The 121896-nt window shown below is 43.3% G+C and overlaps 4 protein-coding genes across 17 annotated transcripts in view; 2 read left to right on the top strand and 2 right to left on the bottom strand.

The window, feature by feature from the left end:
* Positions 1–336: 336 nt before the first annotated feature.
* Positions 337–33447, bottom strand: STX12 (syntaxin 12). The gene is made up of 9 exons (XM_088790724.1): positions 33127–33447; positions 20299–20368; positions 18120–18219; positions 13777–13914; positions 9043–9086; positions 7497–7602; positions 4447–4519; positions 3076–3158; positions 337–1861 (listed from the first exon to the last, which is right to left on the bottom strand). The coding sequence occupies exons 1-9, from the start codon at positions 33242–33244 to the stop codon at positions 1766–1768; spliced, it is 828 nt and encodes a 275-aa protein (XP_088646850.1). The 5' UTR covers positions 33245–33447; the 3' UTR covers positions 337–1765.
* Positions 33448–41538: 8091 nt separating this feature from the next.
* FAM76A (family with sequence similarity 76 member A) lies at positions 41539–64955 on the bottom strand. 2 transcript variants are annotated; one of them, XM_088790719.1, is made up of 10 exons: positions 64708–64955; positions 63602–63666; positions 61329–61383; positions 60455–60607; positions 56050–56207; positions 51510–51596; positions 50860–50991; positions 46783–46918; positions 44403–44504; positions 41539–43879 (listed from the first exon to the last, which is right to left on the bottom strand). In XM_088790719.1, exons 1-10 carry the CDS (start codon positions 64786–64788, stop codon positions 43793–43795), a joined length of 1056 nt encoding a protein of 351 aa, XP_088646845.1. In that variant the 5' UTR covers positions 64789–64955; the 3' UTR covers positions 41539–43792. The 2 variants fall into 2 exon arrangements, with proteins under 2 accessions (XP_088646845.1, XP_088646844.1); XM_088790718.1 differs by lacking the exon at positions 50860–50991 and having other exon boundaries at positions 64708–64945.
* A 15641-nt stretch (positions 64956–80596) lies between these two features.
* On the top strand, positions 80597–84365 carry IFI6 (interferon alpha inducible protein 6). Its single transcript, XM_088790717.1, has 5 exons — positions 80597–80753; positions 82102–82203; positions 82551–82646; positions 82728–82877; positions 84115–84365. The coding sequence occupies exons 1-5, from the start codon at positions 80621–80623 to the stop codon at positions 84222–84224; spliced, it is 591 nt and encodes a 196-aa protein (XP_088646843.1). The 5' UTR covers positions 80597–80620; the 3' UTR covers positions 84225–84365.
* Positions 84366–109225: 24860 nt separating this feature from the next.
* Positions 109226–121896, top strand: part of FGR (FGR proto-oncogene, Src family tyrosine kinase) — a 19054-nt gene continuing 6383 nt past the window's right edge. The window contains exons 1-6 of one of the 13 annotated variants that reach the window (XM_088790714.1): positions 109226–109412; positions 114980–115083; positions 116347–116394; positions 117423–117655; positions 118136–118238; positions 119250–119348. In XM_088790714.1, coding sequence (XP_088646840.1) covers positions 117436–117655; positions 118136–118238; positions 119250–119348 — 422 coding nt within the window. In that variant the 5' untranslated portion in view covers positions 109226–109412; positions 114980–115083; positions 116347–116394; positions 117423–117435. Of the gene's footprint in view, positions 109499–114979; positions 115084–115158; positions 115393–116346; positions 116410–117422; positions 117656–118135; positions 118239–119249; positions 119349–121896 lie in introns of those variants that run through there. The other 12 variants (XM_088790715.1, XM_088790704.1, XM_088790711.1 and 9 more) reach the window with 12 other exon arrangements.

The raw sequence follows: 121896 nt of genomic DNA, 5'->3' as shown, positions 1-121896 counted from the left end.
GGTGGCTTCATTTTACCTAAACTGAAATAGTTTTTCACAAGACTTTCTTGCCTGGAATGTTACAAATGATGTATCCAAGTCCAGCTGTAATTTGGAGCAGAAAGGACAGAGATCACAGAGCCAAGGAATAAGCTCTAAAGCTGCTGCTGGGGCCACTGTGACACCCCAATAGCTCCATCGTGGTTTTCAAGGAAGGGGCTGCAGCAGCACCTGTTCCACCCCCAATCCAATCCTCACCTGATCTCTAGTCTTCTTGCAGGTCTCAGTTTTTCTCAGAACAGCACATTACCTGATATCTACCACATTAGGATGTTAACTGATAAAAACAGACTACAAAAGCTTCTAAAATGTTTTTTATTAAGTGGGTAGAATGGTGCGAGAGTGCAAAGAAACTTACACATTTGGGCCCTTGTTTCCCTACTGTTCACATTAGTATAGTAAAAGATCAAGTAACATTAAAGGATTAAAGGGAGAAGAAATTAATATAAATATATCCAGGGTAGCCAAATCTAATTCACTAAAGGATGAACTGAAATTGTTGGCCCAATTCACATCTATGTGAGAGCCTAAAAAAATTACACTCCCTTTAACTGCTCTAGACCTGTGAAAAAGGGAGGTGGACAACATTTATATTACAAGACAACAATCTTTTATTGAAACATTTCTTATCTAAAACTATGCATGGAGAGATTAATTTCTTGTTCATAAATTAAGATGTCTAACATCACTATTCCAAACCAGTATTATTTACAAAAATGAACCTTTGCTTTGCTTTATTGCTAGGTTCACAGAACTAAATTTTAAACCAACTTCAGTCTAGCTTTTAAAATCTTCCTGCCATTAAATGCCCAGCAACACTTACAAGGGGAGAAGCAGCCTTTTGACAGCAACATTCATCATTCACCAGGAATGTTGAGCCATAACTTAGCAACAACAACAAAAGGATTGAATCATTCCAAACAATCCTTGTTTGCTTTCCAAAAGCATGCTTTGTTTAATTATCCCTTTCTATTCAGACAGGTAGGAGAGGGACCCCTTGGAGTGTAGCAATGTTAATTAAATGAAGCTCTTCAAAAAGTGAACAGAATGGTTTAGTGTGTGTGTGAACTGCTGTGGGTGATACTAGCAGATAATAAAGTAAACTTTAAACCCAGATTAACATGTACCCCAACAACTGGCCAACTCAAATAGATACTTCTCATTTACTCTGGATCGCACGTGCAGTTTTTTACTTTCTAGTTAAATACACTGCTAAAATCTTTCAAAGCAGATAGACAATAGGTTTCTTACAAAGTAAATAAAATGTTAAATAATAAAAATTGCTGGCTTATTATACAGTTTTTGACAGACTCCAGTATACTGGGTACCAGAGAGTAATTCTATCTCACTTGCTAGCAAAAAAGTAAATCTTGTATACACATAAAAAGACAATTTACAAGACTGTAGTGTCACCTGTCAAAACGAAGAATATCCAGAATGGAATTTTCAGTAAACACTTGGGATGAAGGGTAATCAGAATAGAAGAGAAAGCAAAATCTACATAAATTAATTCCTAATTTGGAAAATCAATAAAATGTGTACATAAATTGATAAATACTGTCTCCATAGGTCACTAATTCCAAAGACTAGTTAGTAGTTAGTCTCTAACTAAATGATTACAGGACATTCTGGTGTATGCTCTCTTCTTGTGATCAGTTTGTTCTGGTAAAACTCCAGCAAGCACTTGCCCTTGAAAACAGTTCAGTGGGAGAAGGCTCTGAGGCAATCACTTTCCATAAACGAGCCACATAATAAGTCCGAAGATAGCAGCAATCACTGACAGGACAAGCACCAGGATACAGATCTTCTTGCGAGATTTTCTCTGAGGAGGGAAATACGTACAGAAGACACTCATGAAACAAATAAAATTTTTTATATCTAAGACTCCAAGAGTGCTTCGTAAATCTGCCTCCTGGTAATTCAAAATTAACTCTGTCCATGCATGAATACACAGAGACCTTCCCTAAATCTCAGTAGTTACCAGCATTAGGCAGTAGTGTAAGTTCTAATTCCAGGCTCCCAAATAGAGTTTAGCAAAGGAACCGTTTATGTCAATGCTGCTAGGCATTATTTGCAATAAAGTAAGTTATTTGTGCATGTGTACTTTAATAAAGGTTTTATACCTATTGTAAAATTTTATGTTCATTGTCAAAAATACAGAAAAACAGAAAAAATAATCACGCACAACATAAAACTATTGACATTTTGATTATATTTCCTTCTGATCTTTTAGGTATACAAATTGTTCTTTGATATAATTAGGATCATACTTATGATGTTTGATGTTTTTGTCACTTAACGTTTCAGCATAAAAACTATAACCTCTTCATAAACATCTTTTAATTCCCATAAAAATATAACACTGAGTGGATGTAGATAATTTACTTAATATTTCCTTTACTTTAGGAACATTTCCAGCTAAAATACAGCTATTCTAGGAACATGAGAAATGACTGAAATACTATTTATTTCTAAAAGCCATGCGACACCCAGTGGAGGAATGAGGACGACCTCGTTCACAATATTAACAGACTGAGACAAAGACCCAGGTAGGTCATAAAACCAGTTTCAACTAATATGTAAAAGGAGGATCACCTTACAGAAAGAATGATTAACCCCTATGTATTCATAGATAAACAGCAGTTGGAGTTGATTCTATGCCCACCCTCTGTGGCAACAGTCAGCATAAAGTATCTGCAAAGTCCTACTTTGTACCAGTCATTATCCTAATTGAAACACATTTCAGCTATTTAGGATATAAAATTAGCCTTAAACCAGATTTATGTATCATGCTAGCTTACGGGGTTAGCTTTGCAGCTAAGAGGCTTTTTATGTAAGTTTATTCCAGGTCTGAGGCATTCTTGTAGATCTCTCTACAAAGGAAAATACTAAAAATGGAACTGGGACTCAATTCTGACTACTTGCCTCCAGCTTAAGCCTACGTAAAAGACTGCAGCTGTTGTGAATGTGTCAGGGTGCTCTGATGGCCCATGGAGTCTGCAGTACAGAGCGACTTTCTCTGGTCCCTGCTTTTACCTGATAGTAGGCAGCTCGCTGTAACTGATCAGTGGCTCTTTCTACATGCACCTCGGAGCTTTCCACGTTGGCTTCTATGCTGTCTGCAGAAAAGAAGAACAGTGGTGTTTTACCAAACTCCGATGTTTCAAGACTGCACATTGAACAGACTTATGAGGTTATGGGTCCTTGTTTCACCACCATTATTCCAACTATCCAGCCATACAATCAAAAGTTACTAACTCCATAAGAGAACAGCCCTATTCTTTGGAAATAAACACTGAAGTATTTAAGGGGAAAGGGTTGTGAAGTATGCAACTCACCCACAACTGGTTCAGAAAAAATTATGGATATACATATGACAAGAAAAAAAATTCTGAGATGTTCTAAATTACAATTACAGAGGCCAGGAAAGTGAGAGAAAAGACAGAACAGTTAGCCTGTTAAGACCTGTGGACCAACTCTGATAAGACAGCTCACATTCATGTATACCTGTTGGAATTTAAGATGAATTTCCAGGTGGCTATTTCCACAATTACCCAAAAGAGAGAATAGCCAGGGGCCATCGAAGCCCAGGAGGCCCCATTTCTTATTTACACATGAACTTCCCAATCTCGGCCCACAGCTAATCCACAGGAGCGGACACTTCTTCCTTGGGATGTGGCTGTGCCTGTCCCAGAACTGGCCCTGCTTTACCTCCTGTACCTGGCCGGTCGATAGCTAATGTAAATCCTTTCAGAATGGTTTGCACCTCTCTTCCTCTTACTTGATGTATGTATAAAAACGCGTACAAAACTCGGGGACAGCGGACATGTCTTTCCTGCCTAGCCATGTGCTGGTGGTCGACTCCATGCCCTGAGATCATTCTTTTTCTGTTAGCAATGGCCTAATAAACCCTTTCTTTTAAAAAGACTTGCAGCTCTGGAAGTCAACATTTTTTGCTTAACATTAAGAGAGAAAGAGTGGGATCAAGTAAAAAGCAAATGAAAGTGAACACGAGGTGAGTCTGAGTAAAGGTTATTAAGAAGTTCCTTGTAGTATTTCTATTTTTGCAACTTTTTACAAACTTGAAATTGTTTCCAAATAAAAAGCTTAAAAAAGGAGTTACTAATCCCAAAATTGTGCAAGTTTCTGGAATAAAGCTGGGAAGCTGGCAGCTATTTCCCTAAACAGCCAAACACTTACCAAGAGGCTATGGCAAGTGAATGGAGCTGAATATTCATGGAGGCCTTGCTTTAACTTCTATATTTTACCACATAAGAAAATTGCTAAGAAAATGAAGTTAATGATTTTTAAATGGCATTTCTAAATTCCTAAGACACATTTTACTGACTTCTTTGCACACAAATACTAGCAACTCACCTTTATGTTAAAGGTATCAATAATACATACCAATGAGATCACCCTGGTCATGGATCATCATGGCCAAGTCTTTAAATATCTGATTGACATCCAAAATGTCGGCCTAAGGAACACAAAACACAGTGAACTTTGAGCAACATGTTAGAAGAGTCATTTCCTCTACTCTCTTAAAGTTAGTAATTTACCTAAAGCTATTAATGTAACACGTGTTTTTAAGGCTTATAAATCATACATAAAGTTCTTAGAACTGTGCAATAAACTTCACAGTGTTAGCTATTATTAACTATTACTTAATTAGTCTTCATGAGAACCCAAATGGGAGACATGTATTCTCCCCACTCTACAGAAGGAAAATCAGGGCTCAGAGAGATTTAATGACATGTCCCAAGGTCTCCACAGCTAGCAAGTAGCAGAACTGAGAACTAAAAGTCATGATGTTTTCATTATGCTATTATGCCTCCTTCATATTTGAATTAACCATTCAGTAACTCTATAAAGTTAAGTATCTTTGATTAGTAGTACGTATCTTTGATCTTTGAGGATAATGAGGCACAGAGAGGTCATGTAACTTGTTCAACCACATAGCCCGTCAGTGATAAAACCAAGCATTGCAGCCAGGATTTTATTTCTAAAGTCCATGGTCTTTCAATTGCAATATACTGTCTCTCAGAACGCTACAATAAAAACCTTGAAAGCAATGACTTTCTAATCATAACTTGGCAAGAATATTTCTTGCCAGAACCTCAATTACTCTCTAAGAGTCTGTTATAGTTGGGACAGTCTCCTAGTTGCTGTGGATACAAAGGGTTTAATAGCTAACTGGGGTTTGAGGGGATCAGTACACAAGATAAATATGGGCTTATATGGGAAATGACTAATAAATGGTATACAACACTGCAGAGGAGAAAGACTGCAGAAGAGGTAGGACATGAGTTGTGCCTTAAAGCAAACGAGAAGCCATATAAACAGAAAGATAACTTGAGTTAAAGAACAAACAGCTCAGCTTGGCCAGGACACAAGTGTGATACTGTGATTTATAATAAACATTTGGTCTTCCTCCAATTCCCAGCGCAGAGCTCCTAAAACCCTGCTATTTCCTAAATGATAAAAGATAAAGGAGTCTTTTGTTATTCATGAACACGGCCCTTTTAATCACACCAGAGTTTATGTTAACGACTTGACTTTGGGAAAGGCCCTGAGAATGGGGGATGTTTGCCAGGGGATCCTACCCTGGGATTAGAGGGTTGGTACTTTCAATCCCACTCTGGAGAGGGGAGAAGCACTAGAGGTTGAATCAATCCCCAGTGGCGAATGACTTAATCAATTAAGTCCACACAATGAAGCCTCCATAAAAATCCTAAACAACGGGGTTCTGAAAGTTCTGGGTTGGTGACCATGTGAAGGTCCTGGGAGAATGGTACACCTGGAGAGGGCATTAAGCTCCCACCCCTTCCCACATACCTTGTGCTACACACCTCTTCCTTCTGGCTATCCCTGGGTTACATTCCTTTATAACACACCAGTAATCTAGTAAGTAAATTGTTTTCCTGAGTTCTGTGAGCCACTTTAGCAAATTAATCAAACCCAAGGAGGGGGTCGTGGGAACCTCCAACTTATAGCCGGTCAGTGAGAAGCACAGGTGACAAACTAGATTTGTGACTGGCATCTCAAGTGTGGGACTGAACCCTTAACTTGTGGGAGCTGATGGCTAACTCCAGGCAGATAGTGTCAGAACTGAGTTAAATTATAGGACACCCATCTGGCGTGGCAGAATTACTTGATGTGGAAAACACCCACACATTTGGTGGCCAGAAGTGTCAGAAGTGTAGTGTGACAGTAGAGGCGACACATAGGAGTGTTGTTTTTCCATTAGAATAGGGTTTGTTGTTCGATGTAGGAAATGACTGGATATGAAAATCGAGCCTGTAAGGAATTTGGACTTAATTCTGTTTAATGTGAAGTGCCCATGATTTCCTGACGTCGACTAAGTTTATTCCTTTCCTTAGCGCAATATGTCTCACTCTACTTCCTGCTATAACAGTATTTCTAATGTTAAAGAACCAAGTCGATGATTAGTGGTAGTCGGTGAAAAAAAAAAATACAATATCTTTGAAGGCAATATAATAGTCAAACTTGATGAACTGTCCTCTCTAAAACCAGACACTGATGGGACCCAGGGCAGTGGGTCTCAACCCTGACTGCGTATCGTAATCATCCGGGAAATTTGCACACACAAAAATGTCTGTGCCCAGGGCCTCTTATGGATATTTGCCCATTTTTAACCCACAACAAACTGAAGTTTCACATTGTCCAAATTAATCATTGGTGTGTGTGGAGGGGAGAGCTGGGACATTTAAAAAAAATGTCCAAGAGATTCTAATGTGCAGCCAGGGTTCAGAACCACTGCCACAGATGAAGGTCAAGGAGGAGCTCCAAGTTTCTCATCTCTATAACCCTCTGCTCCCCACTGCCTGCCCCCCCAGGGATGGCAGTCTTCTACTTCCATGGAGAAAACTACTCAGGTTTAACACTATTTTATTGGTCACTGTGCAAAGTAAAAGCTGGAAACTTAGGTAAGAAAGACCTTCAGACCTCTCCCTCAACCCGCATTTCAAGAACTGTTCCTGTTTCTCTGACCCACTGAAGTGATAGCCACAACTTGGGATTAGATTTGAGGAGGCATAAAAATGGAGCAAACCTTTGGCCTGCCTTTATTCTGGGCTATTCAGACTCAGCAAAGGGGCTCCCCATAGAGCCCTACCTAACCTAGAGGTTGGCACTGGGGTTTGGGGGTAAAGTCTTAGTGAGCAATAAAACATTTGTTTGCTCTGTTCTCCATGCATCTTCTCATGAAAACCACAGAAGTGACCGTGAGTGAGGAAAGGATTTGGGTATTCTTGGGCACTGTGGTCAATACCATCTTAACAGCAGTTCAAGTTCACCATGATTACACTGAGACATAATATCCAAATCACACAACGACTCATTTCATGGTTTTTCATAATCACTAAGAGAAAATCCAAGTGGATTAAAGAGTCCAAATACACTGAGTCAAGCAAAGACCATAACCTGGCTCTCACCTCCAGCTGCCGAACTGCCGTTTCCCTCTCTTTAATAAGTTCCAGATCCTGCTCAGTGATAGCCACCTCATCCTCCTGGCTCTGCATCTGGTTCCACTCCTCATGGCTGCAGGGAGACAAGCACACTAGATGATTCCTCCTCGCAAAGGTGTGCATTAGGCGTATCTACAACATTCCCACTGCCAGCAGAGCCTAACGGATTCCTCTGATATCAACACATCCCCAAGGGCCACATTCTTCATATACCCAGAGGCAAAGTGCTAATAACACCAAGAAAACAACATCCCCGCTTTCATGAGCAAGACTGAGATGAAACAGAATTTTGAGGGATGGGACTCCTTGTTGTTTCCACTTAGGGTACACGCTGCAGTCTTGCTAGGACTTGCTAGATAAGGAAAGCAGGCAGAGATCTTAAGTCAATGAAGTATGCCGGCCCGCTCTGTTCCAGGGCACTGTGGAAGTGCAAGCTGTGTTGCTATCGTGGGTACTAAGTGGGCAGAGAAAAGCATGCTAAGTGACCTGTCAGTGCTTTGCCAAGTAGTCCAACAGAATCACATCTCCTGGTTTTCAGAAGTCTCCTTAAGATTATGCTTTGGGTTAAATGCCTCTTAACAGAAAACTAAAGTAAAAAAGCTAGTGAGATGCTATAACTCTTCTTTTCAGGTTCCATATTTAGAAGAAAGGCATGTGACACATTATACTAGACATGAAACACTGAAAATTCCAGTATTAAGCATTTTTCCAACAGTATGCATAAATCATACGTCATCTTTACAATTGTTAAAGAATTTGCTCCACATGCTAGAGATACAAAACTAAGTAAGGTAGCACCGGGTCTTTGAGGTCCTCATAATATAGTGGGTGACATATCTATGACAAAACATTTTAAGTTCAGAACTAATAGCATAAATACATTTCTATGGAATTACATTAAGTCCTCAGTGTTGCTATATTCTGCAACTTTAAGCTAAACAACATATAACAAAACCAGTTTTACCACAGGCTAATCAATATAAACAAGAGTTAAGTTCCCAGGGCATCTCGTCAACGTTATAAGAAAATGACATTGAACAAAACGGCGTTATTTGAGGATCTCCTGTAGTTGATTCAGTTTGAAGAAGAAAGGAGGCATCATTCAGATAAAAATTGTTTGCTTTTTCTTTTACTACCCCCATCTCAGAGAAGAGTAAACAAAGACCCAATAACCTTAAATCTGAATTAGCAATAAAATGATTTAGACCTCCTAGTCTGTAGATTTGTGGCTTCATACTTACTTATTCATAGTGAGCCAGGGTCTTTCCCCAACACATAGACATCAGGGGATTCCTGGAATTTTTTATTCACCTTGAAATTATTCCTTCCATAATTCAAAGACCTTAAAAAAGCCCATGGTTTGACTTTTTTTATTTTGTGGGAGTAAACATTACCCACCCTAGGTCTCTCTTGATTTTTCCTCCTCCTTTTCTCACTGATTTTTAAAATTAAAAGTACGAAGTATAGAATCCCATCTCCACTAGCCAGGAGGTTGTCTGAATAATTCCTTTACCTGTCAAATGAGACGAGCTGCTCCTCTCTTTGCCTCTCTTCCGCCTAGAAAGCAGAGGGTAATATTGCTGCTGTTAATCAAAAACATGTCACAGACAGAAAACAATGGCTTCCTTTACCTAGAGTGTAAAGAAGCAACATGCCTTGGCTCCAACAGAATCTATAAGATGGCACAGGGCTCTGGCAATCTGTCTAGACTAGGAAATGGTGTGAAGTAGTTGAAAGCAAATCTGCACTCCAGTTTGGGTTCAGAAGAGAAACCATATTGAACAGGATGGAGAGAACGTGGGTAGGAGAGAGGATTAAAAAATAATAATGATAATCTATTTGAAAATTTGGAGGGAAGTAGATTAAAGGAAAGGGTTGAAAACTTGAAAGAAAACAAATTTTCAGAACAGGTACAGATTTTTTTAAATGGACATTTATAGCATCGTAGGTACTAAAGCGGCAAACTCACTCCAAAAATCAGTCTAATGCATGTAATTTTGTAATTTAAAACAAACTAAGAAAAAAATATTAAAAGAGCAAGCCATTCCCATTTTTAAAAAGCTTTCCTTTTTTTTACACTAGCAAAAATTAAAAGGACAAGCAAAAGGAAAGAAATTCAAAATTCTACCCATGCGATGTTTATTTTTTTTAATTTTTACTTTCTCCCCAGATCAAGAAACAAAATGCTGCTAGTGTCTTAAAGCCTAAGTATATGCCCTTCTCCAGTTACGACCCACTCCCTCTCCTTTAAAGTCACCATTATCCTGACTTTGTGATCATCATTTTCTTGTCGTTTACACACCTAGTGATATGAATCCTTATTTCATTTCATTTTACCTGATTTTGAACTTTACATGAATGGAATTATACTGTTTGCATTCTTTTGTGTTTTGACGGGATCACACCAGATCATGCAGATCCATCCTTGATGCTGACTGTAACTGTGATTCATTCATTTTGTTTGCTGTATGATATTATATGACTATATCACAATGTATTTATTCTACTGTTGATGGACATTTGCACGTTTCCAATTTTTGCCACTACAAATAATACTGCGATGAACATTCTTGTACATCCATCCTGGTACAACATGCACAATTTTCTCTAGGGTAGAACTGTTGGCTCATAAGGTATGCATGTGTTCTGAAGTGACAGCCAAAATGTTTTCCAGTGGTTGTTCCAATACATACTACCACCGGCCATATAGCAAAGTTCCTGTTGCATCTTATCCATAACAACAGGCCTCGGTGTTCACAGAATTTACAGTTTTTGCCCTTCTCTTGGACATGAAATAGTACCTCATTGGGGTTTTAATCTGCAATTCCATGACTACTAAAGAAGATGAGTATTTTTCTACTTGTCTGACCATCATTCAAAATAATACTAAATGTTATCTGCCTTTTCCACTGTGTTGACATTTGCACTCATGGAACAAAAACAAAGGTGGATAAAACTGCTGGCACTTGAACAGGAATCAAGACAGTGGCATCAAAGTGTACTAGGATTATTGTATTCTTCATCACCACATACTGGGGGTGGGGGGGCGAAAGCCAGTTTGTCCTTAATGAAGCAATTGAAATTATTAATTAATTAAATCGCAACACCTCAATAGGTGTCTTTTTAATATTCCGTACATCAAAATGGGAAATATACATGAAGCATTTCTGCTGCATTCAGAAATACGATCTTGGTCTCCAGGAAAAGCATTTGTGTTATTGAGCTGCTGGGTGAACTAGCTACGTTTTTTTAGGGAACGTCATTTTTACTTATTCAACATGGTTTATATTTACATATAAAACTTTTACAAATGTTTAAAAATATATAAACTTTTAAATAAAATATGTTTATATATACACAAACTTTTATATATATGAACACATAAAAGAATGACTGATAATCTATGGTTATTCAGATGGGTATTTGGCACACAAGTTCTTGAAAATAAACAATGTGAGCCTTTCACTTCAAGGAAAACAATGGGCAGTGTTTGTTGCCAGTGATAAAGTCTAGTTTTCAAATAAAAATAGAATTCTTCTATCTACCACTTGTAAACTTCCAATACTTAAAGTCTTTTCTGATAAAACTGAATATATGATTTTTTTATATTTTATAATGAAATGTATCAACATTTGGAAGACCAGCATACCTCAGGGAACCAATATTTTCCCAAATGATGTTATAAAAATCATGCATGGATAAAAGACCTAATCAAAGTATAAGACAGACCAACAGATTTTAATGTAGCAGAGTATGAAAAAGTCATCAATATGGTTTTAGATTCCACAATGAAACAAACTTCTGTCGAGTTTTAATGTAGTATCAAAGAAAAACAACAATGATTTGAAGAGGTTAACTAAAATACTCCTTTTTTTCTAATTACATATCTCTGTAAGGCTAGATTTTCTTCAAATGCCTCAATGAAAACAACATATAACAACAAACTGAATACTGAGACAGATATGAAAATCTAGCTTCCTTCTATTAAGCCAGATATTAAAAAGATTTGCAAAAATGAAAACAGTGCCCACTAAATTTTTTATTGTTTTAGAAAAAGTTTTTAACTAAAATCTCATTTATATTTATGTTAATATGTAATGGGCTTATTATTATTTATAAATGAATGAGTAAACATTTTTAAAACTTCTCAGTTTTAATTTCTAATACTATATATCAATAGACATCACTCATACAAACAAAAACTCTCTGAGGTCCTTAATAATTTTTAAGTGTGTCATGAGGTCCTGAGATAAAAAAGTTTGAGAAACTGTTGTTCTATTGGGTTGTGTCTTTTTCACACAGATTCATGGGAATTCTTTATATGTTCTGTATACTAGTCCTTTGTCAGTTATACATATGGCAATATCTTCTCCCTGCTTATGGTTTGTCTTTTCACATATGTACCACTTTCTTTGCTCTTCATTTCTTTCTGCTTTTCAGACTTAATCATCTGGGATCAACTTCCTGAAGTACAAAAGTACAATTCTTTAGACTGTTCATAAGTAAGGTATGCTGTTAGCAAACTCTTCTGACTGAAAATGTCTTATTCGTTACTCTGAATATCTATTTTCATTGTGTTTAGAATCCTACGTAGGCAGTAACTTTCCTTCAAAATATTAAAGATAGCACTCTGCTGGCTTCCACTGTTGAGAAGTCAACTGTCAATCTAACTATTGCATCTTTGAAGTATTCTATTGTTTTCCCTGGCTATTTTTATGATTTTCTCTTTGTCTTTGATGTTCTGAAGTTTCTCCTTGATATAGCTAGAGGAGATACATCTTTGATTTCTATCTCCTGGGATTGGTTGGGCTTCTTGAGACTATAGATCAGTGTCTTTCAACTGTTCTGAAATATTATCAGCCACTATCTCTTCAAATATCATCTCTGTTCTGTTTGCTCTACTCTTGTTCCTTAACTCCAATTAATTAAAACTCTTGTTAGATCTTTCACTTCATTCTTCATTTCTTTCTTCCCTATTTAACTTCTTAACCCCCTGTCCTACATGTTGGATATTATCTTCTAGCCTATTTTCTAGTGAAATCACCCATCCATTAAGTTTTTAATTTCTGTATTAATTTTCAATTCTAGAAAAATCTGTTGACAATTTTCCAAAGTGTAGTTTCCTCCTTCCTGCAGGTTTTTCAAAATGTTCTTTTATTTCTTTAAACACAGCAAGTATAGTTGTCTTATAATTCTAATATATGAAGTCTTGGTAAGTCTAGTTCACCTCATTGTTGTTTCTACTAGTTCTCATTCAGGGTTATCTGTTTCTTTGTGTTACTTGGTTATTTTTAACACTATGCTACTCACACTTCAGAAATTGTTTGAAGGTATTCTTTCAGGGCTAGAATAAAGGTGTCTACCCAGGGAGGGTGTGTATTTGCTTCCGCCTGGCACCTAGGTACTCCACAGTCCTGGACTACTTGAAGCTTGAGGCTTTTGGACCATTCAGGTAGTATGAATTTGGGAAGCCAATCTGCCTAAAGGTGACTTATTGGTACAATTTATCGTCTGGATTTCTCCTCCCTCCTGCCATCCTCCACCGTCTCAGCTCAGGACCAATGCAATCTTTTTGCTATCTGAAGGGGGAAAGAAGGGCTTACTTTTGTTTTACTTATATCCTAAGAATATACTTTTAGGGCCCAGTTGAATTTGAGGAGCATCTTCCTTTAGATTCTCCACCTTGCATGAACCTTGGGCTTTGACTTTTGTTCCCCTTCGTGCCACGAGAATATCAAAACTGAAGTTCAAGTTCAAGATTGGCCTCAGTACATGTACTCAGTGCAAAGCAGTTTTAGTGCTCTGTTTACCTCTATGGTTCTTACCTTCTCTTAGATTTTGACTTTAATATTTTCATGGCTCTTTGGTACTTGTGAGAAGTTGGGTTTTAAAATCTAGTATTTCTTAACTCTTTCCAAATAACCTAGCCTGCTATATTCTAAAAAACAGATTCATTCTTTTTTAAAGTGTTAACCTAAGACCAATATAACAATAAAAAATTATACATAATTCTACCTGTAACTTTTTTTTAACCTTTGTACATATTCCTTTCGAGTCTTTGACCATATGCACACCTTTTTTTTTTTTAACATAGGTTATACCAATCTGGCATTTTCACAGCAGCTAATGTCTATGCTTATTATTTGTGGGGATAGTAAACAAAGACTAATGGTCAAAGAGAAAAAAATAAAATTTAGGAAAGAACATCCTGAAATTTGCAAAGGTCTTCGTTTGGGAATAAACTTACAGAAAGACGAGATCCAGCTCTTGCTCTGGCAATACTCTCCTTTTCCTTTTCAGATACCCTTCTCTGAACAGCCTGGAAATTGTTTAAAGCTGTAGAGAAGTCATTCATGAGGCGTTCCTTCTGAAGTCTCTGCTGGCGCTAAAGAAATTAAACAAGAACTTGAAATTTCATGTTAACCTCAAATCATTTGGTTTTAATACCTATTAAAAAGCAAAATCATACCCCCTAAAAAATCCCAACTAGGAAAATTTTCCTTCTTTCATTCTGAGAAACCTGGGAATTAGGTGATATGCACCTTGTAAAGTAATCTCAGAGGGAATTGCAATTCAGAATTTTGGTTCCCTGGAGAATCAAAAGCAGAATAAATACCTTTGGACTCAGACTGGACCCAAACAGATTGTTTTTTTTGCTATTTTGTATAGTTACAGACTACCTTAATGAAGCTGACTGATTCTATCTCAAAAACACATACTGACAGCACTTGCTGTGTGCTGAGAACACAGAAGGAAAAATTCATCTCTGACCTCAAACAGCTTACCATGTATTTGTAAATAAAGGATACAGACATACAAGCAACAAATCATTATAAATAACTGCTATATCCAATCAGTACTATAGGAGTTTAGAGGGAGGCATAATCAGTAAGAATTCAAGTGGTCAAAAAGACCATAAGAGGAAATGGACACTGAAGGAAGAGTAAGGTGTCAATCAGCGGAGAGAAGGGGTTAGGCAAATCCAGGCAAAACAGTGTGTGCAAAGGCATGGTGGCAGATTTGAAAAGGGTCTAGAAGGAGATAGTTTGGCTGGAACCAAAGGTTTTTTCATGAGAATAGCTAAAAGATGAAACTGAAGGGGTTGACCACAGCAGGTTTTAAACATCAATCTAATGATTTTGGGATTTAACCTCTAAAGAACAAGGAACAATGAAGATTTCTGAGCAGGGAACATGATGGGTACAAAATAGTAACTTAGAAAAATTAGTCTGTGATGGTGTACAACATGGAATGGAAAAAAGAAGTCAAAAGGATGACTGCAATAGTCTAGGTTTAAAGTTAGGAGGATATGGTATCAGTAATGAGAACACAAAGAAATGAATTCAAGAAACATTATAACTTAGTGAGTGGCTGTGGGGGGAGGGAATAATAGCAAGAACTACTCAAATTTCACACCTGGGAGAATGATGGTAATAATGAAAGAAAAGTTTAGATGAGGAATTTTTTTTTCCCTTTTCTGGGATTTTTATTTTTTCATAAACATTGTAACTTAAATAAAGGGGGGAAACATCATTCTCCAAAATCTCACTATCCAAAATATTCTCTTTTAAGTACATCATAAACATTTTCCGTGTTACCATACTCCTCAAAATTGTGGTCTTTGCTACATAATATTCCATAAGAGCAAATTTTATGTAAACATTCCTTCTAGATTGCTCCCACTTTTTAACTATTATAAAGCTTCTAACCACTATGCTGTATACCTGAAACTAATATAAAATAATATTGAATGTCAACTGAAACTGAAAAAGAAAGGAAGGGAGGGAGGGCGGGAGGGAGAGGGAAGAAGAAAGAGAGAAAGAGAGAGAGAGAGAGAGAGAGAAAGAAAGCCGAAGTGAGCCGCATTGTAACAGCTAACATATATTATACAGTGCTTACCACATGCCAGTACTGTTTAAATATTTCATATAACTCAATTAATACAACAATCTGTGTTAAATACGTACTGTTATAGGCCCTATTTTACAGATCAGAAAACAAGGTATAGAGATGTTAAGTTATTTGCCCAGAGTCACACAGTAAGTGGCACAGGTAGAATTTAAATCCAGGAAATTTGGCTCCGGATAGTTTTTTTTCTTTTCCTCTCAGAACTTTTTTTTAATCAGGACAAATTTGTGTGAGTGGGATTAGGTCAAAAGGCTCAAATTTTTCTATGACAGGAAGTATTGCCAATCAGCTTAGTTCAGCGGTTTGGGTGAAATGGGAGGAATTCAGTATTAAAAAACACATCAAATTTTAGATAAAGGCAGTATATTCAAGAGGAGATGTCAGAACAGGAATTAGCAATATGTACCAAGTACTTAGAGGCTTAGGGGTTGGGGCTGGAAAAGATCTGGGGGTCTTATTCATAAAGGTCACAGGGAGATCATAAAAGTAGATGGGACTCCTGAGGGGAAAGCGTAAAGTGAGAAAATGAGAGGCTCAGTGGCAGAGCTTTGGGGCACGCCCACTTCTAGGAAGCTCTAGAGTCAGAGAAGGAGGCTGAGACTCAACCTGGGATAAGAGAAAATAGTCCAGAATCACCAGAGTTGGGGGACAGAAGGAAATGGAATCATGAAAAGAAGAAAGTGTTAGTGGAGATAGGATGGGCAAGAGGATTAAATGAATCAGAAGAAAAGTAAGAACCCAAAAAAAGGCCACTGGGTTTGGCAACAAGGAAGATCACTGATCAAAGTACATTAAAAACAAACAAACCAACAAAAACCTGAAAGTAGAATGTATGGCTTGATGTATAGAATAGTAGCAGCAAAAAGATGAGTAATGGGGCTAAGATTAATTAGATGCAGAAAGAACTGACAGGGAAGAGTATTCAGCACAGTAGGAAGAAGGGAATCAAGGAATTATATTTCACCAGAGGGAATATGTTTGTAGATCTATTTCAAGTTCTTAATGATCCAAGATAATGGAAGGGAACAATAGCATGCATAATCTAAAAATAAATTCTATTTGATTTTGGAATACATTAGACCCATTTTTTTTTTGCGGGGGGAGTAGCAGATTTCACTTTCTATTTGTATTTCGCTTAGGCTACTATTTAACTCTTAAGTACTTTCAACAACCTGTTTGCACCTGATTTTTTTTTTTTTTTTAAGTTTATTGGGGTGACAATTGTTAGGAAAGTTACATAGATTTCAGGTGTACAATTCTGTATTACATCATCTATATGCACCTGATTCTTAAGACTACTTTTTTATTACTACTGTTATCTATAGGTGTGTATTCCCTAAGTGCACAGCAGGCAGGAGGAAAAGGGTAATCTGGGAACAATTTGGAGATATGGGAACCGGTCCATAATTGAAATATCAGCATGAGTAACAACTAAAACAAACAGCACACATATGGCTAACCAAAGGGTGATTACATGAAGATTCCTTTTTATTATAACTACTTTGTAGCAGGAACACAAAGCATCTAGCTTTGGATCCTCTTTCTGCAAAGCGGCATCAAACCTCCAAAGACTGAACATATACTTTATTAAACAGCTTGCCAGGTATGGGGTAAACTAGCGATTTCTAAACTTTGATGGTGACACCAGGAAGAATGTGACTTCTTGACCTAGAACCATATACACACATATATATGAAACAAAAGTTTCACGTTAACAATATTTACCCTTCTTATATGGTACACACTCTAGTTCTACTCTATGTCATTTTTTTCAAAATGATGTCCACAACATATTAAAATTATTCTACGTTCCAACAGCCACAACTCACACACAACCCAGGATAGGGAAGGTGTAGGTTTCCTCTTTAGAGCGATGAGAGATAGGACATCATCATTTAAAAAGTGCAATAATAAAAAGCAATATAAGTGCCCCCGGGAACAGTGTAGAAGCCAAAAGCAAAAAGCACTCACAACAGGCTTAGGTAGATGGAGAAGGCTTTTTTCCCCTGAAAGGGAGAGGATTTGAGGTAGACCATGAATAATAGGTAAAAGAGTCAAGCCACAATGGAGGGAGCACGACTGACTTCTGGAATGTGTGAGCAAAAGGCATGGCATATCAAGGGAACAATGAGTCCCTGTAAAAAGTGTGTGTTTTTAAAGGGTTTAAATGACCACTGAATAAATGACTTGAAAAGAGAAAACTTTTCCTCTGAGCATTTCCTCAACCTGAAACCTACAAATGACTCATGATGGAACATGAAAATGCAAAATATAAGAGACATGATTGCACTGTACAGGAACTGGATACAAAGCCAATAAGCATCAAGCCTAAAAACACAGAGCTACCAGCCAACCTCCCAAGAAATGCAAGCACTGAGATTCTTCTTCAGTTATACCCATTTTATTAATACATTATCATTACCAATAACAGGGGCAGCCAACACACACTGAGTACCTATTAAGTGCCAGGCACTTTGCAAGATCTGGTGCCTACATTCTTTCCCTTGTCACAACAGCCGTACACCCCCATTTTATTGATAGGAAAAACTGAGGTTTAGAGAAGGTCCAGCTAGCACCAAAGATCAAGTTATTTTTGTTTCACACACTACCTTTCCATTAAAAAACAGTCTTTTCCTATTAAAAAACAAAACAAAACAAGCAAAAAACCCAGAAAATACCAACCTGTTCTGAAGTAGATAAGGGAAGGGGCAAGGACCCTAATTCCTTCAGTAATTCATTTGTTTCCTTGGCGAGCTGATTTGTAGAGTGTTGTAACTGTTGCCTAAGAGAAAAAAGACATGTTTCAGGATAGAATCCCTTTTTGAGAGCTATTATAGTTAGTACCGGTTTATTCTCAGAGTGTCTCACAACACAGGGAATGAAAGGGCACTTGTAGAAATGGGTTCCTAGATGCCCAGGTTCACAACAAAATTCCAGAAATACTAACCAATCAACCCTACTTCAAGCCTTCTTCATATTACTGAGCAGAAAGAACCTGCCTCAATGAAACCTGCTGATCAGGTATTTTAACTCTTTGGGGAGAAAAGAAAGGCATATCAGCAGTTCTGACAGAAATGTAAGAAGAGCAATTGCCCCCACACCTAAATCTGATAGTTTTAACACATTGATCTCTCTCATAAAACTCTCACACTGAATTGCCCAGGAGTTCTGCATGGGTATTGTCTGTCACAGTCTACCGCCTAGAGACAGAATCCAGGCACTAGCAATTGGATGAAATGTGCATTCAAAGCACAGCTCCTGCCTGGGCCAGCCTGGTGGCTCAGGTGGTTGGAGTACTATGCTCCTAATGCCTAGGCTGCCAGTTGGATTCCCACATGGGCCAGTGAGCTGCGCCCTCTACAGCTAAGATTGTGAACAACGGCTCTCCCTGGAGCTGGGCCACCGTGAAGTCCCCGTTGGCTGCTGCCGTGTGCTGCCAGGAACGACCAATGGCCAGAGTGAGTGGCCAGCGGCCAGAGTGAGTGGCTGGCAGCCAGCGTGAGTGGCCAGCAGCCGGAGCTGCTATGAGCGGCTGACCGGCGTCTGACTGCCTCAGCCAGGGGAGCCTTGCAAGGCTAATAATACCAGCATGGGCCAGGGAGCTGGGTCCTACACAACTAGACGGAGAAACAACAGCTTGAACCAGAGTGGGTGGGAGGTGGAAGAAAGGGAAGAAAAAAAAGCACAGATCCTCCCCTAGGGAACAACCTCCAAAGATCTACTCCCAAATTCTTGCTTAAAAAGCTGGTGCTTTTTCAGCTTCAGCCTTGATTCTCCTACTGGTCCTTTATGCTTGACTTTCTGGTTCTTCCCTCTTAAACAAAGAAGCCCTATACAGTGTAAAACATATTTAAGGAATAGAGGGGGAAAGACATTAGAGAGGGAAGAATACATAATATATTAAGTGGAATTGAAAAGTATGGAAATACAAAAAGAGCTCCTGTCAGTCATGGTTTCCTCTGCTATCTGGCCATTTCTACAAAGATTTGAAGGAAAGACAGAGAAAACACACTACCATTTTTCAGTTTTTTTTCACTGCAAAGGGGCCTCCAAGGTAAAACACAAGAGGGAGTCAAAAACAGTCAGGAGCCTGACCATCCCAGAGTGCACTAACACATCCAGAGCTACTTCACATCTCCCTGGGAAAAGCTCAAAGTAGTAAGTCATTCTCACTTCATACTGTCTAGGACAGGAAACAAAGAACATTGTTCAGTACACTCGAAAGATGAAGAACAGAACTTCTAAAAGCAGCAATGGACTCAAGAAGAATGCGATAAAAAGAATCACAAGTCCCTACTACCAGTCCATTATTCTCTCACTCAGACTCCCCTTGGGTCATTCTGAACAAATTTTTCCAATATCACCGTGTCTTCCCGAAAATAAGACCTAACCGGAAAATAAGCCCTGGCATGATTTTTCAGGATTGACGTCCCCTGAACATAAGCCCTTATGCGTCTTTTGGAACAAAAATTAATATAAGACCCGGTGTTATTTTCAGGGAAACACGGTATCTATAGGTGGCACTCCTACTAGATTAGATGATCTCTGCAGATCAGGACTCCTCTGCTAACCGGGAGGATCAAATACCGTTTAAGAGGAGGGCTCCCCTCTCTACTTCCCTAAACTGTTCTGCTCAACTGCCCAAGGGAAGAAAGCACTGGAGTTCAAGGGCTTTAAGAGGCAGTGGAGAGCACAACCCATTAATATATTGTGTTGCCCCCTCTTCTAGATCCAGCTATTACCTCATGTCGCAGTGCCTCTCCTTCTGCCTTCACAGGCCTGGCAGCTAAGCTGCCATGCAGCAAGGACATTAAGTGTGTCCTCACAGGGCCCTCGTAAAACTTCTTAGGAAGCTACTCACAGGTTTTCCTGTAGCTTGGTTGAGTCCTGCTTAGTTCCTAGTTGGCTCATCAAATTCTTTATCTGAGCAGCTGGGGAGAGGGAGGGAAAAAGATTTGTTTAAGAGAAAAATACATTCATCATGAGCACCCTAGTTCTCAGATCACCCATGTCTCCACATCCTAATAGGTACATGCAACTAACAGAAAACTTGCTATGATCAAAACCTTGGCACATACATTCCCTTTAATTCAAACTAATTCCGAGGTTTGCCTTTCTCCTATAGAGTAACTACGTCATTAAGTGGAGGGTGGTGGTTTTCTTCATCACCCCCAAAGAACTTATGAATTTTTCCAGATTTCTCACGGCACTGGATAAAAATGTCTTCACCCTTAGAAGGGCCTTAATACCAAATATCAATTCACAACAAAAATTTAAACCCAGTAGTACACAATTTTTCTATAGCAAACATTTTTGGAAAACCAATGTGTATTTATTACTAATACAAATTACCACTGACTGAGCTCCTCTATGTGTCTGGCACTATATTAGGAGCTTTGTCTACATTATCTCACTAATTTTCAGAGCAACAATCTGAAGTAGCTATATTGTCATTTTGGAGGTGAGAAAATATACAGAGGGTGCCAAAAAAATGATACACATTTGAAGAAAGGAAAAAAATGTATTAAAATTACGCTGATGGTAACCACTCTGAGCACCTCTTGTCATTGCAGAAGTCAAACGTGACTTGTATTCATCTTTTGTTATTGGTATATATTGAGTATTACAATTTTAAGTTTTTTCCTTTCTTAAAAATGTGTATACATTTTTTTGGCACCCTCCGTATTTAAAGAAGTATCTTATATAAGGGTATGTAATAGTGAAATGCTCACTCCCTCTGACTTTAATTGAAGCTTGCATTTTTCCCATGGCTAATAGCTCCTGTTATAAATATGCTAATTATTAGAGGAAATTCTGCTTGAGGCTTGAGTTTTTGGAGGAACAGTCCCTTGCCAGAAAGTGCCTCTCCCAAAGAAGTAGGAAAACATGTACAAAATAATGACTGTTTATCAAAGATCTGCAGGAGCGTCAAGACTGAACTCAGATCAGCAGGTCAATGGACCAGGAACAAAGAGATTTAGACATCTTGCTTCTTCCTTGGAACCCTGTTGGCGCCTGGATGTTTAGAGTTGTCAATCACCTCTTGCTCCTCATTCTCCCTTCCCTCGACATAAAAGAAGCCTGAATTCTGGACTCTCTTAAAATGGATTTGAGGAACCTCTAAGGCCCCCATCTTCTCGATTGGGCACCGTCTCAATCAATAAATCTTGCCTTACTCCAAACTCTGACGTGTTGAATATTAGCCTTTTGAAGCATCAGGCACATGAACTTTTGGACCAGCAACAGGTACACAATAAGTAGCGGGACACAATATTCAACCTCATGTACATACCTGTGTTCTTTCAACTGTGTTGTCTACAGTTGTACACAGTTTTGTTCGGATAACTCTACCTTTTCCTGGATATTTTGCTAAGACTAGGAATGATCATGTTTGAATCCTGGGTGTTTAAGTCCCTAGCCCTGGATTAGGAAAGCAAAGATCCAGAGGAATTGATCATGTATCAATAAGGAGGAACACTCTCACAGCAGCCTGCCCAGGAATCTAACACCCCACCCTGTCCCTCACTGATTTCTGCAACAGAAATGGAACCCTTGATTTCTTACGTGTCCTGCTTTCTATTTTCTTTTTCTGGTTGGCCAGGAAGGTGAGGGAGAGATATTCATTCATTCATTCATTCTTTCTTTCTTTCATTCACTCATCACTCATTTTTAGAGGTTGGAATTTTGTTGCAGTAGGATTCATTCATTCATTCATCCATCCATCCATCCATGCATCCATCCATCCATAGCTCTGTCTCTCCTTCCCTCCCTCCCCCGCTTCCTTTGCGTGCTTTTTTGAGAGCATTCACTGTCTTCTACTACAAGCAGCTGGAGAATTGAACATAATAGAGTACTCTTTGCCCAGAGGAAACACAACTATCTTCAAGTTTCACTAGAACTTCAAGAGATAATATAACACAATACAGGTATATGGTAACTGCAGCCAAAAGACAGTCTCCCTTGTGAGGGCATTTCCTATCCTCTCAGGATGAATGCCAAAGTTTTACTTATGAAAGACCAGACAGACCCCTGAATACCTAGCTTAGTGAGGAAGCCAATGTATATCATTTGTATATATTATAGGGATAATACATATACAATGTTTCCATGGCCAATGAGAAAGAACCCTCGCTTATTAGAATTTGACATCTAAAAATTAATTGTTCCTTATGATAGAATGTTCCTTAACATAAAATTTTGGAGTTACAGTTATAATTTGGTCTCCCAGAGTAGTAAAAAGGCAAGCTAAGGTTTATTAAGTACCATTTACCTTATAAAAAGGTAACACTAATGTGCTAATAGCCTCTAAGTCTGATAACAATTATTAGGCAAAATTTTTTAATTGATTGCTGGGCTACTCTACTCCTAAGTAGAAACTGAACAACATAGTCTTTAGCAGTAGGTACAAGTTATTTCTCCCTAGCCAAAAAAAAATCATATCATGGATGTCATAAAGCAAAATTTCCAAAGTCAAGAATATATAGGTTTGTAGCTCTTCAAATTATGATTTTATCTTATTTTGAGACAATATTTTTCTAGCAAAAATGTTACTCCAATTTTATAATGGAAATACAGAATTTACTTGATTAAAATTTTGCCTTTTGTAAATGCCTGACCACTGCACTGTACACCTGAAGCTGAAGCTGAATAATAATGAATGTCAACTATAATTTCATATATATATATAGTCACAGGCTGTGGAGTACAGCACAGGGATTAGAGTCCATGGAATTGTAACAGCTGTGTATATATGATGTCAGAGGGGTAGTAGATTGGGGGAGGGGGGTTATCACTTTGTGAGGGGTGTAAATGTCTAACTATTACATTGTTTTGTACACCTGAAGCTAATAAAAAAAAAAATTGCCTTTTGACAAACTTCCCTATAGTGTAACCACTATAATTACTGCATTCTGCTAAGATAGCATTATATAAGATATAAATAACCATTTTTAATCACTAACGTGAGGTTTTCTTTTTATCTAAGTCAAATAGGAATCAGGATATCACCAAAGCTATCAACTGGCTAGCCATACAAATAATTTCTGAAAGAGGGCAGACACTAGCATTTACTATGTGCCACTGTGCTATGTACTTTATGTGGGATGGGATGATAAAAAATATGTTTGTTCTTAGTCCCGGGTTTCTGACACCAAGTTCCTAAAACCCTTGGGATTTCCTGAATGATAAGTGTCTTGTTATTCATAAAAGAGCCCCCTTTGAGCACAAGGAGTTTATGCTAACGAGGTGACTTAGGGTGGGGTTCCTAGATAGCCTTAGATTGGGGTGGGGCTGATCACCAGAGTGACCAAGCGATTAGAAGGCTGAAAGTCTCAGCCCCACCCACTGACCTAGAGGAAGAGGAATGGTGGGGTGGCGGGCTGCAGCTTAAGCTCTATAAAATAGAAGCTCTATAGATTTCACGAGCTTCTGGTTGGTGGAAATGCAGGGAGGGTGTCTTGAGCCCAGAGGTGGCAAAGTAGCCCCTTATTGCATACCTTGCCGTAGGCATCTCTTCCATCTGGCTGTTCCTGAATTATATCCTTTTATATAAACCTTGTAAGTTAATGTTTTCCTGAGTTCTGTAAGCAGCTCTAGCAAATTAATCAAACCTGAGGAGGAGGTTATGGAAACAGCGGATTCTGACAACTGGTATGGGGCATGGAGAGGGCAGGGGGGCGGGGGGAGGGCAGCGGTCTTGTGGGAGTGAGCCCCTGTGGCATCTGATGCTAACTCCGGTAGGCAGTGTCGGAATTGAGTTAACTGTAGGACATCAGAGAATCTGATTATTGCGTGGTATGTGGAAAATCCTCACAACTAGTGTCAGAAATACTGAGACTACAGGAAACACGGGAGGAGTGTTTTTCCTTTATAGTAAATAAGCATGATCTCCTTTGATCCCAATAAGCCTCTAAATAAGCATTACTATCCCAATGTTACAGATGGGCTCATGAGAGTGTTGCCCAAAATTAATTTTAGACTGTAATAAGAAATAAAAGCATTTATTTGAGCAAAAAGCTGCATTCCAGGAGACACAAATTCAGGTAGCAAGCTAAATTGTTCGCCCACAAGACAAAGGAGAGGTCACCTTTTACAGAGAATTTGCCTGCCCACAGTTCCCATGTTGGCCCCTTTCATGTTAACGAGGTTTGCAAAATTGTACAGTCCTGATTGGTCTAAATCACGCAGTTCTGACTGGTCAGTATAGATGCAAATGAGGATATTATTTTCCTACTTCTGATTAGACCCGGCAGGTCTCAGTCCATTGGTAGAAAGACGAAACCACGGCTTCCCTGCAGTGGTTGACCCAAGTCAGCGTAAACAAGGGGAAACAGTGCAGGAAGCCCAGAGTTCGGTCTGAGGTTCTTTCCAGTACGCCGAGGCCTGAGAAGCCCGTTAGCAAATGGCCACTAGACTATTATTCATAAAATTGGGCCCTCAGTTGACCATGGGGTGTTTATTTCAGCAGAAAAATTCCTTCTCAGGGTTCATATCAAATGACTCTTTCTTCTTGGGGTCCACAAGAGTTACAGAACTCCATTCATTCATTCATTCATTCATTCATTCATAGTACCTATACTACTATGTTCTATGTTCTAGGAGACATTTGCTCTCAAGAAGCTTACATTTTAAGGAAGAGATGGATAATAGCATATGTCAGGTAGTGATAAGTACTATAAAGAAAAATAAATTCAGGTAAGGGCTGGAAGGACAGGGAGTGGGGAGAGGGTACTAGTTTATACAGGGTGGTCAGAGAAGACTTTTCACAAGGTGACACTGAGCAAAGATCTTAGAGGAAGTGACAGATCCAGCCATGCAAATATCTGGGGGAGAAGCTTTCTAGCAGAGAGAGTATTAAGTACAAAGTCCCCAAGGCAAGAGTACTTGGTGTGACAGAGGAAGAAACAGGAAGCCAGGGCAAGTAGAGTAGTGAGCTGAGAAGAGGCCAAAGAGCTAGAGGGGAGCTAAATGGTATGTGGCCTTGTAAACTAGTGCAAGGACTTTGGATTTTAATGAAATGGGAAGCCACTGATGGGTTTTGAGCAGAGTGTCATCATAACCAGAACTCAAACCCAGGGCTAATTTCAATGACTATATTCTTTGTGACACATTATGTTGTCTCAAAAGGCTGACGCTTAAAGGAAATAGAATATAGTGACACAGGGCAGGCCTTAATTTCAGTGTTCTACTTAGCCCCACCCTGCCTATCTGATACCTCCCTAACTTAATAGCTCTCTGCTGTAGATAGGCTGATGTCTTTGCTCTAACTTGCTCCCTTCCCCAACCCCCCTCCACCTTTGAGAATATTCCTATGTCGTCACCAGAGTCCAGCAGAGTACCAGGCACTTGTGGGTATATAAGTGATTACTGACTGAGTTAGCCTCCCTTTTATATCATGACACTTTCTTTAAGACAGAAGATATGGATGAACATGAGCTGGGAATACTAAGCGCTGAACTCTAAACCAGACCTGACCACTAACTAGATGTGTGGCACCACACAAGTCATTTCATGTTGCTGGGTCTCTTTTCAACAATTGTACATGATATTCAGGTTTAACCACCATATATTGAGTACTATTTGTCACAGTACTTACTATGTGTGAGGATGGGTTTGTTTTTCTCATTAAATCTTTAAAACTCTGTGAGGACTAAATGATCTCTAAGTACGCCGCCCACCGCTACTCAATGCTGAAATTCAATAATAACAAAGAAGCTGTAGTCCCAGAATGATACTATGTAACCAAGGAATGTTTTCCCAAGCCAGAGATGGGCTTAGAGAGACTCCACCTATGTACAAATGGAACTGGACTAACTATAGGCCTCTGGGGAGCAGGGACCACATTCTACTCATTTTTGTATTTGCATAACCAAGCACACACACACACACACACACACACACACACACCTCTCTAGAAAACAGCTGGTTGAAGATACAATGACACATACAGGTAGATCTTACAAATGTTCAAGGAAACAGATCTCATTTTATTGACAGTCTTTATAAAGTACAGTACTCACCTTAGAAACTATAGATATATATATGTCAAAGTATCAAGTTATTAATCATCTATTAAAACTTATTAAATACTCTAGAGAGCAATGGGGATTTTATAGGATATAGGGGAAAATCAATTAAAAATCAGCTGTTCTTTGTGTATTCTCAGCTGAGAACTTTTTTCATATAGACTTTTTTTTTTTTCTTTTGTTGAGATTACTTGAATTTGCATGTTTGTTGGAGGAGTTGGGGAAGTGTGGGGACTTCATAGGATCATTTGCCAACTAAGCGCCAGAACTAATCTAAGCCTCCATCAACTCTTTCTAAATTCCTGAATATTAAGATATTTTCCTAAAAGTTTCCAGCAAGAATCTGATACTCAGGTATCAGACACCCCAAATTTCAAATTATAAGGACAGTAGTGTCTTAGCTGACCGGAAGGTAAAGAAGCAGAATTCTTTGCAGACTGCCCTCCAGAACCACCAATATCAGGGATTTATTCAAAAATAGTGTCACACTGACCCATTTATTTTACGTCTAAGTGTATCCCTTAATAAACCTAAAGCACAAAAAATAAATAGAATGTTTACATATACACTTATTTTCACTTGAGAGGACTTAAAATGTCAAAAAGAAAAGTGATACTCTTTGGAAAGACTTTCATCAAAATGGATTGAATCTAAAAGGGTTTTTCTGGTCAACTCGGTTAATAAGAAAACTCTTTTCTAATCATTCTAATAAATAAAAAAATTTTATTTTAGGTTAATTTGTTACAACATTTTAGACGAAAATAATCGGGTATTTTCTGTGAAATGTTACATAATCCTGGAAATCAGATGACGAGGTCAAATGTAAAGACAGTCCTTCAGCTCCATCAGCAATTTTGTGATTTTTAAAGGTCGGCCTCAATTTCTCCTATCACTGATCTTTCATTTTTAAAAGCATGTCCTGGCTAAAACTTTTAAAGACTACAAAGGAAATCAATTTATTGTACATTACAGCTAACATCCACACTAGAGACTACTCCAAGTTGAACACACTCTTTATGTGCTTTCAGCTGATTTCACCTTAAAGCAGAATGTGAATCTCCAAATGAACCTCAATCCAAATCAAAGTCTAGTCAAGTCGAAAGCAACTGCCATCACGTGGGAAAAAATTTCTCTTCATTTGAAAGACTAATGCTCTAATTCAGTATTTAAAATATAAACTCAACGAAAAAAACATTATTTACACCAAATGAGAAAATGATAACCTATGTGGTGATTATGACGAGTCATTTCGTGTCTTACTCTGAAAATTAGGTTTACATTGTTTTTATATAGCTACAACGAAAAAGACCTGACTTTTTAAAAGTAGCCACTATATTACAATAGTAAAGCTCCAAACTAAACTGAACTTGTGAGTACTAAATATGAAAGGTATAATAACCCTCCATTTACCATACCAGTGCCAGAATATGTAATGGTTAAGAACATAGACTCTGAATTACAACTGCCTATGTGTTATTCCTGGTTCCACCACTTCCCAGCGTTGTTATCTTGAGCAAAAGGCTCCACTCCTCTGTGCCTCAGTTTCCTCACCTAAAAAATGAGAATAACAAGCAAACCTTCATGTGGTTGTTGTGAGGATGAAATGAGATAATATGAAGCTAAATTTAGAACAGTGTCTGGCAGGTAAAAGGACTCCATTAAGGAGAGCTATTAGTATCAAACTCAAGACTAAGAAAAATGTACTTAGCAATGATAAAATCAATTAAGTACATATTGAATGCCACCTACATATCCATTGCTGTGCCAGGCACCTGTGGCTAACTAAAGAGAAACGTACATGCATGGTCTCTCTATCCCCACAAAATGAATAGTGATCTCTCTAATTGCAATGACAAGGTCAAAAAGCATGCATGAATTAAAGAATACAGAATATAAGTAAGTGCTAAACTGTGAAAGGAAATTGCTTGCAAATTCAAAGGAAAAAGAACCAAAATGACAGCTAACATTTCCTAAACACTACGGCACTGTTTCAGCAAGTTACATAAATTACCTCATTTAATCTTCACAACCCTATGAAGTAGGTATTATTAGTAACTCCATTTTATAGACGAGAAAATTGAGACAGAGTGGTAAAGCGATCTGTTACACAGCTAGTCAGAAGCAGATCTAGGATTCAAACCCAGGCAGTCGTACTCCTGGGCCTGCTCACCTAACTACTAAACTACAGGGGGGCAGGGGACCCAACCAATAATATCACCATTTACTGAATGTCTACTGTGCACCAGACACTATACGAGGCACGTCCAAACATCCCATGTTAACAATACTACTCCCTTTACAGATGGGGTAACAGGCAGACAGGGAAGTAACCTGCCCAACGTTAACAGTACATAGAGGAGCAGGGACTCAGTCCCAGATCTACTGATCCTAAAGCCCACGCCCCTTCGGGCTTCCTCGGTCAAAAGCAAAGGCAGGCTTAGTTACAAGTGGCAGGATTTAAGGACAGCTCAAAGGGTTTGTATAATTTGGATAGCTAGGGAGGTAGGGAAAGATAAGAAAGAAAGGAGGAACAGAATGAGCCAAAACGTGGGGCAAAAATCAGTGTTTAGGGATGTTAAGAAAGAGGGCCTGCCTACTGCAAAGGGTGAAGTCGAAAATTCGGTTAATTTGCATTAAGATGACAGAGAGGATAAAAGCAAGGTGGAATGTGAAGATTTGATGCAGCAGACGCCACAGAGCCCCTGGAGGCTCTTGAGGAGGTGACTGGTATGATAAAAACAGGGTTGTAGACGTACTGCTGAGAGCTGAACTACAATGGGAACAGAGACACTTGAGAGGATGCTGTTGGAATACGTGTTGAGATCATGAAGACTTGAAGAGGGTGGCAACGAAATAAAAAGCAAGGGGCAAATTTGAAAATAACTTTGAAAGCACAACCCACAGTATTTCAGGATAATCAGTTTTAAAAGTTCCACTGCTTTTTCATTTTTTGGTAATCAAAATAACATCAATAAATTAGCAACATGAAAGAACAGAAATGCTGTTCTTTAATCTTTTCAGAGATAACTTGGAGCCTATTCGGTTTTTTCCTATATTTGCCTCGGGAATACCTGCCCAGACCCTTCGTTCCACAACAGGCCGAGTCAAGTACTTTTCCTCTGTACCTCACACCTACTGATAACAACCCTTTATACCCGGCAGTCACCCTTAGCTGTACCTGTCACCCCACACAACGACCTGCTGTATTTCAGCCAGATATGCTCAGCAATTCCAAACCCACGTACGTGGCTGAACAGTTAAGAAAAAAGAATAGCTATTCTCTAAATTCTCAGTGGGTACAGGTCCTTGCCGGGCTGGAAGGATGTGGCTATACGTCTGCGCTCACATTCCGACTGTATACTTTATGCCAGTCACGTCTTGGAGAGGTTTGGGGAACAGGCAGTCGCCTCATAGTGCTAACTGGGGAGAAGCAGTGTCACCCTACCAATTTCAAATCCCCAGTTCCTCACCAAACAATCCCAAGGGAAGAATTCCAACACTGCCTAGGGTCAATAAGATGTGGTAGGTGTCACACCGTTCAAGGACAATGAGGCAGGAAGTGTTCCAAGGTGGTAGAAAAACCTCATTCCTTCAAATCTACTCAATACAATTTATTAAGCATCAAGACCCTATATGATATGATCCCTGACTACCTCCCAGACCTCTTTTCTTTCTCTGCATCGTTTCTCTAACTGCACTCCAGCCACACTAGCCTTCCTGCCATTCTTAGAACACACCACGGTCTTTGCTCCTGCCAGTCCCTCTGCCTAGAACGCCTTCCCCCAGCTACTCACCCGGCTCTCTCCCTCCCATCATACAGTGTCTCCTCAAATGTCACCTCCTCAGAGAGGCCTTTCTTGGCCAACTTATCTAAAAGAGCACACCCACCCTCTCTCGTCTCACTCTATCTCTTTACCCTATTTTATTTCTTCATAGTACTGATTTACTAGATAGTATTTGCATGTGTGCCTATACACATACACACACAGACACACACTATCAGGGAAGGGATTTTGTCTGTCTTGTTCATCGCTCCTCCACCCGTGCATAGCAGGTGCTCAAAGAATATTTGCTGAACAGTGAATGAATAAATCTATCATATGCTTGGGACTGACATAAGTACTAGGAATATAAGGCTGAGTTAAGTCAGGTCCCAGGCTTCAGATGCACTAACAATCAAACAGGGGAGGCAGATAACACCACAAGACGACAAAGTTTGACAGCCTCAGGTGTTCCTCACAGTTTCCTATGGAGAGGAAAAAAAACAACTCACTTGGTAACTGCTACAAATGTGTAATATTAATTAAAAATTATAAAAAGGTTAATTGCTGATCATAAGAGATGTGGTTTCAAATTCAGGTATTGCCATTTGTTAGCCAGGTAATTACTGAACCTTGCTCAGTCTGTTTCCTAACCTACACAATGGAAATAATATTGGTAATTATTTTGCAAGGTTGTTAGAAAATTAAGTCAGGTAATGCATGCAAATAACTTTTCATGCTGCCTGGCACACAGTATGGACCCACATTAATGTTCTTAACATTATGTAACAACACCCGATGCAAACTGGCCAAAGAGGAGAGAGAAGGGGGTGGGGAGGGAGGCAGATGACAGGAAATACTCCTCCGACCACTGCACCAAGTCAACTCACTTGACTCCAATGATCCCTTGGGTCCAATGCCCACTTAACAGTTACATTTTATCAATTCTATCAACAAAGAAACCTCTCCAATCCTTTCCCTCCTTTTTATTTTCACAGTCCCTCACTGGTGTCTCCGATTATAGTGTCTCTCTCCCAATTCAATTTACACATTCCTGAAGAATTAAATCCAAACCCCTTTAGTTTAGCACTTAAAGCCCATCCTGTTTGGGCCCCAACTTACCTTTCTAACCCTACCTTCTTCATTATTCTCTAAAGTCCACCACTGTAGCCAAATTAAATCACTCTTTTTTATATACACCCGATGCTTTCCCACTACCAGGCCTTGTTCGTTTTATTCCTTCCTGGAATGCTCTTCTGTTCTTTACCCTCAAAAATTCAAATCCTTCCCACCATCTTTCCAGCCCTAGCTCAAATGCCATAATGCTTTCCTTGACCCTTCCCAACTGAAAATGATCGCTATCTCCCCTGAATACCTACATGTTGTTTATACCTCTTCTATAGCATTGCTCCCTTTTAACTTTATATTTCAGTTATTATGTACTCCACAGAAACACTTTTGAAACAATCCATGCAGTTCCAATACTACTTACTACATAGCCTGATATTCAAATATATGTAGAATGATTTCACAAATAGACATTAAAATAAGATTTAGCCTCAATAGAACTTCTAGCCTTGAACCACAATTTTCTGATCTAACATGTATTATAGCTCCCTCACATACACGAAAATAACTGGAACACAAAGTATTGTATTTTCTAACCAGAAGTCGTATTATTTTTTTTAATTTCTGGATTTAAGAGGCCACATATTCTTCTTTCCACTTTCTAATCACCCAGTCTCAATCCCCTCCCATTAGAAACTTAAGGCCGCTTACATTCTACATCATGTAAGAGTATTTAAATTTAAAAGCAAAGTGATAAGATTGTTTTTTAAAATATAGAACGTAATTGTAATTCAAGACCAACTAGGTCTACCTATTAACAAAGTACAGCCAAGTACACAAAAACACAATAATAAACAACATGAACGATGGTGACCATTTTTCCAAGTAAAGCGGCTGCTGACCTCCTGCTGATAAGGCTCCGAGCTGATTTCCAGGCACAAGAAACAGCCTGTATTTGACTCACACTCGGCCAGTCTCACTCAGACCCTACTGGTGGGGACAGAATTTTAAGACAAGCAATGACATTCTGAAATCCACCACCAGCTCTACCACGTCTTACTTGCTATGTGATTGTGGCCAAATCCCTGAGCTTCTCTGTATCACATGTGTTCAAGAGCAGCTAAATAGGGAAGGAAAACAAAAGCTCCATCAGCTTGAAAACCAAAAATATATGCAAATATTTTGTTACAAAAGACAAAATAATGTAAATTGAAATGTTTTCTGTGAATTCTCTTTATTAAAATAGAAGTCATCTTTCTCCTCAAATACAAGTCACTGTATCTGATTTCAAAATTCATTAAAGGGAAGAACTGTGTATTAAGTCATCCAAACACATCCATGCTCCACTTCCCTTAATTGAAAGCTGCTGATTTCCAAGGAGCCAGGAACTGAGCAGAATGTAAACCTAAAGTCTCAATCAGTAAACAACTCCCGATGCAAACTGGCCAAAGAGGAAAGAGAGGTGGGGCCGGGGGTGGGAGGAGGCAGATGACAGGAAATACTCGGCTGACCACTGCGCCAACTTACTGACTGCTCTCGGGGTGACACACATACCCCCTCCCACCTGGGGCCGTCAGGACTGCTATGATGCCCCAACACCGTGAGGGCGTAACTCCTAAGCAGAGACTCGAGCTTCCAGCCGGGGCTCGGAACCCTCGGGGGAGCCCAGCCCTGACAGACTCCGGGATGGCAGCTCGCCGCCTCCAGAGTGGAAAGGCTGAGAAGGCCTCAGGTGTGGCCTTGGCCGCAGCCCCAGCCGGGCTCCGCGTCCCGGCAGCCTCCCCCAGGCCTGTCCCCAGGACGGCCCCCGCCCCCCAGCTCTGTCCCCAGGCTCACTGGCTTGGCTGATCCGCTGGATGTTGCCGCTGCAAGTCTGGATGATGCTGCTGAAGTCCCGGAGCTGGGGGCCCGAGGGCCCCGGGTTCCGGTACATGTCTAAGGGACCGTAGGACATGACGAAGAGCTGAGATCGACTCGCCCTGCACCGGGGTCCTACCGGAAGCAGCCACCAAACCGGACTGCAGAGTGACGGAGAAACCGGGAAGAAAAAGGGCAGGGAAGAGGCCGAGGCTGCGTGCGCACTAGCACCGCCCCCACGCAGTGCGCACGCGTCCTCCCCGCCCTGCCCCACAGTGCGCCTGCGCCGCTGCCGCTAGGACCACGGACGGTAGCTTAGAGACTGGACGCCCTGGACCTTGGGAGTGCGGGGCGGGGCGATTACGTCACACCGTTGAAGCTGGGATTGGTGGAGATGGGTTGGCTGTGTTGTTTCTCGCCAGGACTCGGTGACAGGAGGCAAGAATTTTCGATTAGCATAAAATTGTACCGGATGATCTCAGCCTTAACATCCTATTCTGTTCTATTCTGAGAATTCAGGCCCAAATATGGGAGTATACGACAACGTTGAAACTCAGATCCGTAACCAAATTTCTGAAGTTCCTCACTGTACTTCCTTTACATACCGCTTTGTTAGTAGCGGAGCACTTTTATGATTTACAAACCACTTTCATTTCTCCCTCCACCCCTCTTCTAATCAAACAATAAAATAATAATAAGAAGAATTATCACGTACTATGTGTGAATCCTCACTGCAATTCAATTGTTCATAAGCTCTTTCACAGCAAGGGACGATGTCCTAACTATATTTTTGCCTTCAGAATAGATAATGAACAATCGATTTTTTAAATGTTGAAATAAAGTAACTGACCAAAGTAAGCGTTATTATTTTTCCTTTTACAATTGAAAAAATTAAGCCCACAGAGGTTAGTTTGCTTTTCTGACTGCAAAACCCAAATACTAAGCTAATTCCATCATCATCTCACTACTTTCCTAAAACGCATTCTCATATTCCGAAATTCATTCTCCATCTAAATCCCTCCCAAATAACCTCTTCATTTATATCCCAAACCAGGATTTCTTGGAGAACTAGTCCCTCGAATTTTTAAAATAATTTCCTTAAGTAATTTGGAGCATATGACCTCAGTGTTCCCACAAAAGACTGCATTTTGTGAGCTTATGGTAAATGGAAAGACATGAGTTTGGGAGACCAAGATAGGGAGAAGTGAAGGGGAACTGGCAAGGTTTGTTTCTTGTGTTCTCCACCCCACCCCAGCCTGCTTTGTAATCTCTGGGGACCGGTAAAGAGAGGAAGCTGCTTGCCTGTGTGGGAGGGGACCCCAAATGGTTGAATGAGCCTGCTTTCAGCTTTAGAGCTTTTATAAGCCAGTCGATCTTGATTTTTCGTTGGAGCATTTATAAGAGCTTTTTTTTTTTCTCTGTAAAAAGAGGCAGATGACATTTGGAGGCTCTCATTCTGGTTAAAACCCTACCATTTCTCAGAATCCATAGTTTTATGTCAAATCTTACAACAAATTATGTAAATTGTATTTTTTTTTACCTATAAAATAGTCTTGAGAATGTTTTCATTTACATTTCACTCTATGTAAAGTGAAGTTCAGTAAAGGTATTTTTCTCCTAGCAACTGAAGACAGTGGTTATTGTTGTTTTCTTTCTCCACCTAAAATTGAAAGTGGTTTTCCATCTGTGCCTTGTGCTAGCTCTCATAGCAATACATTTGTACCTTGCAAATACTAGATGTCAAATGAACCTTTACCAGATTTATAGATGAATAATGAAAAATAACTACCATTTCTTAAATGCCTATCCAGGCAATGTGAACAAATTGTGCAAACATTTATCAGTAATCCCCGATATAAAGCCCATGTGATAAAGACCACCTGTGGTCTGACAAAGTTAGGTTTATTAACTTAATGCTGCAAGGCAGACTGCATACCAGAGGAATCATGGGGCATCCCGCCAAGCACAGAAAGAGATAGTTATTCTAGGATTTGGGGAAAAGATGTGATGTTTTGATATAGCCTCAAAGCACATCAGGCTATGTGTAAAGGGATTCTCATCAGGCCTGAGCTGATAAGAGGACTCAAAATCCTGTTTCCTTGGAAACTACAACATGAAGATTAATGCGGAATGTTGTACCTGGAAAGCCCTTATCTGAAGGTTTGCACCTGGGTTGGAAAATTGAGGCTGCTTCTCCGTGTCAAAGTAACTCAGATCCTCCAGTCAAGAGTGGAATATTCCATTCTTATTGATATTTCAATTAGCACATTTTCTGAAAACCTGTGATTTTAGAGAATAAGGTTTCTCAGCATTATGTCCTTTTGTTAATTGACAAAAACAGTTTTCATGGTTTGCACCATCAAGGTGAGATTAATTCCTTGGTAACAGATAAGGAAACTTGTGTTCTGTAGAGGTTCTGGATACTTGCTCAATGTGCTACAGATATGAAGCTACAGAGCTGTGATTCACACGTATTCTTTGACTCAACAATTCTACTCCTATCTATATAATCAACAGATATGCACCCATATGTGTTCCGAAAACCAAATATACGAATGTTCATAATAGCATTTTTTAGGACTAAATGGCATTTTTCTGTATTTATTTTTATTGAGTTATAATTGACATACAATAGAATGTATAGATAGTAAGTGTTCAAGTCAATGATTTTTTTTTTTTACTTTTTATTGGGGAATATTGGGGAACAGTGTGTTTTTCCAGGGCCCATCAGTTCCAAGTCTTTGTCTTCAATCTAGTTGTGGAGGGCACAGCTCACTGGCCCATGTGGGAATTGAACCCACAACCCTGTTAAGAGCCTAACCAACTGAGCCATCCGGCCGCCCCTCAAGTCAATGAATTTTGTTTGACACTTGTACAGACCCATGTTACTACCACCCAAACCAGGATATAGAACATTTTCATCATCACCCCAGCAAGTTTCCTCGAACTATGCTCTTTCTAATTCCACTTATCCCCAGAAATCACTTTCTGATTTTCATCACTACAGATTAGTTTTGACTATTCTTGGACTTCATAGTGATGAAATCATATTTTATGTATCCTTTAGTGTTTGGCTTGTTTCAATTAAGGATGTTTTTTGAGATTTATCCATGATGCTGCATATATCAGTGGTTTGGTCCTTTTTATTGCTAAATAGTATTTTATCAATTTGATTATCCACTTTCTTATTGATGGACATTCAAATAGTTTCCAGTCTGAGGCTATTACGAAGAAGGCCAGAGCAGGATTTCTTTTTTTACTAGTTCCAAACTGGAAACAACTGTCCATCGGCAGTAGAATGGATAAATTGTAGTACTATAGAGCATAAAATTAAATGGCCTGCTGCTATGTGAATGATGTGGGTGATCTCATCCAAATATAACGTACAGCAAAGGAAGCCAGACAAAAATGAGTATATCCTGTATGATCCCTTTTCTTATTAGGTCCAAACCCAGCCAAATTAATCTAGATTATTAAAAGTCAGAACAGTATGCAGTGAGTTCCAGGGTGGAAAGGGAATGACTAGGAATGGGCCCATGAGGTAGACTTGTAGGAAGCTCGTAGCAGCCTTACTTGATCTGGGTGGTGATCATCTAGGTGTGTTTACTTTGTGAAAATTCATCCAGTCAGATACCTGTGATGAGTGCCCACTTCTGTATGTGTGCTATACTTCAGTAAATAAGTTTTACCTTTTAAGTACAAAGTATCATTATAACCAATATGGCAAGCTATCTGCAGAAAGGTAGGGAAGGGTCAATGGAGAAATTCACTTAGGTTGCAAAGAAGACTGCATTAAAATTAGAGCTCATGTCAACTACAATTAAAAATAAATTTAGGTGGAGCTGAGCTGCGCCCTCCACAACTAAGACTCAAAGAACAACAACTTGAAGCTGAACAGAACCCTCCACAACTAAGACTGAAAGGACAACAATTTGACCATTGCTCCCCAATAAAGTCTTGTTCCCCTTCCCCCAATAAAATCTTTAAAATAAATAAATAAATAAATAAATAAATAAATAAATAAATAAATAAATAAATTTAGGGCCGGCCCGGTGGCTCAGGCGGTTAGAGCTCTGTGCTCCTAACTCCGAGGGCTGTCAGTTCAATTCCCACTTGGTCCAGTGGGCTCTCAACCACAAGGTTGCCAGTTCAATTCCTCGACTCCCGCAAGGGATGGTGAACTAGAAAACAGCAACTAGACCTGGAGTTGAGCTGCGCCCTCCACAACTAAGACTGAAAGGACAACAACTTGAAGCTAAAACGGCACCCTCCACAACTAAGATTGAAAGGACAACAACCTGACTTGGAAAAAAAAGTCCTGGAAGTACACACTGTTCCCCAATAAAGTCCTGTTCCCCTTACCCCAATAAAATCTTTAAAATGAATAAATAAATAAATAAATAAATAAATAAATTTAAAAAATAAAATAAAATCCAGGTCTAAAACAATTAGCACTTACTGTACATTGCTAGTGTGAATGAAAAATTGTACAACCACTTTGGAAAACATTTTGGCAGTTCCTTAGAGAATTAAACATAAATTTACCATACAATCCAGCAATCCAACAATCCCACTCCTAGGTATTTACCCAAGAGAAATGAAAACACACGTTCATATAAAGACCTATATGCAACTGTGTAGGGTAGCTTTATTCATAGTAACCCCAAACTGGAAATAATTTAAATATGTCTAGCAGCTGCTGAATAGATAAACTGTGATACATCCATACAATGGAAAATTATTCGGTTATAAAAAAGAACAAACTACTGAAATACAGACTAAATTACTGGGACATGCAACAGCATGGATGAATCTCAAAAGCATATGCTAAATGAAAGATGCCAGACACAGACAGCTACCTACTGAACGACTCCATTTATAGGACATTCTGAAACAGGCAAAACTATAGGGATAGAAGTCAGATTAATGCTTACCAAGGGCTGGAGTTTGGGGGAGGGGGATTGACTGCCAAGGAGCACAAGGGAAGTTTTTGGGTTAATGGAAATGTTCTATATCTTGATTGTTGTGATTACACAAATGCATACATCCATCAAGACTCTTTGATCTATAACTAAGAATAGTAAATTTTACTGTATTCAAATTATATCTTATTAAACCTTTAAAAAGATGTCACTCTAAAGATCAATGCGATGAAGTGGCATGCAAGAGGTAGGCAATACGGAGTTGGAAAAAAAGATATAAAGTTGTGGGTTGCATGAGTGTTCTTCTGTTGGCTTGGGATAGAATAACACTGAGAGCAAAAAACAAGTGAACATACAAGGCATACAATTAAGTTAGTGAACTCATCCTAGAAAAAGTGCTACGTACCTCATTGCTGAATATCATTATGGTCACCTTCGAAGTGCTCCCCTTGGGAAGCTATGCACCAACGCCAGCAGCTAGTCCACTCTTCAAAGCAATTTTGGAACTCTTTTTGGAATGGAGAGCTGTCATCGTGTTACCCTTGATGTCCTGAATGTCATCAAATGTCTTCCTTTCAATATTTCCTTTATCTTCAGGTAAAGAAAGAAGTCATTGGGGCCAGATCAGGTGAGTAGGGAGGGTGTTCCAACACAGTTGTTTGTTTACTGGCTAAAAACTCCCTCACAGACAGTGCCGTGTGAGCTGGTACATTGTCGTGATGCAAGAGCCATGAATTGTTGGCGAAAAGTTCAGGTCATCTAACTTTTTCACATAGCCTTTTCAGCACTTCCAAATAGTCAACTTGGTTAACTGTTTGTCCAGTTGGTACAAATTCATAATGAATAATGCCTCCGATATAAAAAAAGTTTAGCAACATCGATGCAACAAGTTCTCAAACTTAATTGTCAGACCTCCTATGTGTTCATTCTAATTTGTCACTCTATTACTTCCCTCCTCAGGAAACAGGAAACGTAGATTCTATAGAAGTCATGTACAATAATAGCTTACAAAATAGCACTGTTTTGAAGACTATTAGGTATATATATTATTTATCACAGCAACCCAAAGGTAAGAGACGGAACACACCTAGCTCTGAAGTCATTCAGAGCTAACCATAGCATGACACAATCTCATTTTTCAAGTAGAGTTCATAATTGGCTACAGTGGCAGACAGCCTGGCAAGCACTGGTAGGCAAAGTAGTCATTGATGCCAGTAATAGCTAAGAAATATACTTTCCCAAAAATGGCAGCTTTCTGTCTTCAAAATCTAGAAATTCACATAGTTATTACTCACTCCTATAGGCCAGAGGTCAATGTGTTTGTTAACCAGCCTCCAGAATGGACCCCAATGATTTTTGCCATTTGATATGAACATGCCTGGGTAGCCCCATTACACATTGAATAGTGCTAGTAATTTGACTTCTGTTACCAAAAGGGTATTGCAGAAATGATGGACTGTGAGGTTGAAGGTGAGCCAAGGCAAACCATTGCTGTTTCTGCCTTGCTCCCTTGAATTTAGTTTGGTTCCAAAACTCATTCCCTATGTGGCAGATTATATTTTTAAAGATGGCTACCACAACTGCTTCCATCCCACGTGCTCTTCTACGTCATCACCTTCTCATTAAGAGAAGGGATCTGTCCCCTCCCCTTGAGTCGACGGACTTTTGACTGCTTCCACCAATAGAGTACTTCCTAAGTGAGGTAATATGACCTCTGAGGACAGGTCAGAAGACGTAATACAGCTTCAGTTTTGTTCACTGGATCTCTGTGCTTGGAGTTCTAAGCCATCCTAGACATCTGATTACATGGAGGTCACCATGCTGGGGAGGGCCAAGCTACATACGGAGGGGCCTCAGGTAAGTGCTCAAGTCAGCATTCCTAGACTTTCAGTCATCCCAGCCCAGGCACTAGATATACAAGAGCATTCCAGCCCCATTAAGTGTAGCTATTGAATCTTCCCAGCTGAGGACCCAAACATTGTAGAACAAAGACCAGTCATTCCCACAGTGCCCTGTCCAAATTCTTTATCGATAGGGTCTTATAGGCATATTTAAATGGTTGTTTTAAGCCACTAAACATTGGGGTGGTTTGTTATGCAGGAATAATGATCAGAACACCCTGTTATCTCCTGACAGTTTTGGCCTTCCCCAAAATAGCCCCTCCTCCAAGATCTTGCTGGCCATCAGTTGAGGATAGCTATACTACAGGTACCATAGGGTCTGAAATTGCGAAGGATGGAACCCAGGTCTGCTAAATTACTGAGTGTTATTTAGAATGGTTGAACCTCCCTGAAGAACTTAGATGTCTTTCACTATACTCTACTATATTCTTCCCGTACAGTGGTTTTCAAGCCTGAATAAATGTAATTTGATAGTTCACACAATAAAAGTGGTCACAAACATAGCTTCCAGTCTTAGTCTGTTTGAACTGCTATAACAAAATATCACAGGCTGGGTGGCTTATAAACAAGATAAACTTCTCCCAGTTCTGGAGGCTGCAAAGTCCAAGATCAAGAAGCCAGCAGGTTTGCATTACAGTGAGGGCCCTTTTTCTAGTTCATAGCCAACACCTCTGGCTGTGTCCTCACGTGGTAGAAGGTGCAAGGGAGCCTCTCTGGAGCCTCCTTTAAAAAGGCACTAATTCCATTCACGAGGGCAGAGCCTAAGCACCTCTGGAAGGCCCACCTCCCAACACTACCATGTTTCCCCGAAAATAAGACCTCACCGGAAAACAAGCCCTCACATGATTTTTCAGGATGACCTCCCCTGAACATAAGCCCTAATGCATCTTTTGGAGCAAAAAAATAATATAAGACCAGGTCTTATTTTCAGGGAAACACGGTATCATGTTTGGGAGTTAGGATTTCAACAAACGAATTTTGGGGAAAACACAAACATTCAGACCACAGCACCTACAAAATAAAACTTATCTTCCATTTGTTTAGAAAATATAAGTTGTCACTGAAGAATGACTAGGATGTGACAATGACAATATCTGTGAGGTACCTGTAACTAATTTAAAAACTTACTAGCACCAAGCTTTCAAACTAATACATTCCTCTCAAGATGACATCTCAAAAACCTTTCACTCATACCTTATTAAGATTCATCCTTTATTATATTTTGAATAATGATAACTATAAAATCAAGAAACAATGGTGTTGTCCAATACCCCACTAAGTGGAAGCCCCATGAGGACAGTAACTGTTGGTTTTCTTCACTGCTGTATCCTCATCGCCTAGCATCGTGCTTATAACAAAACAAGCACTTAAACTGCATAAATAAAATCACAGAAAGAAACAGTTTATTCTCTGATGGACATAAAACTCCCTCTTAGCACAGTTAATAAGCTTTTAATTTCTTAAGTCGACAAGCAAGACAAATTGACTGTTTTCTAGGCTTAAGGGGATATATGTTTTATTGGTGAACTAGCAAGAAATAAATGAAAAAAACACACCAACAATTATACTTGAGTCAATATGAATTTTATTAACACACATTTGTCAAAGTCTGTACAAACCAACACATTCCTGTGTTTTAAAATGTCCATTATTACAAACATACAAATAAACAAAAGGTGTTACCAAAAGTTAGCTACTCAATTTCATGGTAAAACAGTGTCATGATTTTTAAAAACCAAAATTTCAAGACTGAGGTTTCTTTCTTCCCTTTTTAGAACTTGTGGAAAGTTAGAAAATGCGTGGATTTGCTTTATATTAAATGCCAAGACTTTAAAAAAAGATTTAGTATAAAACTAAGTATGTGTTTTTATAGTCATTCCAAATAACAGAATTTCTCAAGTCTTTAAAATTAAAAACAAAAACAAAAACCATGACTAACTTTTTTCACAATCTTTTCCCCAGTCAACATATATGCATCTGAAAAATATTATCTGACAGTTTGTCTTTACCTAAAAGCTTCTCATTCAAAAAGTTATAAAACTATTTAGCACTGCCCTTTCCCTTGCTTAGAAGGGAAAATTACATCCCCTACTAGAGTGATATAGAAGCAACATGGTCCATTGTTTCTGTTATCAGAAGGAAGCCACCCATTTCCACATCTCTGTCCCATTATGTGCATGGTTTCACTTGTGAGAATGCTATCACAACTTAGAAGCATCTGCTTCTAGGAAATGCCTACCAAGTTAAACTCACTGCTACAGTTTTGGTAGACTGAGGTACAAATGTCATCTGCCCTCATGATTACCTCGAGTCCCCCCTGATAAATGATTCCCAGGTAGGTTTTACTGTTTCATGGCACACTACACAGCTCTAATTTCTTTCACAAACATCACCCAGAGGACCTGAGAGTATGGCTAGAAATGTCAATTTATCCTCTGTCCTAGAAAACTAAATCCATGTGCCTATGGGTCAAGAAGGGAAAACAGGACCTGAACAATTCTGGCAAAGGCCAAGCTGCTTCTGAGACACACCTGTTTTCAACACATGTCTATGAAAAGCAGGGAGTGTCCAGGCCGGGGTGGGTGAGGAGGAGTGGGAACAAGGGACAGTGATATCATTTCTTCCCATCAGACTCAGAGTCCATACTTGAGCAGCTTGTACTGACCCCTAAAATGATCTGCAGTTCAAATATTAGCCCATTTTGAATCTGCTCATGTAAAAAATAAAAAAAGTTCTCTGACAATGGCCCAGTATGACAACTGATATAAGCAAGTAAAGGGTTTTTGTTTTGTTTTTTAAAAAAAGTGGCAGTGTGAGAATTTAAAATTAGTCACATAAAACCATCAGGAAAGGGGAGGGGAGGAAAGCGTCCAGTACAACCTGGACAACCTTTTTTTCTGCCCTTACTTATAAAGACAGACTGCTCAAGTCTTTGCTACCTCCCTTAAGTATCTTCTTAAATGCTCTTCCAAGAAACCCTCCAAAAGGCACTTTACTCCATACTTATGCATTGAATTGTTTCACCTTAACAATCAGTTTTTAAGACTCCAAGGTAACATGAGAGAAAATTGATTCTTTTACCTTGTTACCAAGGTAACGAGAAAGAAAATTGATTCTTTTACTAAAAGTGAGAATAGGACTTTTTTTTTTTTTTAAAGAGGCATCACTTTTACAAGAACAAGCTAGGCTACCATTATTCCTTTATCAAGAAAGTTTCTTTTTTTAAAAAATAAATAAAACTCTGGCTATACATAGTACAAAGTTCATACATAATATACCTGGAAAAAAACCCAAGAGTATACCCTGAAGCAAAAGGTTTATTGGAGAGAGAAAGCCTCATCCATTGTACCAAGTCTTAAGGTGGCAGTTTTCAAAGTTCAAAGGGTGGCAGTGATATGGAATTAATGCCGAACTATTTGCTCATGGGTACGGCAGGATGCAATGATGGACAAAAAAAAAAAATCATTCTGCACATAACACTGAGCAGTGACCACCACGGAAAAAAAAAAGAGAGAGAAAAGAAGAAAATAGAGTAGTACCGAGAGAGACAAAGCTAGTAGCACTAAGTAAAGGTAGGGGGAAGGGGAAAGAGAGGATTGGGAGTGCGAGAGAGCGAGAGAGCTTAAAACCCCTAACATTCAAGCATGCAGTCATAACACAGCACGAACCAGGTGTTTCCATTCAGCCCACTGCAATCACTCAAGGATAACTGTAATAAAATAGAAATTTCTTAAGAAAGCTTGCAATTCCCAGGGACCAGCCAAGTCGCCAACCCTAACCCAGGAATCCATTAGTTGTTGCACGGGGCCTCTGTGTGGTCTCTCACGGAGAGGTTATAGCTCCTGTCTTCTCGGACTTCTTGCTCTTAGACAAGGCAGCTGCTTGCTTCAGGAGCTCTCTGTTTTTGGCCTTAAAATAAAAAAATAAATCAGTGCAAGAGGGATATTTTAATAGGATAGGATATATTTTTCATGCAGATGCTAAGGCAGACAATATAGAGGGTCAGGAAGAGATGAACAAATTCCAGAGGTGGAAAACAATAGAAGATTCTAGGGCTAGGTTCAGGGGAAAGAAAACATTTGCTGGAGGTGAATCAGTGTACTTCCGTCTTTTGGGATCCACTGTTACAAAAGGATGCTTTACCAACACAAACAAACCATGGAGTGCCTTAATCTACTGGATGAACAGAATTTATGATTCAGACATCTGGGATCACATTTGGTTTATCCAAAATCAAAAACTACATTTAATAATTCGACTGTTTTTGAGGGAAAAATTTCAAAACACATCCAAGAGTAAAACAATAAAATACACCTATAATGTAGATTATTGTGATCTGTCAATACTTTGAGAAAAAAGATATATAAGAGATGATCACTTAAAATACAATCAGCTAAATACACATGCGTTACCACACAAAATAAGCAGTCACCTGCAATTGTTCTGTGACTTCTTTGTGGGTTTTTTCCATTTGGTTCATTTTGGCTCTCATCTGAGATTCCTGGTACTGAAAATCAGCCTTCAACTCTGTGATCTGAGGGAAAAAAGGCAGAGTGACCAGAAGAAATTTCTGAGCAAATGAAAAATATTTTGATACCAGAGAGCTAAATGGTCCCCCAAATTAATGAAATCCAGGGCTCTCCTGAAGATCTATACCTAAACCAAAGCCAGGGAATTCCAAATCCTATTTTTTCCAAAGATTTCCTGAAAATTACACAAAATCTGAAGTAGTATTTCTGATAATTAACCATTAGCAGGTTTTAAACATTTCATGTAAACCTCCTAATACCCACATCGAAATAAATCAATGATTATAATGACATTTGACTGATGTTTTGAGAGAAGCCATGAGAATAATAGTTGCTGCCATTTACTGAATTTTTACCCTGTTCCAGGCAAACATTTATTACTCCATTCAATACTATGATAACTCTGTGGGGGGTAATATTTTTCTTCACATTTTATAAATGGGAAAAACAGGGCTTAGAAAGGGTTAAGTAACGTGGCCAACATCATATATATATATTAGTAAATGGCAGAGCTAGACTTCAAACCTCAGGCCTTCTACTACTGACTATGCTATTCAAGGAGCACAGAGAAGAAATACTTAAATCAGAAAAATGAAGTGTGAGCTGAGTTTTAAGGTACAAGCAGCAACTGAAACATGAGGGAAAGAGAAGGGCACCCAAGCAAAGAGAACGGCCTGGGTCCAGGCGGAGACCGCGAGATAACACAGAGCCTGTTCACATGACTGAGGAGCATGGAGAGTGGCAGATGAGGCCAGACAGGTAGGCAGGACACGAAGGAGCCTGCATTCCAAGCCAAGGACTATGACTCTGATCCTGCAACTTATAGGAACAATCTACCATTTGGCTCTGCTCCTTTTAAAATCCTAACTTTACAAAGCAGGAGAAACAAGTGTTCATTTTGTCTCTATTTTGCAAAAATCCTTTCATGTGCCATTCTGCTCTAGTGCATGAAGAAAATATACTTGAGTCCACTTTCATCTGCTAATCATGTAGTAAAGTGGCAAGACTACTGGTCTCTTCCCATGAATCTCCACCTTACTGGAAGAAGGACGCATAGCACAGTAGAAAGAACAGTACGGTCAGAAAGACGTGTTATTCCTTTGTTCTGCCATTTACTAGTTGTGTGAATTGGGCATGTCATTTAATTTTCTTGGGTCCATTTTCTCTTCTGTAAAATGAGGTAGAAATTAGACTAAAAGAAAGCATGTGACAGTTTTAATGTTATAAATGTCTTTGTTAGCCATCGGAATGAATCACAGCATTCCAAACTTGGAACAAGAAAATATACAGCCTCATGGAGAAAACAGCTAGTTGAAGAAGTTGAAAAACCCTCAGAGGAAAAATATTGGAGGCACTCTTCATTTATGAAATGATGAGGATAATAATTCCTACCTCAAAGGGTGGTTATAAGAATAAATGAGTTAATACATTTAAAGCACTTTATTAGAATAGAATCAGGCATTATTATCAGCATTATTAATACACTAAGGCAAAAATGAGACAGTCTCTAAGAACCTGAAAATAAGAAATAACTAGACATGACTCAGAACAAGGATGTAAGAAGTTCCCTTAAAGAGGGAGGATGACTCCGACCAGAATAAGACTTTACTGAAGATATTAACGAGTTTAAAGAGTGGGTCACTCAGGAAGGGAGCTGTCAGCCATGGAAGCAAAGTGACACGAGTCATGAAGGAAGGCCTACCTGAACATGGTCCAGGGAGGAGGGAGACCTGGCCCACATATTTTGAGTATTACTGTCCCACAGACATGGCCATCCCAATAATAGAGATGCAGTCATCAGGTTCTCTTAGCCTGAGAGCATTAAAAATTCCAATTATGTAACTACCTTCTCTTGTCCCAACTCCATGCTCATTCAGCACTTTCTGATTACAACCTTCCAAGACAGCTCAGACTAAGAATAGTACTCAGCTATGTGCCCCACTGTGATTAAGAGGGAGCATTGTAGTTTTACACATCATCCCTGGAAGCTTGGTTATCATGAGTTCTCCCCGAGAAGTGGAAGTTCCCTCCAAAAACTGAGAAAAATCAACTTTCTAAACCCACTCGACTGAGGTGGATTCTTTATGGTAATACCATGCCATGAATTATCCTGGCAGACAGCAAGCCTCTCCCTAGGATATCCCAACTTTGCCACTGCATCTCTCTCGAAGCATCCGTGGTGAGTACTCAACAAATATCAGTTAAATAGAGTTCGCATCATGCCCTGTCCCACATATCTTACCCTCGCATCTTCTGGCCTGCGAGGCATTAACTAAACCGTACCTTCTTCTCTTTCTCTAAAATCATTTGATCCTTTTGATGCAGCATCTTCTTCAGAGTGGCTACTTCTTCCTTCAGTTGGGCAATGATGACAAAGTGGTCAGTGCCTGGTGAGTCCAGAGCTAGATCTGGGGAAAAGCTGAATGGAAAAAGGGAGAGGGGAAAAAAAAATTGTAACTTGGATGGAAAAGTTTTTTTCTATCTGAGGACACATCATAGGCCACTCGACTATAAGCTCAAGGGCAGGAGTAACTATTTGAATTCCCAGCATTAAACTTAACAGGCAAGGTGGTCATCAGGTAACTATACCAACCAAAGCCACAACCTGCAGCATCTTCTCTCACATTCAGGACTAATTTCATAAGAGCCAAGGATATTCTCTTTCAGGTTCACTGAAGATCCCCAATTATTTATGTGTGACACAGTCATAATTTTTTTTTATGATTAGATATTTTCTCTAAAATCTGGATTAATGATCAATTGTAAGCACATGTGTTTTTCTTTAATGTTCGTCATAGAACTTGTCTTTTGGTTCTTTTGTTTTCTGCCCCCAAGCACGGTATGTGGTACAGCTGCTGAGAAGCTGCTACACTCCACCCCAGGAGTAGTCAGTCCTTTTTTAAAATGATAAAAAGAAGATGAAATTCATAGGAAGCAAGTCAACTTCCCTCATACTCCAACTGGCCTACTGATTGCCACTTCTAGTATCAAGAATTCTGTGACAGTCAGGAAAGGAGCAAAGAAGAGGCAAACTGCCGAGTCACATCATGACCTGGGTTTTCAACAGATTCCTCCCAGTAACAGCACCTTATTTTGTTAGACTGCCAGGTGAACTTTGTCCTTTTAGTGGAGTCTCCTAACCAGGACCAGTTTGGGGGAATCTGTAACCCCCTGAAATTATACATACAATTCTATGTACAATTGTATGTGCACAATGGGTTGTTTCTAGGGTGAGGAACCACAGCTTCAACTGGTTGGTCAGAGGTGTCTTAGATCTAAAAGAAGTTAAGGACTCACTGCCAAGAGGGTCAAATCCTGCCTTTCTTTGGAGACTTCCCAAAGGAAACACTTTACTTTTCCCAGGGCAACCTTTGAAGTAAAACCCAAACCTGTTTTTCCTAAGCAGACACTGGCATACTGACTCCCAACTCCCTGTATCAATATAGCAATAATTCTAGTTCGCCCTTGCTGTTGTTTCTTTCCTACATTTTAAATCACATCTAATAACCAGCATTTCTCTACACAGGTGGCAGCTCCAAATAACAAGCTGAACCATTGGACATACTTCCTCATAGTTACCAAGTCAAACATTTCTATGGCTAGAATGGGGAGACATAATCCATTGATAAGAATATTGCCCCTCAGTCTACATGAAGCATATGAGAAGAATGTCAGAAGAATGGATCAATGCTTTCATAACTGATGAACATGCAGAATTACTGGGTAACAAAGACTAAATGCAAAATAATAAAATAAGGCATGCAGGAGGAAATATTGACAGGCCCCATCACAGTCTCCACTAGTTTTAATACCTGCCAAAGGACTTTCTTTCCTCAACCCAAAAGAATCTGTTTAAACCCATTAATAGAGTGACAAATGAAATAGAGTAATGGGCTAGTATAAACAACTTGTTGTCCCGAAAGCTCCTAAAACTCTGCTCTACCTATTTCTTGAAAGACGGAGGAGTCTTCCCATACCAATGAACTGTTGATGAAACAGGTTGTGTCTATCCTGTGTTAGGGCCTGGACCTCCTAACTCTCTAATTTCTGAGTAATAAGAACTGATGGGAATCAAAATGAAAGATGGTAGGTTAGCAAGGCAGAAAATCAGATCCAGTCTCTTTCCACATACCTCCAATGACAGGGAACTCGCTACTTCTCCAGGAAGTTTCTTGCCTTTTTCAAAAGCTTTTAATATAAGAACAATCTTCCCTGGGTTGAGCCCAAAACTGCCTCCCTGTCATTCCTACCCATTGGTCCTGGGTCTGTCCTCAAAGGCCACACAGAGTACATCTAATCTTTCAGGTATATTTCAGATGGAGAATAAAATAAAACTACAAGAAAAAGAATGTCCTTTAGAAACAAGAAACCACAAAGTGTAGCTGGGTGTCACCCATCATTGAGAGTGCTTTTTAATTGCCAAGAGAAAATAAACAAATATAATCAAAAAGCAGCTGGTGTATTTTCTCAGGGAAAAAAAGCTACAAATGAACTCAGATTTTCCTCAAATTGAAGTTTTTTTTACAATTTCAACAAACTAGAAAATATAAGGAGACTGAATTCTACAGGATCTTAAGAAAATGAAAGGAAGAAGAGGTGTTTTTTAAGTATAAAACCATTAGAGAAATGGTTTTATAAAACAAACAAAACCCTAAAGTAATTAATGTATAATGTATTGTCTCTGTACAATATGAAAAGGCTAATGATTAAAGAAAAAGAGGAGAAAAAATACTCAAATATGCCTCAATATTTTAAAAAAAGGAGAATGTGATAGCATAGACAGGTCAGTGGAAACTGTCAGAGAGCAACCTGCAGAAGACACGACGTTGAAAAAGGTAAAAGGTAAAAAAATGAAAGAATAGGAACATAAATTTAAAACTATATGGATTATTTCAAAAGGGGGGCCAGGAAAGTGGGTTGTGATTAATTAAAAACTGGGAGGCAACTACAATAGACTGGTAATATTTGATACAGAATTAAATTCAAGATAGATATTCGTAAAAAAGTTTTGGTTTGTGTAATATTAAAAAAGGACTGTCAAAAAAATAAAGCCTTGTTAGAATGTTTTCAAAATGAAAAGCAAGAAAAAAAACATAAAGGGGGCAGCCAGTTAGCTCAGTTGGTTAGAGCACAATGCTCATAACACCTGGGTTGCTGGTTCGATCCCCACATGGGCCACTGTGAGCTGTGCCCTTCACAACTAGATTGAAACAACTACTTGACTTGGAGCTGATGGGTCCTGGAAAAACACACTTAAGATAAATAAAAGTTTAAAAAAGAAAAAAAAACCATAAAAAGTAAAAAAGAAAAAGGTCAATGTAATTTACCTTGTGCTATGAACTTTTAAAGAAAGAAATGCAAACAAGAGGAACAGATTGTTAGATTACTAACGCAGGAACTTTCAAATGGAACTTGTAGGATGTATGAAAATAATTTTTGTGGCAGCAGAAAATTTTTTAAAATTTTCCAAAGTTATTAGGGTAAACTATTTTTAAAAATAAGTATGCACATTTCAAGAAGAAAAATGATCTTTTAAGATCTTTTCCAGAGGCTATTATGAAAGACCATGTACCTAAGTCTTAAGGATCAGTATCCTACCTGAGGAAAACAATCACTGCTGGTGACCAGATGCAAGAAAACACTCTGAACAGAAAGCTTTAAGTTTTTCACTTGGTGCATCCATAGCAATGGACAGCAAGAATAGTAGCAGTATCTCAAGAACAAAATAAGCTAAAAGAAGGCAAACTTTAAGGACTGGTTGTTTAAACTAAAGCATATGAATGAATTTTTTCCAGGTCATTCAAATGCAGCCTGGGTCATAAGTGAACACAAAACAGAAATGATGAACCTAAAGGCTGTGGGTCTTGGCTTAGGCCTTTACAAAGGCAGAGCATTCAGAAAGGTTCACTCCTTGAAGTTGTTTTGCAGGATCATGAACCTGGCAGAGGTGATGGGACAATCTGTGCCACATCTACTTTCTTCGGAATGGCCAGACTAGTTGCTCAGAGAATGGTAAACCTGACGGGAAAGCTTTATGGTTCCTTTCCCTATGTAATCTGAATATCTAAGTTAAGCATTTCCAGGAGGTTCAATTAATGAAGTTTAAAATCAGTGATACTAATAGTTAAAAATACACCCTGCAGGGTCTGAAATCAAGTTGATGAAGAAGGTAACAGGAAAGTTCAACTTCACAGATGCTTTGTACTCCCCTAAATAAACAAAATTTAGCCCTGTTAAGCTTATATGCTGGTCTGCTCCCAAATGCACCACTAGCTAGGAGGGAGAACTGAGATTGGGGGTAGTTTTCAGAATGGAAATGATTGCAAGGATTTTAGGGAAGAGTGTATCAGGTGGTCTCACTTCAGGATGCTGGTCCCTGGAGGAACAAAAAAATGGTTGGCCCCAAGACTCTGTTGGGAAGCAATCCACTGCACCAACATGGACGGGACACTCCGGGTATTAGGACAAAGCAGCTCGTAAGAGGAAGCATTGCTGAGAAGGAGAGATGAAAGGAATAAAAATATGCATTTAGACAGGCTTAAAATGAAACAAAAATATTTAAATGCACTCATTCTCTCCTGATCCAGTGTCTGCACTGGGCTATCTTTCTGCAGACTAAGAAAGCATGGATCATCCCTCAGACTGAGCAATACTGCCTTAACTCCAACTTGCCTCTGTTCTGCCTGTCAAGACTGACTCCTACAACGCCTGGAGGAGGCTTTAAGCACAGATCACAATGAAAACCATCCAGCTGCTGACTTCTTAGAATTAGTGTGGTGAGTTATTTGTGGACTAAAGAATTTGATTGCTATTAAATCCAATTATATGTTCTTGTCTTTTAATGACAAGATTTAATTTATAAAAAAAATATCAGTACTGCTTATTTAAGAGATACCAGTAGCTAGTGTAGTGCCCTTAAGAGGTTCACTGACAACCATAGACTAGCTCCAAGGCACACCCTAAAATATATTCCTGTTTCAGGAACTGTGTATGCATTTCAAATGGCTCACCTGTCTCCGTTGGTTGTGACTGACTCAAACTTGGATTTTTTCTTTGGAATTTCATTTTGAATCGAAGACGTAGAAAGTGTTTTCTGGCTTTTAACGGCAAAAGTAGAAAGACACACATTAGAAATCAAAGATTAACAAAACATCACAATGAAAATGTCAAATGAGACCAATGCAATATCATAGCTCTTCTATGCAAGAGCTATTTATTCTTGATTATTAAAATCCAAGGTGGGGCCGGCCCGGTGGCTCAGGCGGTTGGAGCTCTATGCTCCTAACGCCGAAGGCTGCCAGTTCAATTCCCACATGGGCCAGTGCGCTCTCAACCACAAGGTGGCTGGTTTGATTCCTCAACTCCCACAAGGGATGGTGGGCTGCGCCCCCTGCAACTAACAACGGCAACTGGACATGGAGCTGACATGCGCCCTCCACAACTAAGATTGAAAGAGCAACTTGACTTGGAAAAAGACCTGGAAGTACACACTGTTCCCCAATAAAGTCCTGTTCCCCTTCCCCAATAAAATCTTTAAAAAAACAAAAACAAAAATCCACCAAGGTGTTGATTTCATAGGTCCTGGATACATCAAAGGCTCATTTCCATAGGGGCCCAAAATGCTCAGCCTTAATTAAATATTATCTGCCTTATTAATAAGTATGAGTACAGAGTTAATAAAACTTCAATAAGAAGCATAACCTATCTTACAGTTTAAAAAGTACTTTTACAATGTTTCACATGCATCTTATAAATGTATGAGGTATACACAAGGTATTGTTTCTACTTTGCAGAAATTGAGGCTTCTTCAACGTTAACTGACCTACCCAAGGATATACAGCTAGTTAATAGTAAAGCTGGAACTAGATACCAGCTGACATATTTGAGCTCCTAGTCCCGTCCTTCTTCACTATATCTCTGTGAATCTACTGGGGTCAGAATCCTACAACAACACTAAAAATCACTTTCAGCCCTAATAAGTTGATCCTGTGAAACTGGTATGCAACCCTTTCAGTTTAATGAATGCCCAATTGAGGAGCCAAAGGATGCTTCAGACCCTTTCTTACTTGACCTCTTTTCAACATTCAATACCACTGACCATGCCATCCTTCCTCCTCCCAGCTTTACTGAGGAATAATTAACAAATAAAATTGTATATATGTAAAGGATATGATACGATGTTTTGATACACACACACACACACACTCACACCCCATGGAATGATCACCAAGATCAAGATAATTAACACATCCATAACCTCACAGTTAACTCTTTTTTTTTTAATGGTGAGAATGCTTAAGATCTACTCTTAGCAGTTTTCAAGTATATAATATCATACTAATTAAAATTACGCTGTTGTACATTAGATACTCAGAACTAATTCTTCTTATAATTGAAAGTTTGTACCCTTTGGCCTATATCTCCTCATTTCCCCCTCCCACAGCTCCTGGAAACCACCATTCTATTTTATGAAATCAGCTTTTTGAAAAATATCCCACTTAGGGGAGCATTTTCTCAATCCGTTGAGATTTTGCTTCTCGGCAATTGTCATCAGTTTGGCTCAAATAAACTCTTATAAGCTTAAATTAATAAATAAATAAAAATTAAAAACATCCCACATAAAAGTGATACCATCTAGTATTTGTCTTTCTCTGACTCATTTCACTTAGCATGATATTCTCCAGGTTCATCCATGTTGTCACAAATGGCAGTATTTCCTTCCTTTTTATGGCTGAATAATATTCCATTGTGTATATATACCACAATCTCTTTATCCATTCATCTATCAGAGAATATTTAGTTATGTTAGCTACTGTGAATGCTGCTGCAGTGAATGTTGGGGTGCAGGTATCTTTTGAGATACTGATTTCATTTCCTTTGGATATATACCCAAAAGTGACTGCTGGTTCATAGGGTAGTTTTATTTTTAATTTTTTGAGGAACCACCATACTGTCTTTCACAATGGCTGTACCAATTTACATTCCCACTAACAGTATATAAGGGTGTCCTTTTCTCTACAACCTGGCCAACATTTCGTTCTCTCGTCTTTTTGATATAGCCATGCTAACAGATGTGAGGTGACAGCTCATTGTGGTTTTGATTTGCATTTCCCTGATGGTTAGGGATGTTTAGCACCTTTTCATGTATCTATTGGCCATTTGTATGTCTTCTTTGGAAAAATTTCTATTCAGGTCCCTTTATGCATTTTTAATTGGATTATTTACCCTTTTCCATTTTGCTATTGAATTGAATGAGTTCTTTATGTATTTTTGATATTAACATTTTGTCAGATATATGCTTTGCAAACACTCATTCCATCCTTCTTGAGCGCTTCTTGAATTCTGTTCTCAGCCATCAGCCTGACTTACATCATCTAAGAGCACAGCTTTAACAACTACCTGTCATAGTGGTTGGAAAAAGTGTTCACCAGGTCACTACATCTACACCAAAATCACCTGGGATGTTTATAAAACAATGCAGATTCCTGCACTCTATCCTAGGTCTCACTAAATTAAACTCTGGAGTAGGGCTACAGGGATCTGCATTTTTAATTAATCTTCATTCCCACTGACTCTTATGTGCTACCAATGGCCCATGTTCAATACTCTCCTGAGTTCTAGGCTAGGTGCCCATTAAATAACAATTCTTGATGCTTCAAACTCAACTTTTCAAAACTGAAAATTAATTTGGGGAACGTACAGAGGGATAGTGGATGGGGGGAGGGGGGTCACACAGTGTGAGGGATATAAATGATAAACGTCTAAGTTTTGCTTTGTCTTGTGCACCTGAAACTAATAAAAAAAAATATTTAAAAAAAAAAAAAAAAAAAAACAAAAAACTGAACTTCTCTTTTCTCCTTCCTATATTCTAAGTTAAGGATCTAGCTATTCATCCAAGTAAGAAACCTGAGAATTACCCTTTTCTCACCCAGCTTCTGCCCACCTATCTGTTCATCAAATTATTTAATTCTCCCTCTAAAGTATCTTCCTGAATCTCTTTGATCTTTGGTGTCACTGCCTCAGGTTGGTTCTCATAGTAACATCTCTTACCTGGACTCTTATTTAAAAAAAGCTTCCTAACTAGCCCCCGTCTCTTTTTCCTCCAATGCATTTTCCACAATAATCAGGACTAATTTTTTTTACGGACCCCAGGATCAAGTTCATGCTCCTTACCAGGTCTGCAGGATACCTTTTCCTCCCATTCCCTAGCTCCCAACCGTAAGCTCCAGCAACATAAAAGGACTCGCAATTCCCCAGAGTTCCGCATGGTCTCATGTCCTCCGTGTCTTTGTAAATGCTATTCCCAGCCTAGGATGCCTCTGCCCATTCCTTATCTGATGACTCCGATTCATCCTAAGATCCAGCTGCAACACCAGCGCTTCTCCAAGACTTCCTTTCCTGACTTCCTAAGGCAGTTAATTATTACTGCCTCTCATGCCTGTATCTTGATGTTTTCACTACGGAATCAACATTTCCACATTTCCATCGAATGAGACTGCAATGATTTGATTACAGGTCTGCCTCCCTACCAGACTGCATACTCTTGGTGAGCAGCATGATGCTTTTATTTATGTCTGCATTCCTGGCAGAGTCCGTGGCCCATGAGAGCACTTAATAATGTTTGCTAGATGTACAAAGTCATAATGGTAATAATAACAAAGAGTAACCAGAATGTATTGAATGCTTCTGTATGTCAGTTATAAAACTAATCACTATGCATGTACTACGGAGGGTGCCAAAAAAATGTATACACATTTTATGAACGGAAAACTATTAAAATGGTAATACTCAATATATACCGATAACAAAAGATGAATACAAGTCACGTTTGACTTCTACAATTACAAGAGGTGCTCAAAGTGGTTACCATCAGTGTCCAGACACTTCTGATGACGGCGAACTACCGCTTGAGCATTGCTGACCAAAGTGTCCACTTGTATACATTTTTTTGGCGCCCTCGGTATATAATTTATCTTCACAACTCCATGAGGTCATACTATTATTTCCCTCATTTTACAGATAAAAAAACTTACCCATGATCCCATACAGAGAACCTGGCAAAGGCAGGATTCAATCCAGAGCCAGAACTCTTAACAACACTATAGATACTCTGAAAGGAAGCTTAAGACAACAATGAAAGGACTTTTTTTTTACTAGATCCCACCAGGACTAACCTAGAAAATCTATCAACCTCCTTGCCAAATATGCATAAAAAAGCTACATCCCTCAGAAAGTAAAATGTCCAATCTTTCAGGGAGACAAACCACTCAAAGGATGAGGAGAACATTACATGTGAAAGTGGAGTTAAGTTCCACAAACTTTTCAGACACAATACAAACCAAGTCAGGATATTCTGACCCCTTGTGGGAGTGTCTCTCTGGCCCCTGGAAAATACATGAATTATAAAATATGACAAAGGAGACTCTTGCTATAGGCTAGTAACTAAAGAGAATAGAAAAATTCATACAAAATAGCATCTATGGCTAATTGCGTGAGCATGGCATCTAACCTACCAGCACCTCTATCCTCTCTTATTCATTTGGGGGTTACCTGTTATAATGGCTGCCACCACTCAGTCGACTGTACTGCTCCTTCTCCTGGTGGCTCGTACGGGAAGAGCTGCTCAGGTGCTTCCTATGCTCTTTGGTCTTCTGAAGGACCCGTTTATATGAAAGTGTGCACAGCCAGCACAGCAATTTCCCATCTACCTGAAAGACAGGAGACAAAGATAAAGAAGAGGGAATCTAGTACACGGGTACCACAGAACATCGGTACTAGACGCTAGAACCTCTGGGCTAAGTCCAGCTCTGTCACTTACAAGCTGTGTGATCTTATACAAGTCGCTGGAGCTCTCTCAGGCTCAATTTCTTTGTCTGTGAAATGCGGGATAACAGTACCTATTTCAGAGCGCTGTTGCAAGGATTTAGTGACATAATGCAGGTAAAGCGTGGTGCCAGACACAGAAAAGTTACTAATTTTATGCATCCTTTTGTTTGGTTTTTCTTCACCTTAACAAACACAGACCAGAGTAAAGTTCCCACAAGAGTTTCAAGACATAAATATCTCCATGGTGCTTGTTAAGGAAAATTCAGCACGGAGAAAACAGAAGACGAAATATAAAATTTATACTTCAATTTTAATACCTTATAAATGGCTCACAATATGATATGCTGGATATCTTTTCTCAGACAGAATGTCCCCAGAAAAAGACCAATGGGCGAGTAGTTTCCAGGGCCCCAGTACATGGAGGTGGCCTACCATGGCACTTTCAATTAGAAAAAAATTGATCCCTTTGGGCAGAAGTAGCTGTGCACCAGGAGCAGAGCACAGGGCTAGGAAAGCAGAAGTGGGCTTCCAAACCCTCCGTGAAGCTGGGGTGCCTCTGTGCAGCACCCAGGCTGCGAAACTGTTTGTGAAGCAGCCGAGTGCAGGTGATGGAGCAGCAGAACTGGCTGGAATTACTCAGGGTGGGGAGGAATGTGCTGGTATTCTATGGAACTTCCATTTTCATGTCTTATTCCTGAAATTAGATCTTGTGCCCCATCTTGAACACGAGTAGGCCATATCATCATGTATGTAAAGTATTTTTACCTTGTTAACAAAATCCTCTTTGCACCCTCCCTCTCCAACCCATTAGCAAGTCCATTAGTCTGAATTTATGCACTGCTTTCCAACTCCACTGCTCCCATCGAAGGAAAGCTATTCTTTTATCTCACAACTTCAAGAGCCACCCAAGTGAGCTCCCTAATTCTGCTCTTGACTCTTATAAACCATTTCCACCTACCTGCCAAAGAGAGCTTCTTAAATGTAAGTCTGATTATATCTCGCCTAGCCTTAAAACACAATAGTTTCAAAAAAAAAAAAACACAATAGTTTCTCATCCTATTAAGTATAACATCCAAACTTTTTACCATGGCCTGCGTTGACCTAAATGTAACCCCTACCTGCCTCTATAACCTTATTACCTTTCTCTTCCCCTTGTTCACTCCACCTCCTGTTCTTCTCATGTGCCAAGCTCACCCCTGCCTCGGGGTGTTTTCATAGCTGGTCCCTATCCATGGAATCCTTGTCCGCCCATGATGCCCTGGCTGCTATCTTCTCATTCTAGTTTCAACTCGAAAGTAAATTAGCCTCCCCAGCCACTCACTACCATACACTCTATTTCTTTACAGCACTTACATCTAAAATTTGTGTTTATTTATCTCCTTGTTTGTTCTCACCCATCTCTGTCTCATACACATGAATACAAGCTCTGTGAGCGTAAAGTCTTTTCTATTTAGTCCATTAGTCTATTTAGTCCAATACCTCGAACTGTGTCTGATACATGATAAGCATTTAATTATTTGTTAATAAATATATAAACGAATTTTGAAACCAAACTTCAATCTGGTTCATTTCATAGTTATGGGATATGGCCTGAAGGCCTGATTTTAAAACACTTCGGAAGAACTTGCTCAGGAAAGAACTTTCCCTGAAGACGGGTTTGAACAATGCAACTTCACTGAAAGACAGCCAGCACTGAACATAAAAATAGCACACCAAACCACAGGACACTTTATTTCAGATCTCTCCTTTAAAAATGAACTTTAAAAAATAAAATTACCCTCTGAAAATTAAAGTATCATAAAGAAATCTATCATGTACCAGATTCCTTTCCAAGGGCTTTACACCTAACAACTCAATCGTCATAACAATGAGGTCTGATCAGCCTTATTTACAGATAAGGAAACTAAAGCAATGATAGGTTAACTTGCCCAGAGTCACAGAACCAAGATTTCAACCCAGGCATTCTGAGTCCAGATCACCCACCTTCAATTCCTAAGCTGAGCCCTCCTGAAGTTTATGAACACGTGACTGAGGATGTCTAAAAATATCCAAACTCTTAAAGTAGGACTGTAACTAAGAAAGTAGAAACTTAATGAATTCTAGTGTAATCCAATTAATAATAAATAGGTACCATTAATTGAGTTATATTATGTGCTAGGCTCAAAATTAAGGGTTTTATATACCTATTTCAATTAAATCTCCCTACGTCCTTGTGAACTAGCTACAGTTAGTCCCACTGGAAAGATGATGAAATTGATGCATTAGGGGAGTAACTTGCCCAGGACCATTCAGCTAGCACAGGTCTGGGGGACTGCTTGTGCTCCAACTATTATTATATGCTACTTCCTGATTACTAATTCAACTTCTACAGTATCTTAATTCAGGGAAGAGGTACCTGGTTGGCAGGCAGGAGTATTCTAGTCACTGGAAAGTTATATCCTCCCATTGTAAATTAATGAATTTGGTTAGCAAGAGTCAGCTCTTGAGAGCCTAAGCATCTCGGAAAAGCACCTCTGCACACTGAAAAAGAGTATCCATACTAAATTCTTTCATTCAAAAAATATTATTAAAGAAAACAGATTGTTGGTTGCCAGAGGTGGGAGGTAGGCAAAATGGGTAAAGAAAAAAAACTTTCAGCTACGAAATAAATAAGTCATGGACATGTACTATACAGCATAGTGACTATGGTTAATAATATTGTATTGCATATTTGAAAATTGCTGAGAGAGTAGATCTTAGAAGTTCTCATCACAAGAAGAAAAACTCTGTAACTATGTATGGTGATGACTGTTACCCAGACTTACTGTGATCATTTTGCAGTATATACAAGTATCAAATCATTACATAATAACCTGAAACTAACATAAAGTTGTATGTCAATTATACCTCAATAAAAAAAATATATAAAACAATCAGTTCAGTCACTTTTAAAAAACTAGAAAATGAGAACGATAATTTTTCTCAATAAAATAACAATAAACTGGAAGATAATTTTAGATTAATATTTTGGCAATGTCAGATAAGACAATTAAAAGGGAGAGGAGATAATTTTCAACAAAGTATGACTCTTATTAATTACATATATATATTTTTATATAGATAGAGAGAGGGAGAGAGGGAAAAGGAAGGGAGAGGGAGAGGGGGAGGGACACAGGAGGGAGGGAGGGAGGGAGAGGGAGGGAGACGGAGAGGGAGAGAGGGAGAGACAGAGAGACAGAGAGACAGAGAGAGAACAAACCTAATGTGTGCCAGACTGCTGGAAATATAGCAGAGAACAAATGGACAAAGAGCTCACATTCTAGTGGAGGTAGACAAACATGTAAGCAAATAAACAAGACAATTTCTCATAACGTTACATGCTACGAAGACAATAAAATAGTAATATGAGAAAGAGTGACTGAGGGAGTTAGTAAAAGGTCTCTGTGAGGAGATGGCATCTGAGCTGAGACGTGACATGAGAAACCAGTTAAGACACTCTAGAAAAGGGTGTATGGGGAAAAGGACAGCCAGTGCAAGGATGGGAATGAGACTGGTAGTTCCACAGGACTGGAAGGTGGCTAGTGTGGCTGGAACAAGGTAAGAGGTGGGGAGTATGATGGCAAATGAGACTGAGTCAGATATTGGCCTTGTGGGCCATGGAAGGAGTTTGGGTTTTATTCTAAGTGCAACTGGAACCCACTGGAGGGCTTTAAAAAGAACAAATCTAAACTATTTTGATTCCACCAAGGTACCATCATTTCACCCTTTATGTCATCTTCATGTGATCTTTAACTTCAATCAGACAGAAATATTTAAAGAGTCAGACAGTAAAACTAATAATACTATTCTATCTTGCTTAAGTCACAATCTCTCTTTTACAGAGTTCTACACAATCATGCCAATCACCACTTCATTTATGTGGGCTATTGATCACTACAATTCAGATTCTCATGAAATACTAACTCATGAGGTGTTACAGATATTGGTCCATATTTGATAAATGAAGAAAACAAAGGCTTAATATCTTCCTCAAGGTCAATAACAGAACTAGAAAAGGAGGTGAGAAATCTTTCTCTGTTATATGTCTTTTTAACACAATTGGCCCACCTTAATTTCTGAAAGGAACAAAAATAAAAACACAGAGATTTACCTTCTTTCTGTCATCTTTCCTGTCAAATGCACACTGCTGCTTGCACTGTTCACAAGAATATGGTGGTCCGTACTTCTTCTCTGAATTTGTGCAGCGCTGGCATTTGTTGCCAATAAATGCTGCAATTATATTGCAATACTGACAAGGTTTGGGCTTAAAAAGAAAAAAAAAGGGTCAAGTGAGTATATTATAAAATACCAATACCTTTTGAAAGCAATGATTCTTATTACACAGTCCATTAGTCATGGTAAAAACGTATTCCGAACATCATAAATTTCCTTTTACATTGATCAAGTGAAACCCAATTCTTAACACTATGTAAAGTGTTTTTATGTGGAAGACTACTGATTTTAAAATAAATGAACAAATAACAAAAATCTATTAGTGTATGTGCTGTGACTTCTGTGAGAAATTCAATAGAACCAGCTCTCTGGAGAAATCAGCAAGTGCTTCCAAATTTCTGAAAAGGCCTCTTTGCCATTATCAGTGTATAAACATGTTGGGAGAAGTGCCTGCAAGGACATAGCAGGCACTAACACTGAGAGAGAAAAAATCATTCATCAGAATGAATAGTCAACTGTTATCAAACAAAGAGGTTAAGTCATAGGATCCATCTTTCTCCTCCTCTTTCCATACTGGATACCGAAGCCTCTCAGGAAAATTATAATCACAATCCTGACACAGTGATTATAAACTCAATACTAAGTGTTAGCTAAGTTCGAAAACTCAAACACTAGATACATTTTTATGATCAAGTAATAACATATAACTAGTTCTTCTAATAAAAATATGGTAATTACATTAATAGTCCACAGAATGTAAGGTTCCAAGAGACCTGAGCACTCACTGTTAGATACAGAGAAATCCTACTTACCGTTCCATACAACTGTACATTCTGAGCACATTTCTTGCATATTGTATTGGTTTTACTGTTAAGAAAGAAAAAAGACACAAGGCTTTCATAAGAAAAAAGTTGTTTTACTTAGAACATCTGAATACTGAGTCCTCCTTAAGCCCAAGGAATTTGCTCACTGCTAAGTGCCAAGGTGAAATATGGTCTGGACACTTGGTTAACTGAATGTTGAGTATCTGGCCAATAGCTCTTTTATTATTTTGTGGTTATTAATTTTATTGGCTCAGATAAAAATGAGGCTTTGGTTTAAAATAGTGAGTTATTTCTGATTATAACATGTCCAAGTATCACTAAGTAAAATTATTAGATATAGAGAGGACCCTCAAAAGAATATTATGTTAGACTGAAATGGACTAGCAGAAAAGAAATTAATTCTCCTCAACTTAGATGAATAGCTGAGAAATTTGAGGCAAAGATTAAGTATATGTGTTTGGAATATAAACAAATTCAGAGATTCTATCCATGTTGACCTTTCTTCATTTATGCTCTCCTCTGTAGGTAAAAGTATATGAAATATCCAGATGTGGGGAAATAGATGCTATGACCAATATTTCTAATTTCTCTAAGAGCCAAGCACTGACACAAAAAACGTATTTTGCCTTGTGAAGATCCAGAGCTCATAATATTACCTAAATGCCTGAACTGATAAACTGCCTTGGGGAAAAACATCATCTTCAAATAAAGTCTAACCTTTCATGAACGGAGGTACAAACAAATGCTTGATATGCAAAAATAGTTTAAACAATATTCTGGAGCTAGAATAAAAATCACACAAAAATCCAGCCTATTCACTATTTTGTGACTGTTTTACCATACAATTCCTATGAAAGTCACCATAAAGTTAAAACAGACAAAAGAAAAACCTCAAAGTAGAAAACATTTAAATTACAATGAGATATTCAAACAAAGTATTTTCCAGGGCAACATTCCAACATTTTTTAAAAGGCAGTACAAGAAGTGAAGTACATTGAGAGACCTCTAGAAAGATCAGCATCAGTGATTCTGTGATGCTGAACATTTCAGTTTATACTGAGATTACTGAATACACACAAATAAGCCTGACAGCTTAGAAAACATGCAAAGGAAAAATATTTCCATGATCCAACTTGAATTAATTTTTAAGTATTGTGTGAATTAAGGGTCAAATTTCATATCTCCCCCTCAAGAATTATTTCAAGACGGATCCTAAATCTAAATGTAAAAGCTAAAACATAAAGGTTCTGTAGTATATACTGTATGTTTCCATGGGTGAGCTAGCAAATAGATCCCCACCATGCTTAAGGCACTATCCATGACCTTAAAAGTTGAACTTACTATACCAATGAATCACTTTGCTGCTATAGAAAAGTCCCCCAAAGATGTGTGTTCATTCACACCTAAGTGTTTTTCACACTTTGTAAAATGAGATTCACACAAGGCAAAGGTAAAGGCAAGTGAGTTTCAAATTTGACCAGGACTAACAAACCCTTTATCAGGATTGTCACATTTCCAAAAGTATGTTCTTTTGGTTTATAAAGTCTTTAAGCTCTGTATATAAGCATACTGAGACATAAGGCTCATGTTTTACTACTGTGGTTTCTTTGTATCATAAAGATCCTAACCACAATATAAAATGACCAAGAATCTGGAAAAAGTTAACTTCAAAAATTTAAGACATCAGGGGCCGGCCCGATGGCTCAGGTGGTTGGAGCTCCGTGCTCCTAACTCCGAAGGCTGCTGGTTCGATTCCCACATAGGCTAGTGGGCTCTCAACCACAAGGTTGCTGGTTCAATTCCTGGAGTCCTGCAAGGGATGGTGGGCTGCGCCCCCTGCAACTAGCAACAGGCAACTGAGTCTGAAGCTGAGCTGCTCCCTCCACAACTAAGACTGAAAGGACAACAACTTGAAGCTGAACAGCACCCTCCACAACTAAGATTGAAAGGACAACAACTTGATTTGGAAAAAAAGTTCTGGAAGTACACACTGTTCCCCAATAAAGTCCTGTTCCCCTTCCCCAATAAAGTCTTAAAAAAAAAAAAAAAATTTAAGCCATCAATACATAACTAGGGAACAATGTGTATTTTACACCTGTCAATGTTTTACAATAAAAAAAAAACTACAGAACTTGTGTATGATACAATTGACTACAGATATAACAATGCAACTGATTACAGATCTATACATTGAAATTCAACCGATTAGAGTTTAAGAGAAAAAAATCCTATTAACTTCTTTCATGGTCAACGAACTGTACCTCTCCTGCTGGTATTCAGTCCTACAGTAGGTGCACTTCACAACAGGGTGTGCAATTCGACATTCCTGAAATGAAATGAGGATATAATTTTTAAAGGCAGTGAAAAATGTTAATAGCCTTCAGTACCCAATAGAGCTGGGTATTATTCCCAGCATAGCCACTGTGCTTAAGTGAGTCACTTAACCTTTTTTTCCCCTCCATAACATTGGCATCACTGCCCTGAATTGATGTGGGAGTTAAGTCAGAATTTACATGGGACTACACTGTAGTCATAAATTGTAAAACAAAGGTATGAATAAGCCTCAGAAGTCCTGTCTTCTAGACCAGTTGTGCCACTGCCACTTGGTGATTTTTGAGCAGGTCCACTTGTGAAATGAAGTGCTGGATTAAAAATCATTATTGCTTGCATATATATAACACATATATGAAGGCTGGTTTGATGACTTTTAACTGCCGCCTCACACAGCTCTTGTATTCACTTAAATTGGCAAAACAGGATGAAGCAATTTAAACGAAAAAGAGAACTTGGACCATCAGGGGTAAAAACTGATCAACAGCTGGTTAGGACGAGGACGTAAGGGCACCAACTGGACGCTGGAAAACCATTCTTTTGCTTCGTGCTCTTGATTGAGGGGCTTTTCTCCACCTCCAACTCTAAGACTGGCTGAAAAGTGTCTCTGAGGCGCCCGAGTTCGAGACGCCCCTCCCAGGCAGCACCCAACTCGAGTTCAATACCAGGAGGGGCACGGGGTCCCTCAGTCTGCAACCACGTAGACCTCGGCGGCGGGGAAACCAGCCCAAGGACCTCTCCCGCGGCTCGTCGGGGCCAGCAGGGGACCTGTTGTCCCCTCCCCCGACTTCACAGGGTCCGAGAACAATCCCACGCGGTTGCTAAGCACCCGGACAAGCCGGCCGCCGGGGCCTGGACTGGGTCCGGGACCCCCCAACGTGCCGCGCCAGCCCCCAGCGGGGCGGGTGCGGTTCCTCAGCTAGGAGAGCCTGCCACGCCCTGCCCGAGGGGCCCCGCCGGGCATCCCAGCAAAACAGGGGGCTCCGGGCCGCGCCTCCAGCGTCCCAGTTCCCGGCCGCCGCCCCAGCCCGCGCACCTTGCACAGCTGCTGCCCCTGAGACAGCGCCTCGAAGGGGAAGCGCTGGTGGCACTTGGTGCAGGCGTAGAGCGCCGCCATGTCCGGCCCGGGCCGTGCTCGCTGCCCCGCCGGCCCGGCCCGCCGCTTTATCTGACAGTCTGAAGCACAACCTGGCGGCCGCGGCGGTGGCAGCGACAGCGGCAGGCTGCGGGCTGCGGGCTGCAGCAAGCGGGCGGGTCGGCGGGTGCGGCCGGACCAGGGCGGGCGCGGCGGCGCTGAACGCCCGTTCACTGGTTCATTCTGACGTCCATCAAACACAAAGGGGCCGAACACGGAGCTTCTGATGACTCTGATTCGACCTGGACTGGAGTACGCCACTTCTGACGCGCGCGGCCTCGCTTATGTAAAGCGCAGTCACGCGGGGGCGCTGCTGGGAGGGACATTCTCCCGCTCCGACCTCGGAAGCGCCTAGACTCCTCCTACTTCGTTCTTTGTTCCCGCCCTCGCTCCGCCTCTCCCCGGCCGCGGTCGCAAACGCGTCTCTCGCGATACCTCCGCGGAGTTGTGATGTTTTTGGTTGCCATGGAACTGCCCTCTGGGAGCGGAAGGGGCGCGGTTGGGCGGAACGTAGCGCATTGTTGAACCACAACTCCGACACCACCCGAAGATTGAAGAACGTGGGGGCTTATGAGAGAATCCTTCCACCATCGGCGCAGGAGGGGCCCGCACAGCCCTATCACTCGAGGGATAAGGGGAAACCACGAGAGGCAGCTTAGAGGATGCCCTCTCTGTCTGAGACCCAGAAAGAATGGGGAATTCTAGGGTCGTTGACCTCCGGAGACAAAGGACGTAGTCCCAGAGAGCACCCCTATGCTGAGGAAGAGGGATGCTAGACTGATGAGAGGGAGAGAAGACGAATACTACGGCGAGGCCCTCCATCCATAAGAATCCTCTTGCCCTGGAGGCCCTCTTAGAGTGGGATGCAGTTGGACTGAGGTCCGCTTCCTACTTTGTGTTCTCCAGTTGCACCCTCAGCTTCTCTAGAAAACGACAGCCTGGGGTTTCCTGACGGCCCGGCAAGCCTCCTAAAGGCAAGCCACACCCTCCTGGCTACTCTGCCTCTCTTCAGCTCCCAGCTTGGTGCTTATAGGGGCTTCCAAAGGAGTTAAGGAATTTATTGTTCTTGAGGCTTCGGCAAAGCTTCCTGTAGGGCTGACCCCAAGTCCCTGTCCGCCTGTACAGAATAGCTGCAGTTTTACTTCAACGTGCATGTTTTACAATTGAGTGCGCACTTAACAGCTTCTAGATCCCTATCCTGACAAAATTGACTCTCTTTAAAACCCAAATCCAGCCCCCTCCTTGTGGGTTTGCCCAAAGATGTGTATTAATCAAAGGGTTAGGCTCTGGAGTCAGAAAATTAAGGTTCGAAATCACTGCTCCACATTTACTAGCTATGTGACCTTGGACTTCATCACTGAACTGCTCAGAGCCTCACTTTCCTCAATTGTACAATTGGGTCGTTATGAGGATCAAAAACAGTACATGGAGGGGAAAGGGTTCTACTTCGAAGTGATGGAAATGTTTTGGAACAACATTGTGAATGTACTAACTGCCACTGACTTGTTCACTTTAAAATGGTTAACTTTATGTTATGTGAATTTCACCTCAAATTATTGAAAAGAAAAGGATATAGGCTTGGGAGTCACACTGCCTGGCTTTGAGTCCCAGCTCTATCCCTTAGAATCTCCATGACTTTTGTCTTGGTGTAGAATTAACCCCTGGTCATTCACAGAATATAAAAGAATTTACGGGACTCTACAAGAGTATCCAGGGAAAAGATTTATGGAAAGTGAGAGAGAGAGAGAGAGAGAGAGAGAGAGAGAGAGAGAGAGAGAGAGTTGTGTTTGGAACTGGCAGTTTTGCCAGGGCAGTCTGAGAGGGAAAGCTGCGGAGACAGAGGGATAAGAGAGGGATACTGACAAATGAAGTTTAGCCAGGGTAGAGTCCAATGGGGACAGCTGAGCTGATGAGAAGGGGTGCTGGGGTTTTATATTTTTCCATGCAGGATGTAGCGTGCTTGTCATCTTGCAGGGGGGGATGCCATTACAATTGTCTTCTGGGATTGTCCTGTTCCCATCTGTGATGGATGTCAGCTTGCAGGGGGTTGCTGTTGCGATTGGGAACTGTTCTGTTCTCACTTATGATGGATGTAAGGTGCTTGTCAGCTTGCAGGTGCAGTGCTAGCCAGGGGAGTGAGAGGCAAGCAGTTCCACAAGCTCTCTCCTGTTAACTCTTTGCCTGTCCCATCCTGCCAGCTCACAAGCCTGCTCCCATTAACTCTTTGTCTCATCAACTTTGAGCACATTAAAAACAAACAAAATAAACAAGAAACAGTACATGGAACTTGGTACACTAGATCAACGTTCATTATTAGAAAACACTATTTCTTCTAGGGAGATGCTGGTGCCCTGGATCATGTCAACACAGCCCCCCTTCTACTCACATACACTGGAGTATGGGCCTCTCTATGTTCCTGCTGCCTCCAGTTCTGATCTCCACTGTATTACTTACCAGTTTTACAATCGCCTAGTTACATGGTTTTCATCCATCAGACTATGGCATTATGGAGTGGAAGGACCATATCTGGGGCATTCTCTGTGTCCTCTCACAAGCTCCCCCAACCTTCTTCAGTCCGGGGTGGAAACAGAGAATTCATTCGCTAATTATCCATTCTTTCAACAAATCTATACTGAGAATTTACTTTGTGCCAAACTCTAGCTTAGGCACTGGGGGCACACTGGTGTGTGAAACAGATGTGATCCCTGCCTTGGTGAAGCCAACGGCCTAGTGGCAAAGACCAAGAGCAAGCACTATGAATGAAAAGACATGGCACAGGAACAGAGAACACTGTACAGGAGAGGGAGAGGGTAGAGGGAGTCAAAACCAAGAGTTTTGTTTTTGACATACTAAGTTCTAGATGCCTATGGGACATCCAAGGAGAGACATTATGTAGGCAGTGGCTCTGGTCTGTGTATCTCTTACAGGAGAGGTCTAAGATGAAGTAGAGTTTGGGAGAAACTATCAGAATATATGTGGTGTTTAATGCGCTAGAGTGGATGCTATTAGCTTGGAAGCCTATAAAGGGAGGAGAGTAGTGCCCCCTCCTGAGTCAAAAGGGAGTCCATCCAACAGTTAGAGGTTTTGTCAGGGGGAGATGCCTGCAAAGGAGCCAAGAACAAGAGAGTACAGAGAGGAGAGAATGCTTTCACAGAGGCCAAGAGAAGAGCAGGAGACATTAGTCAACAGTGTCATCAGCTACTGGGAGACTAAAGTGAGGACAGTGACTGATGTTTCCTGAACTGACCTGAACATGCACTTATGTTTGCTGAATGTTTGCTGTGTCAAAATATGTCCCTCCTTCCCTTATCTAGTCTTCCTCCATGTGTCTGGTAACAGCAGTTGGGTGTGCCCCTGACGGAGCAATAGAAGATAATATTTCAGGCAGTATTGTTCATAGTAGCAAAGAAGAGGGGGGAAAAGTAAATAACTATTGACAGAATAATGAATGAATACACTGTGCGGTGCTCATGGTATCATGGACGTCCAGAGAGGGGACACAGCTTCAACTGGGTCAGCTCTCCCAGCCTGTCATTGCTTGCCTCCAATTCACAATCTTCAGAAAATCTTCATGTTAAGGAGGATGGTGGAAGTCCAGAGTGGAAGTCCAAAATTATAACTGGCTTCTATTGCAGGTATGAATTGTTAGCCTACAAACTCAAAAACAAAACTTAAAAAAAACTGAATATTTTTAAATAAAATTAATCAATTTCCCAGCATTATTGAGATATACTTGACATGTAACTGAATTTAATTTCTCTGTTATTTATTCAATAAATATGCACTGAACATCTAGTAATTATCAGGCACAATGCTAGCCCTTGGAAGTAACTTTAACAAATATGACCAGGTTCCTATTTTTCTGGAGCTTCCATTCTCGGGGAGTGGGTGGGGGGGAGAAAGGTGATAGATAATACAAGTAAACAAATGTATAGTATAATTTCAGGTGATGCTAAGATAAAACTTCAGGTGATGCTCAGATTAAAAAAATGAAGCAGGGAAAAGGGATAGAGAATAATGGGAGAGGCTCTATTTTAGATAGAAGGGTCTCAGAAGACTCGCCTGAGGACGTGGTTTATGAGCAGGCACCTGAAGGAAGTGAAAACCATCAACCATGTGAAGATCTGGAGAAAGTATTTCAGATGGAGGGAACAGTAAGTTTAAAGGGCCTGGGGCTAGAAGAGCTGCATATATATCAGTCACAATAAGACTACTGTGGATGGCCCAGAGAAGTGAAAAGGGAGAGTGGGAGGATATAGGTTACAGAGGCAGCAGGCAGCCAAATCCTCTAGGGCTTTACGGGCCATTAAGGAGTTTGGATTTTGTTCTTAGGGTGATGGGAAGTCATTGGGGGGTTTTGAGATGGAGAGTGTTGGGATCTAATTCGTATTTTAAAAGATCAGTCTGGCTGTTGTATGGAAAATAATGAGATGGGCATGGAAAGGAGGAGACCAGTAAGATGGCCCGAGGTGATGGTGACTGGGATTAGGGAAAAAAAGATGGGGGAAAAAAACAGAGATGGTGAAAAGTGGTCACATTTGAGATAAGTTTTGTTTTGTTTTCATTTCTTTTATTGTGGTAAAATATATATAATTTGCCACTTTAACCATTTTTAAGTATGCAATTCAGTGGCATTAAATACGTTCACACTGTGATATGTTATATCCACTATCTATATTCACCCATCTATTATCTATATACAGAATATTTTCATCATACCAAACAAACCCTGTACTCTGAAACTCAGTTACTAAGCAATAACTTACCAATTCCCCCTCCTTCCAGCCCTTGGCAACCTTTATTTTACTCTCTGTCTCTATGAATTTGCCTATTCTAGGTAACTCATATAGGTGGAATCATGCAATATTTGTCCTTTCATGTCTGGCTTTTTTCAATTAGCATAATAATGTTTTCGAGGTTTATCCATATGTGTGTGTCAGAACTTAACTGTGTCAGAACTTTATTTGTTTTTATGGCCAAGTCATACTCCATTATACGTGTGTATATACCATATTTTGTTTGTCCATTCATCTATTAATGGACATTTGGGTGATTTCCACCTTTTGGCTACTGTGAATAATGCTGCTATGAGTATCAGTATTCAAGTATCTGTTTGAGTCCTAGCTTTCAATTCTTTTGTGTCTGTATCTAGTAGTGGAATTGCTGGATCATATGGTAATTCTATGTTTAACTTTTTGAAGAACCTCCAAACTGTTTTCCACAGTGGGTGCACCATTTTACATTCCCACTAGCAATGAATAAGGGTTCCAATTACTCCATATCCTTGTCAACAGTTACGTCCCTTTTTAAAAAAATAATAATATTAATAATAGTCATCCTAGTGGGTATGAGGGGGTATCTCATTGTGGTTGTGATTAACATTTCCCCAATGATTAATGATGGCCGTCTTTTCATGTGCTCATTGGTCATTTGTACATCTTCCTTGGAGAAATGTTTATTCAAATCATTTGCCCATTTTTTAATTGGATTGTTTTCTGCTGTTGAGTTGTAGGAGTTTTTATATATTCTGAATATTAATCCCTTAAACATATATGATTTCCAAATATTTTCTCCCATTCTGCGGGTTGTCTCTTTCATTCTCTTGATAGTGTCTCCTGACGCACAAAAGTTTTTAATTTTAGTGAGGTCTGATTTACCTATTTTTTCTTTTGCTGCCTATGTTTTTGGTGTAAAACTTTAGAAAACATTACCAAATCCAAGATTCTGAAGATAAGTTTTGAGACTAGCACTTAAATGACCAGCTGAGAGATTAGACACTAGTGTGAGCAACAGAGAGTAATGAAGGGTATGTGTCCTATGTTTTAGACTGGAGCAACTGGGTGAACAGTGATGGCGTTCACTGAGATGGGAAGAGCAGTGGAGGTACAGATATAGAAGGGAAAAGCAACGCTTCCACTTTGGGCATAATTTTGAGATGATTGCAAGATGTGTAGGTAGTTAGAGATACAAACCTGGGATACAGAGTGGCAGTGAAGGCTGGAAGTATAATCTAGAAGTCATGAACACATAGATAGTTTTAAAAGCCATGAGATCACCTGGGGAGAGTGAAGAAAGAGTAGTTCCTAAGATGGGCCTGGAGCTTCAAATATTAGGAGGTTGGGAATCGAGGATGGGCTGTGGGAGGGAGGGAGTGGCCATCCAGCACATGAAAGGTACAGTCAGTGAGGTAGAGGGAATAAAACAAAACAAAGCAAAACAAAAACCAGGAGAGATTTGAGTCTCAGAAGTCAAGCAAAGAAAGAGCTTCAAGAAAGAAGTGATCAACTGTATTAAAGGCTGCTAAGAGCTTTGGCAAGATGGATGTGTTTGGTGACTGACAAGAGTGGTTTTATTGGGTTGGCAGGAGGAAAAGCCTGATTGGGGTATGTTAAAGACAGAATGGGGGAGGGGGTAAAGGAGAAAGAGAGACTAGGAGATAAGGATGCAGAGTCAGGGAGTATAGAGAAGTATTTAGAAGAATTGGGAAACAAAAATAGGATAATACTCAAATGGGGCTGTGGGGGTCAAAGGGAGGATCTCCCCCAAAATGAGAATGGAAAGGGGGAAATTGTAAAGAGGGAAATTGATGGAGAAAAAAGATAAATTTGTAGGAACAAAGTCTTTGAGTTGGCGAGGGGGGATGGGATCTAGTACACAAGTTGAAATTTGGCTGTGGACAATGGCAGCAGGAATAATTTAGGGTCTCCTCCCCACAGTCCCCCGGGGCTTCATCTAAGTTCTGGGAGTCTTCTGAACCACAGACAGGTGGAATGGAGCAGGGGAAGGAGTCTTTGTGAGGGGGTTGTGGAGTATTTAGTCTTTGTCATCTCTCCCTACTAACATCCTTCTTCCCATTTGGTGTCAAGTCATCTGTCCATGTGGTTTGCTGCCGTGTCCTCCTCATCTAGACCACAAGGCCTCTTCATATCTTCCAGGAATATGGGCCACACTTGCTTTGCTCAAGGCTATGGGAGAAAATGTTCCACTGCTCCCTGTGCCACCCTCAAGCATGAGGAGTCACACCCTTCAACCATTCCTGTCTACTATGTTGAGTGTGGGGACCTCCATAAGGTTTGCCACCTAGGGTAAAGCTAGGCTGCTGTACGTAACAAAGAGAGCGAACAATTTGTCAGTGGCTTTAACAAGATAGAAGTTTATTTTTATCTTAAATAATTGCAATAGACTGAATGTTTATGTCCTCCCAAAATTTATGGGTTGAAACTTAATCCCCAATGTGATGGGATTAGGGGATGGGGCCTTTGAGAGGTGATTGGTTCAGGAGGGCTGAGCCATTAGGTCACGAGGGATTAGCGCCCTTATAAAGAGGCCCTAGAGAACTCCCTTGCCCCCTTCACCCTGTGAGGACATACAGAGAAGACTTATACAGAATAAGTATATAATAATTTATTAATTATGTACTTATTTTCATTATTCCTCATCCAAATATTTCCATTACATCAACAGAATACCTAGATATATACTATGAAAATTAAATGTAGTCATTTTGATAGATTTCAGTCATATAAAAACTAGGCCTACAACCAAAGTGTCCTTAGATAGATGATTGGATAAAGAAGATTTGGTATATATAAACAATGGAAAACTACTCCGCCATAAGGAAAGATGAAATAGTGCCATTTGTGACAACATACATGGATCTTGAGATTATTATACTAAGCCAGGGGTGTCCAAACTGCGGCCCGCAATCCATTTTTAATTGGCCCGCAGCAAATTCCAAAAATATATTTAGTTTACTTAAATAAACCAGGTGAGGCAATACGTACTTCACCTTGAGTGAGTGGCCCAGCTGTTTGTGTATTTTACCGCATATGGCTCTTGGTGAAAAACGTTGAAAAAAGTTTGGACACCCCTGTGCTAAGCGAAGTAAGTCAGACAGAAAAATTCAAGAACCATATAATTTCACTGATATGTGGGTATAAAACTGAAAGCAATACAGGAACAAGACAAACAAAGAAACAAAAACTGATAGACATAAACAATAGTTTAGTGGTTACCGGAGGGTAAGAGGGGTGGGGGGTGGTAGATGAGGGTAAACAGGACCTAATATATGATGGAAGGAGAACTGACTCTGGATGGTGAACACACAATGTGATATACAGATGATGTATTACAGAATTGTACACTTGAAATGTATGTAACTTTACTAACCATTGTCACCCCAATAAACTTTAATTAAAAAATAAAAAAAACTAGGCCTACACATATTTTTTAATTTGTCATTAGGAAGGTATATTTGTTAAAGTATAAAGATAGAATATATTTTGTCTATTTGTTGTCTTTTTATTTAAAGCTTTTAAATATTTATGTTTTTGATATTTTAGGCACTTTTATTTTTTATTTAAGTATAGTTGATATACAATATTATATTAGTTATATGTTTCAGGTATACCATATAGTGATGCGACATTTTTATGTCTTACAATATGACCACCCCACTAATCTAATAATCATCTATCTCCATGCAAACTTATCACAAATTTTTAAATATTTAGACGTGACCTGTGCTCCTCCATTTATACCTTTGTCCCAGGACCTGCAGCTGTGAGTGGTAGGCCTGTTTGCTTCTCCCTCATCACGTTCAAGAGGACTACCCTTGCATCAGAACTCACCATCCAAGCTCAGATTCGGACAGTGAGGGATGCTCGGGATACCTCCAGAATTCAAACACTTATCGTACCCCTGTTGCCAATACTTTGGTACAAGTCATCGTAATTTCTCACCTGGTGTGGTGGGTTTTGTATTGTGTCAACCTATTAGCTAGGCTGGGACTATGTTTCTCAGAATTCCTTTCCTGTGTAGTTTTGGGTAAGAATTGGCCCCAAAGGGAGATTTGGGCAGGATTCGGAAGATGGAAATGAAGCTGTAGCCATGCTTACACTTGGAACGCTAGTACTGGGTCAAATGCTGCTGCAGTTCGTGCACATTTCCACTGATCTGCTGGCTCCCTGTGTTGGTGTCAAGCTCCTCCAGCGCCCTGCCCCCACACATACACACTACTTTCAGCTTTTCCAACTCCAGGACTAGGTGTGTGTTGACAAAGGGCATCAGCTTCTCCTGTGGTCATCATCAAAATTGGAGGCTTAGCAGTGGAAGAGCTAGTGGAAGAGCTAGTTTGTCCTTGTGGATTCCAGTTCATCTTCATGGGTGCCAGTCTGACCTTGCCATTTACCACTTCATGTCTGCCTTTCAGAACACCCACCTTTCAGAACTGCGCTGCTGACTTCCAGCCCAATATCAGATGCACAAGCAACAGCTGTACATAAACTGTTTAACCAGCTCCCATGATTGCATAAGGTCAAATACCTATAATAAATCCTTTATGCTATATGAATCCTAATGGTTCTGCTTCTCCAACAGAACTCTGACTGTTATACCTGGATTTTTGCAGTTGACTCCTTACTGGTCCCCTTGCTTCTGTCCCTGCCCTCCTGGGCAGCCAGAGCGATCTTGTTAAAGCTTGTCAGACTTGTCACTCCTCTGCTCAAATCCCTCCAATAGCTTCTCCCACCCCTCATTCTTTTTATTTCTTTCCATCTTACTCTAAGTAAATGCCAAAGTCATTGCTTTAACCGTACCAGATTCGGTTGAGATTCTCCCAGCAGTCCACATCCGGCCTCATCGCCAAATGTTGCTGGCTGCCTCAGCGCCATCAGGAGGCAAGTGCTAGTCTTGGGCGTGAAGTAAATCAAGCCTTCCATAGCGGGAACTACAGCAGCTTTGGCTCTCATGTCTCACCCAACTGGACCTATGGAGGCTCTGGCTTCCCCAGTAACAGCCCAGTGGAATGAGTTAACACAGTTCCAAAGTGCAGACCCCGTTGGTGACTACAAGACTAGATAGTGAAAAATTGCCGACAGATAAATCCCTCACCTTTCTTCCTTACTATGGACTATTTCAAGACATAGTGGTTCCATATGCCCTCTTTAAAGAGATCCCATGTGACTGAACCACTGGCTTTGATTTTGTGGGGCTCTGGTCAACTAAGTAATGTATCAGCTTGCATTTCTTTGTTTCACTTCTCTTTTCCCCTCACTTTTCCTTCCTAGGGATTGCAACCCTCAAGAAAGCAATAGCAAACAACCTTTGATTCAGGCTCCATTTTCTAGGGAACACAGGCTGGCATTTAGTACCAGCAGAGGTCCCAAAAAACGGACATTCAGGGTGTGATTTTGTGGTCAGAGTTTTCACCAATGTGAAGGCAATAGGGACCTCATTGATGGCAGTAAGTGATGGGATAATAACCTTGGCCTTCAGTTGGAATCACCATGATTACATCTTTCAATGTGAAGGGAAGACTATGTGGAAAATCACATCCAGGATGAGGCAGGTTATAAGCTGCAGAGTTTCAAAGGACTCTGAATGCACAGCTTCAGTAGATCTCTTATGTCAGATTCAAGGCCCTGAGAGGGAAAGAACAGGACCCTGAGAACTGGGATAGGGACCTTAGGGTGGACAAACCTAAAACTCTTTCTTTCATAAATTCTCCTCAGTTCTACTGGATAGGAGAAGCAACCCCTTCCCTCTTGCCAAGGAAGAACAAGAAAGTGTCCCCTTTCCTTGAGACTATGCGATGATCTCTCATGAAGCAAGGTCCTTATAAAATGACATTTGTTCTTCTCAAGACCTGCTCCCATCACACCCTCAAATAACCTGAGTCAGTTCCTAGAAAATCCTGAGTGGGAAAATTTAGGTCCTGATCTGGACCTAAAATAAGCTACACAGCAAAGAAATAAAAAGACCTGCTAATATATGTGGGAATGATCTCAGGAGGAACCAGAACCCCTTGACATGGCAGTGAGGGGGCAGGCATGGCAGAATATAAGACTGGCTAATGGGGAGTACACCGTCATGGACCACTCTCCACTAACTCAGGCTTCAGTATTCTCGCAAGGATGCTTGGAATTGGTCTCTGGTAGATAGCTTCCAAAGATGGTGACCATCAGTTCTGTCCCTCCCTCTAAGAATATGCCACCGCTCACATCAAAATATGGAGTCTATGTCTCCCCTCTCCTTTGAATCTGGACTGATCTTGTGACTCGCCTTAATCAACAGAAGATAGTAGAGATGCCACTGTTCCAGTTCCAGACCTAGCCTTTAAGAAAACTGAAAAAATAAAAATAAAAAAATAAATATATGGGTGATGAACACACAATGGGATTTATAGATGATGTAATACAGAATTGTACACCTGAAATCTATGTAATTTTACTAACAATTGTCACCCCAATAAATTTAATTTAAATAAATAAATAAATAAATATAAATTAAATTAAATTAAATTTAAAAAAGAAGACTGGCAGCTTCTATTTCCTCCCTTTTGGATGCCAACCATTATGTAAGAAATCTAACCTTTATACTGTGCGGAAGTGTCAGCTAGCCATGTGCAGACACCGTATTGAGAAGCAGAGATGCCTGACCAACCCTCAGGTGTTCCATCCGTCCCAGCTGAGGTGCCATTTATGTAAGTGAAAAATACATTTTGGACATTTTAGCTCCTGCAAACACTACATGAAGCAGAAGAAAACCCAACTGAGCCTAACCCAGATTGTGAGGAATAGTAAATTGCTATTGTTTTCAGCCTTTAGGTTTTGGGTGGTTTGTTATCCAGTGATAGATAAATGAAATACACTCTTAAGAGTTTGCAAGGAGGGTTCTTAAAGCCTGGGCAGGATGAGGGCCTACAATAAATGGGGTCAAGATGCTAGAACTTCCATGGTAGGATATTTCAGAAGAGGTCAGAAAATTCAGAGAGGTGGAAATATAGGATCCATGAACTCAGCTCCCGACTATGTGCTCCAGGAGGGGCCAGAGGATACTCTCGTCTTCTCTAAGGCAGTAAGGAGTTCACCGATAAAGGGGACACAGCATCACAGAGTAGTTCAGTGGTGTCTGTCTTTGGGGGGCTGGGATGAAGAGTAAGAGATACTGCCATGGAACTGGGATCCCGAATATTGATAGCGATGTTGGGATACCAGAATTGGTGACGTGGTATCCAAGACCAGGTGAATATAATCATTGTCACGGGCAGCAGGCCAGAATGATGATACGGGTAACTTGATGGGCAGGAATCTATGGAAAATTGATTATGGGGATAGGATGGATGGACCGCTGACTGGGGGATCCTTAATTTTTATATTTAAAAAAAAATCAGGAGCTGGTAAGCAGACGACTGTCATCAGCTACCACAATGGAAAATGATGGTCCCTCATCTAGATTCTAGATCTAAGTTCACAGACCCAGAATCCCTCGGCCATGCCCACTTAAGGAATGACTGCCATGACACCATAATTAGGTATAGTAACTATCCCTCCAATCCATAACTGTGCATTGGAAAAGAAGGATATTCAGAATTTTCAAAGATTGTTAACAATATAGAGTCTCAGCTGACACAGAAGCTAGGAGACACAAAATGCCATCATAGTTCTCTGGTTAGAACAGGAAGGTAAGGAGGCCAAGTGATAGATGAAGTTTAGCCTAAGTCCAGTGGGTCCATAGAAGCTGACAGATCCTCTCATTGATTCCATGAACTCTGGAGTAAAGGCTGTTAGGATAGGAAAAGCGCAGCAGAAGCCCCTGCAACTGCCTGTTAGTCAGGTTTCTCTGAAGAAACAGAACCAAATGGATGTGTATGTATGTAGGAAGGGAATGAGTTATTTTAAGGAATTAGCTCATGTAATTGTGGAGTCTGACAAGTCCACAATCTGCAGTGTAGACCGGCAGCCTGGCAACTCAGAGAAGAGTTAATGTTACAGTTCAAGTGCAAAGGCAGACTGAAGGAAGAATTCCCTATTCCAAGTCGGGGGGTGGGGGTGGGGAGTTAGTCGTTTTTCTCCTAAGGCCTTCAACTGATTGGGTGAGGTCCACCGCATTATAGAGGGTAATCTGCTTTACTCAAAGTATACTGATTTAAATATAAATCTCATATGAAAACTACCTTCACAGCAACATCTATGCTACTGTTTGACCTGGCCAAGTTAACACATAAAATTAACCATTACACGGCTCTATTGTTTATTTCTACAGTATTATTTCTGATCTAATACCTTAACTGAGGTTGTGTTCCCCATCATATGCCCATTCAGTTCACCTGTCTGGTCTCCAGGAAAACAGATGCATTATGGTGGATGATGGATGGACTACTGTAAATGTAACCACATGGTAACCCCAATCAGAACTGCTCTACTGAATGTGGTATCTTTACTGGAGCATATCAACACAAGCTCTAGCACTTGTGTATGGTTATTGATTTGGCCAATGCTTTCTTTTCTTTTTATTAATTCATTTTTAAATTATATTAGTTTCAGGTGCACAATAAAGTGATTAGACATTTATATACTTTACAAAGTAATCACCCCGATGAGCCTAGTACCCATCTGACACCATACATAGTTATTATCATATTATTGACTATATTTCCTATGCTGTACTTTACATCCCCATGACTTATTTTATTACTGGCAGTTTCTATTTCTTAATCCCCTCACTCACCCCCCCAACCCCCACAAATGCTTTCTTTTTAATGCCCATGAGAAGAGATGATCAAAGGCAATTTGCTTTTACATCACAATGTCACAATGATAGCATCGTCATTCTCTCCCTCAGGGCTTTGTCAACTTTCAAACTCCCTGTTGCGATGTAGTCTCCAGAACTTTGATCGCCCTGACATTCCACAGAACAACATGCTGGTCCACTACACTGATGACATCATGCTCATTGGACATGAACAGGAAGTGGTAAAACTCCATGGTTTGCCGGAGAGTGGAAGATAAGTTTCATGAAGATTCATGGTCCTGCCACACTGAAACATTTTCAGGAGTTCAGTGGTTTAGGGAATGCCAGGACAAGTTACCTTTCCTCATATATCCCACCACTTAGAAAGAGGCACAATGTTTAGTGGGCTCCTTTGGATTTTGGAGGCAGAAAACAGACACTTAGAACTATGTCCCCACCTTTTAATTGGGTGACCTGGAAGGCTGCCAACTGTGAGTGGTGCCCAGAGCAAGAAAGCGCTGTATAGCAGGTTCAAACCATAAGACAGGCTCTGCTGCCACTTTGGATTATGATTTTGCAGATACACAGTTGCTGGAGGAATCCATCTGGGATAAAGATTCTGTAGGGAGTCTTTGAAAGCTCAGACAGAAGGGTTACAGTGAGGACCCCTAGGATTCTGGAGTAAGGCCACACTCACCATGGTCCATTTGAACATAAAGGTCTTGACGTGTTACTGGGCCCAGTGGTGACTGAGCATCTGATCACTGGATGCCAAGTGGCTATATGTCATAAGCTAGATGTTGTCAGACAGGCACAGACAGAAATCCAACATGATGGAAGTGGTGTATTTGGGGTTGGGCTCAAAGAGTCCAGAAGGCATCAGTAAATCAAATGAACAGGCAGCTCAAACTCCTGTGGTACCTAACTGTTGATCTGACATCTCTTCTTCAACCCATACCTATGGCCTCATGGAGGGTTCCCTGCAACCAACTGATAAAGGAGGAAAGGAGTTGAACCCAATTCCCAGATACCTAGGTCAGTGAGGTATTTCGGCACCAGCTGGAAATGTATCACTCTATGGCAGCCCCAGTTGGGGGCCACCCTGAGGGACAGTGGTAAATCCTCCCAAGGGGCAGAACTATGAACAAGTATACTTTGTCATCCCCTTTGTATGGAGGAAGACACGGACTGAGGTTCAAATATATACTAATTCCTGATAAGTGGCAAATGGCGTGGCTAATTGGTCAAAGGCATGGAAAGAACAAGATTGGAATTTTGGAGATGAGCAGGTCTGGGTAAGGGGCATATAGATGGAGCTATAGGAATAGGCACAAAGCATGCAGATCTTTGTGTCTCACAATAATCCTCACCAGAGACCATCCACTGCAGAGGAATCTCTCCAGCCAGTAGGTCAGATGTTCCAACCTGTGGATGTCAGCCAACCTCTAAACTTTGCCACTCTGTGCTTTGCAAAAGACCTATAAAAGAGTAGCCATGGTGGCAAGGAAGCTATGAATGGATCCAACAACTTGGGCTCCCTCTCACCAAGGCTGATCTAGCAACTGCCAACAAATAGCCAACCAGCCAGTGGCAGGCAGCAGTGTAGCAACATTGGTCAGAGGGAGCAGCCAGCCACCTGGTGACAGGTCATTTTTACCAGCTCCCCTCACTGGAGAAGGCAATGATTCATCCTTACTGGAACTTAACATTTCTTACAGGAGCACTATGCAAAGGTTTAAAGAATGCTCAATCCATTACCTTGGGCCAGAGAACCCATTTTATGGACAAGGATGTATGACCATGACCACACAAACATGGGCTTCACTGGTCTTACCATATGCCCATCACCCAGGAGCAGCCAGCCTGAGAGAACAATGGAATGGAATGACTTCATTTCCACAAACCTTAATCACCCCTGCAAACTGAGGATTATAAACAGTATATGACATGATACTTCATGTAACTATTGTGGGATCGGAAAGAGATCATTACATAGAGCCCTGGCATGCAGCAAGTGCTCAATAAATGGTAGGCATTATTATTATTAATTGAATTAAATTGTGAAAGACCTCTGAGCCCCAAGATGAGCTAGTGGTCCGGCGTCACTAAATCCAGCATGGCCATGGCTCCCACTGTAGTGTGACCTGTTTTGAATACACTGCTGTTCAAAGCCCTCGGCTTGAATTACATTTTTCGGCCAGCAGGGAATGCAGAGAGGCTGTCACTGAGCCAAGCTAGAGGAGAAACGAAAACTCTGCAGAGTGCAAGAAATGGAAACTCTGACAGGGATTGGCCACCGGGAATGGGGGCTGGTGGGTATTCCGAGTGTGATTATAAAAAGCCAGCCTTCAGCCTGAGAGCTGTTGCTGTTACCTCACTGCTGCTCACATCTATCAGCAGGCTCTGGGCAGGAAGATTCCTTCTCCTTCCTCAAGGTAAACCCAGGAACTATGAGGTATGGGTGTCAAATCAAGAGGTCACCCTCTGCTAAGGCTGCCTGCCTGTGAGCCTCGTTCCCCCAAGAGCCAGGCTGCCCATTCCTCAGGGAGGATACACCCCTGAGTCTCTTTTAGTGCCCTGGGCTAAGGGGATGGTTGGGGCTTTTAGGGGGTTGAGGTGCAAAAGCCCAAGAGGCATGAGACTCAGTTTATGTAATAGATGCTGAGTCAGCAATCTATGGCCTTAACCCTGTCACTTCACCTTAGGGGGCTTTAGTTCCTCATCTGCAAAATGGAGATCAAGCTACCTTCCCTGCCAAAGAACTGGACCATTTCTGAAAACCCTAATGTGACAGTGAGTTTATCTTTGAGGGTAAATGAAGTAATTTGCAACGATTGCTAAAAGTGTGGGTTTGGACATCAGTCAGTTGCGGGTTTAAATCTTGATTTTGCCACTTCCTGGCAGGATGAGTTTGGGAATACTAAACTCTTTGAGCTTTAGTTTCCTTCTCTATAACACACGGTTGAGAACAGGGGTACCTACTACTTCATGGGATTGTTATGGGTATAAATGACCTTGTGTCATCAAGTGCTGAGTAAGTGGAATACATGGGAGGTTGTTTGTTTTTAATTCAAGATAATTGCATTGAGCTGACAAAAATCACATTAGAGGTGAGTTCGGGGGCATACGTATTTTTCTATTTTGTGGTATAATGGAAAGAGCATAGGTTTTGAATTCTGCCAGTCTCGAGTGTGTGTCTAAGCTGCACAATTTACTGTGTGACCTTGGGCAAGCTCCTTAACCCCTCTGTGCTTTCTTTCTGAAAAAATGAAGTTGATGTGATGCGAATGTTTGGTGCTTGTAAATAGGCAATGCATTGGAAAAATAAGTTTATCAACAACCATTTTTTAGAAAATTCTATGAGACAGGCACTGTTCTAAGTGCTAGGGATATAGTGGTGAACAGTTTCAAAACTCAAGGTTACCCTCTGAAATGGACTCTATTAATATCCCCATCTTAGGGATAAGAAAATTGAGGCTCAGAGAAGACCTGAGGTCACACGGCCAGCGACGACAAAGTCAAGAACAGAAACCACAGTAATGCTAATAGCTGACATCACTGGGCACATGCTGTGTGCCAGGAACCTTACCTCCCACCTAGTGAGACAGGAACATTCACCGCGGTTGTTCCCTCGAGGAAACACAAATCCCGCGGCTCCGTAGAGAGGTTCTGGGTTCAGTCCAGAGCACCTCGTTGCTTTTTATGAACTCATACTCCAATGGGGAGAGAAAACAGCCGAGCGAGTGTAGCTCCCGACAATCTCTTCCCTCTCCCCATCCCCAGGTCCAGCGTCAAAGCCTGCGCGCAGCGCCACCATGCAGCAGAAGGCGGTATCGCTCTTCTTGTGCTACCTGCTACTCTACACCTGCGGCGGGGTGGAGGCAGGTAAGAAAGGACTTTAGGAGAAAGAAGTGGAGAGTTTCAGAAATCTTGGTTTAGAGACCCAGGCGTGCCTTCGAACCAGAGGAGCTATTACAATAAACAGCGAAGGCTTGTCGTAACCAAAGTCCCAGATTCGAATCCCTATCAATTCCTCTATTTTACAGACATTTATTTATTCAATGTCTGTTATGTGCCAGGCACTGCGCCTTGGGAAAAATATCTCTTCCTTCCAGTGAGGTTCTCCGAAACCGGGGTTGGTGGCCCCCAGCTCTGCGGGTGTTCCTGAGCATCAGGCGCAGAGTAGGGTACCTTGCTCCCCTCTCCACTTTCTTTGTGTGCTTTCCCGACAGGCACAAGAAAAAACTCGAAGAAGTCCGAGGACAGCGGCTCCGAGGACAGCGGCTCCGGGTTCTGGAGCACGCTGACTTACATGGCGGTCGGAGGAGGTGGGTCCGCGTGGCGGCGAGCTCGGGAGGCGGGGCGGACGCCGGCCGCGAGCGCTCGCTCACTGCCTCTTCTTCCTCCAGGGATCTTGGCCGCGGGGCTGCCCGTGCTGGGCTTCACGGGCACGGGCATCGCCGCCAACTCGGTGGCGGCCTCGCTGATGAGCTGGTCCGCGGTGGCGAACGGAGGCGGCGTGCCCGCCGGGGGACTGGTAGCCACGCTGCAGAGCCTTGGTGAGTCGGGGTCCAGGCCTTCGGGCAGAGACACCAGGGCCACACGGCCCTCTTTTCTAAGTCCTTTTCGCAAGTCACCTCAACTCTCTGCGGCGGGTATTCTTATACAGCCCATCATACAGTGGGGAAACTGAGGCAACGAGGGATTAAGTAATTTACTCAAGTTCTCCCAGCTAGTTTACTCCAGAGCCAGGATTCAAACCCAGTCGGTCTGATTTCTAGCTTTTAGCCAGTTGCCTCGCTGATGCTTTGGCCAAGTCACAACAAGCCTCAGTTTCCTCATCTGTTAATTGGGATAATCATCCTCAATTTAACATTTTATAAATCTGCTTAATCTCAGAGACCCAAAGTGGCAAAGACAAGTGGTGAGGCAACTCAATTCAATCTCATACCAACCCCAGTCTTGACTTGCATTTATTGAATACCATGAAAGGGATAGATACAGGGCTCAGAATGCTTCTTCTGAAAATGTGCATTCATATTTATCTCTCTCCCTCTCTCCTCTCTCTCTCTCTCTCCCTCTCCCTCTCTTTCTTCCCTCCCTCCATTTCTCTTTCTCTCTCCCTCTCCCTCTTTCCTCCTTCCCTCCCTCCCTCTGTCCCTTCTCCACCCTTTTCTTTTGCTCTCTTTTTCCCTGTCTATCTCTGAGGCCTCCAAATACTACTAGAAAAACCCACCCCTGATAAATTGCCTCTCTGTCTTTCTGAACCCTCCATCTTCACTCAACTCTGGATGTTAAAGCCCAAAGACCCAGCCCCCAAACACAGAGCCTTTCTCAGATGGGCAGAGGGGAAGACAGACCAGGCCACACCCCAGCAGTGGAAAGTGAAGGGCAGGGCTAGGAACAGTCCTGTGCTATAAGATGGTTGTCCTCTCACACGTCACAGGGTTGTGACAAGGATGAAATCTCTTTCTTGTGACCTTCCCCCCAGGACCCACAGGGAGGTCTCCACAAAAGTGGCTGTTATTAGCATTATTAATTACACCATGTGTTCACTGCACACATGAAGAGAATGAGCTGTTATTTTGTCTTTTTCACCTCTGAAACACATCTCTGATTTGAGATGGCGAGTTGGGTGAGGGGGATAAATAAAATTCACTTTACAGAAGTCCCGTCCCCTCTCAGGGCTTCTGTTTGTCCATCTGAAAATGAAGATTTGGCCAATGGTTTCCAGACTTTTGGATTCTTGGGCCTGATGCCTGGGCCCCAAGTGACCAGGCTGTGTTTACTTTACAGGGGCTAGCGGTGGCAGTACCCTCATGGCCAAGATTGGCGCCTTTCTGGGCTACGCCGTCCACAATCAGATGCAAAGCAATGGAGCAGAGGAGGAGGAGGAGGAGGAGTAATCAGCAGCTCCCAGCCTTCTCCTTCCAGTTGAAGTCCAGAACTTTCTGTTACACTCTTTAAGGACCTAGGTGAAAAACGTTTCAGAAAACACTAGGTCCGGTGGTGATCACTGTACAAATTAAATAAATGTCTGACCACTATGCATGCTGTACACCTGAAACTAACATAAGTAATATTCAATGTCAACTATAACTGAAAAATAAATAAACTTTTAAAAATTAAAAAAAAAAAAGAACGAAACACTTTAAAAAACCCCAAAACATCTGGTCACCATGCAGAAACTGGACACATCAGAACACTCAAAACGAGGCATTCCCACTCAGGTACTATAAAAGTGGTGAAATTATGGAGACTCTGACATGTGATAAATGTTTTAATCTTCTGGATATGTTTAAATGAGGAAAAAGATGACATGTGGAAGAACGTGAAAGCTATCTTTATATATTCAATTGAGCAGTGCATGGAAACGTATTTAAAATATTTTATGCTAAAAAAAATTAAAAATAATAATATTTTATGCTATTCCAGGGGACAGAAGTACAACAACTGGTTAGAAGATACAGGGAGACATAGTTTTATTTTTTCCACTGTAAAACAAACTAATTTATTCATGTAGGAAAAAAATAGAAAATACTTTGTTCTGTGAGTCCCCCTTGCTATGAGAAGCCCAACAAGACCTGGCTCTGGTCTGCCTCACCCTCATTTCCCCCTAAAGTCAACCACAGTTTCTGGAATACAACTAGCTGATTTTGTCTCTGGGCCTTGGCACGTGCCATTCTTTCTGCCTAGAATGTCCTTCTAAAACTCATAACCTGGCTCAGACATCCCCTCCTCTGGGACTCCTTCCCAGCCAAGCCTCCTGCTGTCCCTGTTACAGCATGAACACTCAGGCTCTATTTCACAGGAGACCTGGGGAGGCAGAGCTCAGTTTGTTCTCAGTGATAGAAGCTTCCAGATATTTCTCTGATTAGGCAGAAACATAGACACCAGGTCTCTGTTCTCTGAAGAAGCACCAGAGTAGTCTCTCAGGGATGGATAATATAATGCCAGACCTTTGCCTTGGGGAAAGGGTGTAACAGCAGCTTTTGGAGGTCTCAGCAAGGCCTCCCTTCACTCAGAGAACTCTGGGGATAGGGTGGACAGTTTGCATCTGGAGCCTGTATGCCTTCTGAGTGGGAAGGGAAACCCAACCCAAGCCTTTGGGGAGATGTGAAGTTTGGGAGTCCTGTCCAAGTTCAGCAGGGTGCCAGGACCTAGACAAGGGAGGGGCAAAGAGGCTGGAAATTAAATGGCAGTGAGGGTAGGGCTGGTTCCAGCACTAGTGGAAAGAGAGAGAGAGAATTTTGCTGTGCTTCTGTTCTATGAGCAGGTACCAGCCTCAATGCCAACCCAGCCTCCGGGAAGATCTGCAACCCTGGGAAGTAGCTGGGTGTGAACCAAAAGCGCTGGTCACAAAAAAGTCCTGGCCATCTGTCCTCAGGCCTCTCCCACCCAGCCCCACTTATAATCCAGAGATTCTTCTTCTATTATAAATGGGTGTGGGTGGGTGGGTAAGAGGCCCATCCTGCTTGGTCCTGCCCCCAGGTCCAATGCCATGTCTGCAGATAGCAATCGTTTGCCTCAGCTGGTTTGCCCCAGGCCCCGAGAGAAGCACTATTTGTAGAAGAGGTGCGTAGCCGTGATAGGCCCCACCTGCACCTCAAACACTGTCGCCACAGCTTGTGTCCAACAGCAGAGGCTGGGTGGAATCCCCTGACCTGATACTCACCATACAGGCCCAAACAGAGTCCTGCCTTGGCTGGGGCTATCCATGAAGAGGCAGATAGACTGGACTTCTGGGGTCTCAAGCATCACACTCTGTTGAGGCCTATTAAGTCAGCCCAGTTTGTCTATAGAGTTGACATCCCCAAGACATAAGTGTCCCCTGGATTTTAGGTCTGAGGCCTTAGCAGTTCTCGGGCTGAATGACATTGAAAATGACCTGTCTCTAAGGGGAGACTCCACCAACCACAGGGCCCCTTTGGGCCTTTGCAGGACAACTCCTTGCCTTCATTCTGCAGCCTTGACTGGGCACTTGGTCTGCGCCGGGCACTGTGCCAGTGCTAAGGACACTGCAGTGGACACCCCAGTTCCTTCTTACTTGGAGCCCACAGTATACAAACTGGGAGCCCCCCCAAAGCATCCATGAGCCCCTTTCTCCCTCCCTGTCGCCAACTCCTCGCCCTCAACTCCTTTCACCTGCCTTGGCCCTTGTCAGCCTTCATGGACCACAATTATCCCATCTACAAAGTATGAGGCAGAATGATGAACACAGGCCAGAATTCACTAATGCAACAGGTCAGGAGATGCTAATGCACTTTTAGACTCCTCCTTGGCAATAGCCGTCTGAGAGACACATAGCTGAGTCCTGGCCCAGCTCCAGGGTGGGGCGCCTCAGGCAGGTTACTTGTCCTCTCTCTGAGTCCCAGCTTCTTCGTTTTGAAAACCAGTGGGGTTGAATATCATAGTTTCCAGGACACTTCCTGCTCTAAAACTGCTGAGCCTGAAGCATATGCTTCTGAATCCCCTGGCCCTCTTACATCCTGGCCCTCTGGGAGTAGATTTTCTTTTTGAAGCTGCCAAAACCATCTTGTTGCCAGTTTTGGTACTAAGGTTGGTGATGCTGCGAAGAGACGCCATGTTTGGTGACAAATGAGGAAGACTAGTAACTAGCAGGGTGGTTCCTCACTCTGGGACCACACCCCAAGACAAGTCTAAAAAATCAGATCCCACCTGTGTGGCTGACTTGCTGGAAAACAACGCTGAGGTCCTCTATCCTCATCGTTTCTCTGTGGACCTCAGTGTCCTAGACTATAAAATGGAAGAAGGAGGAGGTCGACTCTCCTCTGACCTAGAATGTCTTTCCTAAGTGCTCAAGTTAGAGGTGTCTTGCTTTTAAATAAGATCTCTTTATCAGGGATTTCTTTTATTCTTTAAGGGCCTCCCTGGTCCGAAAGTCAGCTCACTCCGTCATGCAGGCCTCCACAATTCGGTGGTGCTATGTGCTGGTGTGGCCACCAGGTGACAGTGCAGTCCCACCCTGGAATCGTCATCAGCTTGCTCCATCCTTGAGCAGCAATACAATTTACCAACAGCCTTGCTTGGGGCAGGCCCCATCATGGATCCTAGAAACAGAAATGAATCCAATCCTGCAGCAGGAATTCCTGAAACTCCCTGGAATGGTCAGTCCTGAGGAACCCTGCAGGGCCTGCCCCCTCCTCTCTCTGTGATCTCCAAACTCCTGTGTACAGCATTCAGGACCCTCTGCAATCAGGTCTCACCTCCAGGTCCACAGCCTGTGCTCCTAGACCTGAGCCACAGGGATTTAAAGGAAAGGAGAGAAGCACTTCACTTGGCTGGGCGTCAAAGGGTGATGCTAGGAGCAGGGCATCCTTGAACGCAGGCATGAAGGGGGCCTGGGCCAGCAGAGTGCCTGGGTCAGCGGTAGCTGGAGGGAGCTAAGGCAGAGGAGGCCTGTGGCTTCCTGTGAAGAACTGAAGAGCCACTTCCTTTCAACAGATGACTGTGGTGGAGGGGCAAAGATTAGGGAGTATGTGTTTTCTGGTTTAGGGGGAAAGGATGGGGACCCCAGGGAGACCCCATGAAGATGCCCAGAGCAGCCTTCTAGTTCCCTTCCCTCTGGGGTCTCCATGGAGCAGACAGTGCAGATAGTCAGGGTCACACCCTTCACATGTGCTGTGAAGCCACAGAGAGGAGAGTCACGTTAGGGGCAGGCTCCTTTGCATAAGGCCAGTAAAAAGAAATAGAGCTTGGTTACTCCAAGAAACAAGCCCAAGTACCTAGCCCCAAGTACCTAAGTCCAAGTACCCATCCATCCTCAGAACCCAGACCCAGAAACCCAGCCCCAAATTGGCGTCAAATTGGCCAAGCCCTACTTGGCGTCAAATACTGGCCCCAAATTCCCAGCTCCAAGCACCATCTCCCAGTGCCCAGGCGGAGGCTGACAGGGGCCTAGTGTTTCTTTCACTGTATGGGGGAATGGCCACAGGAAAACTTGTCCCAAATCATTCTCTCAGGATGTATTTACTGGATTGTCTTCCCCTGATGGGGCCAGCACTAAAGGAAATGCCAGTCCAGTCATGACAAATAATCACGAAACCCGAATTGGTACAATTTTACTGCTTTTGTTCTATTTGCACACACTTGCTTGTCCAGGATGGTACCCACCCCCACTCACTCCAACTCCCATCTGATGGAGAACTAGATTTCTCCAACTGGGGCAGAAGCAGAAGGTCAAGGCCAGGGAGGCCTTCTGAATCCAGCCCTAGGCAGAGAGGCAGGGGCTTGATTTGGGAGCTCCCACCCCTTAGCCTTGCTGCACGATTCTGTCTGGGCTTCTGCTTCATTTCTGTCTGGCCACTGGACAACCTTTGCCTGCCTCTCCCAAGGGGTACATGTGAGGAGAAGGATGGAGCACCAGGAGCACTGCATGATTCAACTGCTCCAGGTGCTGACCTGAGGAAGAAGCAGAGGGTCTGCACTAAGCCATGATTTCTTACCCATTCTCTTGGAACCTATCAACTCAAGCCCATTCCTCCCTCAATCTCTCCCACTTCAGCAAAGGCACCTTCAGGCATGCAGTTACCTAGGCCAGACATTTGCCCAAAGACCTTCCAATAACGGCTCCTTCACACTTTGGTTTCCTCTCAAATGTCACCTCCTCAGAGAAGCCCTCTCTGACTGCCTACTTTAAAGTAGCCTCTTTGTTCCTCTCTCCCTCAGTGGCTCCCAAATTTATCTGCACCTTGAAATTACCTGGAGGCTTCAAAACATACAGAAGCTTCGAAACCTGTGTCTCGCCCACAGAGATTGTGATTTAATTGGCCTGGGGTGCAGCCTGGGCTTTGGAATTTTTAAAAAATTTCCAGGTGACTCTAATGTGCAGACACACGAGTGTGGGAACCACTGCTCTAGCATATCACCCTGTTTTGATTTTCTGTGAAAGGCCAGTAAAGAAATGGAGCTTGGTGACTCCAAGAAGCAAGCCCACGCGCCCATCCCCAAGTACCCAAGTCCAAGTACTCATCCTCAGAACCCAGCCCCAACCACTCAGATTCAAGGTTTTACATATATTTTAACTCATTTAATCCTTATAACAATCCTCTTGAGTGTTTGGGACTCTATAAATAATTGTCTGATAAAGAAATGACTTAATCTCCCTCTGCATCCTCCAGGTTCAATCAGCAATCAACCAGCCAACAGATTCTATCCTCTAATTATTTGAGTCTGTTTGCGACCCTCCACCCACGTGGCCCACCTCTCCCTCTCCTCATCTAGCCTGTTACCTTCAGGCCTGGAGGGCACCTACAAGGTCCTCCTTACCGGTCCACTCCTGCCTCTTATATATTCTCCACACAGAGCCAAGGAAGATCTTAAAACAAAGTAGATCAAGTGACACACCCCCTTTAAAGCCCCCCAATGGCTGCCCATCACACTTAGAATAAAACTCTACTTTGGCCTTCAAGGTCTTGAATAATCTGCTCAAACCTCCAGAGCCTTATCCCACCTTGCTTCCCCTCCCCCAATTCTTTTCCGGCCATACTGGCCTCTGTGTCCTTCCCAGAATTTCCCAAGTGCCTGCCAACCTCAATGCCTTTCCATAAGCTCTTCCCTTTGGCTGGAACACTCTTGTTGCTTCAGGAGTCAGCTCAAATGTAACTTCTCCAAAGACCTGAGCCCCCAACCTAAATTAAACACTCCATGATTCCAGCAGCCTGTATCTTCTGTTCCTAGAATTGATCACAATTGTAATAAAAGGATGATCGGTGTAAGCACTTGTTACAGTCAGACTTCCTCACTAGATTCTGAGCTGAGCAGCAGCACAGGGTTCCCTGTGATTTGTTGCCATCACCCAGCACAGTGCCTGGCACACAGGAAGCGCTCAATAACTTTAGTTGAGTGGATGGACAGATAGATGGACAGTGGGTGGATGAGGAGTGATTGAGTGAATACCTACATTTAAAATTAGGAATCTATTCACGCCACCTGTATTTTTCGGGTCAGTTATAATATGCGCGAGTCACATGGTAGCTGTTTTCACTCTTCCAGAGCCCCCAATCCATTGGCTCCTCCTTTGGCCTTTTCCAGATACGGCCTCTGGGCGGGGCTTCCGGGGCCAGTTGGGTGACGTCACAGATGGACGTGTGCCCGGAGTTAGCCTCTGCTTTCTGATTGGCGCGGGGCGCCGCTGCTGTCGGAGTAGATGCAGTAGGAGTAGAAGGTGAGGGAACGCGGTAGGGTGTCCGCGTAGACGGCTTTGAAGCTGTGGTGCGGCGGCGCTAGCTTAAGAGCGTCGGGGGCTCCCGGGGGTACGTTCACGTAAGAGCGAGAGCATGCGCGGAGTTTGTCGAGGCTTACGCCGTTCTGCTGGGAAATGAGACAGAAGAGGGGACGCTCGCTGCGGCCGGACCAATCCCCGTAGCGGGCGGGGCAGAGAGCGTGTGACCGTGCCCCAGAGTGTTCGCCGGAGCGCGGCTATTTCTGGCCTCTGACCTCAGCGAGGAAAGTCCCATAAACACAGCCCCACCCTCCCCCTCGCTCTCCTGGACACGCCCCGCCTCTTCCCCTCACCCCAACTCAGACCCAAAAGACTTGCTGGACTCAGAGTGTGCAGACCTGGTTTCTAGCCCTAGGTCTGTGTGACCCTGAACAAGAGTCGTGCTTTCTGGACCTCACTCTGGTCATTTGCAAAATTAAACAGTACCTGCATTAAACGATATGATATATAAAGTGCCCGACACTGGTTCGGAAAGAAGATACAATACTAGCTTCTTTCTCCCTAACCCTGACCTTGCTGATGATTTGCACTGTGGCCTGAAGCAATTTCACTTAACCTTTGGGAGCCTCACCTCCTCTGTCCTAGGATGAGAGAACTGTCCTTTCAGCCCCAAAGTCCTGGGAGCTAACACTTCCTGAGTCATTGAGTTAGTGATGAGCTGAGACCAGCCCTACCTCCCGGTGTCACTTTGCCGAGGTTCCTCTTACAAATGAGCTTCCTCACCGTCCCTGAGATAGCGCCTACGAGGGCTGAGCTCCCCAGAGGTTCTGCAGGGGGCTAAGGGTCTGCAGGGACCTTAATGGGTGTCCCACAAAACCTTCCTTGATGCTCCTACCAAAGATTCTCCTGTGTAAGACCCCTCTGTGGCTCCCTGTGGCCCTCAGGCTACTCAGCAAGAGTCACAAGGCCACGCCCGGGTCTCTAGTCTCAGCCAAGTGTCCTCCCCTCTCTCCCAGCCAGGCTCTCGACAAACTGAGCTGCTTTCAACTCTTTCCTCTCATTCAGGTGTTTACACAGACAGTTCCCCTTCTGCCCCATCCTTTCACCTGGCTAACTCCTCATCTTTGACCATCATGGGACAGGGTGGATGCTAACCCCTAAGGATAGGTCCCTGTTTAGGTGAGGACTGGTGAGTGACTCCTGACCTTGCTCTGTTCAGCCACTGCTCTTCTTGCTTCTTACCTGCAGCCATGCTGAACTTTAAACTCCTTGAAAATGCGGGTCTCTCTCTTGCCTCTGGGCTTTTGCCCAGGCTGTTCCCTTAGACCTGAACACTCTTCTTGTCCCTACGTAATTCATACTTGTCCTTCAAATCTCAGTTTAGAAGTCACTTCATCCCAGGGTTGGGGAGAGGGGTTCCTTGACCAGCCCTCTCATATCAAATACACACTTTCTTGCTGCTCTTGAATGCCTCTATCCCCTGTTGGAATGCAAGTTAGGAGAGAATAAGGGTGCCTTATCACTGTAACCCCCAGCGATGGGCACAGGGCCTAGCTCAAAGTAGGTTCTCAATAGGAGTTTGTCAAATGAGTGAATGAGTGAATCCTTGCCCAGTGCTTGCCAGTCTCTGCTTACATACCTCAGAGGCAGGGAACTCACTACTTTTGAAGCAGCCTACTCCATCTGCGCGTTATAAGACCTCCAATTTCTGCCTACCCCCAACCAATGCCCAGGAAATTCCCTGGAACTGAGATCCAGAGCTAGTGAATATTTTGAGGTATTTGGTATAAAGCCAGGGTCCACCCAACTGTCCTGAAGGCTTGTGCAGGCTTACCTAGCCCTGATAAGGCCCACAGGTGGCAGCCGTGGCCAGATCCCCACCCCCTAGATCGATTTGTAGAGGTCTGGGACTTAAGACTCCCTCATAGCTCATGCTCCCCTTTAGGAGCAGCCCATCACCTCTGCTGGGGGCAGGGACACCAGCAACCTGGTGTGGGGGGGGGGGGGCAGGAAGGCAGCACTGGACTACCACTGCTTCATTCAATCCCCAGGCCAGCCCTGTAAGGCAGGAGCTGCTGTCCCATTTTACACATGCACAAACAGGCTTCTAGATAGATACTGTTTACCTAAGGTCACACAATGAGATAGTGGCAAAGCCAGGCTGAACTTCAACCTCTCTCCTCTGTGCTTCAGCTTGGTGCTTGTCTACCTGCCCTGCTCCTGGCCCATTCTGCCTGAAGCATCGCGAGGTCCTGAAGGGTCCCATGGCTCCTGTTTCCCACAGCTGGTTCCCATCCCCACTGGGGTCTCCGCAGCTGTACTTGGGCAGCAACTTAGGGCTGGCTGAGTGTCAGGAGTCATCCCTTCCTTCTGCACTTGGTCACTCCCCAAAACTGCAGAGGGACCCAGACCAATATTAGGCAGTGGCCAAGGAGCTGTTTTGTAGATACCAAGTCCCTGAGACAGCTGAGCCACATATTTGCATGACCTTGGCTGGGTTTCTTCCCTTCTTGGGCCTTCAATTTATCATCTGTAAGGGGGCATATTATCCCTTCCCAGAGCCTCAGTGTGTTAGAATTCAGGAAAACTGCTCACTCTTCCAGGTCACCTCACCCTTGAACCCTCTCACCTTGAAGGACAGAGCCCCCCTCCAGGGTCCCTGTGGTGGCAGAACTCCAACATAAACTGTACATAGCCTAATCCTTGATGGAGGTCACAAATCCTGGGTAGGGCAGGCACTTGGTTGGGGAGACCAGTTTCCCCAGCTCAGCTTCAGCCCCTCTCCACCTCCGTCCCTGCTCTCTCATCATGTCTGTTCCCTCTACTGTCTGTGGCCTTTGCAGAGCCATTCCCCAGGGGACTCTGCGTCTCCTGTCTCTTCCTGTCTGTCCTCCCTCCCTTCTTCCTCCCACAGATGTTTATCCATGCCTACTCTGTGCATATATCACCGAATAAGCTCAGTGCCTATCCTTGCAAAGCTCACAGTTTAGTGGGGGAGACCGACAAGGAAACCAAGCTACAGTTCATTCACTCATCCCAAATCCTATGGCCCTCCCTGCTGCTGCCCTCACCTGTACATTCTGCTCTCCACACTGCAGCCTGAGCCATCCTGTTAAAAGGGAAGTTCTAACATGTCACTCTTCTGCTCAATCCCCTCCCATGACACCCTGTCTCAAAGGAAAAGCCAGTGTCCTTGCTGTGACCTGCAAGGCCTGCAGGATCTACCTCATCGCCTCCCACTCTCCCCTCTGAATGCACCATTCCAGCTGCAGGGGCTGCCTGGCTGTTTTTCAACATGCCAAGCATGCTCCTTCCTCAGGCCTTTGCATTTGCCCTTGGTGCTGCTAGGACTATCTTCCCGCAGGTATCCATGTAGCCTCGTGCTTTCACTCAGGTGTGGGTAGGGGGATGGGGGGCCAGGAAGGAAGCCCTGGACCTTCCCTGGCTGCGCATCTAAATACTACTCCTAGGCTTCTGTCCTTTTATCTGCTTTATGATGTTTTCTTGGCACTACCAAGTGACATGTACTTACTTGTTTATTGTCTGTTTCCCTACAGTAGTGTAAATCCCATGAGATCTCCTGAGGTTCCCCACCCCTCAAGGAGAGAGAGAGAGAGAGAGAGAGAGAGAGAGAGAGGAATACCAGGAAACTGAAAAAAGAAAAGGCAACACTAATCACCTTCTACTATAGATAATCATATTGAAAGCCTAAATAATTAAAACAACTTGATTTGGGTGCAAGGAAAGACAAACAGACCAATAGACTGGAATAGAATGTCGAGATATGGACCCAATTGTACAGAGATTAGTATTTGATAGAGTTGATAAAGGTGATATCTTAAAGTGGAGAATGGACTCGATAATAAACAGTGTTAGGACAACTAGCCAACTGGGGGAAAAATTAGACCTGTACTTCGTGTCGAGTACCACGGTAAGCTCCAAAGGGATCAAAGAATTAAATGTTAAAAAAATAAAAAATTATAAAAGCACTAGAGAAAAACATGGGAGAATCTATAATCTCATAGTGAGAAAAGTCTAACCATGACTCAAAAACCAAAAAGCCATTTTAAAAGATTGATAAAGTCAACTATATAAAAATAAAAAACTATTACATGGGAAAACACTATAAATCTAGTCATAAGACAAATGACAAGGTAGAAGAAAACAGTGGCAACTCAGATCACACACAAAGGATCATGTCTCTAGAAAGAATCCCTGGAAAGTCATTAAAAGGACCAACAATCCAACAATCTAATAGACATAGGCATAGGATATGAGCTGACAGTCCCCAGAAAAGTAAATACAAATGGCTTCTAAACATATGAAAAGAAGCTCAAACTTACTCGAAGAAATGAAAATCAGGAAAACCAGTCGGATACCATTTCTTACCATTCTGGCAAAAAAATCCAAAAGTTTAATAATATACTCTGGGCATTTCCATAAGGAAACAGTGCTTTCTCACATGTTCTCATAGAGTACTCTCACACATGCAAATATAAATTGGTATAGGTCCCCAAAAGGGCATTTTCGCAAAATTTATCAAAATTATAAAAACATCCAGATATCCTACTTCTAGGAATTTATCCTTCGTGTGCATTTGCACAAGTGAGAAGTTATGTATATATAAAGTTATTCTCTGCAGCACTATGTTTGCAATAGCAAAAGACCAGAAACAACTCACTGTCTATTACTAGTAAGGGGTTAGATTAGGTAGAATGCAGTCCATCCATTGAATGGAATACTATACAATCGTGAAAAAGAATGGGGGAGATCTGTGTGTTCTGATAGGGAAAGTTCTGTAAGAGATAATAAGTTTTTAAAAAGCAAGATTGAGAGCAGTGTATATGATATTCCACCTTTTGTAGGAAAAGGGGGGATTTTATATATTTTCATAACCTTACTGAGTGGCAGAATAACCAATGATTGCGATCACAGACTCAGAAGCCAGACTGCCTGAGTTCAAATACACATTCTGCTTCTATGCTGGGTTGAATAGTGTCCCACCAAAGTTCATGTCTACCTGGGACCTGTGACTGTGACCTTGTTTGGAAATAGGGTCACTGCAGAAGTAATCATGTTTAGATGAGGTCACACCTGATTAGGTAGGTGCTAAATCCAATATGACTGGTGTCCTTATAAGAAGAGGAAAATTTGATCACAGAGCCAGACACACAGTAGAGAAGGCCATATGAAGACAGGCAGGGATTGAGTGATGCATCTGAAGCCAAGGAATGCCAAGGATTGTTCGCAAATCATCTGAAGCTAAGAGAGAAGCATGGAACAGATTCTCCCAAGAGCCTTTTAAAGGAACGAACCCTACTGACACCTCAGTTTTGGACTTCTGGCCTCCAGAATTGTGAAAGAATAAATTTCTGTTGTTTGAAGCCACCAGGTTTTGGTCATTTGTTAGGGAAGCCCTAGGAAACGGATACAGCTACTTAGAAGCTGTGCAATCTTGGGTAAACCTCTCTGTTCCCTACTTTCCTTATCCATAAAATAGGGATAAATAGTGCTTACCGCATAAGGTTGGTGTTACAGGGATTAAATGAGTGAATAATTTTAAAGAATTTACATTAAGCTCTGACACATAGTAAGTGCTATATAAATGTTAACTAAATATATGCTTGTGTTTGCATAAAGAAATCTTGGAAGGACAACCAAGAAACTAGTACACGTGCTCGGTAGAAGGAATAGGAGATGAAGACACAGAGGAGCAAGACTTTGCAGAGCCTTTGCAATTTTCAGGCATTTTATATATTTTTCTTTTTGAACCATATGAATGTGTTAATATTTAAAAATGGAAAATTAGTTAAAAACACAAATCCTATTACCTGCTCAAAACCCCCCAGAGGTTTCCCATTACATGTATTACAAAATCAGATCTCTTTCCTGTGGCTGACAAATGCCACCAAAACATGAGCATCCGTCTCCTCAGCTTTCAGTTCAGTTCTCCTCATCACTCTCTTCTAGCCTGCTTTACTTTTCTTTAAAGCATGTATCCCCTTGACATTCCATGTATGTTGACTGTCTCCTCCCACTTCTAAGGTCCAAGAGGGAAGGGGCTGTGTCTGTCTTGTTCACAGCTGTATCCGCAATCCTTAGCACAGAGCCTGGCACATTCAATAAATATTTGTTGAACCAATGGATGAAACGAAACATTATATGTAAGGTGCTTAGCTTGGTACCTGGCACACAGTAGAGAGTTCCTTCCCCTTCCTTCCCCTTCCTTCCCCTTCCTTTCCCTTCCCTTCCCTTCCCTTCCCTTCCCTTCCCTTCCCTTCCCTTCCCTTCCCTTCCCTTCCCTTCCCTTCCCTTCCCTTCCCTTCCCTTCCCTTCCCTTCCCTTCCCTTCCCTTCCCTTCCCTTCCCTTCCCTTCCCTTCCCTTCCCTTCCCTTCCCTTCCCTTCCCTTCCCTTCCCTTCCCTTCCCTTCCCTTCCCTTCCCTTCCCTTCCCTTCCCTTCCCTTCCCTTCCCTTCCCTTCCCTTCCCTTCCCTTCCCTTCCCTTCCCTTCCCTTCCCTTCCCTTCCCTTCCCTTCCCTTCCCTTCCCTTCCCTTCCCTTCCCTTCCCTTCCCTTCCCTTCCCTTCCCTTCCCTTCCCTTCCCTTCCCTTCCCTTCCCTTCCCTTCCCTTCCCTTCCCTTCCCTTCCCTTCCCTTCCCTTCCCTTCCCTTCCCTTCCCTTCCCTTCCCTTCCCTTCCCTTCCCTTCCCTTCCCTTCCCTTCCCTTCCCTTCCCTTCCCTTCCCTTCCCTTCCCTTCCCTTCCCTTCCCTTCCCTTCCCTTCCCTTCCCTTCCCTTCCCTTCCCTTCCCTTCCCTTCCCTTCCCTTTGGACATCTTCGCTCCTTTCTTACCACCCTCTACCAACCAGGAATGCCTCCCATGTGACCATATAGATTCCTTCTCTGAGCCTTTCTCAGACCCTTTCTCAGCCAACTCTACTCTTTCCTCTCCAGTGGACTTTATATTCGGCTATTGACCTGGAGTGTGACATGTCATATCTCCTCCATTAGACAATGGTTCCCCTATGCCGGAACCGTGAGAACTGTGATTCTGCCTCACTCTGGCTCCATCCTTTCCCAGGGCTCAGCCTATGGAGCTATCCACAGGGACCACTGTGTCATTTCCTGACTCTGGTAAGGAATTCCAGGCTTGTTCCCCTTCTCTGTCAGTAAGTCCCTTCTTCAGTCTAACTGAAATCATTCTTGCTACAATAAAGAATAAGTTTCCTCTTAGTTCCCTAGGGCTTGTGAGAGAGTAGTTGGGCCAATTTTTTTCTGTCATCTTCTGTTGATTGTCAGGGACTTGGGGGTGGGCCCTCACCATGGAATCTCCAGTCCAAGCTTTCAGGCAGAGCCACACTGGCCAGCTACTTGGCAAGAAAAATTTCTCCTTTATTTAGTCAGAGGATCTCAGTGAGCCCCACAGGGATGCCAGCTCTCCAGGACTGTGGTCCATCAGTTGGTTGGGGGCCAGGCACAAAGTGTAATGGGGACTACTGTGGTAGTTAATGAACCTGGAGGGGAGAGACTGACACCTGTGACCTTGACCGCCTCTCTCCCACCTCCTCCTTCTTAATTCATCCATCCATTCATGCAGCCTTTCAGAGTAAAAGTCAGGAGCACCTACTATGTGCCACACACCTAGCTCTTACATTCTCTAATCTTGCTTTCCCTGTCTGTAAAATGGGGCTAATAGTACCCTACTTATAAGGTCATTGTGAAGTTTAAATGAGCTAATGTATATAAAGCCCTTAGCATAATACTTGGCTCATTGTAAATACTCAGTAAACATGTTGTTTTTCAGTTTAATCAACACTGAAAGATGCCAGCTCTGGGCCAGGCTCTCAAGGGTACAGTGGGAAAGGCAGATACAAGAATAGACATTTATAAAATAAAGTCTAAGTGACAGGGTATTTGGGGGCAAGGTGGAGCTGGGACCCCAGCTGCCAGGTGCTCTGCTGGGTGACCTTGGGGAAGCACACCATCTCTGGTCCTGCCAAAGAGAAGACAGGAGTTAGGATGGGGACAGATGCCTAAAAATAGGGTGGGACAGCAATAAGGACTTGGGGTTGAGCCAGCAGACTCTGCCTTCCAATCTCAACTCTGCCAAGTCCTCCTAGTATGACATTGGGCAAGACCTGCCCCCCCAAAAAAAAAACCCCTCAGTTTCCTCTGAACAGTGAGGGTCTTCACATGAGGTGGCAGGGTGGTTGTGAGGATTCAGGAAGAGGACAGGTGGCAAACTCGAGGTGCTGAGCCCTTGTGTGGGAGCAGTGCCAGCCAGCCCCAGCCTACCTGAGGTAGTGGAGGAACTTCATCCACAGCAAGGAGGCCCTGGGGCTGGCAGCTGGAAGGTCCCCTTCGCTGCTGTAGCTCCTCCCATGCCAGTGGCTATAAGTGCTTGAAGAGGCTGACGGCCTAGTACTTGCCAGATGCCAATAAGTCTGCCATGGGTGCTCCAGATGTGCTGTTGCTCCTCAGGCTGAGGACTCACGTGCAGACATACCTGAGGGTGGGATGTGCAAGAGCCCCCTGGGATAGTATATCCTCTCCCACCTTGGGCCAGAGGGGACTGGATAGACGGTGCAGGGCCTTGGGCCTACTCAGTAATTGAGTCACTACATTCTTGGACAAGTAACTCAGCCTCCCTGGGTCTCTGTTTCCCCATCTGTAAAATAGGGAAAATGAGACTGACCTGGAGTGTCTTTCAGAACTAACCTGTCTCATTCTCTAGCTTGTGATGTATTCCTTAATGCTCTCTCCCTTCTCCTGGCCCTGGTGAAGTTATCAGTGAGGTGATCTCTGCCGCTTTGCTTAGTCTCTCCTTCAGACTGGGGGATCCTGAGGTCAGAGCTTTGTCTCTTCCTTCTATCTGGGGGTGGGGCTATATTTCTTCCATATGTTCCAAACGTTGATACCATGTTTCCCCCAAAATAAGACCGGGTCTTATATTAATTTTTGCTCCAAAAGACATATCAAGGCTATGTTCAGGGGATGTCATCCTGAAAAATCATGCTAGGGCTTATTTTCTGGTTAGGTCTTATTTTGGGGAAAACACAGTATTATCTAACATTTGCTATGCACAGTAACACAATACAACAGGCACTTCACGTACATTATCTCTGTTCATCATATAACATCGATTTTATTAATATACCCATTTTACAGATGAAGACATGGAGGCTTAAAGCATTTAAATAACTTGTTCAAGGTCACCCAACCAGTAGAGGGAAGAGTCAGGATTTACCCAGAGGCCATGTCAGGGTTATAAAGAGAAGGCAGTGTTAGTCAGTTCAGGTATCCCTGGGCAAAACCCCAGCTTTTTCACTCATTCACTAGCTATGTGACCTTGGGCAAATCTGGAGCTCTCTGACCTGTTTCCCTGTCCCTAGAACAGGAAGAATGACTCTACTTCACGGGGAGATAATACATATATAAGGTCTGGAACAGGGCCTGGCATATAGTAAGTGCTCAGTAAAGGGCCTTCCCTCCTCCCTTCCTTCTTTCCCTCTTCTGGTAGGGCCTCCAGACCTGGGCATATGCCAGGCCAGACTGACCTCGCTGTCTCAGAGACAATATTTGTATTCCCTCCTCCCATTCTGATAAGGTCTGGGGAACTTCTTCCCCCATCCAGGGTCTCTCCATTCCCAGGGAGCCTTAGTCTGCTGGGGGAAGGGAATGAGGGGGTAGTTTCAAGTCTGATGGAGACATAGTCCAATCAGAGATGGGAGATACCGGCCCCAGGTCTGACACTGAGTGAGAAACCACAGCATTATGCCATCTCATTGCACAGGGTGTGTGGCTGGGATGTGGACACAGGAGACAGAAGTGTTGGTGTTCTGGCAGGGAGGGTATCTGGGGCTCTGCCCTATGTCGAGTGAGCTTCTAGGGTCCTCCACCTTTTGGAAGATGGAGCGTGTCATGGGGACAGCAGCTGGGGAAGCCGACATAGTCCAGCTGGTACTTGTTGAAGTGACAGCCCCCTAGGTAGCTAAAGCTATGCATGATGGAACAAACAGGAACTGTGTCTTGGGGGCCTGAGGCCACCCAAAGTCAGCACACGCAGTTGCCCTTCCCCCCACCGCTGTTGACACCCTCTCCAGCACTGGGCTTTCCTGGCCTCCAAGGGCCTCAGATCACACGGACAACAGGAGACACCAGGGACCACTGAGGCAGAGTAGTTTCCCCTCCCCAACAGGCCTCCCATACTCAGGAAATAAACAAGCCCCCCACTAAAGCAGGAGGAACTGCAGGTAGACTGCAAAGAGACCCCTGGAAGCAGAGGGCTCTGTGCTAAGCAGTGCGCCCTACTTCAACTGGGAGTCCCATTCTTGGGAGAGGGCTCCTGAGGAAGGGGAGTCCCGCCCAGAAGCAGAGGGATGGCCAAGTTGACCTGACCCTTATCTGGAAGCCCCAGAACTCAGGCAGGATGCTGCATGGGGTCTGGATTCCCCTTGGTGCCCCAGAGTGGGAGATAACAGCAGATATTGGCCCCCAAGGCCATGGTCACCTATAGCTCGTACTGAAGGACTGCTTATGGCTGACTTGGAGGGTGATGACCTGCCCTAGGGGTAGGAGAGACCATGAGACTGGATTCCTAGAACCCTCGCCAAATTTTTGGATTGTAGACTCGTGGCTGAAGCGGGCTCTCTGGGCAGCCTCCAAGGCCGTACAGCAACCCTACTGAGATTCTCACTCACCTCTGAAGTATTCCAGCCCACGCTATAAAAGACTCCAGCCCACTCTGAAATGCTCCTGTTCCCTCTGAAATCTCCCCCAGAAGACTTCCACCTTCCCCGTAACATTCCAGCCTCCCTCTGGAATTCTCTAGATTCTCCTCACTCACTATTCTAGCACCTTCTGAAATAACCCAGCCCTTCGCGAGTGCTGTAGCCCCCATTGTACACTACTCCAATCACCTCTGACGTGCTCCAGTCCCTGCTGTGGGACTCTACTCCACTGTTAAACTCTAGTTCAACTTTAAAATGTGTGCTCTAACTTTAACACTCCATTCCCCTGAAACATGCCAACATCCATAATACTCTGCAGCCCACTTTTATACTGCAACCGTCACTCCCATTTTAGTTCTCCACTGCAGGGGAAATCCTCCAGCCCTTCATTAACACTCCAGCCCCACACCCTCTGATACCCAGCACCTCTGTACTGCTCTGGCCTGCTCCAGGGGAAAGATGGACTCCCAGGCCTGCCCAGAGCATACTGTGCTAGTACTCGATCCAGCTCCTGCTGGTTCCCGTGTCCTCCTGGGCCTCAAACAGCTCCTGGACAGCCTAAGGGAGTGTCAACACCCCTGGTAGGAGGAGGCTCTGAGGTGACCCCACTGGCTTCCTTAAGCTGTTCACAGCCCGCAGAGTCCCCCTCTAAGAAACCTTCTCCCCACCTCCTGGGAAAGAGCCCCTCTGACCAAAAACATGGCAGTAGTCCCCAAAGGTTGGGAGCACTCAGGCCCTGGGGGACCGCACACCCCTGACCTGCTAAGTGGACTTGTCACGGGCTCCCTGGCTGGGTCAGCCGCCCAGAGGCAGCCCCACAGGCTCAGGCAGCCCCAGCGCCCGGCCGGTTTCTCCATTGTGCTGCTCTGAGACACCTGCCCTGTGGCTCCATGGGTCTGCTGCTTAAAGGGCAGCTAGGCCAAGGCCAAGCTGCCTCTGTTCAAAGAACACAGTGACCCATCAGGGCCTCTGCGTCATCAGAGAATGGAGCTGGGCCCTGGGAAGGACTTGGAGTGGGGGGGCTGCGTGCCCTGCTTTGTGCTTGCCCAAGGGCTGCCCACCAGGTCACCCTTATGTGAGGGTGAGGGTAGGCAGATCCTAGCAAGTCTTTGACCACAAGGTGGCTACATGGGAGGGGAGCTTAATTAGGAGTCTGCAAGCAGAAGTAACTAGGTTCCAAGCCCAGCTCCGCTGTGTTCCTTTAGGCAAATCACTTGCCCTCTCCAAGCTGCAGTGGCTTCGCCTTTGAAACAGAGTTAACCCTTATCTTGCCCGCTTACCCGTTTCCTTCAAAGCTCAAGTGAGATAGTGGTTATAGAATGAATCTTTCATTTGACAAATATTTATTGAGTGCCTACTATGTGCCTGGCCTGCTTTAGACACAGACATAAAGTATTTGTTATTTTACTTTGATTATTTATCAATCAGCTTATGAAGATGAAGGGACTAGGATATGGAATGTTGGTAGGAGAGATTTTTTTTTTTTTTTTTTTAAGATTTTATTGGGGAAGGGGAACAGGACTTTATTGGGGAACAGTGTGTACTGCCAGGACTTTTTCCAAGTCAGGTTGTTGTCCTTTCAATCTTAGTTGTGGAGGGCGCAGCTCAGCTCTAGGTCCAGTTGCCCTTGTTAGTTGCAGGGGGTGCAGCCCACCATCCCTTGCAGGAGTCGAATCGGCAACCTTGTGGTTGAAAGGATGCACTCCAACCAACTGAGCCATCCGGGAGCTCAGAGGCAGCTTAGAGGCAGCTCAGCGGCAGCTCAGCTCAAGGTGCCGTGTTCAATCTTAGTTGCAGGGGGCGGAGCCCACCATCCTTTGCGGGAGTCGAGGAATCGAACCAGCAACCTTGTGGTTGAGAGCACACTGGCCCATGTGAGAATCAAACAGGCAGCCTTCGGCGTTAGGAGCATGGAGCTCCAACCGCCTGAGCCAGCGGGCCGGCCTCCGGGAGAGATTCTAAAACTCCTGATCAGACCACGCTCCCTGGCTCCTGACAGCTTTTCATACAACTTTTATGTACAAGGTAATTTCAAAGCCAACATTTCCTTTACAACATTTACTACTCATCCTAGGAGACAAATGTTACTGTTCTGGTTTTGAAACTAAAGCCTAGAGTTATGTCACTTGCCTAAGATATCACAGCTAGTAACTTATGGGACCTGAATTTGAACCTTGCTGCCTTTGACAAGGAAAGAGGTCAGAGTATCACCACAGCCCTCTTCCACCTCCACCTCCCACCCCTTGGCTCCTGTGCTGTGGGGAGATGAGCCAGGTCTGTTCCTAGGGATCCTGGCAGAGGGCCCTCAGTCTGTATCAACCCTGTCCTCCAGGAGTCCCCAATCCTATAGAGGACAAGAGGACTGGACTCCAAGGAAGACATCTGGAAGTTAAACAGGCTCATAGGACATCTTGTCCCACCTTGTCCTTGTACAAATCAGGAAATATACCTGGGCAGACACCTTCTCAAAGTCACACAGCTCATCAGAGGCCTGCCTCTTACCCAGGTGACTTGCCTGCCCTTAAAAGACAGAGCCTGTCAAAGGCCCCCTAGTGGTGGAGACAAGAAAGGCTCAAGGTTCCGAAACGGGAGAAAATACACCTGGCCTGGAAGGCTGAGCCTGGGCAAAAAAAGAGAGGCCACCAGGTGGGGAAACTGTGGACAAAGGCTGGGCCGTGGGGCGTGGGGTGTGCATCACCATGGAGGCCCATCCCCTGCCCATACATGAAATCAGTCCATGTAGATCTCTGCTTGCTCACCCTGGCGTCTCCTGAGACCAACGTTCTTCTGAGCTGTTCTGATGATTGTAGTTCTTCCTGCTCCTAAGCCTGAAATTCTGCCTGCCTGAGCCTCCACCTGCTGGTCAGAGTTCTACTGTCTGGGCCCCCGGAATGAGTGTCATCCCTGGCCCCAGAGCAACTGAGAGGAAGGGGGATCTCTATCAGAGTTCTCCCCTACAGGCAGCCTCCTATGTATCCTTCAGAACCCACTCAGATACTCCCTCCTCTGGGAAGTTATCCCTCTCCCCCAGGCAAAGTTTATTGCTTCTTTCCTTCCTGTTTTCAACCAGCATCTAGCAAGCACCTACTAGGTGCCAGGCACGTGGAAAGTGCTGGCTTGTTTAAATGACAAAATCCCTGCCTAGTGGAGCTGAAAATCTAGGAGGGAGACAGAAAAACACATTGACTAATACACACAATGATAGCTGGGTTTTTTCCTAAAAAGGTATTTAACCAAGGTTTACACACATTTGGCGGTGATGTCTCTTTGGTCTCTTTTAACATAGAACAGTCACCCCCACCTTGCCTTTTTTTTTTTTAAATGACAACAACTTTTTAAAGTGACCCAACTAGTTGTCTTTTAGAATGTTTCATGTTATAGATGGAGTCTAAACGTTCCTTCATAGTGTCATTTACCTTATTTCTCTAAACCCAGTATCTCTTGTCACTGGAAATTAGGTCAAGAGCAGGAGTTGGCAAACTTATTCTGTAAAGGGCCAGAAAGTAAATATTTTTGGCTTTGCACATCATACAGCCTCTGTTTCAACTACTTGGCTCTGTCATTGTAGCATGAAAGCAACCATACGTAATATGTAAATGGAGCATGGCTGTGTTTTAATACAATTTTATTTATGGACATTGAAATTGGAGTTAACGTAATTTGCATATGTCATGCAATATTATTCTTCCTTTGAGTCTTTGAACCATTTAAAAATGTAAAAACCATTCTTAACTCACAGGACTGCACAAAAACAGGCAGAGGGCCATAGTTAACCCATAGTTTGCTGACACCAGTAATGGGGTGCCCTCTAGATCTCTCCGTTGGAAAGCAGATACCAGATCAGCTGTACAGTACTCCTGTAGCACTGGTGAACATTCTGTTCTTTAAAACGTTTCACCTAGTGGTTTGGCGTCTGCTGTGCACTGAATTGCACCCCTCTGCACCCCATTCGTCTGTTGAAGCCCTAACCCCCCAATGTGACTGTGTTTGGAGATAGGGCCCTTATGGAAGTCACTAAGGTTAAATAAGGTCATAAGGGTGGTGCTCTAATCCAATCAGACAGGTGTCCTTACAAGCAGAGACACGAGAGTTGGTTCTCTCTCTGCCATGTGAGAACACATGGAGAAGATGTCTTCTACAAGCCAGGAAGACAGCTCTTACCAGAAACCAACCAACCCTGCTAGACCTTGATCTGGGACTTCCAGTCTCCAGAACTGTGAGGAATAAATGCTTGTTGTTTGAGCCACCCCGTCTACAGTATTTTGTTATGGCAATCCAAGCTGACAAATACATTGATGATTCTTGCCTAAATTGATTATCTTGCCTAAATTGATTATCTAATCGGGGCTGCAAAATGGAGTTTTTCTAGTTCTCACATTCCTTCTAGTGTGTTAGCTGGCATTTTTCTACAAAGAAAAGCTTTCCCTCATCAACTAGGAATGAACTTCAGTTCCTCCCAAAAAGGCAGGATAAATGCTTACTTCTCTAAGGGAAGGTTTTTGTTTTTTCTTTTTAACTGAAAAATTCTAGAACCTGTTTGTATGCTGGGAGGATAATCTTGTGGAGACGGAGAGATGGTGGTGCAGGAGAGGGGGTTATGGAAGGTGTGAAGTCCTCAAAAGATGAGAAGATTTGGAGTGTAAGTCGGGAAGGGGGAGAAGAGGTGGGAAGTTGGGGGAGAGAAGAAAAGGTGTGAACTGGTCATCTGGGCAGATACCAGGGTCAGCTTACTAGGAAACACCCTGGAGGGTAGGTGGGCCTGAGTAGTGTCCTTTTGGGGCTGGGAGTTGTGACCCTGTCTGCATGGCAGGTGGTTTTTCTCCTCCACATCCAGAGAAGGTGGATAGTTGGATTCCTGCAGGTCTGGGGCTTTCCAGGCAAGTACACTGGAGGGACAGGGAGGCAAGCAGTGCAGGGTCTTTGCAAAGGAGGACTATAAGGAGTGACAACAGAATCTAGGCTGGTTGAAAACAGAAGTGAGAGCAGGAGAGTGATAGCTAGATGGGAAATGGATGGGAGGGCTCAGTGGGCTTGTTGGGCTATGATTTTGGTTTTGCTATCAGTTTTCAAAATTGAATTAAAGGAACATGTGAACACAGGAGCTGGAAGGATAGTGGGGGATTTTAGCAGGCCCCTCCTGTGGCCTCTTTGCCCTGTGTCCACCAGTCACCTGTGCCACATAGGGAGCAAGTCTATATAGAGGACAAGGACTGGACCTGATTCCTATCTGAGCCGCCAGCACCCAGCCTGGCACAGGGTAATGGCAGGGAAGATTTAAGGCTTGATTAAATGAATGAATGATAGCAAACACTTGTATGGCACTTACTAGGTGCCAAGCACAAGTCTAACAGCTCATTGATTTCTCCCAAGACTCCTGTGAGGTGGGGTCTACTATTATCCCCATTTTACAGTTGAGGAAACTGAGGCACAAAAAGGTAAAATAATTTGTCAAAGGTCATGGAGCTAGGAAGAGGCAGAGATGGTTACAAGCCAAGTAATCTGGGCCCAGAGTCCATGTTCCTAACCACCAGGTTCTTCTAAATAGATAAATGACTCATAGAATCTCTGTCGTGAGGAATGTCAGGTATCTCTTGAGGTGAAGAGAGATCCACAGACAATAAACAAGGAAGTGAGAAGTATACCATTCTAGATTGTGACAGCTGTCATACAGGGGACCAACTGGGTGCCAAGAGCAAGAATGAGGGGTGATCCTTAGATGGGGTGGTCAGGGCAGATATCTCTGAGGAGGCAGCACTTCAGGTAAAGGGTAGAAGGGAGCCAGTACTATGAAGAGCAAGAAGAGTGTCTCAGGAAGAGGGAACTGCATGTGAGGAGGCCCTGAAGCAAAAATTTAATGTATTCTAGGAACTGAAAAGGATTCCCCTGGCTAAAGAGGAAGAAGAAGGCCCAATGGACTGGAGAGGTGGGCAGGGTCCAGGTACACAAGGCCTGGGAGACCATGGCAAGGCATTTGGATTATTCTTTATTATTCCTGTATTTTACTTTATTTTTATTGTTCCAAGCAAAATGGGAGGTAAGCCATTAGACAGTTTTAAGCAATTTGTCCAATTTGTGTTTTAAAAGCAGCAGTTTTGTTTTTCCATTCATTTACTTATTCAGTCATTGATTCTTGAATTTCTTCATTCTTTAATTTTTACCTTCAATTATTTATTTTTTTCATTGGCATTTCATTTGTTCACCTGTTAATTCCTTTGTTCCTTGAATAATCCATGCATTTCTATGCCCAGAGAGCCTGCGACTCTGTGCCAGACCCTGCGAGGGCACTGGGGGCATTGACAAGAGCCAGACCCAGTCCTTGCCCTTGAGGAAAATGCATCTCACACCTCCACACCCTGGGAACTAGTGGTCACCAGGCAGAAGGTGCTGAGTGCTCTGCTGCGGATGGGGATGGCAATCAGGGAAGGCGTCCTGAGGAGCCAGATCTTGAAGGATGACAGAGAAAGCCTGGTAGATTTGGGGACACACACACACACACACACACACACACACACCACTGCTCAGGGACAGGGATCAGTCTCTTTCATCTCTGTGTTCCCTAAGGCTGGCAACTTGACAGGCAATGGTAAATGTTTGTTTGTTCATTAAACACATGGACTGGGGGCAGCCGGATGGCTCATTGGTTAGAGGGCGAGTGCTGAACAACAGGGTTGCCGGTTCGATTCCCACATGGGCCAGTGAGCTGTGCCCTCCACAACTAGATTGAAGGACAACGACTAGGAACTGATGTGGGCCCTGGAGAAACACCTTGTTCCCCAATATTGCCCCCCACCCCCAAAAAAGTTATCTTTAAAACAAAAAACACATGGACCAATGGCCAGTCAGTGAGTGCTTGATAGTGGAGAAGATGGTGCCCAGCAAGCATGAGGCCATTCTTCCCAAGTTCCTGCACCTTCACCTCCTTCCCTGTGTCTTCCTCCCCATTCCTTCTCTCATTTTCCTAAGGAGAAAGCCTTCTTACCTGCATTCCACCATAGTCTGCCACCCCACAATCACATTGGGATACACCTTGGTGCATGTACAAGTGCACATGCACACAGAGGCATTCACAGACATTCCTATTTTCGCACATGCAGAATGTGTCCCAGTTCATTGCAAAATTGCAGTCATCGTGTTCACTGACTGCAATCGCATGCACATATGCACGCGCGCACACACACACACCTGTACTCACATACCCTCCCAGCCTCCCACCGTATCCCAACACACACACACACACACACACACACTTCTCCACCAAACAGCCCTCTTACACTCATCTCTTCTTCCCCAGACAGGAGGGACTTTCCTTGTCCTTAGTTTAAGGCTAAAAAAGTAACAGTGGCCAGAGGGGAGATTGGACCCCAGGTTGAGGGGGTTCAGGGATCCTTGCTAGTTGGAAAGGCTGGAACTGTGATAGAGGAAGATACTCAGTTTTTCTAAAACTTGGGTGTGGGGGGGAGGCTGACACCCTCCCCCTCCCTCAGTATGGCATGATGGCTGATTGCTCTGAAAAGCAGTTTCCTAAGGAAAGGGTCTCCTGCAGCTCCCACTGTCCGACATCTCTGTGTCCCCAGCACCCAGCAGCCCCTGAGGATGGCAAAGCATGGTGACTGGGTCTAAAATGGCTCTGGTCACAGCAGTGTAAGGTCAACCGGCTGTGAAAATTTGGATAAGGCCTGTCCTCATCTGGTCCTCAGTTTTCCCAGCTGCAAAATGGGGGCTTCAATGATAGAGAAAAGCCCCTCTTAACTTCAAATGCCATGATTCTAAAAGAGCAGGTGCTTCTGGGTGGGAGCAGGAACCTGTCCCCTTGGAAGAGGCCCTTAAGAAGTCTGTCCTGGGGGTTCAGGTCTGCGGGGAGGAGCTGGGTGGGAGAGCCGACCCCCATAACCGAGGCGGAAAGTGGGGGCGGGCGGACCTGGGATTTGTGGGCCCCTCCCCGCTGCCCGCAGCTTGGGGCAGGGGCGTGACTGCGAGCGAGTTCTCCCCGCCGCCACCGCTGTTGCCGCTGCGGCTGCAATAAGAGAAGTCCGAGACGGCTTCCTCCTCCCTGCCCAGAGGGGGCGGCGGTCAGAGGCGGGCAGTACCCCAGTTTTCTCCCTCCACACGTCGGCACTTGTGGCTGCTGGGAGCCTAGCTGGCTCGCCCTGAGGTTCGTCAGAAGCCGCCTCCCCTGGCACCAGGTAGGCGGCCGTCAGGTGGGGCTGGAGGGGCAGCGCGGTGCTCCGCCCCTGGCCTGCCTGCGGCCCTGGAGGGAGGACAAGTTGGGGTAAGCCTGAATTTAGGGAGGGGGGCTGAGGGAGTTGAGGGCCAACGCGGCCCCACCCCGAAAAGAAGCTAAAGAGGAAAACGGGAGACGTGGAGAGTAAGAGTGATAAAATGTGGGGAGGAGGGTGAGGGAATATATGGAAAGCAGACTAAAGGGACCCCCAAAAAAAGGTCTGGTGGGGAAGACGGGACCCCAAAAAAAAGGTCTGGTGGGGAAGACGGAGGGAACCTCTTCAGTGAGATTGATAGAACTTGGGAAGGGGGCTGAATCGGGGGAGAGGGACTAACGGGACCCCCAAAAGTGACTGGGGGGAAAAGTGAGGGAACCTTGAAATTGAGGGTTTGGGGAGAAGCTAAGGGGTCTGGGAGAGGGGAACCAGGTGAGGGAGGGACTGGGAGGATCAGGTGTGGGAGTTTGCTGGAAGGGGGTCATGGAGAGCCATTTGTGGAGGATGCAGAATGTAGGGCGCAATTCCGGGGTTCCATGAAGTCCTCCAATCTGGAATCGGCAAAAGTTGGGGGTGAAGCCTGTAGCCAGCCGGGGGACCGGGCGGGTGGAGCGGAGGCGGCTACCTGTCAGCCCCCTCCCGACCCCGCACTGGTCGGCGGGCTGTACATAGAGAGGGGACTCCTTCAAGGCGCTAGAGGCGTGGGTCCCGGCTTCCTGGGGAAGTCCCCGCCCTCAACAGGGATAGGCCTCTCTGGGTGCCCCTTCCCCGCCCGCAGTGGCGGTCTCGGTCCACGTTCCCCCTCGGGATCCGGGAATTGCTGGCTGCCCCGACGGAAATCCTGCCTTTGACCGTGATTGCCGGGAGGGGCTGTCACTATGGCAACAAGAGGGCGGAGAGGCAGAGCCTGGCGCTTGGCTACTGTAGTGCACATTGCCCTCACAGTCCCCTTTGGTCCCCTATCCGCCCCCATTTTGTGTCCTCAGTCGGAGGCGGGCTGCGGAACTGAGAAAGTGATGATGCTCGGTGTTCAGGGATCCTGGGGTGGGCGATCTGCAGATTCAGGAACTTGCGTAGACTTGGCCCTTGATTGCTGTGTGACTTTCGGCAAGTTATGGGGCTTCTCTGGGCCTCATTTTCCTCATTTGAATTATAGGGGGAAATGATCTCTGCCCCTACCCAGCCCCTACATCCCACCTCATCCCCAGTCATGAGACTCAGCTGCAGAAAGCATTTTTTGCCCAGTGTCCTGGAGGGGTTAAGAGTTATTTATCACTGACCCCAGGGAACCTCCCCTTCACCTTCTCAAAAACCAGAAAGCCTGACAGGGCCTCCAAGGACCAGCACACAGTTCATGTCTAATAAATAAATGTTTGTGATCTGTTAAGGGAATGTCAGCAGGTTTGAAATCTGTCCCCAAACCCCACGGTGCCACACCCAGTGATTCTGAGTCCTTTTGCTTCCTTCTGCTGTTGGTGGTGGTAGTGGGAGAGCAGAGCTCTGTTCCCACTTCACAGATGGGAAGATGGAGGTTTGGGAGTCAATAACTGATAGGGCCAACGGTAGGGATCCAGAGTCCTGGGCATTTTGTGCCTGATGTGGTGAAGGAAGTAGCCAGAGCTGAGGCCTAAGTTCCCTCCTCATCCCTACCAAATCCTATGTAAACTTCTGGAGAGGGGAATGGGTGAAGGGGAATGGTACAAGAAGATATGGGATTCATGGGTTTCAGGGCTGGCTCCTGCTCCTCAGTGAGTGTGAAGCTGTGAGTGAGGGTGTGAGAGTGTTTGTGAGTAGGGTTTGGGCCTTGAGTGAATGAGCATGAGTGTCTGAGAATAGGTGTGGGTATTTGGGTGTTCTCTGCAGCCACCTGGGGCTGATGTGGAAAAGGAAGTGGCCAGACCTTGAGAGGCTGGGTAGCGAGGCCCCAGAGCCAGAGAAGGGAGAGTAAGGGCCCTTCCAGCAGGCCTAAGGGGGGACCCGGGGCGGGGGCTTCCTGCCTGGCCACACTGTGGAATCTAAACTCCTGTTCCTCAGCTCCTCCTGGACCACACATATCTCCTAGCTCCCAAGAATCTCAAGTTCCTAAAGACTCCTGTTTTAGAGGCTGATGGGTATGTTTTCAGCAACAGATGAGAAACCACTTTTACCTACAAGAAGTGAAGAAAATTCAGCTGATACCCTCAGGTCCATATGGAGGGTAAAGCTAGTGTGGCACAGATAGATACCCTCCCTGTCCTTGCCCTACCCCTCCCCGCACCTATCCCTCACACCTGGCCCCACCAGGGTAGTAGAGTCAGAACGGGGTAAGTCTTCATCACTTGGTGTTCTGGGGTGGGGTGGTAAGGCCTCAAGAAAGCCTGGTAGGAGATGGTTGGAGAGTCAATGAGAGGTGGGAGCCTCAGTGAAGGAGAAGAGGGTTCAGTAAGGGCACTGGAGCTCCATGAGGGGTGGAGTGTCTCAGTGAGGAATGGAAGCCTTCAGTCAGGGGGGGTCAGGTCTTGGTGACGGATGTGATGCCATGGGGCTGAGACGTGTGCCCTGCCCCTCCAGCTCTGGCCTGTCCCTGGCCCCCCCAGAGCCCTGAGGAGAAGCCGGAACTCTTGCAGGATCGCGGTTTCCTGTCTGCTGCCCAAAGTCCCAGTTCTCTTTTGGTGAAATCCCCCAGGCAGCTTGGGCCAGCTCAGCCCGCCCACCTCACCCAGGGAACTTCTCTTTCTTCTCAGCCTGGCCACTCCTCCTCTCTCAGCCTTGGAGGGGGCCTTCCTCAAGGGAAAGGAGCAGAAGTGAAAGTTCACTGAGGATCTACTATGTGCTTGATGTTTTCAGGGGCTTGACCGCATTTGATGCTCAGAAGCAATCTTATGAGGTAGAGATTTGTATTCCTATTTTCTAGGCAAAGAAACTGCAGCTCAGAGAGGTGAAGTAACTTACCCAATGTCTCAAGCTAGTTGTCAGGCCAGGTCGAATTTGCACCTAAACCTGTCTCCAGATCCTACAGTTACTTGGCAGAGTTGAAGGAAACATCAAAGCCCTTATGTGGCTTTGGGAAGTGTGGCCCTCAAGACAGGATGAGTGAGCCAGGGACTCCTATATCCAGGAGTAGGGGTAGGAAAGAGGCAGGCTCCCTGCTGGGTGGCCAGCTGCCACATGGGCAGCGGTGGTGTGTTCTCTTGGCCAGGGGCTGGGTAGGAAGTATGACGTTCTCCAGTCAGGGACAGCATGACCTCCTGCTCAGGCTTTGGAGAACACAGCCATGGTGCCGGGAACAGAATTCTGGGACTGAATTAATAGTCCTGGCTTTGAATCCCCTGTCTGGCTATTTGACCTCCAGCAAGTCACTTCCCTCACACACACACACACACAAGAGGGGGGTGGACTGATTAATGGCCCCTGGGGGCCATTTTAGCTTTTCTGCTTGTGGTTCTCAGTCTCACTTAGCCACTGCACCCTGAGCAAGAGCCACATCTCTTCGAGCCTTTCCAACGACTGCACAGAAGGTACAGATGCAAAAATTGAGGTTCAGAGGGCTGTGTCATTCACCCAAGGTCCAAGAGTTGGGGAGGGCCACACAGAGGAGATGATAAAGGCTGGAGCATCACGTTCCAGGGTTACACCTCAGCTCTGACACCCACAACCTGATTTTTGACCCAGATGAACCTCTCGAAGCCGCTTCCTGTCAACCAGATGTTCAATAAGCATATTCATTAACAGACTCAAGTCCCTATCCATAAAATAGGGGTAATAGTAAAACCCACCTTATAGAGTCACTAAGTGAGATCATGCATGGGAATTGCTTGGTACAATGCCAGGCACTGAATAGGTGTTCAGTAAATTCGCGTTTTAAAACTAACAGTTACTGCCACCCAGACTTCTAGGAAGTCAAGTTACTCTCCAAAGAATTGGTGGCACTAGTAGGGATTGAGCTAGGCCAGGACAGAGAGTTGGGGAGGAGGGGACTATTTTCATGTAGATGCCTGAGCAGAGGACCCAGCCTGCTCGCTCTCTTTTCTGTCTTTGTTTCTTTAATTCTGTCTCTGACTCTTTCTCTTCATCTCTGCCTTTCTCTTTTTCTGTCTCTGTCTCTCTACTCATTCCGGTCTCAGTCTCTTTCTCTTTGTTTCTTTCTGGCAGTGAAGTGCTAGAGCCTGCTAGTTCAGGCTCTGGGGAGCTGATTCTGCAAATCTCTTTCCAGCCCCACATTCAGGAAATCACTTCGGTAACCTGAAATCGGCCATGGTGGGAATATTTACACCATGGAAATCAGCAAATGCTACAAATCAGGGCCTTGTTTTTCCCTTTTAAGTGCCAGTATAGTACCAGCATACCACACTGGGTTTCTCTTTGTCTCTCTGTATCTCTCAATCTCTGTCTCTGTGTACCTGCCTTTTCTTTTTCTGTCTCTCCCCATCTCTTTCCTCTGACAAAGCCATATGAGCATGGTCCCATTCAGTGTGGCCCCCCCTCACTGCCTTGGGCCATGCGGATGCCAGACCTTGTGCCCCACACCCTCACCCACATCCCCTAGCCCTCTCAACATACTGCTGTTCAGAGGGCCAGGCCTAGCCCCAGGCTGTGGTCCCCATCAGGCCTGGAGTACAGAACCCTGAGAGCGAACCCTGCTGCCTGGTGCCCACGGTGTCAGAACTGCCAGGTTCTTCCTCAGTCCACAGAACCCCTCTGCCTCTTTCTCAGAGGCTAACATTTTCTGAATCCCCACCCCATTCCAGGCATGCAGAATTCCAGGCTTCCCTTAGTATGATTTTAAAACACTATGGTAATATGTACCCAAGTGGTAACATTGTCCCTACGTGGGGACCCAAGAGCTTGTATAAGTTTGCGTCTCTTGTAGAGGGGAGCTCTGTGTGAGTCAGCCACCTCGGGGAGGGCTGTATCTATCTCTCTGTGTCCCTATGGGGGCTCCATGCATCTGTGCATGTTTGTAAGAATGGCTGTAATTATCCATGTCTGTGACCAGGCAATAGAAAGCACTGGCTCAGATTCTGGAGCCAAACGCCAGGATACATCAACTGTGTGACCTTGGGCAAGTTTCTAAATCTCTCTGTGCCTCAGTTGCCTTGGCAATAATAATAATACTTACCTCATAGGGTTGTTATGAGAATAAAAGGAGGCAATATGTGTAAAGTGTTTAATGTAGTGGCTGGCACATAGTAAGTGCTATAAATTCTGTATGTGCTATTCTTATGGAGAGACTGTGTGTGTGTGTGTGTGTGTGTGTGTGTGTGTGTGTGTGTGTGTGTAGATGGGTGAGGGCTGGAGGTGTGTGTATATGGGGGTGTGGGTATCCTTGAAGATATATGTGTCTGTGAATCTGTATAGAGGAGCTCAGAGTCTCTGCAGGAGGTGCTGTGGGTAGCTGAGGTACTGTAAGTGTATGAGAATGGGTCAGGAGGGCTGTGTGGATCTGAGTACAGGCCCTGTGTGCCACTTGAGATGAGCATGTGTCTTCCTGCGAGAAGACCTCCATTCTCACCCTATAACCCTTGTTGTCATCTTACCCCCACCTGTCCCCTCAGTGCCTGAAAGCCTTGGATGCCATCCCCACCTCCATTCTCTCCCTGGCCCTAAACCAGCCCTGTAACCTACTGGAGCCTGTCGGACACAGTGGTTTTGCCCCAAGGTATGGGTCCTGAGGTGAACATCTCCTCAATGGTTTGGTGAACAGGGGCTATTTTAGGTTTCACACCACAGCCTGCCTCACAGTTCACCACACGGGTGTCAGCTCTCTGCTTCCACGGTGAGAGGGGCTGGTAGGGTTAGAGTGGCGTCAGAGCACTGATGTGACAGAGCCGTTGTCTAGGCAGCTGGACCTGGTGGATCCAGGAAGGCTTCTTGGAAGAGGGGAGTGGTGCTTGGTAGGAGGGGCAGGACCCAGAAAGAAGAGGAGGAGTATATCTATAACGGGAACTGGACTTGGGGGTCAAGAAAGGTAAGACAGAGGCCTTTAGCCCTCTGGGGGAAATCAGCGTTTACTGGGTTGACCCTACCCTGCAACTTTTCATTCCTCTCACATCTCAGGAAACTGAGCTGTCTCTCCAGCAGTTCCTCTCTGAGTGTTGCAATGGCAGAGTTTCTGGTGGGGCGTGGGGAGCCCTTGCTCAATGACCTGCTAGCATGTTGCTCAGGGAACACAGCTACCCTGAAAGGCTTCGCTCATCGGGGGGCTCCCCAGGATCCTCGTGGCCTTGGCTTCTGACCTGGGCCTTTCCCTGATGTGAGGATAGGAGCAAGCTCTGGAAGTAGGTGTGCACCTTCACTCTGCCACCAGTTGTGGCCTTGGGCTGCTGGGTTTTGCCCAGCTCAGGTTGGGAGCAGAGGCAGCGTCCAAAGGAAGGGCTTGTTTTTAGGAGACAGTGACTGGCAACCCAAGAGTAAACTGAACGTGGCTTGATAGGAATCCAATGAGACAGATGGGTCTAACACTAAACTATGATTGTCCGAGTGTACAAGTCTATTAGCCTGAGAGGCAGCGTGTGTGTGTGTGTGTGCACGCACACTTGTATGCGCTTCTGTGCATCAGAGCTTGGGCTCGTGTGAGAGTTAGTTTGTGTTGGTGCATTAGTGGTGTTGGTTAGCCCGTTCATGCAAGTATACACTGTGAGTGTTGGTGTGTGGTTGTTGCTTGTTTGTGTCTGTTACTGTATGTGGTACCGTGTTGGTGTGTTAGGTGGATATGAGTGTGAGAGTCAGTGTGGGTGGTGTGTCCTGTGTGAGGCAGGATATGTAAGTGCGCCAGGGGCGGTGGGAAGCAAAATGAAGGCAGAAGTCATGCTGGGGCGGAGCCCAGGCCTTCTGGCTTCCTGAAGAGGGCAGAAGCTGGCAGCTAGCTAGCAGGAACATTGGCAGAGCCTTCATCTTCCATGTCCTTCTGTCTCACCCTCAGGTCTCTGGCCCCTCCCAAGGACCATGCGGCAGCCCCACTGACCAATGAGTAAGAGCCTGAGGGGTGAGTGGGGAGAGTCGGGCTGAGGGCTTTCAGGGTCAGGAAGTGGGATGGAGATGGCCTTCCTGGGCCCCACAACTCCTCACCGCCCCCTCCTCCTACAAGGGCCCTGTTGCTAAGTAACAGATGGGGGAGCCAGAATGAGGCAGCTTGAGAGGCCAGAGGCTGGACCTGCTGCAGGAAATGGCCTTGATCCCCCTCTGCAGGGAATCTCCAGGTGCAGGCACACAGCCCTCACACACACTCACACCAAACACACATCAATACATAATATGCACATACACAGAGAGACACACACATATGCACAGACATTCACACAGACTTCCACAGACCCGCACACACGGATACTCACACACAGACAGGCGCATGTATTTCCACACAGGGCTATGCTCGTGCACATGATGATGACACACACACAGGGGCTCGTACTCATACAGACGTGCATGCGCACACACACACACACACGCACAGAAACATTACATAGGTACTCACTCATAAAGCCAGACACTATGCTTGTTTGTCTTTTGTGTGTCTCTAAGTATTTGTGAGTTTGCTTGTGGGTGTGTCTGTGTGTGTGCAGCCTTTTGTGAATGTGTGTACAAGCAAACTCACAAATACTTTGAGACACACAGAAGACACACAAGCATTCTGAAGGGATCACAGGAATACAACATATTGAAGCAATAGGAGGCAAAAATATATAAATAAACAGCAACACTTCAAGGCAGAAAACCAGTCCCACTGAGGATACACATACTCTGTCCAGACACATTAAGGTAGCTGGGAGGGAGGTAGAGCCCAGGGTGGCCCTGTCCCACCCTTCTCCCTCACTAGGGAAGACCCACCACTCCAGGCCTGAGAGGGGAAGCTGCATGCCTGTGTGGGAGTGTGGTGTGTGTGTGTGTGTGTGTGTGCGCGCGTGTGTGTGTGCATACATGCACACACATGCCTGCATATATGCATGGGGGGGCATATCTGGGAGGGGCCCCCAAGTGAGGCATGCCCCCATTCTGTAGCAGGGCACCTGGAATGGGCTGTGTATTCTGCAAGAAGTTGGAGCCAGGGCCCAAGGAGAATGCTGACCTGGAAGGGGACTTCAGGAGCTACGGGGCTTCAGACCGCTATGGCCCTGACCCTACTGAGGCCCGGCCTGCGCCCTCCTTTGCCCATATCCCCAACTACAACAATTTCTCCCCTCAGCCCACCAGCCCCACCTTCCTTGCTGGGGGCACCATCGGGGGCATACCAGGTGAGTTCAGTAGGCTGGCGGCAGGCATTTCCTGGACCCTGGGAAAAGGCAAGACGTAGACTTGTCCTAGGAGCCTCCAGTATGCTATGGGAGGCACGGCCCTGCTTTCAGTGTGCAGTTGGAGGGAGTATGTGTAGCCCTACCCTCAGAAACCCCAGTCTGAGGGGGAGACATACCTCTCTCCCCATGTGAGAGAGGAACCCTGGTCACATGCAAATGGTGGTGGGAAAGAGGAGGAGTGGGTGAACTGGGGACTCCCTTGGGGGGTGGGAAGGATGAGCTTGAAGGTATGTGTCCCGGATCCATGGGGAACCAAGCTGTAAAGCCCGAATCAGAAATCCACTGGACTCCAGAGGCCTTTGGGAAGCAGGGCACTGCAGTAGTGGGGAGGCAGAGCACCTGGCTGGGGAACAGGACTCTGGGGGTGCAGCCCTCTTGGTGTCCTATGCTCTACTTTACTGAGTAGCCTTCACTCTGCAGGAACTGGTGTGACCCTGTTCATTGCCCTATATGACTATGAGGCCCGTACAGAAGATGACCTCCCCTTCACCAAGGGTGAGAAGTTCCACATCCTGAACAACAGGTAAGTGAGCAGGCTACCCAGTTCAGGTCATGGCCTGGGCTGGGAGCAAGACCCAAGGAGGAATTCTACCTTGTCCCTGTCCTCAGAAAGCTCCAGCCTGCTTGGGAACACAGATATATGACAATAACAACTCTGGGTGATTGCTACTGGGGGAGGGGGCATGAGGAACTATTGGCACAGAAAGAATACCAAACATAGTCTCCAGGGCAGTGGTGATCAGCGCAGGCTTCCTGGAGGAGGTGATTTCTAAGCTGATACTAGAAAAATAAATACACATTGAAGAAGAGTGAGAAAAGAAGAAGAGAGAATGAGAGAGAATTAGAATAAATAATGACTTCTGGAAACCACCAAGTGGTTCAGTCTAGGTGGATCATAAATTATGAGGTGCAGAAGAAAGAAGAGACGCTGGAAAGGTGGGTGGGAGCAGATTCTGCAGGACTTTTTTTTAAGCCTTTTTTTTTTTTTTAATTTTTATTTATTTTTAAGTGTGTTTTTCCATGACCCATCAGCTCCAAGTCAAGTACTTGTTTCAATCGGTTGTGGAAGGCGCCGCTCACAGTGGCCCATGTGGGGATTGAACTGGCAACCTTGGTGTTAGGAGCATCGTGCACTAACCAACTAAGCTAACCAGCTGCCCCTCTGTAGGGCTTTTTAAGCCATGTTGAGGAGTCTGGATTTTATCTAGAAGGAAATATGTAGCCATTGGGAGGGGGATGGATTTCAGTGGTGAACTGATCTACCTAGTTAGCTATCCACTGCCATCCCAGCTGAGAAGCCAGAGGAGAAAGCCCGGAAGCCTAGACGTTCCCAAATACATTCCTTCTGCAGGGAATTGTCTCCTAGGGCAGCCATAGTGGCTGGGGGCAAAACAGACAAAAGCCCTGGGGTATGTGTGTCCAAGGTAAGGGGTTGGCAGGGCCAGTCCCACCTGATCCTCTGTGTGGCCCTGCCTGGCCCCAAGGTGTACCAGAGATGGGGTTGCTGCTGACACCCCCTGTTCTGTGTCTGCAGTGAGGGTGACTGGTGGGAGGCTCGGTCCCTCAGCTCCGGACGAACTGGCTACATTCCCAGCAACTACGTGGCCCCTGTGGACTCCATCCAGGCTGAAGAGTGAGTAGGGATTGTGGGGAAACCAGCCCTATGGATAAGACTCTGGAGTTCAGACTCAAGGTCACCTCTTGGGCAAGTCACACAGCTCTACTCTGTCTCCTTATCTATAATTCTGTAAGACCATTTAGAGAATAAACTAAGATAAAGATGATAATAATAGTAGATGATACTTATCTAGCATGTACTGTGATCTGGGCACTATTCAAAGTGCTTTCTATGTATTAACGGAGTTAGAAACTAATATTATCCTGTTTCACAAATGAGGAAACTAAGGCACAGAGAAGTTAAATATCCTGCCCCAGGTTTACATGGCTAGTAAGTAGGTGGAGCTGGTATTTGAACCCTGATAGTCTGGCTAAGCAATATATATATATATATATATATATATGTATATGTATATGTATATGTATATGTATATGTATATGTATATGTATATGTATATGTATATATATATGTATATATATGTATGTATGTATATATATCAGTGATAACAGTGTCTGAGCTTTAAAAAATTATAAAGTGCTAAACAAATGTAAGGGAGCATTACTTAGAATTAATTCTACTAAGAAGGCAGGGAATTATCATTCATGGAGTACCTTTATATACTTGAGATACTATGACAGGTATTTTACCTACCTTGGTTCACTTAATTCTCACATAACACTATTGATATTACTATTGTCTCCATTTTACAGATGAGAATACTGAGACTCATAAAAAAATTTTTTATCCTCACATATACATACATATATGGGCAAAGGGAGATTGGAGAGACTACAGAGTGAGACTCATCAGGACTTGGTGACTGATTTGCCATTGGGGTACGGGGAGGGGAGGAATCCAGCGTGGCCCAAAATCTTCTTGAGGAATTGACTGGATGATGGTGCCATTTGCTAAAGTGGGGAACACAAGAGCAGGTCATGGTTCTGGCAGGGATTTGTCAGGTTGAGGTTCATGGAGAGAAACACCCAGGTGGAGGAGACTGCCAGCAAACAGGTTAGGTTATACTTTGCATGAGAGGTGCCCAGCCCATGCCAAGCCATGCCTCTGAATTAGCCCAGAGGAAGGAGCATCTTCACCTAATTGGCACTAAGGTTCTTTGTTTGCTTGCTGTGGCTCTTGTAGAGGGCACATCTGGGTTGGGTGGAAATTTGGGACTCTTCAGAGTGGAGATGATAATTAAAGCTGCCTAGGAGGGTGAAGAAAGAGGGAAGGGAGTGAGAGAGATTGGCCCTAGGATCCAACTTTGGAGAAAGCTGCCATTGAAGGAGAAGGAGCTGCTGGAAAACCAGGCCAGGCCACGTCAAAGCAGCCAAGAGGGCAGAGGAGAAGTTTCAGGAAACAAGAGAGGGAGTATCAGAGGCTGCCACTGGATTTGGCAATGGAGGTGACCTTGGTGAGAGATCTCTCTGTGTGAAGTGGGGTGGAGGCCAGACAGCAGAGCCTGGGAAGGAGTAGGAGGTGAGGAAGTAGAGACCCAAGTGTGAAGTGCTTTTTCAAGTGAAGGGAAGGTGAGAGATATAGCAGAATGTTGATGGCAAGATAGGGCTTAGAACAGTTTTCTTTGGGGAAGGGAGAAATGTAGGCATATGTAGAGACTGTGGGATGGAGAGGCTGCTGATGAGGCCTTGATTTCAAAACTATGCTGATTGGTGAAGGAGAGGCATCCCGAGCAGAGGGGAGTGGATGGGGTCCAGAGCTCAAGTGGGGCGAGGCCTTTATCTGAGGAGGGTAGTAGGAGGCATGGAGGAGAGAAGGGGTGATGATGCAGAAGACGGGAGGTTTGGGGGGGGGGGTTCATGCTTGTTTTGACACCTTGGGGGCAATGTCACAAAGCCCTGAGCGGCACTCAGTTTAGTGTCTTTCTTAAGAACAGTGTCGTGGTTAAGAGTGCAGGCCCTAGAGCAGACAGCTTGGGTTCGTTCCTATTCTGGCAACACTGCTTAAGAGTCTGTGGCCTTAGACAATTGCTTAACCACAAGGTATCTCAATTTCCTCATCTGTCTAATGGGGGTTAATAATAGAATTTACCTCACAGCATTGTTGTAAGAATGCAGTGAATACGTGTGTGTATTAAAGCAGAGCCTGACACAAAGTGCTGTTATTACTATATTAATTATTAAGGAAGTAGCTAATGTCATGGGTGTGGGGGGGACGGGGGAAGGACAGAGCTTTGAAAAACCTTGGCAATGTGTCTTGTCTATGCAGTCTATCAACAGTTCTTCCTTCCCCATCCTGTCTACCCTCCTGGACACTCCATTTGCCAATGCCTTCCCCTGTTCTCCAAACTGTGTCTAATACCCAGGTGTGGATTGACAATCCCAGAGTTCACTGAGGCTGCCAACTTCCTTGATTTAATTGAGCCCAAGATAGTCATGGTGCAATTTAATGATCAAATGACATCTGAGTCTTCTATGACACCTGTGGTCACTTCAACTCCCCAGTGTACTTTCACAGTTGGTTTGAGGCTACAATTCCATCCCAAGAAGACTACCTGACAGACCAGGAATGCTTGAGGCCTGAGGTTGAAGTTGGGGCTTAGAACAAC

Source organism: Rhinolophus sinicus, chromosome 14 (genome assembly GCF_057876585.1).
Source record: "Rhinolophus sinicus isolate RSI-liver-muscle chromosome 14, RSI-T2T, whole genome shotgun sequence".
In the NCBI taxonomy this organism is placed as follows: domain Eukaryota; kingdom Metazoa; phylum Chordata; class Mammalia; order Chiroptera; family Rhinolophidae; genus Rhinolophus; species Rhinolophus sinicus.
Note: the sequence above shows the minus strand (reverse complement) of the source record. Positions and strands in the feature narration are given on the sequence as shown.

Excerpts from the sequence above, each read along its gene's own strand:
- STX12 (XM_088790724.1), bottom strand. The coding sequence starts at position 33,244 with ATGTCCTACGGTCCCTTAGACATGTACCGGAACCCGGGGCCCTCGGGC. Across the intron at positions 9,087-13,776 it reads GAGCTGGATCTCGTCTTTCT|GCGGAAGAGAGGCAAAGAGA; the intron begins GTAAGTTTATTC and ends TCTGCTTTCTAG. Across the intron at positions 1,862-3,075 it reads AGCGAGCTGCCTACTATCAG|AGAAAATCTCGCAAGAAGAT; the intron begins GTAAAAGCAGGG and ends TTCCCTCCTCAG.
- FAM76A (XM_088790719.1), bottom strand. The coding sequence starts at position 64,788 with ATGGCGGCGCTCTACGCCTGCACCAAGTGCCACCAGCGCTTCCCCTTC. Across the intron at positions 61,384-63,601 it reads ACTGAATACCAGCAGGAGAG|TAAAACCAATACAATATGCA; the intron begins GTACAGTTCGTT and ends CTTTCTTAACAG. Across the intron at positions 43,880-44,402 it reads AAGTCACAGAACAATTGCAG|GCCAAAAACAGAGAGCTCCT; the intron begins GTGACTGCTTAT and ends TTTTATTTTAAG.
- IFI6 (XM_088790717.1), top strand. The coding sequence starts at position 80,621 with ATGGGGGCTGGTGGGTATTCCGAGTGTGATTATAAAAAGCCAGCCTTC. Across the intron at positions 80,754-82,101 it reads ATTCCTTCTCCTTCCTCAAG|GTCCAGCGTCAAAGCCTGCG; the intron begins GTAAACCCAGGA and ends CCCCATCCCCAG. Across the intron at positions 82,878-84,114 it reads AGCCACGCTGCAGAGCCTTG|GGGCTAGCGGTGGCAGTACC; the intron begins GTGAGTCGGGGT and ends TTTACTTTACAG.